The 105,717-nt window shown below is 50.7% G+C and overlaps 7 protein-coding genes and 1 long non-coding RNA gene across 15 annotated transcripts; 4 read left to right on the top strand and 4 right to left on the bottom strand.

Annotated features, from left to right (window-relative positions):
- Positions 1-27,304: 27,304 nt before the first annotated feature.
- On the bottom strand, positions 27,305-33,333 carry CRYGS (crystallin gamma S). The gene is made up of 3 exons (XM_040566508.1): positions 33,162-33,333; positions 29,194-29,436; positions 27,305-27,625 (listed from the first exon to the last, which is right to left on the bottom strand). The coding sequence occupies exons 1-3, from the start codon at positions 33,180-33,182 to the stop codon at positions 27,353-27,355; spliced, it is 537 nt and encodes a 178-aa protein (XP_040422442.1). The 5' UTR covers positions 33,183-33,333; the 3' UTR covers positions 27,305-27,352.
- A 2,089-nt stretch (positions 33,334-35,422) lies between these two features.
- TBCCD1 (TBCC domain containing 1) lies at positions 35,423-44,038 on the bottom strand. The gene is made up of 7 exons (XM_040566503.1): positions 43,679-44,038; positions 43,434-43,583; positions 41,536-41,902; positions 40,418-40,604; positions 39,772-40,269; positions 36,526-36,689; positions 35,423-35,944 (listed from the first exon to the last, which is right to left on the bottom strand). Exons 1-6 carry the CDS (start codon positions 44,009-44,011, stop codon positions 36,560-36,562), a joined length of 1,665 nt encoding a protein of 554 aa, XP_040422437.1. The 5' UTR covers positions 44,012-44,038; the 3' UTR covers positions 35,423-35,944; positions 36,526-36,559.
- Positions 44,039-44,176: 138 nt separating this feature from the next.
- DNAJB11 (DnaJ heat shock protein family (Hsp40) member B11) lies at positions 44,177-56,502 on the top strand. The gene is made up of 10 exons (XM_040566504.1): positions 44,177-44,326; positions 44,456-44,612; positions 46,867-46,964; positions 47,774-47,906; positions 48,817-48,959; positions 49,516-49,598; positions 50,225-50,282; positions 50,855-50,966; positions 51,358-51,517; positions 55,580-56,502. The coding sequence occupies exons 1-10, from the start codon at positions 44,247-44,249 to the stop codon at positions 55,642-55,644; spliced, it is 1,089 nt and encodes a 362-aa protein (XP_040422438.1). The 5' UTR covers positions 44,177-44,246; the 3' UTR covers positions 55,645-56,502.
- A 5,836-nt stretch (positions 56,503-62,338) lies between these two features.
- On the bottom strand, positions 62,339-63,899 carry PROCR (protein C receptor). 2 transcript variants are annotated; one of them, XM_040566507.1, is made up of 5 exons: positions 63,765-63,899; positions 63,420-63,656; positions 62,984-63,250; positions 62,719-62,866; positions 62,339-62,686 (listed from the first exon to the last, which is right to left on the bottom strand). In XM_040566507.1, the coding sequence occupies exons 1-4, from the start codon at positions 63,823-63,825 to the stop codon at positions 62,754-62,756; spliced, it is 678 nt and encodes a 225-aa protein (XP_040422441.1). In that variant the 5' UTR covers positions 63,826-63,899; the 3' UTR covers positions 62,339-62,686; positions 62,719-62,753. The 2 variants fall into 2 exon arrangements, with proteins under 2 accessions (XP_040422441.1, XP_040422440.1); XM_040566506.1 differs by having other exon boundaries at positions 62,339-62,866.
- Positions 63,900-64,051: 152 nt separating this feature from the next.
- On the top strand, positions 64,052-70,611 carry PFKL (phosphofructokinase, liver type). 4 transcript variants are annotated; one of them, XM_040566500.1, is made up of 22 exons: positions 64,054-64,280; positions 65,432-65,505; positions 65,606-65,683; positions 65,804-65,993; positions 66,093-66,258; positions 66,359-66,403; positions 66,489-66,597; positions 66,727-66,822; positions 66,903-66,995; positions 67,364-67,489; positions 67,645-67,709; positions 67,811-67,874; positions 67,986-68,132; positions 68,224-68,294; positions 68,382-68,469; positions 68,647-68,799; positions 68,885-69,049; positions 69,202-69,263; positions 69,353-69,464; positions 69,543-69,642; positions 69,736-69,841; positions 69,939-70,611. In XM_040566500.1, exons 1-22 carry the CDS (start codon positions 64,103-64,105, stop codon positions 70,084-70,086), a joined length of 2,436 nt encoding a protein of 811 aa, XP_040422434.1. In that variant the 5' UTR covers positions 64,054-64,102; the 3' UTR covers positions 70,087-70,611. The 4 variants fall into 4 exon arrangements, with proteins under 4 accessions (XP_040422433.1, XP_040422434.1, XP_040422436.1 ...); XM_040566502.1 differs by lacking the exon at positions 64,054-64,280 and adding an exon at positions 64,509-64,649; XM_040566499.1 differs by having other exon boundaries at positions 64,052-64,280; positions 69,353-69,642.
- Positions 70,612-72,527: 1,916 nt separating this feature from the next.
- On the bottom strand, positions 72,528-78,671 carry CFAP410 (cilia and flagella associated protein 410). Its single transcript, XM_040566505.1, has 7 exons — positions 78,528-78,671; positions 77,740-77,758; positions 77,238-77,284; positions 76,227-76,456; positions 75,412-75,583; positions 74,717-74,810; positions 72,528-73,604 (listed from the first exon to the last, which is right to left on the bottom strand). The coding sequence occupies exons 1-7, from the start codon at positions 78,602-78,604 to the stop codon at positions 73,479-73,481; spliced, it is 765 nt and encodes a 254-aa protein (XP_040422439.1). The 5' UTR covers positions 78,605-78,671; the 3' UTR covers positions 72,528-73,478.
- A 472-nt stretch (positions 78,672-79,143) lies between these two features.
- Positions 79,144-80,869, top strand: LOC121074687. The gene is made up of 3 exons (XR_005822482.1): positions 79,144-79,498; positions 80,444-80,562; positions 80,705-80,869. It is a non-coding gene; the product is annotated as an uncharacterized LOC121074687 (long non-coding RNA).
- A 1,703-nt stretch (positions 80,870-82,572) lies between these two features.
- TRA2B (transformer 2 beta homolog) lies at positions 82,573-103,729 on the top strand. Of its 4 annotated transcripts, none has more exons than XM_040567562.1 (10): positions 82,595-82,725; positions 89,048-89,326; positions 89,582-89,715; positions 93,665-93,827; positions 94,652-94,840; positions 96,268-96,383; positions 97,618-97,701; positions 101,577-101,639; positions 102,407-102,480; positions 103,329-103,729. In XM_040567562.1, exons 4-10 carry the CDS (start codon positions 93,795-93,797, stop codon positions 103,337-103,339), a joined length of 570 nt encoding a protein of 189 aa, XP_040423496.1. In that variant the 5' UTR covers positions 82,595-82,725; positions 89,048-89,326; positions 89,582-89,715; positions 93,665-93,794; the 3' UTR covers positions 103,340-103,729. The 4 variants fall into 4 exon arrangements, with proteins under 4 accessions (XP_040423495.1, XP_040423498.1, XP_040423496.1 ...); XM_040567563.1 differs by lacking the exon at positions 82,595-82,725 and adding an exon at positions 83,000-86,642; XM_040567561.1 differs by lacking the exon at positions 89,048-89,326 and having other exon boundaries at positions 82,573-82,725.
- The last annotated feature ends 1,988 nt before the right edge of the window (positions 103,730-105,717 follow it).

Here is a 105,717-nt window from a genome sequence, read left to right on the forward strand (position 1 = left end):
AGAAACACCCAGGGTTTGGGAAACCCAGGCTGCCTCCTTCTTATTCCCTGGCCAAACCCCAAAACAGGCTGCTAGCCTGCACAGGGAAGGAGGAACCCTGCTTCCCTCCCAAAGCCCTGGGCTGCATGAGAGCCAGACAGACCTCAGGGCAAACCTTCTCCTGAGCCCAGATCTGTCACAAACCCAAATGTCAAGTCCCTGAAAAAAAAAAAAAAAAAAAGCATGAAAGTGCCAGACCTTCTCAACAATGTGGTTGTTAACATTTTTTTCCCTTAAGTAACTATAAAACAATGCCTTTTCCCCATCTCACACTCTCGGATCTGGCTGAACTGTATGTTGCTCAGACACGTACATTCATACGTACAAAGACCAGCCTGAGCCAGTGGCCTGCAACTGAAAATTTCAGCCTGAACAGTTATGTGTTGGCAAGGATATAGCACTGGAAAACAGAATCTTTTAATGGGAAATGTCTGGCAACCTTAATTATAGGCACCACTGCCAGCTCCGCCAATAATTATAGCTTAGTTTCAGCACCATCCCTGTGCTAACAAATACATATATAATGACAAGAATATTTGCCAGTGATATTCACCAGGAAAGACTTCCAACCAGCTGTAGGACTGAGCCGTAAGATGTGGAGATGTCCTTGCTTTGCCTGTATGCCTCCAGGTATGGATCTTCATCTGCCTCAGCCACCCCACCGAGCATTTCAGAGGAGCCTCCGGGCTGCTTTGGCTTTTTTCTATCTGTAACCTCCCCAGGCAGAGGGAGGACTATATTTTAGTCTTGTATTTAAGACTGTACCTCGGTCCCCCATGACCACAAGCGAGTCAAGACATGCTGGAGCTCTAACCATCTGTAAGAACCTCAAAGAGGAAAATGTTGACTTGTGAATATCTCCAATGATGCAAATTCTCCCAGTGTTCTAGTCCCTGTCCCAGTGCCCTGTCTCTCTCTGTATGTCTTGGGCTCCACAACACAATGATGACCAAGGGCCAGACAGTCACCCCCTATGCAAGCCTAGAAGGTAACTCCATCTTGCTAATGTTCCTAACTTTATCATTACATTAGAGTAAAAAAAGAAAACAGGACTCTGTTAACTGCAGAAACATTCATAACTATCTCACTCAGAAAGTAGTGAGAAGTAGTTAAAACAATGTTTTAAAAATGGTTATAATTTAAGAGAAAAATTAGTTTCACAATGCCTTCCACATCCATGGTTTAGAAACCAGACAGGCAATAAAGAAAAAAATCATCAATTGTTAGCATTTCAGTGTTTGAAATGGAGCGTTTTTCCTTTTGCAAGTTTACTACCCTCACTTGGAATTGGCTTAGATTATCTTTTTCAAACTTCTATTCCTTTTCTTCATCTTTTCTTCTTTCTTCTTCTTTTCCACCCTCCACACTTCCAGCCCCAGCTTAGCCCAGTGATCCAGACCCAGAAGATGTCTCTGCAGACAGTAATTTCCATGGGAAAAGGAGAAGCTAGTTTTGGCAAAACCCCTTCTTTCGCAAAATATTTTGTTGGCTGCTTTAACCAGATCTAAAATCATCAACCCAGGATCTTTATGGAGGAGAGAGACAATATCAAAGCAAACATGTCAGTGTCTCCCATAGAAATTTACACGTGTCCAGAGAGCAATATTCCCCCAACCCCTAATATTCAGGCACAGCATTCACCTTCTGCAACCACCCGGAACAAGAAGTGCTGACCCCAAGAGTCAAATCAGTTTCACTCAGAGCATCTCATCTGTGAATAGAAACATTCTCAGATGCAATGTTTCACAGATAAACCCTATTTCTAGATTTCAGCTAATATTCTAATACAATTTTAAACCCAAATGTTCTTATTCTCCCTTTTCTTGAAGACATTAGCGACACTTTTGTCCTTAATTCTACTTTAATAACATCCTTGTTTTAGAATTTTCATGGGTTTTAAATATTGTCATTAGCATTTTAAGTCAGTCTCCAGCATCTGGCACAGTTTGAGCTTCTGTCAAATCCCAGGCAGTGGGGCCTGAAACCTTCACTCTCACCATCCATCACAACTGGAAATGGGTCCCGTTGTTCAGCCTGGCCAAGCCTATGACCAGTGGATGTGATGCTGGTCACAGAGATTTGGCTGCTGCAGAAATTAAAGTGTTTGGGGCACAACCTGGCTAGCAGGCCTGTGACAGCCACCCGTTCTGGGCAGCTGGCAGCCAGATGCCACTGGAATTGTTCTGTGGTTGCCCACCTCTGCAGCTAGCAAAGGGGATGTGAGCAGGGGTGGCCTGCTCATTGGCAGAAGCAAAGGATCCAAGGAAGAAGTCCTCTTTTAGAAGCACTGGGGTGACTGGACATGTATGGGGGATGCCACAGGAGGTATAAAACACCCCCAGAGACATGCTAAGGGATGCCCAGGAAAGCTCAATGCCATCAATACAGCACTTCAGAGGCAGAAATTTATTTCCTGGGAAGGCTGTAACCATTCTTCCTTGCCTGTGGACCTGTGCTGAAGAAAACATCTCTTGGAGGACTCAGATGTACACGTCGATACACAGCTGAAGCCACTGTCACAACCCCTAGTGCTTCCACTGAACCTATCCTAGGCAATGTGACTCGTCCCATCTTTCTCCATCTGTAACAGCAGCTGAGGCCTCCAAAGCTCCAGCACACACACACACTCCCCGCCCTGGTACCTGGTGTTTTATCGGAGGTCTCACAGCAGGAGAAAACCTCTGAAGCATCCCCAGGGAGAAGGTTGTAATCTGGGCCCCTTGCGATCCTATTCCCCGTTTGCATGATGCTGCAATATGTAAATCAAACAAAAAATGACCCTGGTTTCCAGGCATACTTTAAATTTAGTATCTCAGAAGCATTTCATTTAGGCTTAATAAAAGTTATGATATGTTGATTAAATACCAGCTGAAGGCTGAAAGAGTGCTTCCTGAGCTTTATAGGGCTGCAGGCAATAAATTGTGTTGCCACCTAATTATTCTGTCTGACTGCGATCTCCAAAAGAACACAATGCGTATTTGTCACAATGCTGGGGGAGGAGGACCTTGGGCATTTTGAACTGTATCGTAGCTCTTTGTTTGTGAGGGAGGCATAGGGACCTGGGCCCGATCCCACAAAGCTCAGACGTACCTCTTCCTGGTCTGCCAGGGCCTCAGCACACAAACAGCAGAACTTGCCTGCATCTAACTTCCCTGGGAGATTTATGCAATCCATGAATTAACCGCCCTGAGCCAGAAAGCCCCCAGCAGGCCAACCTGTGCCCCATATGTGAGGAGCTGTGAGGAGTCCGTACCATCCTGCCAGCTTCCTGAAAGGTGACAATAACCTTCCCTAATGTAAGGCCGAGGAGACCTAGAAGCATATTCTCTCTTCTAATCTGTACGGATCATTACATATACTTGTCACAGTGGTTTCACCTTCTCTATCAGACTAAAAAAAAAATACCTGTATAAGAGGAAAAAAAACATCTTATTACTATTCCCATAACCTATCCCGATATTACCAAAACAACTTTCTCTGCTTTGAGGTCACACTCCAAATTCATCTGCTTCAGACTCCAGTCAGAACATTTTATTGTGAGAAGGATCACATATTCAGCAGGGGAGGAAAAACACCCTGATGAAAATGATTGGAACAGAACATTGGAAAGCAGGATCCAGGTCCAGCTTGGACTCAGTCTGTGACCATGGGCAAGTTATATAATTCTTCATGGTCCACAGGAACCTGCTGCTGCCTTGAAATATATTCATGGGATACGTACAAGTTGCTGGAGTCCTTCTCCATGTGTACAGCCCCTAAAACAACATGGGCTCAATCTGTTACTCCTGTCATCTGAAAAACAATTTATCCCAGTCATGAAAGATGATAGAAAGAGAGCTCTTTAAAAACGGATACAAAAGACTGATTCATCCTGAATTAACCAATCTTTATTTTAATGCAGATGTAATCCACTCATTGTTCTAAGAAATATGCTGCATGTTGCCAACCCCAGATCTCAGAAAGTGTGTTTCCATTCTTATTTACTTGTCCACAGGGAATACATCTCCAGGTGCATGCATCCAGGCTCTTTGCTTGTTGGTGCTGAGCAATCCCATTAGAGCTGAGCAAGAGAGGGCTCAGCACCCTGCTTGGGAAGCTTTCGGGATCAGTCCATGAAGAATGAACCGACAGTAAAGATTAGTGTTTTTACCACCTAATTTTGTCAGAGCTGGGAGCTGCAAGAGGGAAGAAAGTCATTGGTTTGTGTTTTTAACACCGTGTAATAGCTTCCACATTCCACGTGTCATTTCCAGGTTCAAGTAGGTGGGAGTCTTTATCCATCAACTGCCAATTCATTCAATCCCCCAAATGCCAAATTAAGACAATGACACAGAATACCACCCTACAATCACGTAACATGCTATCCTGAATCAGCAAGTGCCCTCCAGCAAGGGGGTCCCTCTGGTGAAAAGTGTAAAGTGATCCAGAGCTGGGTGTCAAGCTCTCCCACAATAGAATTCAAAATAATTGTGCTGCTTGACAGGTAGTAAAATTCATGGCGGACTATTAAATCAATGGCAATATAATGTGGAACACTGCAGATTAAAAAAAAGCCAGAGGGTTCACAAAGAGAGGCCGTTGGCAGGAGTCCCTCTGGAGCTCCTAATAGGTTTGATTTGTGGCAAGAAAGGCTGACACACACAGGCCAGAAAAGATAGAATGGAAGACAAGAATGGGAAAAGCAGGAAGAAAAGGGAAATAAATGTAAACTGAGGGGGTTATGAAAGAACTGGAGGAAGTACCAACGAGCTGTTATTGTATGTAGATGCCTTGGTCTTACCACCTTTTTTGTGTTGTTGCACTGGTGTTTATTTTGTCTCAGACAGGAGTTCCTTATGCCAGCATCTGGATGCAGTCTGCTCTGGCTGCAGGGAATATACTTAAGTTCAGAAAGTGAAATCTGCTTTTATTATATTAAGCAGGATTCATCCCAAATGCAGGAAACCCCTCCAATTTAAATTAAATAAATAAATAAAATACTTGTCTCAGAGCCAGCATGTCAGGCTGAGACACATTGGCATTGGAAGGGAAGAGCATGATGCCCAGTGGCTGGATGCATCATCTTCTCCTGGCTGGAAACTGAGTTTTAAACCCAGATAAGGGATCCAGGGTGCTTGGTGTCCAGTCTCAGGGCCAGTCAAGGATTACAGCCATTTTGTGTCATATACATTTTAAAACATCATGTGTACTCCTCCCCTCCAGGAAGGAAGGACTCCTGGCAGGCCTGCCCCACCAATGTAAATAATTTTACATAAATCAGTATTTTCATGAGATTACCCTTACTGGTTTCAGGGAAGCAGCTCTAAGTGCCAAAGGTGTTTGAGAAGGAGCTCAGGTATCTCTGAATACATCACGCTAAAATGAGCGGGATCTGAGGCTGGAGTAGGCTGTGCTGGCCATGAAGGTCACAGGGGTTCACCTCCCAGGTAGTGCAGTGGGAGTTTCACCTTCTCGAGAGACCTGGAGCCCATTCCAGAGCGGTGGTTGAACCCAAACGAACCTTTCAGAGAGCCATTTAGTTGTGAACTAAGAGGCATGCAGTCACGACAGATTCGCTGCTCTTCACGAGAGGCTGTTCCAGCAGTTAATTGCTCTCACTGTCAGCATCTTATTTTCCTCTGGAATTTATCACACTTAAGTCCAATCAAGTGCTCATCTTATGAGCACTCTGTTATACAAGTTCAGTGAGAAGTGCTGGGTCTATTAGAGCAAAGATCCCTGTCGTACCAGATGCTTGTGTTGACATTGAGATTCCACAGCCAAATCGTTCTCTAGAGCTTTCTTTTGGCAGGCTGAACACATTGAACACTGCCTCTGTGTGCAGGTGTGTATGCTGAACCCCTAGCTTTAATGCACTTGTGCCCCCCTCTTAGAAGGTGAAGACTCAAACCAAATGCCACCTTTCAGCAATTATCTTGCCATCTTCGTTAGTGGAGGCTATATCGCTTGCTTGCTTCAAATCAGGATGCCAGCTGACAGATACCCTTCATGCCTCAGGAAGACAACAGGAAGGGCACATTCAGCTGTTTATGTACAATTACACCAAAACTTCTTCAAATTTACCACTTGCTGGGATATATCTAGGTTTTAACCTCCTGTAGCCCATCAGTGCTTCCTGCATCTTTTCTTTCTAGAATTTTGCCATTGCTTTCAGCGGTATTGAAACATATGTTGTTTGACTTACGTCCAGCTTGCCAGAGCGAAATTCAGAAAGCTCTGTGCCCGCAATCTGTCTGCACTGTTACTTGTCATACCATCAATCCTGATTGTCTACAAAATCTATTTGAGTTTTTCCACACTATGAATGAAAAAATATTTCAAAGACCAGGACCTAAATACACTGCACTGATACAATACTGAGCCATGGGCTACAGCACATTACCACTTACCATTTTGGAAATATCAGAGCATTTTATCAGTTCATATGGTCTAGATTAATTTTTTAAAAAACACTTTTTTCTCCAATCAGAATGGTCCACAGTGGTAACAAAGCAGATCCCAGAATTCCAAATCAAAAGGTTTTTTAAATTTTTTTTTTCTTGACTGGAAGTTATTATTTCACTGAATAGTTTGGGGATGGCTTTTTTCTCCCCACAAAATGCTTCTGTTTTATTAAAAAATCCTTCCATTTAAAAATAAATAAATAAATAAATAAAAGATTTGAGGTACCATTTTTATTAGACCAGCTGTGATGGTTGTACAAGCAAAAATCCTACTTTCTCCTATCAGCTTGACTATTGTAAGTATAAAATCACTGTTAGTGTATTACACCTCTATAGTGAGCAACAAGTTTATTTGAAGGCATGCAAGATAAAAATAAAACTTTTATCCTTTTAGCTCCATTCAAGCTCTGCTGAAGGCTGAAAAACCTGTTTCAGTGAAGTGAAAATTTCAAAATTTCTTTTAATTCTGCTCCAGAACAAGCTCCAATATTGTAAATCCTACAGGTAAAAAGTTCTAAACATTTTCCTAAGATATTAAAACTGATGTTTCATTTTGTCTTTAAACCTTGAAATTCTGCTCACAGTTTACATAAAATTTAATTGAAAAGTGCTAATACGGTTACATAATCTTTCCATTACCAGAAATCTCAGTGGTTTTCCTTCTTGAGTTAGTGCCTAACACCAGAGCAGCCCATGCAATCATACCTGCTTGCCAAAGCCTCTTCATTTCAAGGGTCATCACGCATTTTAGTCTCGGATTTCATCTACTTGACACGCATTGGACCAGCTCTCACATTTTACTCAGACAGAAAGAAAGAATACAGCAACTGAGGTTATAAAAAGAGACATTTTCCCAAAGGAATAAACCCCATCACATATTACATCATACCTGGTTTTCATCATTTCATGATCTGTAAGATAAAATGTCAAAATTTAGAAGCCAGGGCTTTCTCAGTGTGGAGTTAATTACTGATGTGGTATTTGGCAACATGTTTATGCTCCCAATGACTACAATATAAAAATAAAACAGGGCAGGACTTGCTGGTATGAGCTCATGGGCTAAGCTGGAGTGAGGGGCTGCCCTGATCCCCATGGTTACCCTGTTCCCCATGGCTGTCCCACCCTGAACAAGAATTAACATTCTTCAAAGATTTAGGAAGGGTTTATATTAATTTTCTGCCCTTCCTGAGCTCTGGAAGGACCACTGAGCAAATATAGTGCCCACCATCCCACACCAGGCCTCATAAAAGGACACAGGGACCACCACAAATGGGCCATGGGGAAATGAGGGAGGCTCTCAAAGACAGCTGTGTGGAGGGTAGAAGAGTTGGAGGGAAGCACTTGAGAGATAAGACTACTTCCTTTTTGCTACTAAAACCCAATGAATGAAACCTGACCCAGCACAAGCTGGAAGCCATAAGTCAAATAAAAGGACTCTGGTTGCACAGAAGGCTGGTCTTTCCCCAAAAGCCCTCATCAGCTCATGTGATACACAGATTGGCCTGACTACAGCTGGACAAGGGTTAATCATGACCAGCATCACTTGCTGGCAGATCAGAAGCCATATTTTGTTAAAGGAGTCATCCACTGACCGCACACCAGCCTGCTGTTCCACCTTATCCCTATCCTAGGCCATGAATGGCACAGCCTCCATTTACCTCATGTACAACCTATCCTGAGCCAGGCCCAACTGCAGCCTTTGGGACACATGCACCATACAAATATTAAGTAACGATAACAAATCCCACCCAGCTTTAATAAATCTTGCCGAAATGCAAATCCCTGCTACCCTTAGAGCTAATGTTATTACCGTGGGGGCTGATATACAGCAAGTTTCTGCAGAAATAAATAAAACCAGCAGGACACAACTGGTCTGCCAGACTGTTCCTTTCTTTTCAGTTTCTGCTGAAAGCAGCTGTCATGCTTCAAATTTGTATGACTTTCCTGAATTCTCTGAACCTTAAACCTTTAAAAAAAATTACACACAACTAGCTTACATTTGGGGATTCCTCCAAGTAGGTCTCAAACCAGAAGATGCTTTGGTCTTCTACAAACCTCCTGCCTGTGTTTGAAACTTCAGAACCCCTATCTCATCCACACCCCACTTCTGTCCAAGGGCTGTTAGGATTTGGTGCCTTACAACTCTCCTGGAGTTCTCTTCTTTACCTCACATTTCCTGTCAAACTCAAGCACAAACTTCAAAGCCATCCAGCTGAGGTTCTTCATTGCAAGACTATGGGAAAAGTTATTCAAGAATCAACACTACTTCCAAATTGAGATATTTATAATAAATACAGCTAGAATACATTATCTGGCTTTCTCAAAAATATGCGTCTGCTCTGATTTCCTTCGGCCACCAGTGATAACATAAATCTGGAGTATAACTTGCCAAAAAAAAAGAAAAAGAAAAAAAAGTTTAAGAGCATTTTCAGAAAGGTTCTTTTCTCTTGCAGTTGCTCAATCAGGGCATCATGAACAAGATAATACAGATGGACAGAAAAATGGTGCCAAATATTTTTAGGGTAAGCATACATAGAATGAGAATTTGTCTTACATTTTCTAAGCCTTAAAATCAATGGAATAACCTACCTCACAAAGCAGGAGGCATACAGAAGCATATATGGATTAATGCATTACAGATACCCAAATGTGAACCAAACAGCTGTAGGAACTGAGTAATAAAGTGTGTGAAGAGTCACTTGGGGATTACATATTAGGAGCATACCATTAGGAGCATGCCACCTGTGAGCTAAAGCAGGAACACAACTCTTCAAGGAACTTTGAAGAGACTCGAGAACACTTTGGATTACAAAATACTTCTACTTTTGTCTCTTATTCTTAAACACATTTTCAGGCATGGTTAATTATATCATGTTCAAAAGTCAGCCAAGCCTTGAATTTAACATTCTACAACAAAGTTAGGAGTTTTGCAAATGAATGTGTATGCTGTCCTTTGGATCCCACTGCAAAGAATTACTTTGGTTTTAATACTGCTGTTGTTAGCTGAAAATCTGTCATTTGCTAGTGGTATCCTTTAGCCACCTATAGAATACAATTTATACAATAAACCCAGGTACTGCAGTGGTAATTAAAATCCTAAAACAATTAGCCTTTTGTTTATTTCACTTGGGAATCTGACTAAAACCTCAATGAGAACACACACACAAAAAATAAATAAATAAAATAAAATAAATTTCCAGTTTAGGCATAGGCCCAAATGTCTGAATGATGTCCTAATTAAGCTGTACTACAGCATCACAACATAAGCAAGCCCATGTATATGTGTATATAGGTATATGTGCACACTTTATTATGTGCTGTACAGTTCTGACAGTCTCAACAATTCATTTCTAAGATCTGAGCAGGTAGTGGAAGCAGAGGGGAAAATAATAAGAAATAAAAATAAATAAATAAATAAATAAACCTGCATAAAACTTTAAAAGAAGTGACCTGGGAACCTGTGTGTCCATCTGTGAGGACGAGCAATGTCTGGAAGCTACCTTAATGACAGAGCCCTGTAAGATTGCTGCACAGGGACATGTAGGCTAGAGACAGGCTGCCAGGTTCAGCAGAAGGAGGTGAAGATGACAGGTTGAGTGGAGTTGCACAAAACTTTCACCACTCGTAGGTCAAACCTAAACCTGCCAAAGAGCTTCTTGTCTGCAGAGATTTGTCCCTCCTGACCCACACAGAGGGAAGATGCAGCTCATTTCTACAGACCCTCAGATGTGACCTATCGATGAAGTTTCCATCTACGTTAATACGTCTTAGTCTGCTCCCCAAAGGGGTGGACTCACCTTCCTGGAGCTTTTTAAAGATGGGACAGACCAGGTTCTCAGCAGGAGCCAGACACCCAAGGTTGGTTCTGGTCCTGGGTGCTGTAAGCGAGCAGGATTAAGACAGGAAATGTTTTCCAAGAGCAGAAGAGCACCTGTGGAGAAGTACAGGTTTGGGAGCAGGAAAAAAAAAAAAAAAAAGGAAATTAATTCTTTTTGCCAGGCACCAGGCCCAGAAAACCCCCCTGGAAATGCTGTACTTGACTGCAGAAACCGGCTAAATAATACCTTGATGATATCAGCTGCCTGACTGTACTCCCGTATTCAGTAAAATCACATGCAATACTCAGGAATATTCTTATGCATGAAAATACCACCACCATGGAGAACGTCCACCCAACCTCTTCCTTGTGCATTATTAATATCAACCCCCAGATTTGCATAGCTGCATACGCTACATGTGTTTATGAACAAATTTACCTGCAAATGTCTCTAGGAAAACTGAACAATCACTGCTTACTCTTGGTTATCATGTTGCAAATCTGAGCTGCAAACATGGAGGGAGGAGCAGCAACCGATTCTAGCAGTGCAAAAAGAGAGTAAAAGTGAGCATTTTTAACCAAAATGTACATGTTCAGAATGGGTATTTGCTTTTTAGGGTACTCTATTTAAATAGAGTTCAATTGCCTTTAATATGTCACAGTAAACACATTCAGCTTTACATCATATTTCAAGACTTAGGAAGATGCTGAGCAAGAGAGATGACAAACCAGCTCTTCTATTCCTGCTACAGCCGAAATGCACAGAGGGAGGTGAGCCATTAGGTGAGGTTAGCAGGGGAGCTGAACACAGCTGAATAAAACACTCTGCTGTCAGAACTGGTCACTAGCAACCCGCTTGTGAAGGAGTTTAAAGCAGGTTGGTTATGCACAACTTGGAGGCTGGATCTGCCTGAAAACATTACAGCATTTACCCATGCCCAGTTCCACACCAGCATGGCCCTGTGCCATACTGGTGCATGGTTATCCTGTTAAATGCTTTGCTTGCATCTTGCTTCATGGAGCAAACTTTGCTGATAAAAGCACATTGCTTTATCAGCTAAGGGCTATCAGAAGCACCAGCCATGCCTTTGTCACTTGTGCTCCAGACACCCTTTATCTGCCCCCAGACATTTTGGGCAACATTTTTATTTTTCTCCTCTTGCAGGAAAGCAGAGTCAGACATTGTCCAGCTCCATTTTTCCCCCCAGCCTCTACAATATTTCTTATGGGCTGTCCCTGAACTTATACCATCTCCTGTCTGTGCCAGGCATCCAAGCTGACAATTGTATTTCAGAGAAAGAGCATCAGCATGGCTTTTCTAGGAGTGGCCTAATCCTTCCAGAGGCTTTCCAAGAAGTCCTCAGCAAAGCATACAGGCTAGTTTTCCCGATCTTTCCTGAAGTGCTCCAGCTACAATCCCTGCTTCCAGCCATTTTCCCCTCTGAGGATATTGGAGCTTCGTGGCCTCTCTTAACCTGTGGAGAAGGCAATCGATGCTTTAGCACTGATATAGCTTGCACTGAACCTCCTGAAGGGCTTCAGAGCAAACATGCCACAAGGCTTGTACTTCAAAGTGTGCCCGGGCTGGGCTCAGATCTCACAGCACTACCTGTGGGCTCCCCATCCTCAGCTTCACACAGACCAGACCCAGCTTTCACCTTCCACTGAAAAGTTAATCAAGAGCACCCTGACACAGCATGCGTGCAAAGAGCAACAACGACAAAATCAAGTCAAACTCGGAAAAGATCCCAGGCTGTTCTTGCGGGTTTTTCTTTCCTCTTTCCTGTTGCCTCCATCTTCCTCCACCTCCAAAATATTCATTTTGCTCTCCTCTTTGATGGAACAACTAGCTCAAGCAGAGAAAGGGATAAAATAAACCCAAATACAGAAAAGACAAAGAAAAAAAAAAGAAAAGAAAAAGAAAATAAAAATAAATCCATAACAAACCCCTTTCAAATACTCACCCTTCAAAAGGATAAAATGGTTTCAGTTTTGGTCTATCTCATTCCCTTCCCTCCCCCCACCCTCCTAAGGTGTATATACATATCTGTATATTTAGAGAGTGTGTTTTTCAGTATTATTTAGTTAATATGAATTACAGGCCTCAAGCTGCCTCCCCTCTAAACCCAAAATGAAGAAGCTCTCTTTTTTTCTCTTTTTTTCCCCCTCTTCTTTCCCCCTCACCAACACGATTTACATTCTCAATGTAATGTATTAAAAAGTTGACAGGGCCGAAAGGATTCACATGATGTCGGCTAAGAAACCCAATTTCCATGATGAATTGCCCGGAGCCCCTGAATCACAAACCATTTTTTCCGCTGCTCAGAAGTTGATTTTTTTTTTTTTAAATCTTCTTAAAGCTTCTCTCCTAATCTTCGGCTAGAAGAGATGGGTGAAAGGATTTTTTTTTCTAAACTAAGGAAAGTATTAGCATCTTGGTTGTTGTGCATCAAATTTGAAAATGCAAGGTTAGTAATATTTCAAATCGGCTACGGTCCAAGCCACTTGATAAGTATGCTTGCTGTCTCCCTCTCCCCCCTCACGCCAAGTTTCTGCTGGCAGGAGTGCAGTACTCCCGCAGGGACTGCGTGTGCAGGTAGGGCGGTGGGAAGGGACCTTCAGCCACCCCCCTTTTCCCCTTCCTCCCCTCTTTCCATACTGCCCGATTTCCAGGGGAGACCAAGCCATTCCAATTCATGATGGGAGATGGGCATCGTGTAAGACATCACCTTACATGATCAGTAAACGGAGCAACAGCCGAATCCAACTCCAACGTTTCCCATTTGGGTGCTGGGACAGGAGCCCCACGCCCCGCAGGCACGCTGACACGTACATTTGTTTATAAATGAACTCCTTCCCCCCTTGGAGTTCTCGGGAATAGTCATTTTGCCCACTCTTATGAGACACTCAACCATTCCCAACAGCAAGGTCTTTAATGAGATTTCCCTCCCTGCTCCCCTCCTTCCCCAGCGCACAAAAACCGGGCGGTGATCAGAAGGGCTGTGTGGAATTAGGAAGGACAGCAGGGTTAAGGAAAGGCAGCTTCTTTCCCCCAAAGCTGCCGCTTCCAAGCTTCTGCATTCCCACCTCCATCACTTGTAGGGCGCCCCTACAGCTTACCCCCAAAGGAGGAATATGCTGGCAAAGGCGCTGTAGCCGGCTGCCAAAAGCTCTCGAGGCTTTCAGGAAATGGCTCACGCTGCAAGTGCCAGATGCAGACCCCAGGAAGATGAAGGAGCACAGACGTGAAGGACTCCCAGCAGCAAGTTCTGCATACAAAGAGTGGGGTCAGAGACAGGGTTAGCATAGCAAGCCATTTCCAGGGAATGCATCACATTTTTCCCACTTTATGCTGCAAGACAAAAGGCCTGGGACACTCAAGTGGACCATCAAGTCATGCTGTGCCTCTTTATCACTTGGGATGAACAGGACAATAGCTGACAATGGTAGCCCATCTGTGACCATTTATTGAGTATGAGAAGGAAACTGCAAATGCCACAGAAAATATCAGGGCCAGGAGGAAGTCACCAGGACAGACACAGCACCTGCACCATCAGCGGCTGGAAGTGACCCAAAACACCAGCACACCTGTGGGATGGTCATCCAGCACTGCAAGAGCCAGCAGTTTAAATACACACTGTGCACAGAAACACCCCTCTTTGTCCATCTGTCTCCTTACCAGCATCATCTCACATCTTTGGTTCTCATGCTGGAAGAGACACCAGACCTCCTGTTTCTGAGAATGGAAAGTTGTTGTAAACCAGCGACATGTCTCACCTTACCAACCACCGATCTCCAAGCTTGCCTTCCTCAGTGTTCTCCATCTCTTTCGGCCATTTCCCGAGATGCCTAAAGGCAGGGAGTCAATTGTATCCATCACTTTGCATACAAATTTCTCCCACTGAAGGGGAAAAAAAAAAAAAGCTCTGCACTGTAACCAGGAGGAAAAAAATATGCCTCAAATGCCTTTTTTTTTTTTTTTTAACTGGGAGTGGTTCTTTTATGGGATATTGCCAGAGATGCTGGAAGGAGTGAGCCTCTCATGACCTTGTCAGAGCTCCTGCATGAGCCTCTTCTACCTCTGCATCATGACTGTTCTTTCTCTTTCTCTTGGTCTCTCCCTGGTTGCCTCCAAGACAGGCTTCATTGCAATACTTGCCTCCAGTACTCAAAAAGACCACATTTCTCAGGAAGCATGTTGTTGGAACTGTGGAGTAGCACACCGCAGTACATTATCAAATCCCAGTTTTCTTTGTTAGAGCCGTGTTTTTTAACCCCATCTCACGCAGAGCTGTAGGATCCATGTCTGACAGTCATCTCAACCACTTTCCCTGGTGCTAACATTACTTTATGAAGTACAGAAGTGCAGGGGCACTTCTGATAATTACGGCCCAAAGCTAAGCCTGATGCTGAGTTCCAGATACATACTTTAAGGTACAGCTGCTCAGGTGGTAGAGTTCAGCACTGCCTTGAGCAAGTCCAGCCCTTACAGGTTTCAGGAGGAGCACAGGACTTCAGTAGCTGAGCGTAGGAGCTGACAAAGCCGAGCTCTGCTTCCGCAGACACACCACCAGACTTTCCTGCCCTGGATTTCCCCAGGAACACGCACATGAAGCAGCAGCTGGAGGGGGCTGACCCAGCAATCACTGCTAGGATCTAATCCAGTCTGCTCAGAGGGATGAAGGCCCCCTCCTGTGTCCTGAGCCCTCGATCCCTGCACGGTTCTGCCTCGCAGAGGGGCCACGGGAGCTCCCAGGTCCCACCACCCCCCTCCTCCTTCCCTGCTGTTGACCCTGGAGATGCCCAAAACATCCCAAGGTGGGTGCCTGCCAGTCCCCCCCCAGCCCTGGCTCACAGCCCACCTGCAAGGTGCCCATCATTTGTTTATGCTCCTACCCAAAGCCACCAGCCCTGGCCTGCTGCCCTCCCAGGGCAGGGCCCCAGCTCTGCTTCTCCAGCCCCCCACCATCCCAGGGCTTCACCACCAGCCAGACCAAGGGCGTGCAGGGAGGCATAAGATGGAGAAGACTATCTGGACACCTGGGAGAAGGTAAGAAACATTACCTGCAGTCGCTGAAACCTTGTCAGAACCCACACTGTGAAGGGGTTTGAATGCAAGACATGGACCCTGTGTAATTTAAGGGGTTTTCCCATCCATCCGCAGGGCTTGATCAATTATAGCAGGCAAAAGCCCCAGGGACTGCTTCAAAAGCAATCACCAAAACCCCAGTTATAATTCTTGGAGAACTATGGAAGTGTTTTCCTTAGACTTAACATGCACTGATATCTTTCAGGGGGGTTGTCCCCCCCTGCCCACTGGGGAAAATATCCCCAAAGTCAAGCAGATAAGTTATCAGCACCCTTACAAGCTATGCCCTCTTTCCAGGACTTGGTGTCCTCTATGTCTGAAACAATTATTGCCTGTTTTTTTATGATTCACCTACTCTGCAATTACTGTAGAAACTCTTGTAAACCAGAACATCATCCATACCCTTCTTACTTCTCCAGACAGCAGCAGAGAACCTACATGGCTTGCAGTTCCCACAGGTGCCACCTTTTGTCTAATATAATGACTATTGGTCATAACGCTGACCAAGTCTCACCACACCTTTGGATGTCCAACTTGGAGTTTGCTTCACACCTAAGCTTTAAACCTGGTGCTTTTGCAGTGTCCCTTATCTAGATCGTATTCCTTGCCAAGGCACTTCAAAGTGATAAGAAGAGCAAGTGTCGGGAGGTTAGGCTGAAGGAAGAAGGATGTTTGTACCTTACCAGGCTCCTCGGCAGCTGGGGTGGCTGCACGTGGTGCTGAGCAGCAGGCAGCAGCGCTGCGTTATGGGGCAGGACAAGCTTGGGGCCACTGGTGAGCCAGCACCTCGCCCACCGAGATGCAGTCCCACAGCTCCTGAACATGGCAGCCTGTGAGTTGGTTTATTTTTTTTAATTTTTTAGCATCTCCTGCCAAGAAGTGAGGATACTTTCTAGCCCTGCTCGGCTATGGGCTGCTGGAGGAGACCCAGGTGGCTGCCACCGTATCTCGTGTCTACACGGTGCTGCCTGGGCAGAGCTCCCGGGGGTGATCAGGGCTTGCAGGCAGCTGCCTGCGACTGCAAAGACAGCAGCAGCCTCCAGCGGCCAGCTGGCAAACAGCACAAGCACGGTTATGCGTCCTGTGTCCCACGGTGAACACCCGTGGGGCCTCATGTCCAACATTCCAGGGCAAGCACCAGCGTGGCCTCACATCCAACATCACATGGTGAACACCAGCGTGGCCTCATGTCTGACATCCCATGGTGAAACCATGGCTTCATGCCCCATGTCCCATGGCACACCCAAGCGCGGCTTTGCGCCCAGTGTCCTTGCGTGGCATCAGCCCCTCCACCAGATGGGGTGTCAAGGTTGGCCCATAACCAGAATGGCATAAATGATGCCCTTTTAACCAAAAAGGCATCTTTTTGACCGCAGCAATGTGAAGGGGGCTCATTCCTTTTCAGTTCCCTTCTCTCTGGCACCATCCTGGCAGCAATTACATGATGGCACCAGCCTTGTCCGAGCGTGGCTATAAATATGGCTGTAGGATCTTGGGGTCTCCTCACTGGGCATCCCTTGCTCTCCTCCAGGAGAATGGCCTTCAAGTCCTCAGTGTCACCATGACCCCAAAGCCCTTCCTCAGCCTTGAGTGATCTTCATGACCACGCTGTGCCCTGGGTCCCCATGCTCTCACCCTTCCCCAGCATCTCACCCCATGCGTTTCCAGGTTGTCCTCCAGGGAAAACATCCTGCAGAGGAGGAGCCCACCCAGGTGCCTGGAGAAGCTGCAAAATGGGAGTGGATGAGCTTGTTTTCTTGTTGTCTCCTTTTTCTTAGTCCTTTGAAATAATCACAAGCATAGCAATTATTGCAGAGATAAAATAGCAAGGATTATGAAATCCTTACAGGCAAAGCTCTCCATCAATTAACCAAATCAATCCTTGCTTTAAAATATAATCCACAACAAGGAGCCACAGCAAGAGACAATTAGAAAAAAAATGGCAATAACAACAACAACAGATATCTTTGTGGAAGAGAAGAGTGGGGAGGAGAGAGAAGATTTTTATCAGAGAGCAGAATAGTTTTGGGTTGTTGCATGCAGTGTAGAAGTATCAAAAATATCTCCACAAGCAGCACACCAAGACGTGTTTCCGAGGTTTTGAAATGAGGCTGAGGGAACCTGAGGGGTGTCAAGACCTTGCAGGTACACCAAAAAAAGACTTAGATCAAGATTTTTAAAAGCAGTGAATAAAATTAGATCCCAAAATCCACATTTAGAGACATATAACCAGGAAAGCTCTGTGGGACCACAAAACCCAGTCCCCCGCAGCGTGGGCAGTGCTGGTGTCACCACTCACCAACATCAGGGTGCATCCATCCCTGGGCAAGGTGCTGAGCCTGGTGGGCTGGTGGGGGCTCCTCCATAACCTCCTCCTTGCTCTGCAATCAAAAACCAGTTACTGGTGGTCAGCTGAAGTTTCTCCCAGCTCTGCCCCATTTCTTCCAGTATCAATGACCGCTTCTAGCCGAATTAGCTGCCAGCTGCTCCAGTGCCTCTGTTTTGGGAGGAAAGCAAGCAGCCTGCTTCTTGGCAGCACATGGTCTCCTGCAGCAACTACAGATGAGGTTGAGTGCTTGCTTGATTCATCGATTACTATTTAAATTAAAGTTATGCCTAGTGACTCCAGGCAGGGACCAAACCACAACACAGCTATGGTGAGTCCCTGCCCTGAGTCCCTCCTGTCCACACAGCCCCAAACGCTTGAGCAACACGGAGCCCAAGGCTTGCACCCCAGAAGTGCTCCCCCGTGAAACCCACGGCACCCCATGGTGCCCCACACATGGAGGTGGTGCAGTCCCATGGAAGGATCCCCAATAGACGGGGGAGATGCCAACCTGGAGTCAGTGACGGGACACGCACCCTTCTGGGGCACCCCAAAAACAGCTCACACGTGAAGGACACGGGGGTGGTGAGCACTGATGAGAATCATACAAGGCCTTAGAGATGTGCCCACCAAAGGCTGTAGGTCCCCATGACACTCAGTTTTGACCCTGCAAGACGGAAGCAAAGCAATGCTGATGTGCCATAGAGTTTTAGCACCAGGCTGGGCCTTGAACAAGGATCAGTATCCTATGTTTCACCAGGCAGGTTTGGGTTTATGGCCCAAATTTCACTTTGTTAAAAAAAAAAAAAAAAAAATCCTTCTGTGCTGGAAGAGCAGGGAGAGCCCTGGGCTTGCCAGGCAGGCAGGGCTGCATCTCCAACCTCACGCCTGCTTTGTCTTCCTTCTCAAACCCAGAGCTCTTCTGCTGCGGTGGAGAGAAACCATAAGAGACGATCAGAAAGGTTAATAAAAAGTTGAAAACATTCTTAAATGACAGCTCGGGCTCAAAATGTGAGTCTTCTGTTTGTTTTTCTTTGTAGCTTGACTTGAATATCCCTGCTAATTTTTTGAATATTGCTGTAGTGTACAGAAGAATTGCTGATGACACATTTTCCTAACGCGCGTATTACACAAAAGGAGATTATATTTTAGCCTCTTTTAGAGACTATAAAATCAGATTCATCCTAATGAAACAGCAAATAAAAAGGGTTTTCCCTTTTCTTTCTCAATCTCTTGGCATTTTTTCCTCCTGTGGTTTTATTCTTCTCCTCCCCGCTCCTCTTTCTTACGTTATCTGTGTTTCCTGCTCATTTCAACTTGATGACATGTTGCTGGGACAACTAAGTCTCGTAACCTTCTTAACTTTGCCATTGTTACTGCCTGGAGTGTATTTAGGAGGAGTGTTTTAATTTCTTTTCGAATGCACAGCGCCTGCCCCATAGAAAGATATTAGAAATGGAGGGGGGTGGGGGGGAAGAAGGCTTTTCTTCTATAAATGTATGCTATTCAAATCATCTCTTTTTTTATTTCCTTTAAACCCATCATTTGTATGCTGTAGGTCGCTACTTTAAAACCCGGCTCGCTGTCGCTGAAAGGATCACCCGTATAATGATGTCATCCATATTCAGCTGAAACCTCGGCTCTGCCGGAGCCCAGCGTTTCCCCCGCATCCCCAGCCCCAGCCCCAGCCCTATACCTGGCCCCAGGCTTCTGAGCTCACCCCAAATTTCCCATGGGACAGGTCGGACTCCCTGACAGGGCAGTGAAGGCACCGGTGCGACGTGCGCCAGGCTGAGAGCGTGTGGTTTGCATGGGAGCATCTTCCCTACCACCAAAAACCAGGCATCATGATGGTTTTGGGAGAAGGGACCAGCTCCTTCCTGGGGGTTATCCCGTGGAGGAGAACTGGTTGCTCGCACCGAGACCAAGGGATCTACTGCACCAGGATTCACCTGACCTGTCTGTCCCTGTACCCTTACAGCATGAGGAGAACCAGGTCCTGCAAAAGGGGTTTCACGGCACGGCGCGGCATCACCCCAAACGCAGGTGCCCAACCATCCACTGCAACCTGATGGCATCAAAAGCCTAATCATAAGTGTGTTGTTTGCACCATCCCTTCAGTGTCGCCCTGACACACTTATTGTACCTGGATCAATGCTCTTTTAACAACTAATTGATCTTTTATTAACATATAATAACTTACTTATTAAATCTAAATTAAAGACTTAATTGAGACGCTTAATCTAGAGTGGCTCAGTATATCACCCTCATAAGCATAATGTATAATTTAATTAATTGACGGAGCTGATAATAGCATGTCATCCGTCACTGTTTCTCCTGACCTGGGAGCTGCAGAGTCAGGAGCGGCTCTGCGGGGCTTGGGCTGTGTGTCTTGATCCGCCTGTGGGCCAATTCCCCCCCCGAAACGCACACAAACAAATCGTCCCCCGCCTCGGTTCGCAAATCGATGTTAAAACGTTATCTGTTCGGGAGGAGAAAGCGGGGGAACATGTGCCATGGTACAGACAAGGGCACCGCTGCTCTGCCTCTCCCCTCCCTCCGAGCAGAGGTTTCAGCTTCTCTCCCTCCCGGCGCCCTGCTGCTGCCCCAAAGGGCGAAAGGTTTCCAAAATCACCTTCACCTCCTCTCCCCATGCATCTGCCATGAAAATGGGGCTGAGGAGGTGAGGAAGCGTCCCGGCGGGCTGTGCTCCTGTGCCTCCCCCCCCCCAAAGCTATTCCTTCTGCTGCGGCTCGGATTTGGGTCCACACACCATTTTTCGCAGCAATTTCCATCGCTTCACCCCCCCCCAGCCCACCGCCGACTCCCCGCAATGGAGAATTTCATTTTAAAAACGGCAAGATTTAATTTAAAAATACAAAATGGCAAAGGGAGGGTTTCTTAAATAAAAAAATAAAGGTAAAGAGATGATGGTTGGAACAAAATGTTCCGGAAGAAAGCTGTTCCCTTGGGGTTTCTTTTCTTTAAGCTTTGCATATTACAATTTGAAATTTTTGTAAAGAGATCCCCATTTTATATTCACACTGGTAGCCTGAATTTAAATATCTCTCTCACCTGAGATTAATACAGGCTTCACCCTGAATTACTTCCCGGCTCTGAAGTACAGCTCTGGAGAGCTCAACTCTCCACAAATTCACTTCTCTTTTAGAGGCATAAAAGCTTAGGAAATATATGAAATATTAAAATAGCACGTGTGCCAGGGCAGAGAGGGGGAGAGAGAAGGCTGGGTCATGGGGGGGCTCCTTTGATATGAAAACCTACTTTTCCTCAAATGAAAGCGCGGATCTGCCAGCACAGGACAAGAGCTCCGTTAAACTCCGAGGGCAAAGATTTCAGCCCAAAGACAATGCTCTTTGTTTTATTTTTTTTATTTTATTTTATTTTATTTTTTACGCCCTGCAAGGGGAGCAGAATGCAAGCCATGTCGTGTGCTTAAGAAATTGACATTTCTGTCAGCAACAGAAAATATCAAGTTTCTCTGGAGCAAAACAACATACTCCCCACAAATGAGGTTATAAACAAAGTTGAAAACACCGGCTCCGTATTATGCCAACTCAATATTAACCAAATCCACCTGATGGGGGAAAAGTGCCTTGTTTTACGTGCTGAGGACCCATTAGCTAATTGCCATAGAAATCCAGCATTCTATATAATGATTTAACCCTTGCAGAGCCATCGTGCCAGTGGAGGAGGGCACCACAGGGTCACAGAACGGGCAGGGCTGGAGGGCACCTCTGGGTCCCTCTGGTCCAACCTTGTGCCCAAGCAGGGCCACCCTGACCATGTCATGGGCTATCAGTGGGAGATGTGGAGAGGGAAACTGCTGGAGACTGACGGAGAGGCAGGGACAGCCCAGAAGGTGCTGCCAGCGGCACCTGGTGCCACCAGCCCCACAGCTGCTTCCCAACCCGGGCAGGTTTTCCTCTTTCTTTAGAAGGAGAGCCCTCTCAGGCTGTGCAGAAGCTTTTACACTGCTCTTTTTAGGTTCTACTTCATGCTGTAGCTCCACTTGCAGGCACTTGAGAGAGCACGGAGCTTCAGACAGCCAGTGGAAGGGTGCTGCCTGTGTGCTGCGGTGCTGAGGTGCTTTGGGCTGCACTCACCCCCACCACAGTGACCTCCCTTCAGACACATGGCTCCCTTAGAAACCTTTCTCAGGGGATCACCAGCATTAAAAATGCCACCTCCTGGTGTTCCCTGGAGTCTCCAGGGCTTGCAGGGTGCCCGCGGTAGCCCCAGAAGACACAAGGCTCACAAACCAAACCCAAAGAGATGTGGATGACCCACCCATGTTGATGACCCACACGTCTCCACGAGCATCGGGACCAACCAAATTCACAAATCAGCTCAACTCCAGTGCGGGACGTGCCAGCAGACCCCACTCCCGGACATCCCCGGGCAAGCATCACTGCCTGCTCCAGAGCCTGGCGCTCCCCCAGGGCAGCTGGGGCCGGGTGAGGACGTGCCAGGATCGGTGCAAGGCTCGGTCACACCGCTTTCCCTTCACCGCTGCATTGCTCCACGCGCGTGTGTGTGCATGGCTTCGCTCCAAAGGTGCTGGCAGTCACGGCAGGAGGACTGGTGTGCCGCAGCTCTCTTCTGCCAGCTGCAATAAATTTCTTTGCTCGCGCTTCTCCTCTGAATCGAATAGAGTTTGTTTCATTTTAAGAAGTCTTTTTTTTTTTTTTTTTTTCATTTCAGGAAAATGAATGTTAGAGCCAGATAAGAAACTATAGTCTGCTTTCAAGAAGGTTACAAGAAAACTGCATCTTGCATTACTAATCCTTTATCTTTCATGTTAACAAAAAGATTACTGACATATTTTTGAATGAAAGAAAATAAAATAGCAAATGCATCTAAAGAACTGTGTAACTTTCATGCAACACACAAATCGGATGTTAAACGTGGAGGAAAAAAGGAGGGGAATGAAGGGAAGATTCATAATACATTTCCCTTTGTAAAGTGAGCAAACCAACTTTCTGTAATAAGAGAAACTACTGGAGGACCAGAGGAGGCTCCTTTATTAACAGAGAACAATGTTACTGTTTAACCAGAGGCCAGATTCGGAGGGGAGAGGAGGAAATCTCCCCTGCCCAGGACCCTGCTCTGGGGGTCTCGGCGGGAGGGGGGATGAGGAGGTGCCACCCCCAGGGGCAAGGTGGCCTCCGGGGAGCCACGTCCACCAGCCCCAGTGTCGGAGAAGCCTTTCGCAGGGCAAAATCCAGATATGGGGTGGCAGCATTTGATTGGGGGACACGGGTGCTGGCCCCCCAGGCCAAGCTGTGCTGGGGCTTCTCAGCGCCAGTCCCGGCCCCGCTTCTCCAGGAGGAAACAGCCCCCTGCCTTGGCACACGGTGCTTCATTAGGAAACCCGTAATTGAATTCCCTGACCATCCAGCTCTAAAACCCCTTTGATCAGGAATTAGTTAATTACATTGGGCCCGGTATATTCCTTGTTACAAATTTTGCCCGTGTCCCCCAGATATGCAGTTGCGGGCTCCGCTCGCATTGTGTCCTTTGAAATGCACTGAGGAGCCTTTGAAGCTCTCCCCCCTTAATGACGCATTGTTCCTTAATAAGTCTCCCGTAACACTTCCCTGTTAGGAAATAGCTGCCTGCTGCTCGCTTGGGCTTGAACGAGGAATAATAATCCCAATGTAATTGATGATGTTGCCGAATAAATGGGGATACGCGCTACCTGGAGCAGGGCCGGGGGGAGCGCGGCTCCCCGCTGCCGACCTTGGCTCCGACTGCCCTGCCAAAAATCCGTTTGACTTTCAGATGGGCTCAAATCCGGCCGATAAGAGCCGGAGAGACGGCAGGGAGCATCGCGGAGAGCCGGGAAGACGAGCAGGAAAGGAGGCAGATGGGGAGATAGCGGTGAGATGGGGAGATTGCACCTCGCTCGTGTTGGCAGGGAGGAGGTTAAGGAGATGATTTCTGTCTCTCACCCCCCCTCAAAAAAAGAAAAAAAAAAGAAAAGTCTGTGTCTCCATATCTCTGTACCCAGACAGGAGCACAGCCCTGTGTGTCAATGCAGAGTTCCTGTCCTGGCCAGGAGGGTACCTGCAGGATCACAGATTTCCTGCCATGGAAACCTTTCCTTGCCAAGACACCCCTGGGTAAACCCAAGGAGTCAGGGATGGCACTGTCACAGCAGCACTTTTCACTTTAAAACTGACCCAAATTCAAGAAAGTTTAACCAAAGGGGTTAAATACCTCCTCTTCCTTCCAAATATCTCCTTCTCCCTCCAAACACAAGGCGATTCAGTTTGAGCTCATGAAAACATTTCACTTTAACTCCTGCCAAAATATCCTTGAATCACTCTGTTTTGCTTTGACCTCCTCCCCAGCCCTGCCAAACATTGTTCCTCTTGCACATCGCTCCTGTCTGCACATCACTTCCCCGTGCATTGCTCCATTTGCACATTGCCTCCACTTGTACCTTGCTCCCGTTTGCAGCTGGCTCTGCTTGCACATCGTCCTGCTTGCACATTATTTTGCTTGCACATCACCCCACTTGCACGACTCTGCTTGTACATGACTCTGCTTGCACATCTCTCTGCTTGCACATCACTCTGTACATCATCCTGCTTTGCACGCCTCTCTGCTTGCAGATTACTTCACCTGCTTGCATGTCACTGGCTCGAAAACTGTTCCTCTTGCACATCACTTGCAGAGTCTTGTCTCTTCCATTTGCTTCTATTGCCCTCTGCTGGGGACTGCCAAAGGGACGGCTGATCCCTTGGGCACTGCCTTCACCTCTCCGTCTCCCTCTGCAGTTTCAGGGGAGCCCCAAGCTGGGGTGCCAGAGCGCTGGGGACACAGCCTCATACAAGACTCGGAGCAGCTTGGCTCTGCTGCTGCATCTACTTGTGCATGGCTTGGAAGCTGTCCATGCCCAGAGCTGGGCCCTTTGTTGGTGGAGGAAAGGTTTCTCATTGAGTTTGTAGATGTCCGGAGCCTGAAGAGCATCACCAACTCTCCAGGGGACGGAGGGCACATAGGAGGCTACCAGGTCACGGTGGGAGCTCCAGCCAAACCGTGCTGTGCTCCCAGGTTCACACCGTTAATGCCTGGCAGCAATTTTGGGGGGCAAAGCAGAAGGCGAGCATCCCACCAGGGCCACAACGTGATCTCCCTGAGATTGCAGAAACCCAAAGGTGCGTTGCTCGGTCATGGAAATAACCCTGCCTCACCAGGCAGCTTGGCAAGGGAACAAATGGGCAGCATTGGGAGGAATATTCTGCCTTTCCAACCATATTATTTCTGTCCTCTGGCAGAAACGGGGGGAAAAACAGCAGCAGGACAGACAGGCAGGGGAGGGGACAGGTGCCCACCCCACAGCTCCTGCTTCAAGTCCTCGCACACCCACTGGATTATGGATGATGGAGGAGAGGTACACCTTACAGCAATTAATTCCCAAAGTGTAATTAACATCTGGGCCAGCTCCGCACGATCCCCAGCTGCTAATGAAGCATGGCACCGCTTTAATTCCTGCAATGCTGCACCATCTTCTTATTAAATCCAGGAGTAGGCTCCAGCACATTTCCCTTCAAGGGAAAAAGGGGAAAGAAGCAGAGCAGGATTTGTCTCAATGCAATATGATAGATTAGAGTTTTCCGGATAAAGAAAGTGGGGGGGGGGGAGGAGAAATTTCACATTTCGTACATGCGCGTCCGCATATTCTCTTTCGCAATGACCTCCTTATGCCCCATCCATCAGCCTGGGGTTGGCTTATTCTAACTAGCAGAGTCTTTTCTCGTGTAGAACAGGCCCATCAGACACAATCTGCATGCCAATTACTGGAGCAGACCCCCTGATACCAAAAAATGGAAATTAGCTGTCAAGCAATGGCATCAGCGGGCTGGGTTGGATTGCCTGCGCTCCCCGCTGCTCATATGCATACGGGCTCGGCTGTGCAGTGACAAGGGAGCCCCCGATGGAAAAAGTAATCTAGAATAATAATAAAATAAAAATAAAAACCACAAAACTAGCATATTTTACTGTTGTTTGCCTTGGTTGCCAGCACTAGGGGCACAATGCAAAATTCACTGGAGGGCAAAAGCCAGCCAGAGGATGGGGAGGGGGAAGAGCTGGGATAATTGCATTCTGGCAGTGGGTACCTCGAGCGATGGACGGGAAGGACGCGGGGAAGAAACATGACCATAAGGGCAAAGCAGAGCCTGGTTTGTCTGACGCCCCACACTGGTGGTGCTCCAGGAGCCCCAGCGCCAAAGGCATCCGCAGCAGTGTGGTACAAATCCCAGTGCAGGGCACAGGGGTGGGGAAGCACCATGACCAGGCAGAGTCCCCAAAATCAGAGTGGGAGATGGTTGGAAAGGCAGCGGCTGGCACGCACCTGCCTGCAGGAGTCCTCCCTGCAGAACTGGGGACAGCAACAGGCTCCCTGCAAAACCCGGTGGGAAGGGCATGCTCGAGCCAGGGTCCTGTGCACGCAGCCCTCGGAGAGCTTTGCCAGGAGCTGGGGGGAAAGGGGAGCTGGAGCTGGCACCCTTGGTTGGTCCTGGAAGAGTGTTTGGAACCTGAGCTGTCTGCATCCCGCATCCATCCAACCCCTCTAGGACAGAGAAACGGAGAAGAGAGCCCACAACTTGCCTGCCTTCACAGAAGCACCGAGATGAGGCAGAATTAAACCCTGGAGGAAAGAAGAGAGGTGAGGGAAGGCAAGGGGGAGCAGGGGGAGGATGGGGACACGCGCCGTCCTTCGCAGGGGGCTGCGTTCCCGGGGGTCACAGTGCTTGCGGCTTGACAAGCACCGCTTAACCTGCCTCCCCCTCCGTAATAACCTCATACATCAGCCAGGGGGAGACGGCTGGGGGGGGGCTCTGCTTCTGCCACCATCATTATCCCAGGGTCCCTCTGCTCCACCTGCAAACAGACTGGGCATCCCCGGGAGGAGAGGGCCCCATGCAGCCAACATCGCTTATCCTGCATGGGCACGCATCCAGCCTGACATCTAGTGGCACTGGGCAAAACAGGGCTTTCCAAACTGGGCTGACTGGGAGCACTGGCAAGCCTGACAGCCCCCTTTGCTCCCTGCACGTCTCAGGAGCCTGGGGAACAACTTCTTCCCTTCCCCTCCTGCTCTTTGGGGCCACCCAGCAGCAATCTCGCATCTCAGGGCAGTTTTGGGAGGTGCTCACCATCTGGGTCTGCATCCAGCCTCTTTTTCCTCTTCTAACTGCCCTGCTTTTTGTGGCTCTCCCCTCATCTCACACCTCCAGGGAGCATCCTGACACTCAGGGCTGCCAGGGTCCCCATGGGGGCTGTGGCTGCCACCCTCCTGCTCTGTCCGCTTTGCCTCCCACCCTGGTCCCAGTGCCCTGTGCACCATGAGAGGGACACGCTCCTCAAGACACAGGACAGCCACTGCCACCCGACCCAGGAGCAGAGGGACGGAGGGGACGGGGCCAGCGCAGAGGAGGATGACAGCAGAGACGGAGACTGTGCCTGGAGGAGGCTCAGCTCCACATCACCTCCACCAGGGCAGGGACAACTGGGAAGCAGGCTCACACGCAGGGAAGAAGCAGGACAGGCTGAACTGAGCGACTCAACTGCTTTATTGGGGTCGGGGGGGGATGGCTCCTCTCCGCTCACTCGGCGATGCTGCGGAAGGACTGGACGGCAGGGCTCACGGCTCCCCACTCCACGGGCTGGCGGTACTCCCCCTTGGGCAGCAGGTACTGCCTGCCCCGGTAGTTGGGGTGCTCGTAGAAAACCCAGACGCCGTCCAGCACCCGACAGGCGTGGACCTCACGGATGCGGCACTCGTCCATGATGGAAGGGCAGTCTTCGGTGGCTTCAAACATCTGCCCGCCGAAATCTCCCTTCTCAAACACCTGGATGTGGCCCCGGCCTCCGCTCGGCTGCAAGGAAAGGGGAGAAAATTGCAGGGTGTTTGCTGAGGCACCGACGTATTCTCCGAGGGATGGGAGCGGAGCCGAGGCACAGCTGGGCTCAGATCAGGCACCAAGCACCCCCAGCACACCAGGATGGTGCAGAACGGCTCCTGTCAGCCCCCCAAAAGCACAGCACGGGGTAATGCCCGACCACGCATCCTATGCAAAGAGGGCACTGAGCCCAATCTGAGCAATTTCAGCTCAAAGCCCCACCACAGCCCCGCTTCAGGATGGGTGTAGGGAGGACAAACAAGTGCCGGGCTCTGTCCCAGACAAGACGCCTGCGCAAACCCTTTAAGCTGCTCGGCGAGATCCGAGTGGAGTGATGCACCCCCTCTGCTCCCCGCTCCCCCTGGCAATGAGGAGTTTAATGAGCTGGTGACCCCAGCTGGGTTGTATTACAGCAGAACACAGCGCGGGTATTTTCCACTGTGATTTCAAGCGCTGCGTTGCCTGAAGGCACTGCGGCAGTTTTAATCTGCAGCTGCCTGGACACCGTCTTCCCCCGCCTCCCCTCCCGTCCGCCCTGGTTGCCGGCCCCAGCCGAGCTCTGCGGGGTCTCGTGGATCCGTGCCGCTGCTCCGGGTCCTCTGACCCTACACCTTCGAGCAGCCGGTCCCCGTGCACAGGAGGGGAGGCCAGGCGCTGGTGGACGTGCAGCATTTCATGCTGGCGGAGGGAGCTGCGCTGCTGTTACACCTCCCGCGTGCTCCTGCTCCATCCCTAGCACCAGACCGGAGCTCTGAGCTGGCTGGAAACCCTCCCTGCCCTGTGCCAAGGGGCTTACACCCAGCTCAAACCCACAACAGGCTCAAAGTGGCGTTAGACCTCCAGACAAAAGCAAGGCCCCCTTGCTCCACGCAACGCCAAACTGTGGCAGCGCTGCTTATGTCGGTGATGCCCAGATCCACACCAGCATCTGCTCCACCGCTGACAAAGACACTGCAGCACCAGCGCTGCTGTCACAGCCTCTCACACCCACGCTCCCATCCCGGCCGGTTTTAAGGCTGCTCCTCTGGGGGCTGCTCCCCCCGCATGCCCCGCAGGGACTCAGCACCACTCGGATTCAGTCCCCTGGGTCAGGAGGGAGCCGTGGCTTGCCAGAAGCAAAGTGCCCCCCATCCCCGGGTGGTCCTGCAAAATCCACACCCCACTGCTCCCTGCCCTGTGCCTGCTGTCAGAGCCAGATCAGACGGCAGCAAGGCAGGGGGAGGCGAGAGGCAGACCTCAGAGGGACCCTGCCGGACAGCAAAGTCCCTGGAGGAAGACGCAGATAAAACTGCACTGCTGTTCCTATGGAAACCCCCCTGCAAAGCGGTCAGAGAGAGCAGCTTTCCACCACTGTGCTTGAGAGCAGAGGAGGTCTGCCTTCCCTGCTCCCCAAACTCTGTGCTTTCCCCAGAGCAGAGCTGTGGGAGCGAGCCCCCTCCCGCTGTCCTCTCCCCAGGCTCGCCAGGAGGACAGGGGCCACCTCCAAACACGCCGGAGTGGCAGGCACGTAACCACAGATGCCCCTCAGGCAGCATCACACTTACAATCTGTACAGCTCTGCAGGAACCGAGGCGGTCGTTCAAGCCCATCCAGTGGTGGTAGTCGGGATACTCGCCCTGCGTCAGCACGTACATGTTCCCCGAGAAGTCGGGCCGCTCATAGGCCACCCAGGTGCCTCCTTCCACGCGGATGGAGTTGCAGCGGTTCAGGTAGGTGTGGAAGTCGGGACAGTCGCTGTCGCACTCGTAGCGACGGCCCAGGAAATTCTTGTCTTCGTAGAAGGTGATCTGAAACACAAGGAACGGAGGGAAATGGGGTGGTTCCTCAAGCAGCCTGCGTGCAGGCAGCCACAAGCAGCGTCGGCATTGCCGCTGGAAGGACGTCACTCCAAAGCACACAGTCACACTCAGAGGTGGTCTGTAACCCCTCCTGCCTCTAACGTGAAGAGGAATAGAAAAAAAAACAATTTAGTCTCCAAACTTCACTTTTCCAGGGAAAAGGCAACCTTCCCAAGTCCTTTTCCAGAATCCGTATCCTACAGAATCACAGACTGGTTTGGGTTGGAACACACATTAAATAAAGATCATCTTCCACTAGACCCGGTTCTAGCCACATCATGGTTTGAAATATTTGCAAACAGAGCCTTCAGGATGTCCCTAAGTCGTCCAGCCCACCCACAGAGCAGGATCAGCTGCATCCAAACAACCCCAGCAGCAGATCCACCAGCCTGGCCCCGACATCTCCAACCACCGCCCTTCTCCAACTCCTCGCCCTTCCCAGCTCCTAGCTCTGTCCCAGTCCAACCCCTAGTAAAGCCCCTGTTCTCTTTGCAGCAAGTACCATTAACATATTCCCCTCCCACCTTCTCTAGATCAATAGTAATTACATTACAGCCAAGGGAGCCATAAGTAGTCAATGGACCATACTAGGCAGTTGGCTTATTGAGCGTTTGTAGTTAGACCTCTGTGACAAGGGACTGGTGAGGTCTCTTCCCTCCTGGGTCATGTTTTCAAGCCCTGCGATCAGTCTCCTTGTCCCCACCCGACCTGGTCCTTTTTTTTTTTTCCTCAAAAGTTTGCTTTTGAGAAAGTCAATGCCAACAACTGGACATCACTTGAGCTTTACCCATGCCAAAAAAAAAAAAAAAAGTGTTTCAAGTACGTGGGTAGCTCAGTTTGGATCAAGGATTGTATAGTTGGCTTGTTCTGCTTTGGTGCTTTGCTGTTGTCACAAGTTTGACACGGCCAACAAATTTCCAATCAATCACCTCACTTCGTTCCAAAGATCTGCACTACAGCCAAGCAGCTGATGGCAAGCACTTTGCTTAGGGGTGCTTTTTCCCCTTGCTTCATCACAACCTGTTCCAACCTGATCTTGAGAGCTGGTGAGCAGATCCCATCCCTCTTGCCTGAGGTGTCGCCAACCCAGCCAGGCCTGGAGAAGTGATGTCCACGGACTTCAGAGGTCCTTCGATCACCAAGTCCTGGAGCAGCCCTTTGTGCAGCCCTCACTTTCAGTCCTTCCAGATGACAATTACTCGAGAGCTGCTCTCTGGAATAGGGGTTCCTAAACCACCACGTCTATTTTTGACTATATCCCTTGCTTGCTTATGGTACAGTGAAGTCAGACTATGTCAAAAGCATTCCTACTATGAAGTGCTGTCAAATTTCTCCTAGAGAAAACTACATTGGTTTGACGTGAATCAGTCTCTTACTCCAGTGTCTTCTAGAGCCTTGCACTGAACCAACTGATGTGCAGGTCAGTTGATCCAACACAGTGCAAACTCAGACAGTATTCAACCTTTTCCAGCCTCCTTAGTACGGCATCAATCCCATACGTGCTGCCCGGGTTATTTGGTAGCGTCAGAGACGGCCTCAACCAATTCCCCCAGCTGCTCCAGAAGTAATTTTTCTGCCCCCTGTGATTTAAACACCTAACACACAGGGCTCCGAAATCCATTTTCCCCCTGCATGCCAGCCTGACTTCTCACCCTCTGTCCCCAGAGGAGACCTAGCTAAGACTGAGGCAGAGCAGACACTCCAGCAGTCTCAGTATCCCCTGTTCAGTTTTCCTAGAGGTGGTTGGTTGGTCAGTGTGCCCCTTCAGTCCAACCCTAGTCTGGAGAGAGGATTTACGTCCTTGGTATCGTGCCCTGTCACAGCAACAACGCTTTGCCTGCTGAATTGGTCAAGCTGGCCCTCTATTTCTAACAGAGAAGGAGAGCTCGTTTGATGTTCCTTCCCCACCCCGAGGAACACAAGGGAATTTCCATTTGGCAATGCTACCCGCTGCTCCTTGGGAGATCTTCTCCCTGAACTTACAAAGCCACAAAGCCAAAAACAAATCTGAGAACGCATCAAGGAGCAGTGATCAACTAGAAGTGTGGTTTGTTGGTTTATTCTTTGAGCACTTACGGGAAGATGTAAGGAGAGGGCTCCTGCCCACCCATTCCCCACTATTGCCCTTTGCACACCCCCTCAGCTCATTCCAGACCCTCAGACCCGGCACCCCTCAGCTTTCCTCCAGGGCTGTGAGCACAAGCAGAGCAGACTGATGGTTTTCACAAGCAGGATAATGACAGGTGAATTACAGATTTCAATTCCAGATCCGTCGGTTGGACACAAATCGCCTCCGTCGACAAAGCCATCGAGCTGCCCTGCTTGCAGCACCGTCCCGTTAACCACTCACTGCCCAAACATTGCTCTGGGGCTTACCTGGCAGATACCGGATTTGCCACGGCAGATCTTCCTTACACAACTGCAAAACTCTCACTCCCTCGGCCACCTCATACCAGTTATCACTTTTCTTCCCAACAGCAGTTTTGTTAGAGGGAAACTTGTGAACAATACCTGTAAGCAATACCTGGGAGCACCCACGGCTTGCTACAAAGGCAGCATGGGGGCGGTGATCCCTTTCTAGGGCAGACCACTTGCTTACATTGTGGGAAATAGCACTTCATTCTCTCCTTTGCCTTTTTCTTCTCTCCCTGGAACGTGCTACATGGGAGCACAGTACAGAGAACAGACGAGATTTGGGCTCATTCGCTGACTTAACTCATCCCAGACATTTTGATACACCACAGCACATAATCAGCCAGGGCAAAGCACCCTAACAGAGGACAGGGCTTCCAGCAGGGACAGTACACGTTTAAGTATCTTCATGTGGATGGCAGGCAGTTACATTCTGCAGCACCTTCATGCATGGGTACATAAAGCCTGCACACCTGCAGCCCCCAGGCTGGGAGGCAGTGGCACACCACACTCAGTTTCTGAAGACTGCTCGGAAATAGCTCAATCACTTCGAACCAGACAAAAGGAGCAGGGAAGCAGAGAGCGAGTCCAGACCTTCCGCAGCACAGACCCGTGCCTACAAAACCACTTTGCCCCTGAGCTCTCTGCCCGCTGGGCCTCAGAGCCTCCGCAGGCTAAGAGGGACGTAACCTGACAGACAAAGGAATACAAGGGGTCGACGTTCAGCTGTCCATAGGCTCTTAGCAGGTGTTCAACACTTCCCAGGAGAAGCGGTCCACAAGCCCCAAGTTCTCACCCTTACCCCTGCCCCAGTCCCAAGCCTACAGCAAGATCTGCGTGAACAGCCAGCAGGGCTTTGCCACCTCCACATCAAAGATCCCAGCATTCGAGCTGGATCCCCACCTAACGCACGCCACCCCAGCTGAAGGTGAGCTTTGTGACCTACCTCTTTCTCCAGTTTAAGTCACCCCTCCTGATTCCACCAGATCACAAATGGTTCTCCTCCCTCTGGGAATGCTATTGCCTTTGGTGCTACGGCCATGATTCAGGCATCGGTCTGTCCCTTTGCTCCACCACGGAAGGGGGATGCAGCAGCTGCTGCTGGGACTCAGCTCATCCCAGGGAAGCTCTCCACGAGACCTCGTTCTGCAAACGCACCTCATCGCACTCACCGCTGGCACCACAGCCTCCGCCGTCGATTTACAGGGCATCAAACCTCCGTGCACTTGAAAATATCGTGTGTAGGTTGCAAATAAACTTACCTTGGTTCCAGCTCTGGACATTTTCTGTTCCAGCCAAACTTCCCGGTGCTGGAGGCACGTCAGGACCTCTTACAAACAGCCAGGATGTGAGGCGCCCTTTTTATAGTGGGCTTGTTTTAAACCAGCCAGCCGCTTTGTCATGAGAATAGGATCCAAAAATTGAGTCAGTGATTCTGAGGCTATAGCCGGTTTCCAGAAAAATAAACGGGATTATGGAATAAAGGAAGGCTTCGCCGTCCTCCCTTTGTTACCGTTTGCTGAGTCAGAACACCAAAACTCTGCCAAACGCACTCAAAGCGCACAGCCCCCTGCCAAGCCCTGGAGGATGGGGTAGGGGGAGGACATTTTGGCTGCTCTCCCTTTTAAGCGTGTTAAACAAGAAGGCATCCTAGTCAGCTCTAAAAAGGCCCATCCCCATCTGCAAGGAAGAAACACAAATATTTATTAGAGAACATTCCCATGCAACGAAGGGTGCAGCTAGGAAAGGGTGAGCACGTGCTCAGAGAAGACCACAGCTTGCAAAGAACAGCCTCTGCTTGGAGGCGCTACTTCAAAAGCCCACCGTGGAAACTTCTGTGCAGCGAAGGCATCGTGTATTTTTACAGCACACCCTCAGCTGAGCTATATTGCTCCAAACGGTGCCTGACATCAAGGAGGGGAAGTATTTCTGGCCATACACCCCAAAAGTGACAGTAAATAGCTAAGAATGCGCCTGGATCTCTGAAGAAGTTTGCCAGTGACACAAATTTAACTCAATTCTTACCCCACTGCCTGCAGTTTATGCAAAGGATCATTTCTTTTAACTGGCCCACCAAGCAGGGAGGGAGAGGAACGCTGGCTTCTGTACGCCCGCACACCCCCGAGCCTCCACATTATAAAAACCACCTCTGCAGCTATTCACTGCACCAACCCCACAGCTTAGCGGAACAAAGGCACAAATCTGGCACCGCTGCGCCTGAAGCACACAGGCCCTACTTCAAATCTGTCAGGGCAAGCAGTCTCACGACAGCGGCTCTGCGTGCCGTCCCGCACACACTGCTGCAGCCCTGCTGAACACCGGAGGAATTCCCAGTCAGGTATGGCAGTCGGAGGCAGACAGATGCTCAGCAGCATCTCATCCTCCTCCCATTTCAATCATCTCATCCTCCTCCCTTCAATCATCTAGCGCTGCTGCTCACATCTCTTACTGCTAGGAAGCTGTGAAGTCACTCATATTTCTTTTTTTAAATGCAAATGCTATCTTATGACAACCAAAGTCCAACCAAGACCAAGATCCTATCAGAAAGCAACCCAGTAGGTTCGGCAGGACATCTCCACTGCAGTCACTCTGCACATCTCTCCTTTAAAAGTTGGCTGAACATCATAAACTCACCTTGCATTGCCCAACACCTTAGAATTAAATTTTAGAGATTTATACAGTACTAAAACAGAGGTGGAACTAGAACCAACATTGGTCCCAGAGAACGAAAGCTGCAGGTGAATGTAATCCTGCTTTCATTCAGACAGACCCAGAGCCTAGGTGTCAGACAAAATGCAAAGCAAGCACTGGTACTCAGGTAACACTGAGCAGCTGAGATGACGGAGGACAGACGCAGAAAGTCTGTAAGAACCACCACCATCGGGCACTAACAGCTCAGCTTTACATCGCGATGTGGGAATGCGTAACTTATTCAGGCACAACTTCCAAAAGCACCAAATCTTCACCTGGTGACCACGGGCACACCTCCACCCAGCCCCAAGTCAGTACCTGACCCCAAACCCTTTGTTCTCTCTTCAAAGTACGATTCAGATGAGCTGCCACCCCAGGACTCACGAGAGGCCTTCGTGGAAATTCCAGCAGTCCAACAGCCACCTACAGCAGGGCACTGAATCCTCCCACCTCCCTCCCACTCCCAGCACGGATAGCTCTTCACAAGTCACACACAGCTGCTGTGCGTTCAGTTGTGTGCAGTGCCTTTGCCTATTTTGCTTCGCTTATTTAGGTGCTCAACTATGAGCACATCTCCCCAGACAGGGTCTGCTAGCACAAAATGAGCACGGGACTCATTCGTGTTGATACTCTTTGCAAGAAATAAAGGCAGGAAACTGTATTTCTGTCAAAACGCTGCACTAAGACAACCTTCAAAGCCTTTGCTGCTAAGAATTTGGTACTTTTCTCTCAGCCGAGCGGTTCACCTTTCATCAAAGCTGCGAAGATGCTGTGTCCCTCTAACACCAACTGTATAGGTAAAACTCGTTCCCTAGAACATGTGCCAGGCTTATCTGAGAACTCTGTTTTATTGACACTTGTCAAAACAAAGCAAACGTACAAGAAAGGTAATTCCACAAAAATCACATCGCTTAAGTGCCATCTTCGTACTAAAAAAATCTATAGAATTTCATTCATAAAAAAATCAAAACATTTGCTTTTCACATTTATAAAAACAGTGCAGCTGGCTTGTATCGTAAGGATGCGTGGGACAGCCATGGCCCTACGTCCAGCGCCGCATCAGGAGAGGCTCCTTTGGTAGACGCCTGCACACCGCGGATGCTACCTGACACCAGTTGCCCTGCGACAAGGGGCAGGCATGCTTGCTCATCATCCTCCAGCAGCATGCACTTTCTCAGTTACCCACAGAGTAGTTACAGCACATTCCTGGGAAAGTGGCAGCAACTGAAATCCTAAACCAGAGAGATGTCCAAATCCACACCGAGACTGGGCATCAGATCCACGTGTTCAGTCAGGACAGCCACAGAGTCATGATGAGAACTGCCTTCAGGGTATCACTGTCTCTCCAACGACTCTGTAACAAAGTAGAGGAGCAAACTTTAGGCCCAACACTAGCAAAGAGAAAGCAACATAAAGACTAAGGAGGAAAAGGGGGGAAAAAAAGTTATGGTTTGAAATATGCAATAGCAGAAGAACAGGATAGGGGCCTGCCTCCGGCTTCTAAACCACTTCTGCTTGGGAAGAGAAAGAGACTGCAAAATAATTAAAGTCTCGCCCAATTCTCTTAAACAAAAAGTGAGACAGGTGAGTACAGACATTAATACACAGCTTCTTTAAAAAGGCAGCTGTTCAAATACTTTTTTACTTCAGATTATGTACAACAAGCCTATCTGCCTTCAGAAGACGCACACAGATGACCCCAGCAAAACAAACACCACCTGTGGAGAACAAGGGAGGTGCTGAGTACACACAGAACAGGCTCAAACTAAAAAGAGGTTTTGACTGCAAAATGAGAACTAAAACCAAATGCGCAGCTCTTGGGAGAATCTCCACCAAGCAGCTTCCAGCTTCTTCCTCCTCTGCCTAGGCTGTACACACAAATATGGGACAAGTCTTCTAGATACAGAAGAATCGAGAGAGAAGCCCTGTACTCACCCTTCCTTTCCTTTTGTTGCACAGGAACACGATGCTATCCTGCTGCCTGCTTGGAGCCCACAGCAGGAGGGACGAGGCTATCCAGCTGCTGACGGTTCCCTGTCTGAACCAGCCATTCGTAGAACTTGCTTTCCACCAGCATCTGGAACTGCTTCCTCTGATCCCTGCAACCAAAAGAAGATGATCAGCAAGGAAGCATGCAAAAGTCATGCTTTTTTACAGTATTATTCTTCTAAACCTCACCTTCTCTACTGAAACAAGCCTCTAAGCATATCAGCTAAGAGCTGGGCTAGGTTCAAGAACTGCCTGTACCAAGAAGAGAAGGTTTTTACCACGTGAATGTAACTAAAATTAACCCCAAAGGTAGAACTCAGCAGAGTTACACAAGTGACACAAACTTCCCACTCCTTTAGCAGCCACCCTGCTCCATAAGGCTTCCTCCGCTTTAATCTTAGAGCACAGATTAAAAACCGTCTGAAAAGGTAGAAAAAGATCAGTAATGAGTGTTCAAGCAACGGAGACAGAAAATTTTATTCTGACAGCATCTGGAAAAGAGAGAATGGAGATGGGGAAAAAACGTACGTATAAACACCACTCCTCAAGTAATTCCCTTTACTAGTAAATAACTTTTTTTTTTTTTTTTGGCAAGACCAACAATAACAGGGTATATCACCTCTATCACTCTCTCTCTGGCAGTGATCAAATGTCCAGGAGCAGCGCGGTCTCATGGCAGTATTTCTCCAGAACTTCCCAGCCATCTGGGATCACTTCAGCTCCTGAATTTCTTATGCCAAAGGTGGCGTTAGTGTTGAATAGCTCCTGACAGACTTCTTTTTCTATGAGCTTACACAATACATTTCTGAACCTAAGTAAAACATGAACATCTTCAATATCCTTTGGAGATTTTGTGTGGTTTTGCTTTGACTCATTCCTAATTTGTTTTGATGCTCCTATCCTGTACTGGGAAAAGCAGCAAACCATCCCTATTCATTTCTGTGCCACTCAGCTTCAGAGGGGCCCAGTTTACCCACACCCTTTTTTCAATTTAAAGGCTCTTCTTCTTTGTACTGTCACTTCCATTGGAGACATTCACTGACAAATTCCCCAGAAAGCAGGCTTCTAGGCTGGAAACTAACCTAAATTCCTCCCCAGTGAATGTGAACACAAAGGCAGTCACTCCTCTTTTCTCTCATGGTTTTATCTTCTCCAAGTGCTTATTATACACCTCGATCTGCTGCCGACCCTGAAAGACTTTCTGTCTGATGTGCTCAGAAAACAAGCAAGCAGGATTTTACGCTTTTGCAAGTTGTTCCTCAAGCTCTCTTACTGGTCCCGTCTTATGGGGTTTTTACCTTTAGCCTGGCAGGATTTACGTTCTTTTCTTTTCAGCCCACTTTCCTCATTCAGACAGCTTCAAGTTTTCGAAAGATGGCTTTTACTGATAACGCTTTGTTTCACCTGCCTGTTCAAGCACCAGCAGCTTTTTTTCTTTCTGCACACCTGATAATCTGCTTGTTCCAAATTGTCTGTCTAGTCGTCTCCCTGCCTGCAGGGGACAGACACACTTGACACTGTCAACTGCCCAGCTTCTTTTCAGCAACCTTCTAAACCTGGCCCCCTTTTTCCCCTTTTATGAAATAAAGCAATCCAGTACCAAGGTCCCACCTCCTGTGACTGCCGTAGAGGACACTAAAACTAAGTGCATCATCCGTATTATCTAACATTTCTTCAGCTGTAAGATTTTGATGGGCAAAACACCTTTGTAAAACCCTGGGGGAAGAGCAACAGCGCTGGGAGCGCAATGGCTGCAGAGACAAGAAGCACCTCAGATGAGGCTGATAAACACAAGGATGACCCCAGCACAACAGTCGAGGTTCAGATTTTCCTCTCTGCTGCTCAAGATTCAAGAGCTTAGAGCCGTGAAGGTTTTTATACCTTTGTCACCCCTACTGGGTCACTACTGCTCAGCCATCCTCCATCTGTAGCAAAATCCCACCCAAGAATCCCTTCTCCCCCCCATTCTGGAGCTCTTTCAAACTGCAGGCTCCTGAGCTCTCTGAATGCCACAAAGGGACAGGGAAAGCTGAGGGAGCTGCTCCAGGACAATGAATGATCGAACAGACTCGAATTCCTCCGCTTGGTATGAAAGGAACTGTTGACTGTTTGACCCAACAGGAGGTTTTCATATTCTGTGTCCCACAGACCAAAGCCCTCTGAGATCCCTGCTTCTCAGCACCCAGTTACAAGCCCATTGCAACTCATCAGCTGAGCACAGAATAGGAAGAAAATATATACAGTGCAAGTACAGCTTAGGGATCAAAAGTTGTTTTCACCTCTTCGGGTCTTTAAAATCAACTATCTGCACTCCTACTACCTCCATTCTCTGTCCTGAAGCCAAATCCTTCAGGTTGCTGCATCAAAACGGTTCACAAAAGATAAAAGCAGCAAAACTGAAGGTGACAGCTTTTAACACCTGCCCAATCTGTCTGGCTGCTCAAGAAAGCGCGTTGACAAAGGAAGCAAGGTGAACTCTTTCAGAACTCCCCAACAGGTGCTGAGAAAGCAAACGGATGTGTATCAGTACACGAGACGGGCTAGGCTAGGCCTAGTTAGAACAGTAAAAGCTGGGCAGAGAATTTTAAAGAAAACTTTAAAAGCTACTGTCCATGAGGTGATCTACGGTAACGGTCCACATGCATATTCTTAGCTCACCTCAACAACAGGTGGGACAGTAATTTAAAGCTTCAATCTCAATGTAAAGGTTGGGGCTAAGAATGATCACCAATCAGCTGCAGGCCAATAATTTGTGGAGCTGTTGTTCAGGGCGCGTGCCCAGATCTCACCCACGTCAGCATGCGGCACTGGAAGCAGAACAGAGACAGCAAGGAGACAGTACCCAGCATGAGGTAAGCTGTAAACTCGTGCCACCAGGACAGATCCCTCGCCTCAGCCCTCAGCAGCATCTAGGCATGCTTCCCCTTGAGCTTTGCAAGCGAGGAAAATGCCATCAGGAGAAAGCACCTCCTGCAGAGTTAACTGTAAACATTATTCCCCTCGCTATAATATCAAAGATCAGGATCTCAAGAATGCTAAGTACTCGTACTTTAGGACGGCATGCAAGACATAGCTCACACAAACCGATCCATTACTAAAGCATTTTTGCAGAACCACATCAAAGGAAACTTGTTTGTACGACCGCGCTGAGTTTCAGCGCGGCTCACGCACCCGTCGGGACGCGGCACTCACTTGCTCAGGCATGCCTCCTTCACCATTTTCTGCCAGATCTGTACCTTCTGCTCCCGCTGACTCAGTGCCTTCTGATAGGCGTGGGGAAGCCCCCCCGGTGTCTCCGTGGTGTCTCCTTCCATCTCAAAGGGAATCACGAAGGTGTAGAAGTCCGAGGGCGGCAGGAGGCGGAAGACGCTCGTGTCGCTGCTCTCCCTGCCCAGCAGCATGGGGCTGTCCCAGTAGTTGGGCAGAGTGGCCAGGCCCACCTGAGCCATGTGGTCTTCCAGCATGGGATAGTGCGTGTGGAACGGGGCGAGGCTGACCGCTTGGTTACCCGCAAGGATAAGGGGCTGGGTAGGCGTCAGAACATGGAAAGTACAGCCGGTGGTGGAAGAAAGGGACAAGCTATAGCAAACCGCGATGACCTTGATGTTGTCACAGCTGTGGACGTGAACGGACACCTGCACAGGGCCAAGCACGAAAGTGCTGTTCCGGCACTTCTCGATGGTCACAGAGCTGCAGAAGAGCAACGGAACGAAGACACAGTGAGCAGGAAAGACTACACACACAACTTTCTCGCTACTTAATCCATCTAACAAGAGCTTCGCACTTGAACAAACACTGAAAAAATATTTGGCTGGGCCTCAAGTGAACAAAAACTCACCGAAGAGGAGAGAGGAGATAAATGAAGGACTCGTTGCAGCGATGAATTCTTACGTGAGCCCCCACCAAGGTGTCCGAGCTCTTGGCCAGCGTCTGTTTGTACACCTGGCTCATTATCACCATGGGGAATACCTCTGGCACCACACGAGTGTTGCAGGCAATCTTTGCTCTCCTGGTCGTTCCCTCTACTGCAAAATAAAGTTAACCGATACATTTCAAATGAGGAAAAACAAAGAGGCTATACATGCCTCCTACAGAGACACAGACACGATGGTTCACCATCCACGTCGCCTGGCAACGCCTCACGAAAGTAATCAGCCCAAAACGTTGACAGTAGCACAGTGACACCGTGTCACCACGCAACAGTCGTACCACCCACAGGCGCCTACTGGGCAGGACACAGCAGTCAGAAGCTCCAGGGCACACTGAAAGATCAAAAAAACTTTCAAAACCATTCAGGGCAGCCAAAGCCTCCCGCAAGCCAGGACATGGGCATCTCCATTTCCAGTTCCCAGACACAAATCTGAGCTTGGCAGGAAGGTCTTTAGGGCAAGTGTTCAGCGTTGTGTTGAAAGTATGGACAGTACACTTTAAGACATACTAAACCAAGAAAATGCTCCCTCTACAGCACAATCCTTGAGCAACTTCACTGTTCTACCTAACGCACTGCCACTCCTCCTATTGCGTGGTCAAATGAAAAAAATATCTTTTTTTTTTTTTCCTCCCTAAGGGGGAAGGTGCCTTGGCTCCCCGCAACGCCCTTGTGGGTGAAGGGCTGGGATTCAAGGCATGAAAAATCCCAGTCAATTCTCGGCTTTGCCACAGACACATCACATTATCTATTTTCTGTGTTTGGCTGTACTTGAATAACGAAGGTAGCAATGCTGACCTTGCTCGGGGGGGGGCTTTGAAAACAAAAGTGATCTGAGGACTGGAAAAAACACACACAGGTGTCACACAGCACCCTCTACTCCTGCAGACTCGCCCCTAGCTCTCAGTTTCCCCATCTTCACTATCAGCTGGAAGAAACAGCAGCAAGCCCCTGCCAGATCCTTGCTAAGCAAGAGGAATCGAGGCTGGAAAGTTATTTCTAAAAGTAAAGGCAAGGCCCGCAGATACCTTGCTGTGCCCAGGCAAGCTTCTTCCCAGACCTGAGGCAGGCAGTCATTCCAAAAGGGTTTGTCGTCAGGCAGGAGCGCAGCCAGCTCTCTAGCTTGGGGAAGGAGAAGGCATTGTCGCTCTTTGAGTAGCCATTCTTCCCTTGACAGGGCTGCCAGAGGGCAAGCTTGTGCAGAGGATAGACGGTCCCGGATCCATCCACAGTCCCTTCGATGAGAAAGCTCAGGGCACAGACAGCTTCATAAGACACCAAGCTGTTGCTGGTGGCGTGGGAAGAGGCACTGAGCTGTTCTGGCTCCAACAGCAGTTCCAGCATGTCCGAGAGGTGGGCGAGCAAGAAGGCATGGTGGTCCTGGTCATTCCAGTTCTTAGGGGGCAGAAAAACAAGCGAGAGTGAGGCGAGTTCTCAGAGAGATGACAAACTCCACCAGTACTGTACAAACACCCTTGCCTAAGCTCGTTCTAAAGGAGGGAAAGCTGGTCAGACATAGTGCCTGGTCCCGCTGCTCTGCCCTTCCCAAACACAGAAAGGAAACCGGGCTCATCAGCAAGCTCCCCCAAGAAAGAAAAGTGTTCTTATTCTAACTCCAAATACCAGCTATTTCATTCTAGAAAGCAGAAACGGATTCTCCTGCAATCCCTCCCACACAAACTCAGCCTGCTGCTGCTAGCACTGAAGGTAGGAAACAAATCAGTAGCTGACAGCCAAGGTCTTGCAACTGCTCTGCTGGAAAATCACTGCATCTGCTCCAGACCTTCAGCTATGATTAAGTGCTTCTGATGAGGAGCCGCAGGAAAAAAAAAAAGCAGGGGGTCATTTCTTCACAGGCAAGCGGACCAATAAAGCAACCAACCTCTGAACGAAGCACTAGTTCAAATTCTAAAGGGCTCCATACCATGAAGAGTGAAAGACTGGAGCCATGGCAGACGTTAATAAAGACAACCTTTGCTGGCCTGCGAGCTGCAGAATTAACACCCAGCTGCGGTTACACGTTGTCCTCACCACATGCGAGGGCTGCAGGTGTAAGGGCACAACACGCAGCCACAAGCATCTCATCTGCAGCTGGAGAGCCCAGTGTTGTGACAGAGACCCTCTCGTGCACAGAACAGCCCTCATTCCTGTTCAGTGTTTTACGTAAAAGTGACACCAGAGCAGCAGTCTGAAGAAAACATCAACTTTTCAATTCCAGTGGGTGCTCCAGTGCCACCTGTCTCACAGCCATCTATCAGGTCCTCCATTTCTTCCTTTGTTTGTTAAGTCTTCTTGTTAAATCTAATAGGGCTACCCATTTTCAGTCACTTCAGCTTGCCCCTGCCCACGCTTCCCATGCTCGTACAGCTTAGAGCAGCAGAGCCACAACAAATCTGCTGAGGCTTGCAGCCAGCCTTTATCACGATGCGGTCAGCTTGTAATTCACAGAGCTGCCCACAAGCTGTACCTGATACACCCACCCCAAATCTCCTTTCAGAACACTTTACAGGAGGCGTTAGCATTCCCAGGAGGCTGACTGACTGCATTTCTGCCTCTCTGAAGCACGACCTCAGGTAATTTTGTTAGGGAGCGCCCTGGGACCCTCTCATTCTGTAACAGGGGATGGGACAGCAGCCTCCAAGGAAGGAAGGGCTGCCTGAACAAGCAAGGAGGCTGCTGCTTCTTAAAGGGAGAGCCGGGAGGGCTCGGAGCGAGCTCCCACAACCAGCCATAGCGTGGGGAGCCCCTGCGCACAGCCTGCGCGGATCCCCACGTCCCCCTCGTACCGCTTACCGCGGCGCTCCCACCTCAGGACTACCACCACGCGCAGCGCCTCGCTCCCCCAGCCCAAACCGGCCGCTTTTCCCCTCAAAACCCGAGGCAGGCCCCCCACTACCCCCCCCAGAACCCCCCTCGGCGCCATCACCTTGCTCTGCCCGGCGGCCTTCCCCGCCGGGCCGGGGGCTGCGGCCGCGGGGCTGGGCCACTGCTCGCCGCGGAGCGCCGTGCGCAGGGACACGCGGCTGAGCTGCTGCAGGTAGAGGAAGAGCAGGAACTGCAGCGTGTCCACGGAGAGCTGCGGGGGGGGAACGGAGACACAGCGCCGTTAGGGAGGACGCGCACGGGCGTTAGGAGGGCGCCGCCGGGCCCCGACCCCGGCCCCATCCCTGCCTTGCTCCGCTCCCGCTCCAGCTCCTCGGCGCTGCCGCACGCCGCCTCCGCCTCCGCTCTCCGCAGGCTGCGCGGCGGCCGGGCCGGGCGGAGGCGGAGGAAGCGCTGGAAGTAGAGCCAGGCCAGGCCGCGGCCCAGCCGCAGCTTGCCGCAGGCGATGTGCCGCCAGCGCGGCCACCGCAGCCGCGGGAAGCAGCCCTCGGCCGCCCGCCGCCGCGCGTACGCCGCCATCTTGCGCAGGTAGGGGCGGCCCAGCCGGGCGGGCGGCGGCACCGGCAGCGCGCCCAGCAGCGGCGGCTCCGTACGGACCCACAGCGCCACGGCGGCCGCCATGACGGCCGGCCCCGCCGTACGCCGCCACCCCCCCCCCCCTCCCTCCCTCCCCCCTTCAGAGCACGCTTCCCATTGGCCGCCGGCGAGGCGCCGGTGAAGTGTGCGCCGCGGATTGGGCGGCGGCCGGCGGCGAAAGCGGGCGGGGCGCGCTGCTATTGGCTGGAGGCGTGAGGCGGGCGGCCGGGGCGGCGGCGGCGCCTCCTCCTCGTCGCCCCGCTGCCGGCCCGCCGCCGCCATGGCCCCCGGGCGGCTCGGCCGCCTCAGCCTCCTGCTGCCGCTGCTGCTGCTGTGCCTCTGCGGGGAGGCCGCCGCCGGGTGAGTGCCCGCCACCCCCCCCCCACCCCCTCCCCCTCCCCCTCCCCCGGCCCCCTTTGCCTCCCCCCCCCCGGGCGCTGACGGGGCCCCGCCGCCCCCCTGTGCCCTCCCCGCGTCTCCCCGCTGCAGGAGGGATTTCTACAAGATCCTGGGGGTGTCCCGCGGCGCCTCGGTGAAGGACATCAAGAAGGCGTACCGCAAGCTGGCGCTGCAGCTGCACCCCGACAGGAACCCCGACGACCCCCGGGCGCAGGAGAAGTTCCAGGACCTGGGAGCCGCCTACGAGGTGAGGGCCGGGGCCGAGCTGCGCCGGGAGGCTTCGGGCTGCGGGGGGAAATCGGCTTCACCCCCCCCCCCCCCCAAGGAGGTCTTTTGGGAGACGTAAACCCCCCCTCTGTAAGGCTCAGGGGTGACCCGGCCTCCCCTGCTCCTGTGGCAGATCTCAGGTGCTTTACCTAATGAAAACAGGTGGGCAGAGGGGCTGCCAGGCTGACCAGAAAAAGTCGTTTTACACCTGTTAGTCCCATAAACACAAGGAGTTCTGTTCTGTGACAACAGAGCAGCATATAAATAATAACCAATAGCATAACATACCACATAAATTGTGTATAAACTGTTAGCTATACGTTTTAAGTCAAAACCTGCTTTCTCCTCTGCCATGTGCATGAGCATCGACACAACTCACGCAGGGCAACTGCTTCTGTTTCTTTCCTTCTGCTTCCCTCTGCCACTGCTGGTTACCTCCTGCTCCTGCCATCCCCTGGAGCAGAGGGATCCTGAGGAAGATGAGAGCATTGACCAGCAGGGAGTCAGGTGGGGGCTTGGCATTCACTTGGAGGAGTCGGGCTGTAGCATGAGCTGGAACCAAGAGCTGTGGTCAGAAGGAAAGGGGCTGTCCCCCCCGTGCAGCCTGCTGCTGCCCCGATACTGCTCTGTTCTTCCGACATGCAAATACAAAATGAATGAGGAAGTGAGGTGAGAAATAGCACATCAGAGTCCAAGTTGTTCAGCATAACATCAGGGGTTCTGGTGCCAGCACAGGCAAAACAAACGCAGCGCGCTCTCACCTAAACCAGGGTGTTTTTTAACATAAAACATCAGCCTCTTTACTGCTGCTCAAGGTTTGTCTCGCTGAGTATCTAGAGCAAAGTCTTCAGGAAAAAAACGTGGGGGAAGTAGGTTAATTAAACTGCTCGGTGTCCTTCCTTCAAACAGCCTGAGTGATTTTTAACATGCCAGCTGAGTGGTACAGACACAGATGCTTCAATTAAAGGAGACTCCTACACGTAGCAGCAGCTGTTAGTCTCAGGATGGTTTGGGGATGAAGTTTTTGCTCTCTTTTCTTTTACTAAGCTTACCCACTGTAGCTGCTTTGCTTTTGAGGCAACCTAGCATAACAAACAAGAGGTCTCCTTGTGATGTTTGGAGTGGTGTGTTCCACTGAAGTCTGCAGAAAGACGCAAAATGAATGTAAAGGCAAATGTTTTGTTCCTTATTTCTTTCTTATTGCTTGTGATACTGTCAGTAGTCCACCAGAAGAATTCTGTTCCTTCACCAACAGATCACAGAAGGGAAAATTTATCCCACTTCTATGAAACAGGTGCTTTAACGCAAATCTTAGGTGGCAGACAGAGACCTGAGCTCTTATCTCTGGTCCTGGAAAGATGAAGCTGATAGTTAGTTACTGTTTTGTGGTGTGTTTTTTTTTTCTCTCCTTCCCCTTTGTTGCTGACATTTATCACTGGCTACAATTTCAGACTGTTTATCATCATTGAACCAGCTTCTCCACCTGTTTCCACTCCTTTCAAGTCTTCTGAAAGTTAACCTGGCAATTGTGACCTTCCAAAACGTCATCAACTGGTCAGGAAGGGGAAGGGAGGCTAAATCTGACTGGAAATTTGCAGATCTCTGGGTGAGGAGCAAGAGCAAAGATCAACACCTAGGAATTAAAACTTTAAAGCTTTACAACCTTGAGTGCTGTGTGTTGGGATGTGTTATTGTGCCTTAGTACTGAGGTTGCTCCTTTTGAATTTGGCTGCTCTTAGAAGTGAGGGTCAGTGTTCGAGCTGGTGCAGAGTTAGGATACCTGGCGGATTCAACTGGGTAGGCAAACGTGCATTCGTTGCTAATTGTTAGGAAACACTTGTCAGAGGAATACGTGTTCCACAGGCTTAAAGAACAAGCAGAGAAATGAGGGGGGACACTGAGTATTGTTTTGTTTTCATTGAGAAGCAGTTCCTGCTTTGTAAGAGCTGGTTTTGAATTATTATTCCCTTCTGAGTCTTTCAACTCATTAAGATTTAAACTCGGTATTGTTCATGTCTTCTGCGTTGCTTCTGCTGTTTTAATAAACTAATTTTAACTTAACCAATAAACATTTAACTTCGCAGTGCAGCGAGCAAGTTGTAGCCCATGCTTCTGTACCCTGAAGTGTTGCTCGACCCCTGGTAAGAGCCTGGCACGGCTCTTCGCCGCCCCTTGTTTAAATAGCCCGGTTCAGCTGTGGGCAAAAGCCTTGTCCCTTTGTGTCCCGCTGCCAGGTGCTCTCGGACGAGGAGAAGAGGAAGCAGTACGACGCCTATGGTGAGGAGGGGTTGAAGGACGGGCACCAGAGTTCCCATGGAGACATCTTCTCGCAGTAAGACTTTGCTTCGGGTTACTCTGTAGTCGGAGCTCTAATTCTGTGATGCTCGTGCATTACGTTTGACATAGGCAAATTCAGTGTTAAGGGCTTTTACCTGGTCAGGGGGCGCTGATCTGAGGTGGCAGCTGAGGGTTTGAAGAAATACATTTACAGTGGATATCCTACCTGCTGCTATCATTTGTCTGTCTTGTGGTAGCCCTTTCTCCAAGAGCAGTAAGTGGGAACCAGCGGTGTCTGTCCACACGGGTGGCTGTTGCTCACGTGGGTGACTTGTGAGGTGCTGCAGCTGCAGTAAACACACAGCATCTTTCCTGCATTTTCTGCTACGTGATCATTTAACCTTTTATCACAGACTGCGTGCGCCCTTGGGGGTTCTTGTCTTCCTTTTGCAAGGTAACGCTTTAGTGACTTCCAGAGAGCAACCTGATCTCGTGGTTATTTCAAGGCCCTTTTGCTTCTGCTAGGAAGAGAAATGCTAAAATAATTCCTTAAGTCGTTCTTCCCATGTAATCCTTCTGGGTGAGAACTCCGACTGTCTGCAGGTCCGTTTGGGGAAGAACATTCAGACTTTCTCGTACTGCTTGCCCTTAAACTTGTGAAAACCAACCTGCTAGCGCTGACTTGCAGTGCTCAGAGCTTGTGCCTCGGGGTGAGGGTAGCTGAGCAGCAGAGCCGTGCGAAGAGGACTCCCGTTAGGCAGCTGTCAGGTTCTGAGGCGTTGCTGCTGCCTTGGGTGGCTCTCTTCAGCAAAGCCACCTCTGATCAGAATTCCTTCCTGAACTAACTGATGTCCTTCACTCCAGCTTTTTTGGGGACTTCGGGTTCATGTTTGGAGGTAGCCCTCGCCAACAGGACAGGAACATCCCACGGGGCAGCGACATCATCGTGGACCTGGAGGTTACGCTGGAGGAGGTGTATTCAGGGAACTTTGTAGAGGTAAGTCTGCGGGCCTGTTGGGCTCCCCAGCGTGTTCTCAGCTCTCAGATGGCTGGCCAGGCCACTCTCTCTTCTCCAGAAGAACGGAACTAAAATAGATGCTTGTTTTCTCGGTGTCTGTCAGTGGATGATGTTATGATGCTGTTTGGTAGCAGATAAACGAATACGTTGTTCCATCAGTTATCTTTGCCATCCAGCAACTTGCCTACATGATGCTTCTTGTGATGGTAACTTGCTGCCTGTCAGGGTCTAGCTGTGGCCAGTCTGCAGTAGCCCAGCTGGAAAATGTGTTAGTGGTTTCTCTCCAGAAGGTATTGTTATTTGAGGCTAAAACACTTAATTTAGTTCTCTGGTTTTCAGCAGTCCTTAGAAAACCATGCTGTGGATTTTTCGTCACTTTTTTATGTGGCCAAGCACGTCGTTATGAATCTCTGGATTGCATACTTAACAAACATATAGTGGCATTTTAATTATTATTTTTTAAGCAAGCTGTATTTCTGGTGCTCGCAATCTCTGTTGTACTGTGGTAGAGTTCAGAATGCTCAAATTTGTGTTGTGAGTGTCTGGGTAAATGAGAAACTCAGAATAATTTTGCCCAGTGCGTGGAACAAGGAAGCTATCCCAACCAAAGGCGTCAGGTTTCAGCCGAGGTTTCAGCCTGGTGTTATCTTTCCTAGTTAGGAAGGTGGCAGTAGGACCTCGGAGATGGTTTTCTGGTGCTTGGGAATTTAGTGGGTGATCAGCGGGAGGCATAAGGTGAAAACCGCTTAGAGAAATGTTTTGTCAAGATCACATGCAGCTACTGTGGAGGCAGCAGAGTGCACAAAAAACAAGTTAACGTTCAAACTGTTTGGGGAATCAAGGCCCAGGGGTGCTGGTTTGTCTGCTTACGTCAGCCTCTTTCGTGCAGGTTGTTAGGAACAAGCCAGTGGCAAGGCAGGCACCTGGCAAACGGAAATGCAACTGCCGGCAGGAGATGAGGACCACGCAGTTGGGCCCTGGACGTTTCCAGATGACTCAAGAAGTTGTTTGTGATGAATGTCCCAATGTCAAGTGAGTTTTGTGCTCTTCGGTGCTATGTGCATGTTTATTCAAAACCTGCCACTAGATGGAGAAAAGCGCCTGTACAACCAGGGAGACCTGGGCAGTCTGGGAGCACTTAACCCAGGTTTCTCGTGGCTAAGGAGAGAGAGTCTTTATTTTTAGAGTAGAAAAGGCCAGCTCTGTTAGATGAAGAGCTTACCAATTTGCTCTCTCAGTTCTTTATTCCGTGAACAATCAGTCGTTGCAGCAGAAATTTCATATTGATACCTGAAACCTGCAGAAGCAAAGTTGGAGAAGCCCACGGTTTCCAGCTGGGGACAGCTGGATGTGGAATACCGTGCTGTAGTCGCGTATCCAGATGCTGGCTGTGCGTTTAGGAGCTTCACTTTGCCCTCTCTTCTAGACGAGTATTAGTGTGCGAGAAAGGCAGCGCTTGGCCTCCAGTTTTAGATGTGAGCAAGGAACGTGTTAACGTGTGGGGGTGTTCTCATTCTCCCAGAAACATAAGTAGCTGCTACCACCTGATGCTGGAAACTCAGCGCTTGCTTGTTCTTCCCCTTTGCAGGCTCGTGAATGAAGAGCGAACACTAGAAGTGGAGATAGAGCCAGGCGTGAGGGATGGCATGGAGTATCCCTTCATTGGGGAAGGTCTGTATACGGGCGCTGCCCGGCCGTGACTTGCTCCTTTTCCTTGATGCAAGGCTGGTCATCGTGACAGTGAAAGTGTCCGAGCCGTGCTTTGGGTAACTGATCAGCACGTGTTATTTGAAGTGCTGCGTCCAGTGCGTGCTGCTGAAATCCAGGAGCATGTAGAGTGTTAGCCACACTTAGCAAAGACTGAGATCCGCTCCCTTTGGTGGTACTGGGTAGACGCACAAAAAAGCCCGAAATCTGATGGTTCAGATGGTAACATGAACAGGAACATCTGCTTCTGACTTGAGTATGTGAAGGAATCCCCTCTGTCCAAGGAATTCAAGTCCTTTAACAAGAAATGGATGGGTATTGTTAGTGTGTGGGCAAGTCTTTATAACAGCAGACAGGTATGAATTCATTGAGGGATAGCTCTGAAAATCCTGGGTTGTTTAGCAAAAAATACTTCTTATCAGGGTTGTAGTCGTAAGAATCAACTAGTTGCTTTTTTCCCTTGAACACGTGAGCTGCAAATCTCTATTGTGTATAGGTATTTGCTGTTTGTTGTAAAGAAACAACGCGCTGCTTGTTTCTTCAGTTGTACTAACTAGCTCCTTTAAATAGAGCTCCTCTTTCTTTCACAGGTGAACCCCACGTGGATGGGGAGCCAGGAGATCTGCGTTTCCGAATAAAAGTTCTTAAGTAAGCGGCTGGCCCTGTTACACCACTCTTTCTGGTTCCTGTAAAGGAAGTTTGCAAGCAATTTTCTGGCCGGTGTTGCCTGCTTGGCTAGTGTGTAGCTTACCCTTCAGCAGAGCTGGTACAGCCAGGGGTCCGGTAGTCAGGGCTGTGCAGGATGTTCAGCCCCAAGGATGCTAGAGGGTTCACCGCTGCTAGGATGCTGCAGTAGTATTCTGCTTTTGTTGTGTTTGGCCCGAGTTCTGGCGTGAGTTAGCTCCTGCCTGAATCACATGAAGTATCTCCTTTTTCCATAAACATGCGATCTCCCTATTGTAAGAGCATGTACTATTAAGAAAGATTGCCGAGTGAGTCACGACTTCTTGACACGCCTCGCCACTCATTGCCCTAGAAATAGAAAGGTTATTAGTAGTATGCATCTCACACAGGAAAATGAAGCTAAATTTCATTCATTCTTCACTTCCTCTCTGACTTCTGTGAAATCTCTAAACCCTTTCACAAAGAGAGGGGAGGAAGCTAGAGGACCCACTTTTCCTGTGGGAAAGAAGGGATGTTCCAGTCTCTTATTTCCACAGGCACCCAGTCTTTGAAAGAAGAGGAGATGACTTGTATACAAATGTGACAATCTCGCTGGTCGAGGCACTTACAGGTTTTGAAATGGATATCACCCACTTGGATGGGCACAAGGTGAGGAAACAGTTTGCTTTCCTGCTCCGTGTAAATAAAACTTAGCTCCCAGGCCTGCTGTGCTGAGGGCTAGTTCGCACGGGGGCTGCGCAGCTGCTGGCTGTGCCCAACGTCCCCTCGGCTAGAGGCTTCCACACCAATTCCTCCAGAGCCGAAGCGCCTTGTACAAGGTGCGCGGTGAGGACCTGGGTTCCAGGCTGCCAGAGCAGTTCTGTCTTCGGTGTTAGTACTGTCACATGTCCTGGCAGTAATGCTGCCTGGACCCCTTGCATGTCACTGACTTTGGCAAGGAATCAATAGCAGTTGAAGTTTTTCAGTGGGCTGCAAAGGGCATTTGGGGGGTTGGGGTACGTACACAGAACAATAGTTACAAAACTTCTTTTGTCTCTAGGTCCATGTTGCTCGGGATAAAATTACAAAACCTGGGGCCAAACTGTGGAAGAAGGGAGAAGGTCTTCCAAATTTTGATAACAATAACATCAAAGGCTCACTGATAATCACATTTGATGTGGAATTCCCCAAAGAGCAGCTGACAAACGAACAGCGAGAAGGTGGGTGTCTGACGGCTGTTGTGGCTTTGGGCTGCGCAGTTCTCTTGCGAAAGCTGGTTAGAAGTTGGCACGACTGAACCAGGGGCCTGTAGTGGTCAGGAGGGGCTTTCCTTTCCATGGATCTCTTGTACAACACAACGTGTTTGGCCCAGTGCCCCGTGAATAGCTTTCATTTTCTTCTGAAGCATGTGAGCTTGGCTGCTGCAGTTGTAGGGAACAGGACTGGGTTGGGATGTGCCACTACTGGAATGTTGCACTTGGCAAACCTGCCGGCGCTTTGTTTTGTAGCTGGCCATCTGTCTGAAGCGAAGGACTTACCAGGCTTAGCCCGTCTGCTTTGCCTTTCCTGGAGTAGGATCACAAGCTGCTTTCCAGCCACTGCTTCTGCATGGGGGCAGTGCTTGTGAAAATCCCTCTACAGCCAAGGGTAAACGGTGCCGTGCAGCGTTCAGGGGGGGTTTGTTCCTCTGTACATCTCCCTGTACCCTCAGTGCTTCGGGCATGCTCGGGGAAGATGTGTGCAGTGCAGACCTGCGTGGTTGGAGAGATCAGCTACTCAGCTTCCAGTTCTGGAATGGAAGCTTGTGGGTGAGGTGTGTCGAAATCCTAAAACTGATGGGAGGGCAGATGCTGTACTCCTAGCCGGAAATTCATCTCTGCTTCAATGGCTTCTGCAGTAGGATCTGCTGCTCTGCTCAAGGCATCACAGTAGACATCAAGGCGAGACATCTTTGCCCCATCCTCTGCTGGGGGGCAAAGAAGTTCCTGGCCCATAGCAATGCAGCTCTCCCGCAGAAAACCCTGCTCCCCAGCACTTTTTCCTGCTGGTCGGGGCTATCGTACCTCCTTCTGAATGTGCCATTTTAGTGGACTCTGGCAGCTGTCCTAGTGGCGAGAAGCAAATGTGCAGCTTTCCTGGGCTCCTAGAGTTTGTAGAGGGCAGCCAAGCCCCGTGTGGTCTCTTCTCAGCCCTTCCTGCTGTGTCAACGCCGCTGTGTGAGCTACCAGAGGGAGTCCAGCTGGTGGCTGCAGCTCCAGGGCTGGCCCATCTTCTGCGGCTCTTCCTCCTGCAGTCAGGTCTGCAGCTACTTGGGCTGTGAGGTCTGTGTCCGCATCAGTGCGAGGTGTCCTCCTTCCAGGCTCTGCTGTCCTTCTCAAGCCTGCACAAGGCAGCAGCGCCTCTTCTTGTGTGGACGTGGGGTTCTTCCGGCTGCTGCTGGTGGCAGTTTGAGGAGAGGCTGAGGGCAAGAATCAGTGACCGAGCCCTGCGTGTTTGTCAGAACCGCTAGCTAGCGTGCCCAGGAACTGGGAGGTGATGGTGCTGGCACGGGTGTGTTCAGGCACGGGGTCTGTGGGTGTTTCATACCCTCCTAAAGCAATTCCACCCTTCCGAGGGGAAGGTGACTGGGTAAGCGGTCAGATGCATTCCTGTGCGCTAGAATATCTCCAAACATCCAGAGATTTCAGGGTTTTTACGAGGGAATAGGTCTGCTCGTGTTGTGTGGCAGCGGTTCAGTGTACACACTCAAAAGAAGACAGTAGGCCTCAGAATTCAAAACATCCCTTTTCTTGTTGTTGGCGCTGTTCCTAATTTCTTATCTCCTAACCATATGGATGGCTCCTGGGGCAGTCAGAAGACAGACTGAGAGCACTGCTCTGGTCCATCTAAGCTCTAGGGTCAGAGAAGCAATATGCTCTCCTTCCTGTCTGCGTAGCGTCAGGGAATTCACTGCCTGCTGATCCGAAGTGACTTTCTCTCGTTTCTTACACATCTCTACCGACGCTCGTTTGCTGTCTTTGGGGACCCTTAAATCTCCCTCCAGAGTGCTCAGAGAGCACCAGCAGGCAGCAAAGTGCCCGTGTTGTGTTGTAGCCTGTCACCTGCCAGTGGCGTCAGGAAAACTTTAAGCTGGCTGTAGTGAATGACTGAGGGTGCAGTGGCACCAAACGTCAGGCTTCCTGGCTGCCAGGACCAAATCCCCAACACTGGGGTTAGGGCATCAGATAAGTGTTAAAACTTCCTGTGCACTAATGAGGGTATCTTTGGGGCCAATGTGCATCTGCCTAAGAGCTAGTCAGCAGGAAACGAGGTACAGGAGTGGTGAAAATCCCACTTTTTTCTGGGTTGCTGGAGCTCACCTTCCTTCAGCTACGTCCTTCCTTTTGAAAGGCTGCACGGCCAGAAGGTACATCCGCTTACACATGGGCCAGGAAGTAGCTTCGAGCCTCTTATTTCCAGTCCTTTCCAGGACGGTTTTTCAGCATTTTAACGGAACTTCTGTGACCTTGTGTGCATCAAATAACCAGTCCTGAAGGACAGTAGTGTCTGTAGCCAGAATGGGTTAAGGGTAGGTGAGCAGGGCAAGGTTTGCAGGGAGATGTACTGTCTTTTAGCCAGTCCTCCTGACAAAGGATTTCCATGCCTGTAAGCTTGTTTTTTTTGTTGTCCTTTGTTTTTTGTTGTTGTTGTTTTGTTTTTTTATGAGTAAGTTGGTTGATCTTAATAACTGGTCTGCCTCTCCCTGCTTATGTACCCTGCTTGAAGGTGGCAACCGCTGCAGAATTTTCCAGGCAGCCGAATGTGCTCTGTTTTGCAGACAGGCCCAGCACCCAGCCCCCTCCACCAGGACTCTGGCTGCAGCTCAGCAGGCTGATCTGAGGCAGGACAGCAGTCCTTTCTTCTGTCACATCGTGGTGCAAGCCAGTGTGCTTGTTTTGAGGCTGATGCTGTTTTGGGGATACCTAACATCAGAATTAAAGCAATTTAGCTTTTTATTTATTTATTTATTTGAAAGTTTGCTCTCACAATCTTGGATCCAGCACAATCCTTTCTGGTGCTGGTCAGAGCAGAGGTGCTGCTGTGCCCCGAGGGGCCCCACGGCCAGGGCTGGGAGTGCTGGCACTGTGGGTGACCAGGCTGACTCTGAAGAGGGAGTCCCCTCTGATTTATCCCTGGAAAAAGTGTGACATTTATGTTCTTGCCAGTCTGCTTCCTCTGGTCAGTGCAAATATGACCCTTAAGCAGCAGTAAAGCCCTGCCAGTCTTTTCCTGAATGTGCTGACCCCAGTAGATCAGCTGCTGTGGTTTCAGTGCTGACTCACCCTCCCGTTCTCTTATCTTGCTCTGGATGGTGACAGGACATCAGGGCATGAATTCTTTAGGGTGTTTTATGAATGGGTTTTCAAGGGTGGGGAGGATGGCATTTGTAAAGGTTGGATCCAGCGTAGCGATGCTCATCTAGTTACGAACACTGGCTTTCAAAACAGAAATGCGAGCTTTCTGTAGAGCGCTCAACTCCACAGATGTGAGTAAGAGAACAAACTTGCTCTCTAGGGACTGCTTCCAGTGAACAGTACTGTCCCCAGGCACCACATACCGGTGTGAAAACCCCTGCTCTGTAATTATTCGCCTGGCTTTCTGTAGCTGGCAGTTCAAGGAGGAGCCAGACGTAGCCTTCCCAAACGTGCTGCCAGAGGATTTCTGTTGGGCTGTAGAGGGAGCCTGGGGAGATGAGCTAGACGACTGGAATTAAACTCTGGAAATGCTCTCAAAGCCGTTTCTTGGTGCAGTTATACTTAAGATGGCAAACTTGTTCTCGACTTCAATAGCAAAATGGCTCTGGGAGTTGGAGCTTTATCTCTAGTTCTGTCCCTCACAGAGCTGTGAGGATCTCAAGGTGGTGCTCTCGCCTTTGAAGTGATAGCAGAGATTTTCTCCCTGGAATCATTGCCTTTTTGTGGTCCAGAGAGCGTATGAAAGCATTGTTCTGGCGCTGTTAACTTCGGTCCTATTTCTCCTTGTAGAAATGCTGAAGGAGCACGAGTAAAGCTGTTGCACCTCTGGGTTCGGGGGGATTTTGGTGTTGTTTTTCGTTTGTTTAAATCATGCTCAGAGTGTCAGTGTTTGACTGCGTTACTCAGATATGTGGGCTCAGCCTCGAGAGGCTCGTGCCAGGGGGCCTCCAAGTCGATGTGTAAATGTGGCAGGGACTGCTAAATGCAGCAGCTGCAGCGTCCTCCTCCTGCCTGTGCTGTGCAGTAACGCCTTTGTTTCTTTTGCAGGTCTCAAACAGCTGTTGAAACAAGGATCTGTGCAGAAGGTGTACAACGGATTGCAGGGATATTGATGTGGGGGGAAGAAAAGGACTTAAATCAAAAGTCAGATTTGTTTGCAGTTTTTTCTCCTGCCCATTGTAGAATGGGAAAGAGGGAGGGTGGGGTGATTGTTGAGGTATGTGTGTCTTTTTTTTAAACGGTGGAAGCATTCACATGAGCTGGGGGGCATACTACCCTGTTCAGGACACAATTGGTGCTGCCTATCCTGTTCCATGTCCTGGAACAACAAAGACTCCTTGAGCAGGAAAAAAAAAAAAGGGGGCAAAGGAGTTTTAAATTCCACACAGATTGGAATTTCTGTTTTTTAAATATATTTTGATGTGACTTTTCTTCACCATCTCAGCATATTTTCATAGCTTCTCCTGTTTTTGATGTCCTTTGTGTCAGTCTCTTCTGAGTTTCTTTTGTATTTTTTCTAATCCCAGTCCTTCCCCTCTGAGTCCAGAGTGTGGTATTGCTTCAGAGTATGTGTTTCTGGGGCAGGAGTGCAGCTGCTGTTGGGAGTGGACTGACAGGAGGGCCTTTACAGAATGTGTTGGACCCACACGCAGCTGGGAAGGCTGGGGAAAAAACTTTCTGAAAGATCCTGTGGGCTCTCATCGCTACCAAGTAGTCCTCTTGTCCCAAAAGTTAACGTTCACTTTTAGATTCAAAGTCACAACGGTTTAGCAAAGATTTCCTCGGACCTTCAGCGTGAAATTTCAGGGAAAATAATGGGAACGGCTCCTCATGGTCTTGGTTCCTCCCTGCCCCAAACGTAACCAGTGGCTTGTCTGGAAATGTTCACTCACCTCCTGCACCCTGTCCTCCGTGAGGACAGGGAAGCTAACGGCGCAGAAATAAAGATGTTTGAGTTGGAATGGCAAAAACTACCTGCTTCTGTGTCTCAGCAGCCCTTGCCCTGGTAGAGCTGCAAGTCGTTGAACTGAGGAAGGGTCCCTTTAGAGATCTAAGCCATGAGCTGCCGTAAAGGGGGACAGTACTGCTGCTAACACCAGCAGCAGCTCCGTAGCTGCTTTGTTTGCATCAAGGGATGGGTGACTCAGCAGGGCCGTACCTGTGCTGCTCTGGTGAAGCAGCTTCACCCTCAAGTCCCTGCTCCTTTAAGCATCCCTGTCAGAAACGCTCATCTCTGCGTGTTATTTGTAAGTAAGTTTGGGAGTGGTAGCGAAGAAAGTTCCCAGAGGTGCCTGCGTCAGTCAGCCTCGTGCTGCTGCGCCGTGACAGGGATGTAGGAGCGAGATGAGTCAGCTGCTGTAGGATGGTGCTCTGCTCCTTTATCCCGTGCTCCACGGGGCTGTACAGCGGGGTCCCTCCAGCTGCTTGCTCGATGCCGCATCCCCTGAGCTGGGAAACGGATGGGATCTGCCTTTTCCACGTGGAAATGCTTGCCAGGGAAAAGCAGCGGGAGACGCAAGGTTGCTTTTTGGGTTTTCCTTTTGTTTTCAAGTCGGAGTAGCACAGATCTGAGCTTGGGGAGGAGGAGAGCTGTGGCCCAGCCATTGTGCGCCGCAGTGGTCCAGCTGCGTCCCACCCAGCCCTTGAAGTCCAGCAGCAGCAGGAGCTGACGCAGCGGAAGCAGCAGCACCGGGAAGGTTTCCTGTTGGATCCTTTGTGCGTTTGCTTTGGCAGAGCAAACCTGGGGCTTCGGGAACAGCCAGGAGAGGGGCGAGGTGAACACAGGTTGCCGGACCCTCGGTCTCAGTGCTCATCTTCCTCGAAATCCTCACTCAAGCCTAAGGCGTTCATCCTGGCTGAGGCTGCTAGAAGAGCATCAGCCCCTTTGGCCAGGTGTTTCCAGGTCTCTGTAGGCAGCTCTGTGCCCCGCTTCCCCACTCTGATTATGTTTTGAAACCTCTGATTGCACAGGAACGCACCTGATGGCCCTGCGCATGGGGCTGCTTCGTGCTGTCAGCCCTGCGAGGGTCCGTTTGCTGACTGCTCCATGGCCTTTTTCTTTCTACCCTACCAACATGCCCCACGCCGCCAGCACAGCAATAAAACCAAAAACCTTACAGCAAGGTCTCAGCTTCTGCACAAGATTTTGGCTGCGACGTGACCCTTCCTACCCCTGCCCCCAGCAGCAGACTTATTCTGAGCACAAGTACTTGTGCTTGCCGCTGCTTTTCCTTTCCAAGCTAATTCTTTTCCTTCCTGTAGGGTTTTATTTTTTTCCCTTTCCATTGTGGATCTGTGCTGCCCTGAGAGGCCCACGCTGTGCTGAACAGCAACAGGAGCTGCCAAGCCACAATTTTACCAGGGTGAGAGCGAGACACAAGGCGGCAGAGACCGGCTCCATTGTTGTCGTGGTGCAGGTAATTCACTGAGATGTGAAAGAGAAAAAGCCCAAAGCCCTGCCAGGCAGCCCTGCTTCCTTCCAGCCTCCTTGCCCTGCTGCGTGGTGTGCGTGCACAGCTGGGGCTCGCTGCCACCCCTGCCTTCAGGCTGGGCACCCAGGGCTTCCACGCTCCCCTCCCGCGCAGCAGCGCGCGTTGGTGCTTGCTGCATCTCGTACGGATGCTCCGCTTGTTGCACTTCGATCCACTCGCTTCAGGAGAGCTGAGGGCACCTTCTGCGATGGTGGGAGGTGCGTTCCCAGGTGGTGGGGCTGGTGGGATGCGGGTCGGTGGCCGTGACGTCCTGTGTCCTCTGCTTCAGTAAAGCTCTGCCAGCGCGGGTGAGTCCTGGTGCATGGGGACTCCGCTATCTCGCAGGGCCTGAAGCCGCGCACAAGCCAAGGATTGTTGACCCTTCAGACACGGGCACGTTGTTCTACTCCTTCAGCAAGATGCTTGACCTCGAAATGTGTTTCTAGAAATTCTCACCCCTTTGAGAAGGGCTTGTTAAATAAGCAAATGGTTACTGCCTGGCTAAGACGGGATCCTGCTCTACAAAGTGATCGCTTCTGGTCATCTCCTGAAGATGTTTCTTCCACTGTCAGCACGTTGTTGCCCTCCTTTGGCTGGATCCCTGCTGCCTCTGGATGGGGTGAGGACCCCCCAGCCGTGTCAGACCCGGCTTTCCCGGCCATCACCTGGGAGGGGATGCTCCAGCAGAGGCCAGGAGCAGGTAACTGCGGCTCTTCTCGCCAAGCAAGCGAACACGTGCCTCTGGCTTGCTGTTTTCCATGAGATAAATGGGCAAAGGGTCCCTTTGGTTCTTTGTAGGACAAATATCCCTCACAGAGCACTTGCACAGGGAGGGAGAGGAGGCTTCCCGGTAACTGTTTGCTCCATGACGTCTAAGCCTCATCAGGGTCTGTCCCTCCACGCTCTGGGCTTGCTGCCTGCAAAGCCACGTCGCCTGTCCCAGAGCAGATGTTGCGGTTTTAAGGCCACACGCAGGAGCAGCAGCGTTGGGTCCAAAGGGTCCCAAAGAGCCGTCTGGCCCGAGGGGGTTGTTCCCCATGCCCTCAGCCCCACGGAGCTGCTGCTCTCCTATTTCTCATCCCAACGAGTCAAACTGCTTGCCTGGAGCATTTCCTCCTCCCCAAGTCCGGGCAGGGGCTGAAAGTGTTCCCAAACAGCAGTTTCTCCTCCATGGAAACTTCTGGAAGCGCGGTGTAGGCTGGCTTGTTTTTTCCTAAGAGCTTGTTATTTTAAAGCACTTATCTGTACCTAAACTCGTCTATATCTGAGAGACAGGCAGCAGAGATAGGAGGGGAGTGACCGCTGCCAGGAGAGAATTGCTGTCCTGAAGGCGCAGGCTTGCAGCGGTCCCCGCGTGCAACTGTTCAAACAAGGCTGGAGACCTCAGGAAGGTGAAGTGACAGTTCCTCGCCAGCATCTCTTACACCATTTTAGGTGGTTTTTAGGTGATCAGCCGTCAGGCTGAGCTGCTCACTGCAGTCAGGCAGGGACTGGCTTGCTCAAACCGGAGCTTTCCCTGGCATGGGGACAGCAGCAGGGATGTCAGCGCTGCTGGTGCTGCTCCTGCCCCAAAAACCTCCGCTTGCCCGCCTGCCACATCACCGCCCGGTGTTGACTGTGGCCAGGGTCCAGCTTTCCCCTCCTGTTTCCGCAGGCCGGGTCAGGCACGCTGACCTGGGAGGCGAGAGGAAGGGGAAGAGGGCAGTGGTGGGTCCTGGGCACCCCTGTGCCCTGCGGGGGGACGTGTCAGCTCTGCCCCTTCTGCCACTGAAGTTTTCCATGGCTGCTGCCCGCTCTCCCTTGGGAGCAGGAGGCACCGCTGGGCAGTGGCAGTGCGGTGGAAGAGGGCCGGGGTGGTTCCCAGTGTCCCAAATGAGGCAAAAATAACGTTACAAAAAAAATAAAAAAAAAACACCAAACCACCCTCTCCCTAGGGGCACTGGCTAATAGCAAACGCGCTCGCCCTGGTGCAAGAGCAGGGTTAACAGGGATGTCTGGAAACTGGAAACTCCGCGCACGAAACCGGCCGGGGTTGTCGCAGCGTGACCTCTGAGGACAGCTCAGAGGATGGAGCCTGTTGAGGCCGGAGCGGCGCTGATGACACCAGCGCAGGCACTGCGTGCGTAGGGTGTGTTTATGAGGCTAAGCCCTTCTTCCTGCCCTGGTGACGAGCAGAAAGTGCTGCAGCTTCAGCTGGGGCGAGGGGGACCTAAATCTGGGGATGGGGGAGAGAGGGACACAGGGGGAACGGGAGTGGTGGTGTGGTGTCACCTGCCCTGAAGGCAGCCGCGCAGCATCTCCACCGGCGTGGCGAGCGCTGGTCCCCTTTGTTCTGCCAGGCAGCCCCGTCCCAGGGCTGGGGACGGGCAGGATGCGGCCACCAGCTGGGGCACGGGGCTGATGCCTCTTGGCTGGGGGCTCGCCGGGGACACTGACCCCACAGCAGGGCTGGTGTCCAAAATGCTCAGCCTTTGGGGTGGAACCGCATCCCCCTGCTAGCCCCTGGGTGGAGGGGAGATGTGTGCCCGTGGGGTAAGCGTGGAGGCGAAGGGGAAACCCGCGCCTACCCCGCGGGCATCGCCTTATTCCCTGCAACACCATGCGGAGCTCGAGGCTGGGCGCCTTATCTCAACCCGTACCCCGAGCAGCGATAGCAGCCTGAGTGATGGAAACCATGAGGCACACGGAAGGAGAAACCTCGTGGGGAGGGGGGAGGCTGGCCATGTTTGCCTTTAGTATTTGCTTTCAGGGAGATGCTGCATAGGGGGCTGGGGAAAGCCTCCAGAGGGCTGCGGGGAGAATAAAACAAGGAGCAAACCACACTCGCCCCTCGGATGTACGCGGCTAAGCGCTGGCACCCATCCCGGGGGGGGAGCACGGCCAGATTTTAGAAAGGACGGGCCCTGGATGCAGCTACCAGCTCCCAGAGCGATGGTAAATATTTAAGCGGTGTCTGGGAGCTGGCTGCGGCCAGCCCTTCCCCGCGTGTGACCCAGCATGCCACACGTCCCCGGCGTGCTGGTGCAGGGGCAAGCAGCAGTGACCCCATGATGAGGCAGTTTGGGGGTGGAAAGAGGAATTTTGGGGCTGGGAGGGGCGCGGATGCTGCTGCGATAACCTTTCCCTCCGCTCTGTGTCACGCGTTGGGTGCGGGTGCTGGTCACTGCCGGGGAGGTGGCTCTGGGACGGAGGGGTGGTGGCTTTGGGTGCCCGGGGACGGCCAGGAGCCCTCCTGGGGACACGGCAGGGTGGCAGCAGCAGCAGCCACGGCTCGCTTTCTCTGTGCTGGCAGCGTAGCTGCTTTCTGGAGCGCCCGGCCGTGCCCAGAGCGCAGGGGGCCAGCAGATGAGAAAAGTCTTCCCCAGAGCTGCTTCAAGTGGAGGCTGTCCCAAAGCTGACGCGTTTCAGAAGCAAAACAAGCCCTGTCCTTCCACCCCCAGCCCCAGATCCAGGCCCTTCCCGGGTGCCCCCTGGCCAAGGACCTGGCAGGAGCCGCGCGATCCCTTGGGAGAAACGTGCAGCTCGAGGCACCGCGGTGCCCAACCCGCTGTGCCCGCGGTGTGGATACGGCGATGCCCTGTGTGCCAAAGCGCAGCCCGCAGGGATATGGACACGGCCATCGCGCCCTGCTGGAGGCTGTTCTCCTCCAAGTGCTGACGCTCGCCTGCTGTGGTGTCAGCGCTTTGGATGCTCAGGCCTCTTGTGCTCTGGCTGAGGAGCCCCCCAAAGGGTGGGGAGCAGCGGGGCGGCCGAGCACGCCGCTCGGGGTGGACGGCGGCCAGGGCCACCTGGCAGCTCCAGCGGATCAGATGAGGTTTTTGGAGACCTCCTTCTTCAGCTCTCGCTGTGGACACCACCGTGTCATCTCCCCATCCTGTTCCCGTTTCTTTTTCCATCTCCCCCTTCCCCTGCCCGACCCCTTGCTCCCACGAGGAGTTTTGGGTTTGCAGCTGTGCTTTCACGCAAGGACGTGCTTCACTGGCAATCCTTCTTTTCTTTATCCCTCCCAAAGCCCCTTTTCTCCCTGCTCCCCATTTCTTCCCTCGACCACTGGGCAGCCAGCGTCTGTAGGTGACAGCGGTGAACGCTTCAGTCTGCCCAGGAAATCTGCCCGCTCGCCTCCAGTCCCCCTTGGCGTGCCAGAGGGAGATAAGGGAAAGAAAAACAAATTGAGCCGGCTGGCCCCGGGGAAAAATCCCTGCTGCAGTGAAAACAAAGCGGCGTGGGGGGGGCACGACGAGTTCAGGTGGCGCGAGCCCCGCAAGCCTCCCCCGAGGCCGAACGAACTCGGGACGCGCCGTCCAGCCCCAAAGCAAGGCAAGGCAGCACGAGGCGGTGGGCAGGAGGGGTTTTATTGCACCAAAACCGAAGCAGGGCTGTCGTGCGTGGAGGTGGATGGCCACCGGTGGGTCCTCGCCCAGGTGTGCCACCTTTCCTCCCCCGTCCCCCCCCCCACCGGAATGGGGACGAGTGATGGTTTGAGTGCCAGCCTTTTAACGCTTTCTTGGCTTTCTTCTCTGATTTTTCACCACTCCCCTTCCCCGTTTTTTCCATCCCGGCCAAGCGTGGTGTTGCATTAAGCCTCGGCACACAGCATGGGGACTGTCCCCGAGGCAGGGAAGGGACATCCCAGCCGGGGGACCCACCAGCGAGGGGCTTGCAGCGCGCAGGATCTGTCCCCTGCCTCTGTGGGGTGACGCTGGGTCAGTCCCCTGCCTCCGTGGGGTGACGTGGGACGGCCGTGGCCTCTGCTAGCAGCTGCCACCCGTGCACAAGAAGATGCCTCCGGCCATGCCCACCACCGCCAAGACCCCCAGGGTCAGACCCAGCACCAGCGGGGCGCGCGACCGGCTGCTCTGCTTTCCTGCAAGAGGTGAGAGGAGGTGACAACGACAGGCCACCCCGACCCCCTGCTCTCAAGGGACAAGCACTGGGAGCAGGGGGACAATCCCCGGCCACCCCCGTCATCCTCGGCACGGACCTGTCTCGGTGCTCTGAGCCCGCAGGATGTCCACGCAGGTGGTGTTGAGGAAATGCTGCAGGTCCCGGGTGGTCTCCGGGTACTTCATCAGCTCCCGCTGGGCGAAGGAGGCCACCGCGTCCCTGCCGGGCCAGCGGCGCTCCCAGGTAGCAGTGGGGACGTGGAAGGTGAGGAAGGCTGTCCCGTTGAGGGAGACCTCGTAGAAGCTGCGGGCTGTGCCGTTGGGGAAGAGGTAGCAGCCCAGGCGGCAGCACAGGCTCTGCGTGTCTGCGGGAGGCAGGGGGGCCGTGAGGATGGGAAGGGAGGCCATGAGGACGGGCAGGGGATCATAACCACCCTCGCCGCCCCCAGCACCGAGCTGCCCTCATGCACCAAGTTTGCACAGCCCTGTTTGCGGTCCCCCAGCACCCCCTCGCCCCGCCGCCGTGCCGCTCACAGTTGATGGGCCTCTCCTTGCTGAAGACCCGCACCAGCTCGCCGAAGTAGGTCAGGTAGTTGCCCACTGCGTCCCGCCGCCGCTCCCAGGCAGCCGGGGGCTCCAGCGGCAGCACCTGGGTGACGTTGTGGCCCTCCAGGAGGTGGCTGAGCCGCCCGCCCAGCGTGGCGTTGCCCCAGAAGACGGAGCTGCCCTTGGACACCCGCGTCCGCTGCAGCATGGTGAAGGCGAGCGGGGCTGCCAGGAGACGTCGGTGTCACCGCGGCCAGCGGTGGCTGGGTGACGCCAAGCCCAACGCTCGCCCGCCAGCCCAGTGGTGGCCCGCGTGGCCCCGTGCGGCCTTACCCGCGCCCTGCGACCCGCAGCCCAGGGCCCCGCAGAGCAGCAGCAGCAGCAGCCGCAGCATGGTGGGACTGGACGGGACGGGATGTGCGGGGACGGCGGCGGCGGGGGAATTTAGCGGGGCCGGGGAGGTGTGGCTGGAGGAGGAGGACGATGGTGGGAGTCTGGCCAAGGCGCTCCCATTTCCTTAGCCCGGGACAGCCGCACCCCTTCCCTGCCGGGCGCAACGGGGGGCTCGGGGGGGGGGTCGGGGGGTTTGGCGGGACTGGGAGGGACTGGGGGGAACGGGGCTGGTGGCAGTGGTGCTTCTTGTAACAGCTGCAGAGTGGCCCGGTACGGGCATGGGAACCGCACGGCAGGCCGGTGCTGGCACGGTACAGCTCGGTACGGCTCGGTACAGCACGGTGCGGCTCGGCACGGCTCGGTACGGCACGGCTCAGTACGGCTCGGCACGGCTCGGTACGGCTCGGCACGGCTCAGCATGGCTCGGTACGACATGGTACGGCTCGGTACGGCTCGGCACGGCTCAGTACGGCTCGGCACGGCTCGGCACAGCTCGGTACGACGCGGTACGGCTCGGTACGGCTCAACCCGGCTCGGCCCGGCCCGTCGGGCCCCCGATGGCCTTGACCCGGCTCGGCTCAGCCCGGCCCGGTTCGGCTCGGCTCGGCTCGGCACGGCGCCAGGAGGGGGGCGTGGTCACCGGGGGGGGGGGGGCGTGGCCACTCGTGGGCGCGTCCCGATCGTGGGCGGGGCCACGCGTGGGCGGGGCGGCGGCGGCGCCGGTGCCGGGGAGCGCAGCGATGGCGGCGGCGGAGCTGGAGCGGCTGCGGATGGCGGGGGCCGGCATGGCCATCGCCGTGCTCACCAGCGGCGGCGACGCGCAAGGTGGGGCCCGTGGGGGGCCGGGGGGGCCGCTGCCGAGTCCCCCGTGGGCCGCGGGGATGCGGCGGGTCCAGAGTCCTCGGTGCCGCGGGGGCCTCTGGGACGCGCCACGGGGACACGGGACACGGGGACACGGGACAAGGGGACATGGGATATGGGGACATGGGACAAGGGAAATGGGGACTTGGGATATGGGGACATGGGACATGGGGACACAAGATATGGGGACATGGGACATGGGGGGACACGAGATATGGGGACATGGGACATGGGGGACACAGGATATGGGGACGTGGGACACGGGATATGGGGATTTGGGACATTGGGGACACGGGATATGGGGACATGGGACACGGGGACACAAGATATGGGGACATGGGACATGGGGTACAAGGGATATAAGGACACGGGACATGGGGGACACGAGATAGGGGGACAATGGAACACAGGGGACAAGGGATATGGGGACATGGGACATTGGGGACATGGGATATGGGGACATGGAACACGGGAGACAAGGCATATGTGGACATGGGACATGGGACACATAGGATACGGGACATGTGGGACACATGGGTTACGGGACATGGGGGACATGGGATATGGGGACATGAGGGACATGGGACACATGGGGACAGCCATGCCCCAGCAGGATGGAACTGTCGGGGATCCCTTCCTGGCTGGAGGAGGGCCCCTTGTGGAGCCCCCCCGCCATGCGTCACTGGTGGGGGTCCCCCTTGTGGAGCCCCCCCCGTGCCGCTCGCCGTCACGTCTCCGCTCGGCAGGCATGAACGCCGCCGTCCGCGCCGTCACCCGCATGGGCATCTACGTGGGAGCCAAGGTCTTCCTCATCTATGAGGTTCGCCCACCCCCTGCTCCCCCAAAAGCCGCTTGGCCCCGTTTTCATTCATTTACCTGTTTGTTCTGCGCTCGGGGACCTCACCTCCGCGTCCCCGCAGGGCTACGAGGGGCTGGTGGAGGGAGGCGACAACATCAAGCAAGCCACCTGGCTCAGCGTCTCCAACATCATCCAGCTGGTAAGCCTCGCCCGGCGCCCCTAAGCCTAACCCTAACCCGCGAGAGGAGCCGGGGGCCGTCACCCCGCCCCGCTGTCCCCCCTCCCGTGTCCCTTGTCCCCCCTTCCCCATCCCCGGCAGGGCGGCACGGTCATCGGCAGCGCCCGCTGCAAGGCCTTCACCACCCGGGAGGGCCGCCTGCGGGCCGCCCGCAACCTGGTGGAGCACGGCATCACCAACCTGTGCGTCATCGGCGGCGACGGCAGCCTGACGGGCGCCGACATCTTCCGCGCCGAGTGGGGCGGGCTGCTGGACGAGCTGCTGCGGGACGGTGCGTGGCGCCGGGGGGTGAGGGGGGGGGTCCCGCGGGGACGGGAGGTCGGAAGGGCTGCGGAGCTCAAAGCCTGGCGCTGTGGGAATCGGGGAGCAGGGCAGATCAGCGAGGAGGTGGCGAAGGCGAACGGGCGGCTGAACATCGTGGGGCTGGTGGGCTCCATCGACAACGACTTCTGCGGCACCGACATGACCATCGGCACCGACTCGGCGCTGCACCGCATCATGGAGGTGATCGACGCCATCACCACCACGGCGCAGAGGTGAGCGGGACGGGCTGCCCCTCGTCCCCGGCTGCCGGCACCCGTGGGCGCACGCCCAGCCTCCCTCCTCCTCCTCTTCCTCCCTTCGCTCTCCTTGCAGCCACCAGCGGACGTTCGTGCTGGAGGTGATGGGCCGGCACTGCGGGTGAGGACCACCGCGGGGGGCAGCTCCGCCACTGCTGCGTTTTGGGACCCTGGGGACATGCGGGTGCCAACGCTGCTCCCTGCAGGTACCTGGCGCTGGTGTCCGGGCTGGCCTCGGGGGCCGACTGGCTCTTCATCCCCGAATCCCCTCCGGAGGACGGCTGGGAGGACATGATGTGCGAGAGGCTCGGGGAGGTGAGAGGGGACCCGTCCCCTGTGACCCCCACTGGGGACCACGGGAAGGGTGCTCGGGGCAGGGACGGACCCAGATAACGCTAATTTTGCCGACGTGTGTTTTCCTTCCCCCTCCCCACGCCATGCCAGACGCGCAGCCGAGGGTCGCGGCTCAACATCATCATCATCGCGGAGGGCGCCATCGACCGCAACGGCAAGCCCATCTCCTCCAACTACGTGAAGGACGTAAGGCCCCGCTCCACCAGCACCCGCTCCGCCAGCTGTGGCCGGATCCTGCGCGGCCTGACAGCCTCTCTGCTCCGCAGCTGGTGGTGCAACGCCTGGGCTTTGACACGCGGGTCACCGTCCTAGGCCATGTGCAGCGCGGCGGGACGCCCTCGGCCTTCGACCGTGTGCTGGTGGGTCTTGGGCAGGGGGGCTGCCGTGGGAGGGGGTCAGGAGCTCAGAAAAGGGCTGGGAGCACGGTAGAAGGGGGACCTGGGGGAACCCTGCCTGATGATAAGGATGTGCCAACTTGGATCAAGCTGACACAGTCCCCCCAGGCGCAGCCGGGCAGAGCGATCGCCCCATTTCCCTTAATTTGCTGCGAAATCACCGCTTTTAAATAATTCAGTGGCTTTCCGGCCGTAAATCGGAAACAATCAAGCAAGCCCCGCCGCTTGATTTCCAAGCACACGCACCCATAGCGAGGTGCAGGCATCGGCGAGGGTGGCCCCGGAGTGACGCCCTGATGGGTGTCCCCCCCCTGCCCCAAAACCCTTTTCAGAGCAGCAAGATGGGGATGGAGGCGGTGATGGCGCTGCTGGAGGCCACCCCGGACACCCCCGCCTGCGTGGTGAGCCTGTCGGGGAACCAGTCAGTGCGGCTGCCCCTGATGGAGTGCGTCCAGGTGGTGAGTACACGGTGGCACCGGGGGTCCCCGGGGGCGTGGAGCCGGTGGCGGCACCGGTTTTGCCTCCCAGCCCTGGAAGTTTGGGGTGGGCGTTGGGGTTGTCCTGCTCCCATCATCCCAGGCATGGGCGTCACGGCGCTCATCTCTCCCCCAAGACGAAGGACGTGCAGAAGGCCATGGATGAGAAGAGGTTTGAGGAGGCGATTCAGCTCCGCGGGAGGTGAGGAGCGGGGTGGTGGCCACCGCAGGGGACTGGGAGGTGTCCCCAGAGGGTCCCGCTGGGATGTGGGTTCTCCACTCGAGCCATCATTGTCCTCGCAGGAGCTTTGAAAACAACTGGAACATCTACAAGATGTTGGCACACCAGAAGCCAGCGCAGGAGAAGGTAAGGGAGAGTGGCGGGACGTCCCCTCCATCGTCACCTCCGGTTTCGAGGGGGACAGGCACGTGCGGTGGCCAAGCCGCCGTCCCCATTGTGCCACCGCCGTCCCCACAGAGCCCCTTCAGCTTGGCCATCCTGAACGTGGGTGCCCCCGCCGCCGGCATGAACGCGGCCGTCCGGTCGGCTGTGCGCATCAGCATCTGCCAGGGCCACACCGTCTACGCGGTGAATGACGGCTTCGAGGGCTTGGCCAAGGGACAGGTCAGCGCGCTGGCTCCGAACACCCCAAAGGGCTTGTGAGAGGGGTGGCCGGGCTGTCCCCAGCCCCAAAAACGGGCGCTGCTTCTTGCAGATCCGCGAGGTGGGCTGGCACGACGTGGCGGGCTGGCTGGGACGCGGCGGGTCCATGCTGGGCACCAAGCGGTAAGTGGTCTGCGCTGGGGGACACTGGTGTCACCCGGCCTCTCGAGGACCTCGTGGTCCTCACCCCGCCGTCCTTCCCCTCTGCAGCACTCTGCCCAAGACCTGCATGGAAAAGATCGTGGAGAACGTGCGGAAATTCAACATCCAGGCTCTGCTGGTCATCGGGGGGTTCGAGGTGCGACGAAAGGCTTTTCCACGGGCTGGGGAGGGCAGGGCTTTGAAAGCGCCCCGCGGTGTCACCGGAGGGAGGTGGCATCTCCCGTGCCTCTGCGTGGGGACACGGAGGAGGGACGGGACCGGCCCCGGGCAACGGGGCGGTTTGGGACCCTGCTGATGGCCGTACCCGTGGCAGGCGTACGAGGGGGTGCTGCAGCTGGTGGAAGCCCGCGGGCAGTACGAGGAGCTGTGCATCATCATGTGTGTCATCCCCGCCACCATCAGCAACAACGTGCCCGGCACCGACTTCAGCCTGGGCTCGGACACGGCCGTCAACGCAGCCATGGAGGTGAGGGGCAGCGGCGAGGGGTCCCCCGCTTGTCCCCAGCGGGCTTTGCCCGTGTGACCCCGTCCCCGATTTTGTCCTGGCGCAGAGCTGTGACCGCATCAAGCAGTCGGCGTCGGGCACCAAGCGCCGCGTCTTCATCGTGGAGACCATGGGAGGCTACTGCGGGTACCTGTCCACCGTCACCGGCATCGCGGTGGGCGCCGACGCCGCCTACGTGTATGAAGACCCCTTCACCATCCACGACCTGAAGGTGAGCAGCCCCCGGGCTCCTGATGGCATCGTTGGGGTGAAAAAAAGGAAGGAAAACGAGGACGGGGCGGGCTCCGGAGGAGGTCTGGTGGGATCAAGGGGACGTGGGGTGGACGCAGGAGGCCCGGGACGTGCCGGTGGTTTGTCTCGCAGGCCAACGTGGAGCACTTGACTGACAAAATGAAGACAGACATCCAGAGAGGGCTGGTGCTGCGGTAGGTCGGGGGGCCCCCGGGGCACAGGGACACCTTGGGGACGCCAAGTGAAGGAGCGGCCCCCCCACCCCTTCCCTCTGCTCCCCCAGCAACGAGAAGTGTCACGAGCACTACACCACCGAGTTCCTCTACAACCTCTACTCCTCTGAGGGCAAAGGGATCTTCGACTGCAGGATCAACGTCCTGGGTCACCTCCAGCAGGTACTACGGGGACAGGAGGGCCACCAGCACTGTGCCACGTGCCACAGGGGCTTGACATCAGTGTTTCTTTGCACCCAGGGCGGGGCCCCAACCCCCTTTGACCGCAACTACGGGACCAAGCTGGGGGTGAAGGCTGTGCTGTGGATGTCGGAGAAGCTGCAGGAGGTCTACCGCAAGGGTGAGCCAAGGGTCGGGGGGACACCGGTGGCACTGGGCGGGTCGGCCGCTGTCCCCACTGCGAGGTGACCACGGCCGGCCGTGTCCCCCCCAGGGCGTGTGTTTGCCAACTCAGCCGACTCCGCCTGCGTGATCGGACTGAGGAAGAAGGTGGTGGCCTTCAGCCCTGTGACGGAGCTCAAGAAAGTCACGGATTTTGAGTAAGTCCCCGTCCCCTGTCCGTGGGGACCTTCCCGATGCTGGTGGTGAGGGCCACCATCCCCGGGGGCCACTGGAGAGCCGTGTCCCCCCTTGTAGGCACCGGCTGCCCCAGGAGCAGTGGTGGCTGAACCTGCGGCTGATGCTGAAGATGCTGGCCAACTACCAGATCAGCCTGACCGAGTACATCTCGGGGAAGATGGAGCACGTCACCCGGCGCACGCTCAGCATCGAGAAGGGCTTCTAGGGGCTGTCCCCGAGCGCATCCTCCCCAAACCCTGCCTGAAATCACTGGTCCAAGGGCAGGGCCCTGCGCAGACGGGGGCAAGGAGGCTTCCTTGAGCCCAGCCGCGCAGCCCAGCCCCGTAATCATCCTCTTCTAGTTTATTCCTGTTATTTAATGATGGGGTTATCCTGATTCCTTCTTTCGTGGCTTGACCGCCCCAACCAAGTGCTGCTTTTAGCTGAGCGCGCTCGGCGCAGGAGGGGAGCAGAGGAGCAGGTGCCGCTGTGCCGGAGCGGGCAGGGGACGGCCCTGGGGGCTTCCTCTGCCCGGTGAAGCCCTCGGCTCCATTCCCCCAAGTCGTTTCGGCACAGAGGTCCCGGCAAGCCCCTGTCCCCAGCCACCTTGCATGACGCTTGGCTGTGACCACCACCACCGCGTGGCCCTGGGGCCGTTGCCTGTCATCTCACCGCCGCTCCGTGACCCCGCCGCGTCTCGTGCCATCGCAGCGTCGCTCGCGTCTTAGAGATAAAACCCGCTGGAGCCAAAGCTGCGTCGCCGGTGTGGTCACTGGGCGCCACGTCCCCGCGGGGAGGACCGGGGCCAATCGTCCCCGTGGGGTGGGCATCGGGATGGGGAGACAGTCCCACGCTGAGGCTGGTTCCTGGGGAGCGGGCGTGAGAAAGCTGAGCTGCAGACGACGTGCCAGAGCCGGATTAACGCCGGGACGGGAGGTTTCCCTGGTGTGTGCATCCCAAGCAGGGGTCCTGGGAGAGCAGGACCCTGGGCGGCCTCTCCCATGCGCGGGTCCCTCCAGCGGGTGCAAAGTCAACATCCCTCTGCAGGGCGACCTCGCAACCCTGGAGGAAAATCGCTTCTCCCTTGGTTTGGTTCCCACCTTCAAGGGAAGTTCAAAGCTGACTTCTCGGGGCGACACGCGTGGCTTTCACGCAGTTTCTCAGGGTGGCTGCCAAGCGCCACGGCCCCAGCTCGCAGCACTGGGGCTCGGCTGATGCCAGACATCAAATTTCCCAGGACTTGTCCGTCCTGGGGCCAGGCCGATGGGACATCACCAGCACGGGGACGTGTCACGGTCTTGGGGTTTGGACACAGAGTTGTTTTCTTTCCCGTGGAGTTGTCCCCGGTGGCGAGCCCCCTTTGATTTTAAGGGCAACAGTTTTTCCCTAGCTGGCCATGGTACTTATTTTAAGCTCTGGACAAAGACGATAATTAGCACATTGTCCCTGCCAGAGCTGAGCGTGCAGAGAAACAGCAGAACTTGCTGATGAAGGAAACATCGCGGCTTTTCCTGGGCGGTACCTGCTCTGGGGACCTCAGGCAGAGCCTGCAGCGTGCCTCCTGGGGCCACGTCCCTTGGGGGACAGGAGGATGGCGGACTTGGGAGCAGCAGGGGCACTTGGCGGCTGGAGCAGCGGCACCAACCAAGTATGACAAGCGCGGCACGTAGGCGGGGAGCTGTGCACGGGGACAGTGGCGCTGGCAGGGATTAGCAGCACAGCTTCTCTGAGCTGGGAGAGGAGGAGCTGCGTTGGAGCAGCCCCAGGCCATGGCAAACCATCAGCTCCATCAGCCACCCAGCCCCCCGGCAAACCACAATGCCCCCTCTGGCCGCTCTGCTCCTGGCAAAGCGGGGGGGCACCAGGCCAGGGGGTGTCTACCAGCACGCCCTGTGGTCCCCAGTGCAGACAGGCGTGATTTCTGCCGCTGAGCAGGCTGTCGAGGCAGCCTGGGAGAGGACTTAACCTCGGCGCAAGGGCAAGATGCACACAAGATGACGGGTAAGTCTCTGGGGCCTTGGCTGTCAAGGGAAGTCTGGTATATTATAAATCACACCGACCGGTTAAACACAGCCGGGTTTAACGCAGCAGGCAAGAACTAGGTCATCTGAGGAGTTGAAAGCATCAGCAATCCTCACCCGAAGGGCAAACTGTGCCCCCTCACACCAAGGCCACGTATCTGTGCTTGTGCGCACGGGGCAGCCGACATCCCCGAGGAGCACTCCCTCCCGCCAGCGTGACGCAGTGTGGGATCTCGGAGGCCTGTGCTGACACCAGGAATAGAGACACAAGAGGCCACCAAGGGCCACGTCCCCACCGCTCGGGTCCTGACCCAGCCAGCTTTGCACCTCCGCACGAAACACGCCGAGCATTGCTCGGTCTCTTTTGCTTCCTGCAGTCAGTGTGCACTTGCTGCTGCAAGCAGCTGCTGAAAGAGCAAAGCGCCCTTGGAAAGCAGCTCGGCAGCAGGGAGGTGCAGCAGTTATTCTGGTCTCGAGCAGCACTGCGGTGGCATGAAGCATTTCATGTCCAGTGGAGCGGGAGGGAGCAGGGGCCAACAGCCGCCCCGCGGCTAACAATGCGAGCTGTGACCCAGACGTAACAGAGCAATGCCCAGAGTCAGTTGTTCTCACGATGGTTGCTGAGCCCCAGCCACAACTCGCATCCTAGAGGGAAAATAGCTTTTATTTGGTATATCACAACGTTTCAGTCAGTACTTAACAGCCCTGTAAAATTTTAGTAAACTCATCTTTCAGTTTAACACCGCCCTGGATACCTGTGCAATCAGATAATAACGCTTGGCTTTCCTCCCAAACCACAAAATGCACAGGGGCATCTTACTCCGAGGTTAAGTTTCCTTAAGCTGCTCTAATGCCTGCAGGGGCACGCAGAGGTGAAACTACAGCTGAGCATTCAGGATTTGCTGTTTCATCCAGGCTGCACCAAGGTTTTCTTTGGGCCACCTCACTGCCGAGTCAGATGCTGGATGTGCTAACAAGGGCCAGAAGAAGTCAGGAGTTTAAGATAAATTAAGAATTTGACATTGACCTTCACCATCTGCACCAGACAGTTCTTGATGATTCTTTTAGGCAGCTTCTTCCCAACAGATTCAAACAAATCTTTGTGGCAGAAGCTGCCTTCAGAGCCTGCTACACACAAAGTGCCGTGGTGCCGTGACTGGCTGCGTGTTAGTCCAACAGGGAACTACCTAAAAGCAGCGGTCTTCCTGGCTGCCGGCAGGCTTTGCCAACACCTTCAGTCACAGAGCACAGCAGCACCTCTGTCTGCAGCCCTGCTGGTTTTTGCTTGCTGATCCCCCTGAAGCTCCCACAAAATGGCCCCAGCCACACGAGATGTGATTTAATGGTGCCTGCTATGCAAAGAGGAAAGCTCCCGAGAGCCGGATCCTGCCAGCGCAACGTGCACAGCCAGGGGCAATGTCAGGAGAACTAAAGGGGCAGTTTCCTTGCAGCCAGCATCACCCCGTCCGCAGGAGAAGCGCAGTGGGATGTGCTGAGGCTTTGGCTGTAGCCAGGCATGTGTGGGCAGAGCGGTGCTGCTGGGCTGGGGCAGGCTCCCCGGCTCAGAGTGCTCCAGGGAGCTTTGCAACAGGCACTGTCACTCCTCCTGCAGCTCCTTCTTCCGAAAGGCCTGCAGCCTTCTCCCCACGGTCTGCTGGACGATCTCCAGACCCTCTGCGTCCAGTTCCTTCGTGAGAAGCAGGATGGCATTCAGCACGTTGTTCTGTCGGGACGAGACAGACACTGCTTTATACAAGCATGTTAACGCCAGCCCGGAGAATGGGGTACTTGATTTTCCAAGAGCAGCTCCTTCTAGGAACTCCACCACTACTGCTGCCAGCAGTTTGTAACAGGCACCTGCACCTACGGGGACAAACCAACCCCCCCTGAGGCCGAGAGGGGCAGAGGCTGCCTGGGAGGAGGCTAACAGGAACGCAGGACAGACTTGTCCGCCCAGTCCTGCACCAGCTGCCCACATGCCTTTGCTTCCTGGGCACCCTCCAAGCTGGCTCCTGTAAGGAAAAGCACGTTCAGCTGAGCAGTCGCCCTCCCTCTCCAGTGTGAACGTGTGTAGAGTGGGAAAGGACATGCCCCCTCTGCTCTGAGGCAGAGAGTCCCGACAGCAGCAGCTGGAGGGAACCTTCGAAGGTCCCCAGCCCAACCTCCCACGAAAGCAGGACCGCTGCCAGCACCACACAGCAGCTCTGTCAACCCACGTCTTGAAAACCTCCAGAGGGAGATTCCACAGCCTCCCTACATACCTTTTAGGGAAAATATTTTCCCTAACATCCAACCTGAACATCCCCAGCGGCAATCTGTGGCCAAGTCCCCTTGTTTAATGTTTTCTTTCCCAGAAAAAGAGGAAAAAAAGAGGAAAAAGGCCAAGGCCTGCAGTACTCATGGTACTGCAAAGGAAGCTTAAAGCATGAATGAACAAGAGACTGCGGGTGACAACTAGCGGAATGAGGCAGAACATGGTCCAGATCTGGCTCTGGCCTTCCCATGCCAATTGAAGAGATGGCACCGAGCCCAGCATGCAGCAATTCCCAGCTGGGCAGCCAAGATCCACGAGGTTCATCTGGGGCTACACCACTGAGAGGACTGAGGAACCACCTAAGCACTGGATTCAGCAGCCTCCTGTCCCCGAGCTGCGTTTCGGTTGCTGCCCAACTTGTACGTGCTTTTAGCACAGCCCCAGCGTAAGGACACGTGTGCTTATGTGCAGACAGATGGAGAGTACAAACCCCACCAGGCTTTCTCCACATCTGGTGGAGACCAAAACCACTGCATGGCGTCTTCAAGATGAAAAGCACTTGGGTCTTTAAAGATACTCACTCTCTTCTTTCGGCTGCAGTCCGTCTCTCGAGGTGAAAAGGAGGAAAATTTATCCCTGGGAACAGGCTTCATACCAAGCTGCTCTCGAATTTTGCTGAAGAAAAAGGGAGGAAGAGCAAATGTTACCAGGACCAGATGGCAAAACCTTACTCTGCCAGGCCAGTCCCCTACAATCACGGGCAGCCATGCAAGAAGCATCCAGCCGAAGGATTCAAAGCACGTCTATTAAAGCACTGCCACTGCCTGGAGAACACAACACCCCGAGCAAAACTCCCCCCTGGAGTAAGAGCCTCACAGTCAGAAGATGTAAACAGGCGTGCCGCCACGAGAAAGCTGCTCCCTCCTCATGCCTGAGGCTGGCTGGGACTGACCACGTCACACCGTGCTTCAACGACACGTGCCACAGGCTGACGTGCGCCAAAGCACGCTGCAGAGGAGCTAAGCAGGAACGGACAGGAGCTCACACGTCAGTGAGGATCCATGCAGCCGATAGTAAGTAGCCAGCTACAGAAGAGCCTGTTTTGCAGATGCAGAACCAGAGCCACAAGCGCCATTACCCCAGCACGGCTCCACCACGCTAACTGGAACAACAGGAACCTGCGCCAGCTGCGGGTCTGGCCGCAGAGTATCGGGCTCGGCTGGCGGGGTCCTTTCACCCCACCCACGAGGTCAGCCCGGGAAGCCCAGCAGCTCACTTTGTCTCCTCCAGACTGAAGTTCAGCAGCTCGCTCTCGGTCTCCGTTGCAGATTCAGCAGCACTGGGCTCAGTGGACTCAGGGCAGCCGTTCTCCACACTCCTCCTGACCGGCGGGGCCATGATCTCCTCCCCATCAACCAGGGCCTGGGATAGTTCTTCCTCTGTCACGGCTGCAAAAGCCAAAACAGCTGCCTAGAGCCTGCTGCAACGAGCTCCAGCAGCCCAGGAAGGCAGCATCCGTGACCAGGAATGTGCTGCTGCTGCAGAGCTGCGTGACGGGGGCTTCACCCAACAGCTCTCCTTTGTACTAGCCTTTTGCTTTCATCCTCCTCCTGCAGTAAAACCCACACGGAAGAACACTGGCAGCTGTCAGCAACCTCTCAAAAGGAGAAAGGTATCAGGGAGGGATGCAAAGATGCTTTGCAGGCTCCAAAAGCCACCAAATTACTGCTAGCAGGTGGAAAAGCTCTTTTTCTATAACCGCAGATCCAATTACAGAATCCGTGTTTGGCCAGAGCAAAGGAGAGAGCTCTGGAAAACCACTAATTACTAGTACAGTCTCAGCTGTAATGAGCCTCTTTCAGTCCCACGAGTGCTAACTCTGGCACTGCAGGGCACAGAAGGGAGAAAACAGCTCAGGAGCGATGGCTGTCAGAGAGCCTCCGACTGATCCCGCCTGGCTGAGCATCGCCAGCACGCCGCCCCGACAAGGAAGGGCCAAAGGACACCTAACACGAGGAAGCAGCACGTCACTGGTTTCCAGCTCACCGGCCCAGGGCTCGGGGCTGTTCGTTTTTACCTGCCAACACCCACCTTGATTATCGAGCTTCTGCAGGCTGGGGAGGTTGCGCAGCACCGTCATCCTGTAGCGGTGGGGGTCCGACCCGCAGCAGGGATTTTCAGACAGCCACAGGACCCTCAGCCGGGGCAGGTTTTTGAGGTAGAAGAGCTCGTTTAGGCTTCCGATGTTGTTCTTCCTCAGGTAGAGCTCGCTCAGGTTCTGGCACTGATTGAGTGGCTCGAGGTCCGAGATGCCGTTCACGCTGAAGAGAGAGCAGGGGATGAGCGAGCGGGGAGCCCGCCCTTCCCTCACCGCGTCCCTTGGGGGGAGCAGGGCCCCCGCAGCACGGCAGCTTTTCAGCCCCTTTTCCTGCACCAGCTTCTCTGAGAAGCCTCACGCCGGCACAGCAAGGGCAGTGTTAAGGAGCCTACGGCTTTGCAGGGAACAGAAAGACAGCATTTCATCTTGGTAATCAGAGGAAAGAATTAAGAAAGCAGGCACTGCTCTCTGCTCGAGATGGCAAACAGCTTTTGGTTCCCCCAGCCACCCGTCTCACCAACACCCTTTGCTCCAGCAGCTCCTCAGGCAAGGAGAACCCACTGAAGATTCCCAAGCCAAAAAACTTAAATTCAAAGGCAGCAGAGGTTCTGTGTGATCCCCAGGACAGATGAAGGACGGGAGAAATGAGAAGCTTTGTGAGATCCAAGAAGCATTTCAACCAGCCTTCTGCAAACTGGCCCCACACGGAAGCCCTGAAAATCCCATCTAAACCCTGGAGTATGACTTAGGGATCAAAAATCCTGAGACATTTTAACCGCTCTTGAAACAGGGACTGTTTTCTCAAGTAGCAAGGGGAAAGGTGCAGAGGAGTGAGCTGAAAGATCAGCATTTCCACGTCTCTGCCACTTGAGGAATCGGGCAAGGAGAGCCCGGCAGCTCAGGGACGCAGTCTCAGAGGCAGTAAGGAACCAAAGGCCAGGACGCGGCCCCACGAGACACGTGAGCTCCTCCACCCTCTCCAAGGCCGGCCATTTGGCATTCACCTGAACGAGATCACCTCGACGTTGGGCAAATCCCGGCATATCGATATCTAGGCAGGAAGAGAGAGAAACAATAAGCTGCACTCCCAGGGAGAAGAAGTAAACAAAACGACACAGCAATTTTAATTGCACACAAGCGAGATAAAAGCAGGAGTAGGAATTCAGGTTTGCTTCAGTCCAACCCAGGCTCAGCACCGCCAGAGGGATTTGCTGCCAGAGCCAGCGCAGAGCCAGCAGCTCCTCCACCCTCTCTGCCCCGCCAGCATCCCGCTGCTCTCCTGTGCCGGCACCTCCACGCCGGCTCCAGGAGGGATCCGTCCCTCTTACCGGGGCAGCCCTTTCCTACGGAGGGTACGTGCCTACGAGCCAAAATCCCGAGCGGCCAGGTGAGGACTCGGCTCCCCCTTCCCCTCCCGGTGCCGGCTCCCTCCGGGCACAGGCGGGGGCTCGCTGGGGCGGGCGGGTGCCAGCCCCGAAGGATGGAGGACAGCAGCGCGGTACTTACATCGGTGAGGTGGCTGCCCCTGCGGGAGGAGAGGGGTGTCACGGGAGGGCAGGGTGTCACCGCACTGCCCCGGCCTCAGCCCGCCACCCGCCGTCCCCTCACCTGGGTGACGGCCCTGGGCCTGTGCTGTGCCCCCGCCACGTCCCTTGCTGTCCCCACACCCGGGGGACAGCCCCGAGCCTGCCCCTGGGACCCTGAGGGCTGCGTGTCACCCACCAGCCCGGCCTGCCCCCAGACCCAGGCCTGTTCCCAGCCACATCCCCGCCTGTCCCCATCCCCGCCTGTCCCCACCCCAGCCCTGTCCCCACCCCAGCCCTGTCCCCACCCCAGCCCTGTCCCCACCCCCTGCCTGTCCCCATCCCAGCCTGTCCCCATCCCCGCCTGTCCCCATCCCCTGCCTGTCCCCACCCCAGCCCTGTCCCCATCCCTATCCCCACCCCAGCCCTGTCCCCACCCCCTGCCTGTCCCCATCCCAGCCTGTCCCCATCCCCGCCTGTCCCCACCCCAGCCCTGTCCCCATCCCTATCCCCACCCCAGCCCTGTCCCCACCCCCTGCCTGTCCCCATCCCCGCCTGTCCCCATCCCCGCCTGTCCCCACCCCAGCCCTGTCCCCATCCCTATCCCTACCCCATCCCTATCCCCACCCCCTGCCTGTCCCCACCCCAGCCCTGTCCCCATCCCTATCCCTACCCCATCCCTATCCCCACCCCCTGCCTGTCCCCACCCCAGCCCTGTCCCCATCCCCGTCCCTACCCCAGCCCTGTCCCCAGCCCCTCCCCGCCCCCCACCAGCAGTTCAGCCGCCGGACACCGTCGAGCGCGGCGGCCTTGGCGCGCGCCAGCACGGCCCCGCGCGTCAGCCTCATGGCCGCGCCGCGCCGCGTCACGGGGGCGGGACCACGCGGCGAGGGGGCGGGGCGAGGGGGCGGGGCTTGCGCGCCCCGGGGGCGGGGGCGGGGCCGGCGGCGGGGAGGGCCCCGCGGCTGTGCCCTGACTGGGGGGGTGCTCGCCGCCCGCCCCCGCGCCCGAATACACTGCCTATTGCAATATTATACTCTTTGTAATAGTATAGAACCCGCACAGCGACACGCACGTGCAGTTTGTCGATGCGTAAATCGGTGAAGTCCCCGTTTATGCGTGTTTCTGCGCTGCCCCCCCGGGGTTTTTGCGGTCGAAACCACTCGCGAGTTATTTGTGGAGCGCGCTGTGGGGCTACTGAAAGCTAGGCTCTGCGGGACATTCCTCCCTTTATCTCACACGCTGTCACGGCACCAAGAAACGGCCCGGCTGTGCTGCTGCAGGCTGGATTTCCGTGCTTGGTCACCTGGACAGGGCCGGTTCCTGCTGGCGTTCCAAAATACGGGCAGCCTGCAGCTCCCGCTGCTCCCTGTAGGCCGTTATTATCGGTTCCTTCTGTCAACAACTGCCTTATGCACACCGTCTGAATACATCTGCGTGGGAAATGGGACCCTGCTGCTTTGTGCGTAATTACAGCAAAACGTGATGCTCCCCTCTGCAGAGCGTGGGGCACCGGCGGTCACGGGAAGGAGCCGGAAAGCGTCGGGATGACACGTCCCCGCCGTCCCAGGGGAGAAAAAACGTGCACAAGGGAATGTGGGACTCGAGGTGGGTCAGGAAGCGTCCTTTCACCTTCCTCCTCTCTGAAGAACAAGAAGGCAGCGTTTGTCAGGCAGAGGAAAGGGAGCCGAAACGCAGCAGGAGCCGTGGGGAGCCCGCTGCAGGCAGCCGACCGCAAGGAGGTGAATAAAACGGCAGGGCCTGGGGGCGAGAGAAAAGGGAAAAAGCAGAGAAATCCCCCAAAAGATGTTAGGATCATTGCCGACAGCGCTACAGCCGCACATAAGGCTCCAGATTTTGAAATAACGACCAAGTGGCAAATCTGGTAGTTGTGTAAGTTACATTTTAAAATGGGTGAAAGGCTTTTTTCAACAGGTAATAGAGGAAGGAAAAAGTGGAGGGGAGAAAGTGGAATTTCCCCTTAATTCCTGATTTCAGATGTTTTTGAGTATGTAATAATACATCCGCCAGCATAGTTTCTTTTCAGGAATGATAGAATGAAAACTACCTGGTGTATCTCATGTGTTTTATCTGTATTTTTTTCAATTTCTGATTACCAAATTAGAGAATTACTTGCTAATGAAATTTGTACGCGCTGGCACAACACAAGAGCAATAGGTCTTGTCAGACATGTCCAAAATGTGCCATTTCAGACTTCTGAGCAAGAATGGTGACCTGTCTGTGGGTGATCAGCTTTGCATAGCTAAGAGATAATCATATGCAACTGGAGCAGAGGAAAAATCCGCTCCCTCGAGTAACGCAAGATGAGAAAAAATAATTATTTTGACATGTAGATCTTTATGATGTACAAGGCAAGGTGGTGATGCTCATTCAGGGGTTGATAATAACTTTGGCACTAACTAAGTGGGTAATAAGTGGTAATAACTAAGTGAAATGTGGCTGATATTCCCAACCTACCACTATTTAAAGCAAAATTTGATGTGGGGAGACAAATCTGACATATACAGATATACCTAGAGGGGTAAATTTGACACAGGGAGTAGGATTTATGCATTTTTTTCCCCATGAATTTCACCTGCTCAATCTCTTTCCTTTTTACTGAGGCAGCAAAATATTTGAAATCCAAGTAAGGTGGAAATATTCCCCATATGCTGGATTTTTCTCAGATAGCATCCCTGTGAACACGCATCAGAGACTGCACACATTCGAGTCCCACATCAACGACATGCAGATTCCCCCTCGAATTCAGATGCTTTCAGCCAAAACCCTCTGTTGCGCATTTTGGGTGAGTATTACGGTTTCTAAACACAGCCCAGAATTTCTAGGTCATGCTCCTGAATGCTAACCGGCTATGACAGCTCATGTCAGATGCCTCTCTCTGTGCCCGCTCAGTACAGGATGTTCCTTTTTCCCTTTGTTACAAGCAGCGCACAGAGAAAACTGATTTTGGTGAGCTTTTCAGTGGTTCAGTAAACTCGGAGGTGCTTCCTGTGACCACAGCCCTCCAGGCCTGCTCATGTACAGCACAGCGTATCACTAACTGTGCCACAAGGCCAGACGACTGCAACACATTGTGATAAAACCATTAAAAAGCAGCATTAAAAAAAAGTTGTGGTATCTTTAATCCAGTGAAAGCTGAGGAAATATTGCTCATCTTCCTCTTCGGTTGATATATTCATCTTCATGTTCTGGGGCTGGGAGGGAGAGGGAAAGCAGCCGAGCGGCCTCCAGCTTGTCTCTTCTCATGAGTGTCAAAGGCAATAAAAAGGGAACTGAATCGAAAAACGGAGCTGAATGGCCCCTGGGCGTTTCAGGAGCCATCACCTGGAAATCTGCAGAGCCAGAGCTGCTCACCACCCAGCAGAGTTCGCCATTGGCCAAAGCGCTGTCTTCACTTTGCTGCCTAACATTTTACTGCTGGAGCCCCCGGCTGCCACCTTTTAAATCTGTGTGGTGAATAACCAGAGAAACAAAAAACCCACCTTTGAAAGATACCAAGGTGTCCAGCTTTCCGCCTTGCTGCCTGTTTAATGGCAGGCTGTGTGCACAGCATTATCCCTGCTCTCACTACACAGAAAATGCCTTTAAGTGAAAAAAGAAATTGTTGTTTTCGTGCCAGGTGGAAGCAGTAGCAGAGTGGGATCTCAGCCTTCAGGGGAGGTATGTGGAGCTACTGGTGCCGCTTTAGGTGCCAACTGGGACCGACCACTTCGTTCTGAACACCTCCACCCTCGCACAGCCCCTCTGCTTCCAAGAGCACTGGATAAGTCAATGACCGGGGGGCAGTATTTTAAGTAGTGGCAGTTCCCTCGATTACCCGATTTTGGTCTCCCTGTTTGATAGATGCACAGGCAGAGCCACGTTGCCCCTGTAGGGATGGATGATGGTGCTTTACAACCACCGCGTCTTGCTCGTTTTGTGAAGGCAGAATAAAAAGAAATTGGTGTGGCCGCAGTCAGCGGCAGGCAGTGCCTCTGAGGGAGGACAAGGTTTGTGTTTCCCCACAGATGCACTCCTGCACGTTTTATGAAGAAACGACTCAAGGACTGAGCAAAGATGCAGTAATCCTGTGCTGCCCTCGCGTGGATGTTTTAGAAATAGCCCAATTCTCGTCCCAAACTGGTACTAAACAAGTGCTTTTCAGCACTTCCTCCACAAAACCCCCTGCAATCACAGCGATTTTTAAACCGTTCCCGCAATAAACACCCAGCCTAGAAAGGCGGGTTTATTTTAAAGGCAGCAGGGGACCCCTGAGCGTGTGCCATCTCTGCTCCCTGGTCACGTTTTGGCATCCTGGCCGTGCCTGGGAGCAGAGGGAGGCGGGCAGCCCGGGGGGGGGGGTGCAGAAGGCAGGGGGCAGCCCCGCTCTCAGCCGCCGCCTCGCTCCGGCGGCCGGCCACGTCCCCCCTGGGAGCAGCGAGCCCCGAGCGGGGCCATGCTGCGGGACAGGGCGGTCTCTGGAGGCTGCCCGCTGCACGTTTGGGGCTGGGGAAGGAGCAGGAGGGGATGAACAGCACGGCCGGGGGCGGGGGGCACACGGGAGGGGGCAGGCGGTAAGGGAGGGGGGGGGGAAATCCTCGCCTCAGGGCTGGCGGAGGGGGGCGGGGCTTTTCTTCAGGGCGGGAACTGAGGGGGCGGGGCTTCTCAGGGCGGGGAGGAGAGGGGCGTGGCTTAACATCGGGGCGGGCGGTGAGGGGGCGTGGCTTAACATCGGGGCGGGCGCTGAGGGGGCGTGGCTTCTCCTCGGGGCGGGCGGTGAGGGGGCGTGGCTTCTCCTCAGAGCGGCCGCCGGGGTGGGCGGGGCGTGGCGCGCGCGCGTCGCACGTCACTTCCTCTGCGGAGAGCGCTGGCGCCGGGGACGGTCGGGTGGTGTCGGCGCGGCGGCGGCGTTGGGGAGCGGCGCGGCGGGACCATGAGCGACAGCGGCGAGCAGAACTACGGCGAGCGGGTAATACACGGAGCCGCGCCGCGCCGCACGGCCGGCCCCGCGCGCACGCCCCCGCCACCCCCACGCACCGCTCCGAGCCGCCGTCCCGCCGCCTGGGCGGGGCCGCGCGGGGAGGCCGCGGCCGCGGGGAGCGCCCCGCTGGGGGCCGGGGCCCGGCTCGGCGCGGGAAGATGGCGGCCGGCGGGGAGGGGGGGGGGGGGGTGAGGAAGGAAGGGAGGGAGGGAGGGAGGGAGGGGGGCGCGCGGCGGGGCCGCCCGGCGCCATCTTGGGCTGGTGACCGGGCGCGCCGAGAGGGACAAAATGGCCGAGGGCGGGCGGGCCCCGCCGCGACGCCTCTGCCCCGCCGCCAGCGTGGCGGGGACGGCCCCCTGCGGCACGGCGGGCTCGGGCTGGGGAGCCCGGATCCTCCGGGATCCTCCGGGATCCTCGCCCTCCAGCCGCCCCGCGATCCGCTCCCGGGCGCGCGGCCTCCCAGCGCTGCCCCCGAGCCTGCTCGTAACCCGCCGCCTCCGCCTCCCGGTGCAGTCGCAGCCCCGCGTCCCGCTGGCCGGGTCCCTCGTTAAACGCGGGCGCGGCCGCGGGAGTCGCGGGGTGAAGCCGGAGCCGCTCGGTGCTCGGGCGGCGTGCTGGCGGCCTGCGGCGGGTGCCCTCGGGGAGCCGCCTGGCCGCTAATACCGCACGCTTGCTGAGCCTCACGTTGGTAACGAAATCTGAGCTGCAGATGTACCTATAGCTGTTCCTCCTTTAGTGAATCGGGCTTTGATTTTTTTTTTTTTTTAAACTCCTACCATAACGATAAAGTGCAGTGCAGGGGTCGTTACTGTGTTTTGTCCTTCTCAGCATCAGCCTGTAGCTTTTTAGCTTGTTGCAGCATCAGAGGGAGGTGTGGAGGTGGCAGGAAGTTGAGAATCTAAACCTTCACTAGAGCGCTCAAAAATATTAAATGCTAATTTACTAAAATATCAAATAACAATCCTGAGAGAAATTGTTATGCCTTGTAGTATTTTTATTTGGTGAATGTGGCGCTTTCTTCTTCAGATTCACTCTGCTAAGCCTCAGAATGTGAGTGGTACTGCTTCAAGGAAGTTAGGCTAGAAAAATTTGGTCTCCTGGAAGCTGAAAATGCTAGGTGGAATTGAACACCGAAAGACTGCCATTGAAGAATTACAGACCTGTTCTGCCCCAGTGAATCTCATTTTCATTGATACCGCTTTTAAGAGCGACATGAAGATCTGTTTTCAGTGAAGGGAGCATTCCTTCTCGTGCTCAAGATGGATTCCTGCATGTTAATTTAAAAAGTTGATCTAATTTCTGTCGTGTGAGTCAGGCTGAAAACCTGCTTAAAATGCTAGCCTAACTTTGGTAAAGCTTCTCAGGCTAACCCGCATTGTATTCGCAATGAGGATGAATGCAAATGTTAAAACCGTTATTGTAAAGTCTTCTAGAAACATCATTTTGTAGGGGATGATAGGACAGCAGTTGTCCTCATAATCTTCTCTATTTTTATCTTTCGTGCACTTTTTTTTTTAAGTCATGGGTGGACAATTTTCACCATGAACAAGGCTTAAAATAAGCTGCATCTGCTTGTTTAGAAGAATGTTATTTCTCTGTAACTGAACTTTTGTGATTCATAAATAGGTAAGTTGTATACAGCATACTTGTGCTTGTAAGACTAAAAGGTAGGACTGTTTAGCTACAAGCCTTCTATTTCAGACTAATCGGGAGTGGCTTTTTGAATATTATTACCGGTGTTGTATATGATTATTTTTTGCCTAGTTAAGGCGTATATTTTACTGAGTCAATGGCTTTCTACTTCAAGCTGGAAGCACTAAAGTCTCCGCTTTGCAGAGTAGGAACACTGCTTGGGTAAATAATCTAGGATATGACTTTACAACTGTCTGTTAAGCTGTTCCAGGTCCATGCTGCCAACAAGAATTGTGCTCCTGAAAGTGTGTTCCTGCTTTCTCCCTTGTACTGCTGTTTGTGTAGTCAGTCAGTCAGATCTGGGAACTGAATCAGCTGAATTTTTTTCTGATTCCCTTTCCAGCTGAGTTGGTTTGCAGACTTGACTTGATGATGTAGCCACAAGTCCTAATGTCAGCACTGGGGATGAAGAAGAAATACCAGGTGCTATCCCAAGTAATGGGATGTCCCATTTTGGAGGCAACATAAACTTATGCCATGAAGTCAGTTTAAGGTTAAAAAAAAAAAAAAAATCCTGGTCAAATTATTTTTCAACTTATGCATCATGGTGAGATTAAACTCTAGAAACTTTTTTAAAAGTGAAGAAACAATAAATTATCCAGTGCTACCAATACTTCAAATAATGGATTTTTGACAGTGCGCTGAAGGAAATGGCCACTTTTTACAGACACTTTTGTTTTCATTCATCACAGTTGTGCTCACTGAAACGTGTGTAATTCAGGCATGGACAGGTTGGAAAGAAGGGTGGCTGAAGGAAAGTCTGTCTTCTCTGAGTATTTGCAAGCTGCAGCTAGCCAGTCTCGTCCTGTGAATGCGTTAGTAATAGCAGTCATTACTTGGTATCTGCCTATCGGAAAGTATTTAATACAGTAGTCTTTTTTTTTTTTTGGTCAGAAGCACTTGAATGTTACAAATACTCATTTTATAGGTCTACTTGCAGTACTTGGTCAGCATTTTTGGAAGTACAGCCTCTAGTAATAAATTGTGGCCTAAGGAAGCAACGTGGGCAGGTTTGGAACAGCCTGATTGGTAGCTTGGTGCCACCAAAAGGGCAGGTCCTTCTCCGTGTGCCTCCTTCGTCAGCTGACACTGGATCTCACCTCTTGGTGGCCGATTCAGTACCCTGAGCAGTCGGAAAACTGCTTGCTTTTTGCAGAGGGGTTGTTTTCCTGGCAGCTCAGCGTACCCAGCCGCTCACCGGGTCGGCATGGGAGGAAGCCAGGCTTGGCGCCGAGGGTCTGTTAGATCAGCTCTGTTTTCCAGAACACCCTCCTGTCTTTTTTTGGTGGAGCTTGGAAACTGTTCACTAAATCAAAACATTTAGGCATTGCTTAGAGTTTTTTGGGGGCAGATAATAGTTACTGAATGGCACATCCCTGAATTTACCTTGCATTAGTACTGCTTCTTGTTTATAAATCGGCTTTAACAGGGGCCTCGGCAGAACACTGGTGTTTCTTGTTCTGCGGGCTGCTGCCAAAAGGGCTTGCTCTGCTTTCCATCTGCGACACGGATCCCCAGCCCCCAGCAGCGATCTGGTGATCGTGTGCTTCGCGGTGAGAGGCAGAAGCTGTTATTTTTTTTGTTGGATCAGCTGCTAGATTCAGTACTAGCAAGGTCGAACGAGTGTTGAGTTAGCCCCCTTGCACGTGGGATAAATCTGCAGTCACGTTAGATAATGCATAATGGGGGGCTCTGCCTTTTGGAAAACAAGTGGAAATTGCTCAATCCCTATAAACTTAGCTTAAATCATACTAATAATTGTATTTGACTGTATTTTAAGTTGTGAAATAACTGAAATCTGTAACTTGCATTCCCATGAGGTTAAGTTGGATTGCAGAAATACCCGAAAAAACCCAAACCCGTGGAACTCACTTACGTACCTTACAGCTCCTCCTGCCCATGGAAATTATCTCCTGTCCCCAAAATCATTCTGCTGTTGTGGCTTTCCATGCTTAGAGGTTACTGTAACCTGTCTTTACGGATGTGCTCAGAGGTGTTAAAATATCTTCCGTGCAGCATTACAGACTGTTCTTAATTTGCCTAAAGTATGGAAAGAATAATTTGGAAACCACAACCCTGGACTTCAGGGCTTCCCCCTGAATTCCAGTAACGCCTGATGACTGGGAAGAGCTGCAGGTGAAGATCAAGGGGTCTGGTGGTGGTTAAAATCTGCACTTCAAAAAGTCAAGCTTAGAAACACCGGCTATTTAATGGTGAGCACCAGCTTTGATCCGCTTCCAGAAGTGTTTGCATGGAGGTGGGACAAAAGTTTTTCATCTCTCTTCTTCCACGTGTCATGACATGAAATTGTTTTGTCTTTTTTTTTTTTAAAGCTTAAAATTCACAAAGAACAAAAAGTAGAAAAGGAAAACACAGTATTCAGAACAAAAGCAAATAGTAGCTGCTCTCCGCTTCAAGCCAACTGTGGGAGAGGCTTGTGTGAACCCTCAGCAGGCATCAGTATAGTGGGGCACACACCAAGTGCAGGGTTTGCAGGCTCCTGGTGTTACAAAATTTGGGTGGGTGAGGTTTGCTTGGGGGCAGGGTGGGGAGGGTAATGGCTTTGAAACTTCAGGAGCTATTACCAGTCTCAGTAATATCCAGAAAAGATCAGGTGCAGCAGATCCTTTTGAGGCTGGAAGTGAGGAGGAAGTGATGCAAGCCTGTAAAATGTGACAGAAGGTAAAGGTTTTGGAGAAGGATGGTCCGGAAACAAAACGCGAAGGTTGAAAAACTGGAAAATTTTGTAAAGTTTGAAGTTGGTAGAGGAAAATAAGCCAGCTGTTTAATTTTGTTTTAACACACAGGTGTCTTCAGGTTTTTCCTAAATTCCTTCCTCCGATGCTAGGCATCCAGTTTCCACACGTATGCCAATGTAACATAGCAAAGATTATCCTTTTTAAAAAAACCTATCAGCGAGATGAAGACTTCAGTCATTTGCTTATGCGAATACCACTTCACTATATTTTTTTCAAAGCTTATTGACTTCTAAAAGCTCTGAAAAGGGTCCGCAGTACACTCATGGGCAAGGTGCTCCCTGCTCCTTCCCTCCCATAGCACCATGCGTTCCTCGTGTCCTTCCCAGCCTTAGAGCTTCTGTCCTTGGGCATTGCTCCTTCTGCCTAGCTTGAATCTGCCAAGAGTTACGTCTAGTGAATGGAAGTAGTTTTCCTCTAGAGAACAACATCTTAGTTCTGGTTTTTATCCGTTCTTCAAATCTTGCTTTGTCTAACTCTTAAGAACGCTAAAGGCTTCTTATGGCTAACTTAATGCATTTACTCAGAACTCATCTCCAGGGATTTTTTTTTTTCTTTTGAAGGTAGTAATGGATTTAGGGTGAACTTGTTATTTGTAACTTAGTTCTCAATACTTGCACTGCCCTCTGCAGGGTTTGTAAGTGTGGTGGCTGTTGTTTAAAACACTTCCTTACGCATTTTGATAAAGAATGTGGCCTTGACCAACTTTGCTTTATTTCTGTTGCTCTCTGTATTAATTCAAAATCTGCTTCATCCTGCAAGTTCCTCCACCCCAACTGTTAACAGTGTGGTAGGCAACTGTGAATAGCTAAACGTGATTGCATGTCATATGGAAGTGGTTTAAGCACAATTAAATATCGGTTTAGCTAATGAATCTCTGAATGCTTAGTCCGAAATGCCTATAAAGTTGAGTGCTCAGATTTAAGAGGTGTTACAGAGATAAAAACAAGTGGTTTGGAAGAAATTCTGGTAGTCCGATGTTGTCAGTAAGCGCTCCTGCTCAGACTTGTCGCAAAATTTGGGACTGTTCATTCTTAGAAAAAAGACCAAATAGATTTTTGCCGCTGAATTCTAAATTTCCTCTAAGCTCTTGAAATAATACCTCCTAGTGTGTTCACGCCAAGTGTTTAAGCCACGTGACTGAAGTTGAGCATTATACTGCTTCAAAAAATAAAAATAAAAGCTGAAAGCGCTAACTAGGTTAGGTCACCACCGAAGTCGGTTAGAAGTACGTAATAGAGCAGCAGGGCTGTTGTTCCAGCTCAGCGTGCGAGCGCTTTGCACAGAAGTCTGGTTTCGCTCTGGAAAGCTCTCACTTGGAAGCGCGAGCCCTGCGCCTGTAATCAGACTTGCGCGGGCAGCGTAGACGTGAGCGTGCTCGTCAGCGTTCGCACCGGGCTTCCAGCCTGGAAGGCTGCCCCCAGAACAACACCAAGCGAAGTCGTGGAGAGACCGAGCACGCTGTGCTTTCTGCATTCCAAATCCTGGCAGTTCGAGGTGTCTCTGGCCGCAGCAGGGACTTAGCTTGGCTTACGGCACTTCTTGTTGATTTTGTCTGAGTGTGTGGCTGACAAAGTATTTGAGTTTCCGAATGCTAGAATCGATCAGTAGACCTTCAGTTGATCTGTTGTGCACTTGCTATTAAATGTAGGCATAAATAGCGAATCCAGTTGCTTAGTGCTTAAAGTTAAACTGAATTGACTGAACCTGTTTATAAAATAGTAGGGAATTTGGTAGATTCAATTCTTGAACTGCATATATAGTAAAAGTCCGCAGAACATTTTTTTTCTAGTTTCAGTTTTGGCACTAGATTTTATCCTGGAGTTTTTAAATATTCTTCATCCTGTTCTTTTTCTATTAAGGTTAATGTTGAAGAAGGAAAATGCGGAAGTCGCCATTTGACAAGTTTTATAAATGAGAATTATTTGAAGCTCAGGAATAAGTGAAGCTGAAATTTGAAAAAAAAGAAAGTGAATGCATGCTAATTATCAGACCAGAAGTCCCACTTGGTAGAATATTGAGCAATTTGTGTGAAGTGGGGAAGATGAAAGAAGTCAGAATTTGAAACGGAAGAATGAAGAAAAGGAATAAAAATGAAGTTAAGATAAGAAGTAATCTGGAATCTGAAAGCACTACGCTAAGTAATTACTAGTCTGTTTATGTGTCCCTGTATATTTTGCTAAACATGCATGCATTATCTGTTTAATAGCAAAAGTATATGCAGGGTAAAGAAGTGTCTACCAGGGAAAAACTTCTTAAAAATCTAGGCAGTTCTAATGCCAACTGCCCGGACACATAGATATGAATTTTTACCATTTATTTCACTGGAGCTTGTTTACAGACCTTAGGTAAACCAGAACTTGTATACAAATTAGGCTTTCAATATCTGCGTGCAGGAATCCCGTTCTGCTTCCAGAAGCGGAAGTGCTCATGGGTCTGGCAAGTCGGGGAGGCACACCCCTGCAAGATCTCGATCTAAGGAGGATTCAAGGCGTTCCAGGTCAAAATCTAGATCCAGGTCTGAATCCAGGTGAGTTTACTTTTTACCTCTTCCTCGTCTTGCAAGTCAGTTGTCTTTGGATTATTATGTCAGAGATGAACTGAAGTCCTCTGTAGCCCAGTTCTGTTTCCAGAGGTACCTGGTGATCTGTGCACACGGAATGCAAAGGGACATGTGTGGTTTCTGGATTTGAAAAGCTAAACTATTGAGCTAGGTCTCTCTGCAGCTTTTTTTTGAGAGGTATTCTGCTACGTAGGCTTGTATCTCTGCCGAAGGAGTGTGTAGGTGCCCTGCCTTTTAAGTCTACCTTAAAAAAGGAAAAAAAAAAAAAAAAAAAAGGCTAGCTTCCGAGCGTAAAGCGCTAGGAGCTCTAGATCTTGGTTTTTCTATATGTTAAAATAAATTAGTGTATCAGCATATTTTACACTTTAGGTCACCTTAATCTAAAGGTTTTTTTCACTGGAAGTAATGATGCTTCCAGAGTAGTTGTTGGTATATTCCACGAGAAAGACGCAGATAAGTATAATAAATGTGAATTTCAGCTGACATGTCTTACCTTTTAAATATGTGTTAATTCAACTTGAAAACTAACAAGCTGAAAAACTTGAGACAGCTTCCTAAGTGCTCAGAAAAGTTGTGGAGAAAGTAGCTTAACTACTGTCATTGTTCCACAAGTGGATGCTGTGGAAACGCCTCTCGGACTGTATCACCAATCCTTACGCTTACCTGTTAAACAGACTGTATGCAGTGACAGGATTTCTCTTGAAACTGTTAACAGGCTTCTAACTGAGACATAAAATGTGCCGGTAGCCTAAAAATAAGATGATAAACGTCACTGCTAGCCGCTTAGCGTTGGACTTAACAGGGGTGTCGTGTAAGGGGTATGTATTTAAAAAGAAATGAATGGAGAGGCAACAAAGCATGTAAATGGCTGAATGACGTTATTTTTTTCTGAAGAGTCTAGATAAGTCAGTGCTGACTACGGAAATGAATGTGTTGATGATACCTTTAGTCATTTGTAAGTGTTCAGAGGAGAAAAACAACCAAAAAAAGCTCGGGTTTCAGTGGTGGGGTTTCCAGCTGAGCTGCTCACAATACATTTTTGTGTATGAGCACTGAATTAGGCTTACCAAAGCCTGGGGGTAAGGGTGTGGGAAGGATGACATCTCTGGAAGACATCATGCAGTCACCCATGATAGAAAACAGTATTGAATGCTGTGTTTATCCCTGCTTGCAAGATCAAAATGATCAGTTTAAAAGGCTTTTGTGAGAAGGTAAACACTTAGGACTTGTGACAGCAGAGAAATGGGTTTGTTTTTTCTGTATGTTTCAGGCACAGTCACAAGTGTCAGATTATACAGTTGACAATCCCTGCAGTGGGAGAACAAATGTCAGGTTAAATGAAGAAATGCTTGGAACTGCTAGCATCAATAGACTCGTAGGACAGCCTAGGAAAGGTCTGGTCCAAACCCGTGTTCAAGACAGTCGGCTGGGGGTTCAGGTGGTGTTCCCAGGGCTTTATCTAGTTGAGTTTTTAAAAGTTCCGAAGGTGGAGACCACACATGTTCCTCGGCGAACCTTTTGCCTTTTGAAGTGGCAAGCGAGTCAGGACAATCCAGCATGCCCTTGTGCACCCTAATCATAACCCCTTGGGCTTCCATGGTCTTTCCAGCACTGTGCTTCTCACTTGCCGAATAACCACAGTACTACGTAGGAGTGCAATCACACACAAAGACTGCAGTCTAAAGTGACCAGGCAAATAATTTGCTCTTGCAAGGACTCCTTTAAATAGTACCCGGGCATCTGGCACTTTGCTTTTCGATGAACAACAGTTGATGCTTATGACTACCGTGGCTTCCTGAGCATTTAACAGCTGTCCTGCAAATTCCTGCAGCTGGAAATACTGAGAGTATGTTGCAGAGTTAATTGATTCGTTAGCAGATTTGAGCGGAATCGTGTCAAGGCATGTGTTTAGAACCAATATACTTGATTCTATTTTCAGTGCCATCACTCATCTGGATGTGATCACGAGCAGGTCACCCAACTGGCTCTCACCAGAGATAACATTGTGAGATCTTTCATATTTCGTGGTAGCTTCCATCGCAAATATATTTCTGAGTCACTAGCTTCATAAATTAAACTTTGATTGACGATCAAATCTGTGTCCTGGCGTATTTATCAGTTGGGGTGTGGACATACTTGATTAAAAAGTCCAAAGCTGTTCTTATTGAAGTTTTCATCCGCAATATAGTGGAAACCCTGTGCAAGCTTGTTGTCTTCAGCTGGTTCTGTGTGTTCATAAAGTCTAAACAATTCTTTGCACTTAAGGCAGCAATATAAGCAGTTCCTATTTAAAATAAGCCTTGCTCTCAGTGTTTTGTCTAGTTTAGGAGGGTCCAGCTTTTGTTCATTCTAACGGATGCATACTGTAACCTGGAACATCGGTTCTGTGTTTGTCTTCAGGCTTTCTTTATCAAAGGCTGAAATGTGGCTTTGTGCATGTGTAGAGCTTCACTTATGTTCTTACTTCATTGTCTTTCTGTACTGTCTTCCCTGCCTCAGGGAAGTTTTCTCTTTTTTTCTTTTTTAGCTTTGTTCCCCAAAATCACTTGTTCTTTCTACATACATAAGTGTTGTAAGGGGTCTAGCTGAAGTCATTTCTCTGGGACATGTGCATATGCTTCAGGTCGAGGAAGACAAAACTAGCTGGCTCGCTTCTGAAGAAGTCAAAGGCATTTTTTTGAGGCCTGTAATGTACAGAGTGTATGTCCCGCAGTTTGGCTGTGTGGTGACGCTTACCTGGTGACAAAGCCTGACAGTGGAAGAAGCTGTTAAATGCTCAGGAGAGTAAAAACTGGTTCAGGTTGAGAGCGGCATTCATGCCGGTGCACTGGTTGGCTTACTGTGAAACACGATTCTGCAGCGGTGGCTTCTGTTCTCAGTCAGCTTCCACAAACAGGGACAAGGCAATTAAGGTGTAAAGAGTATGTAGATTAATATTTTATGACTAAGAGCCTTTGAATATTGAACTGTTTAGTGTACTTCTAAGCCTTGCAGCAGCTTTCTTTGTGGTTGCGTGACATGCAGATTAGTGGCTGCAAACAGCAGACCACGCTCGGGCGTAATATTCCAGTGTAAGTGCCTGCCCAGCTCTTCAGCGAAGAGTGCCCGTGCTGGGAGAGCTGAGGGTGTAGTAGAAGGAACTGCAGTGTTTGTGGCCTCAGCTCCACAGACCTGGTGCTGTCAGAGAACGCTTCCAAAGAGAAGTGGGCCAAAATTAGGGAGCAGTTGCACCTTTGCCTAAATACACTTGACGGGTGAACATGTAAACACTTATGAACAGCTGATGTTAAATAACTATTGAAATACCGTAAGGTAAATAAGCCTACTACCACTTGATTTCTTCAGCCCTCTTATGCGCTGTTTCAGATACGTTTAGCAGATTCCCGTGCTTGTAATTACGCACTCCCAAAAATGTATTTGCTTTTCCATGTCACTGAAGGCAGTGTTATTCTGGAATAAGTAGAAGTGTGCACCTCTGCAATTGTGCATGTTTGATGTGAAGCCATATTTACTGTTTACTCCTGTTCCATTTTTCCGCTAAGTCTTTCAGAGAGAACTCTCTCAGCTATTTTAATTTTACTTAGACGCTACTGTAAATGCTGTGGATATTCAAAGCATACGCTATTTCAAACCAAGATATCCTTGTTAGAAAGTTAGAAGCTGATGAGGAATTAAAAGCTAATTGAAGTGGATGTTGAGGTTACTGTTTTGCAGTAGATACGCTCTAGAACATCTACAGTAGTCTAATTGTAAAGATTGAGTGGTCAGTCCTTGAGATTAGTGACTAAATTGATTGTGTCTTAATTGTGTGGTACCTACCACAGGTTCTTAGAAAATGGCTGTTTAGACTTTGTGAATATCTGTGTTATTTTTGAAGGGTCCAGGGAAAAAACACTACCTTTTATTTTTTTCTCAGATCTAGATCAAGGAGGAGTTCCCGTAGACACTACACAAGGTCACGCTCTCGTTCCCGCTCTCACAGGAGATCCAGAAGTAGGTCATACAGTCGGGATTATCGGCGACGACACAGTCACAGCCATTCCCCCATGTCTACTCGCAGGCGCCACATTGGAAACAGGGTATGTATGCTACAGAGGAGAGGAGGAGGTGTAAACAGGCTTGAGTATGTCTTGAAGTCACTACATTCATTCCGTAGGGTTTTCCACAAAATCATTCTGCTTCCTGCACGGGTCTATTTAAAAGATATTGGTGAGGTTAATTGTCATTTGGTTTTTGGTAAACCTTGGATCTCTGTAAGTTTGCCTAGGATTGTGGGGTGAGTTGGTTTGTCTTTTTTTTTTAACAGATGCCTTTAGAAGTGGTACCAGTGCAGGCTGATGTCAGGATACGTGCTGTATTAAATGAGCAGCTGTATACAGTGAAGGGCAGAGGTAGAATGAGGAGGGAGGATCATTTGACCTTACTTGAGAAAGGCTGGAAAACTAAAATATTTAATTAAAAGCTGTCTTGATGGTCTCTTTATTAAGTGAGAGCATGCAATCCAGCTCGATTTTAGCTGCTGAGAGTCTCAGTTGACAGAAAGCAATTTCATTTTCATGCTAAAGTTAGGGGGCAAGTGATAGCTAAAACGAAGATGTGATCCAGGCCCTTCTCTGTATCCATAGTCAGTGGTCACCCACTCTGTCTGGAGAGAAGACTTCAAGTACAGTAACTTTGCGTGTTCTCATTATAGTTGGTACAGGACTCTGAGAAATGCAAAGTATTTCTGTGAAAGGGGGCTTTATATCTGTAGGTTTTATTGTAATAGAATTGTATACTTGCAAATTAATCCAACCTCAATCTAAGCAGTGTGTTGTTGCTGATATTTTGAGGGACTCAAGTTTGTAAAATACCATGCGTTGCAAATGCAAGCGTTTTTATTCTGATCTCTCTCTCTTCTTAGGCAAATCCTGACCCAAACTGTTGTCTTGGTGTATTTGGGTTGAGTCTGTACACCACGGAACGAGATCTGAGAGAAGTCTTCTCCAAGTATGGTCCAATTGCTGATGTTTCCATTGTGTACGACCAGCAGTCGCGGCGTTCAAGAGGATTTGCATTTGTGTACTTTGAAAACGTTGAGGATGCTAAGGAAGTAGGTTGGGGTATGGGCTGTATGGCATGTTTGCTGGGATGTGTGTCCTGTCCCAGGTTGTAGCCTAGGAAAGCTTTCTGTTCGACCTTTAAAGTGGCATAGGAACCTTTTGCGCTAATCCATTTGGCTAGATGAAATGATCATAATGCAAGCTAATGTCACAGTATCTTATCTTCCCTGCCTTCTCAGGGCCTAAAAAAAAAACTTCGCACCTCATAATAAATGTCAGTGTCTTGGTTCAAAAGATATCTTCTGTGTACCAGAGGAAACAGTGAAAGGGCATGAATTCTGGTCCCAGTGCAGGCTGAGTTGTTGTATAAGTCACAAAAGCAATCTTCAGCCTAGCATGGTGCAAACTGTGCCAACAAGAAAAAGAAAATAGAAACACATGTTCTCTTCAAATTATGAGGTGGAAGTTCTTTCCGAGCTCCACATGACCCTCTGTTTAGTATTACTGCTCAGAGTGCACCAGACTGATATTGCACAGTTCTCAAACGTTCAGGTGCCCTGTAGGAGCTTTAGCATGCATCCTGCTGACTTATGTAGAGCTTCAGAAGGAAGGAGGGGGAAGAAGTTTTTTATGGAAATAAAAGGCCAGGCAAATATTTCTGGCATTCCTGGTCTCTGCAGGTGACTGCTGGAAACCCTAAGGGACTGGGTGAATCCAAGTGGTGTCGATACCACATGATAGATTACCGAGTGTGCTTACAAGTGCTATGGAACGGACAGGGGAAGGGGAATACAATTCCATCCTTGGGCCTGCCTTGGATGGCACTGTGTCTGTGGGCTCTGATTAGGTTTATCTTCTGCATGAGTTCCAATTCTTACCATCTGGAGTGTCTTTTTTTTTTTTTTCTCCAAATTCAGCATAAGACTTCCATGGTAGGTTGAAGCTTTGAATGTAGGCTATGCTACTTGGCAGGAAAAAAACAGTGGTTTCAGGCTTTTTACTTCATGTTTGCTTATGGCTCAAATATTAGTATATTCAGTGATATGGTAGATTTTGAGAATGTCTTTGAGGGGGGAAAAAATTAAAAGAGCACTGATACATTGACTTAACTTCTAAGTATATTCTATGTTTAATGTTCCATGTTGGAGTAGTTACGATTTCCCCACACAAGCACTTTCAAAGGCTCCTCTTAATCATGTTAGAAACAGTTAGTGAAACAATTGGTAAATTATGTTCCTCTTAGGCATTTCGTGCAATGTAAGTCACCTTTAACTAATTACTGAGGCTTATATCCAGCTGGTTAGAATGTCTTAAGAGTTTATGTTCAGTATTTAAGTACGGGGCATATGTGAAATTTAGACTTGGGTCTTAACTGAGCTCTTCTAAGGCCTTTCTAAATATTTCATGCAGTGGTTAGGAACTTGTGTTGGTACTAAAGTTCATACCTACAGCTAATTGTATTTTTATCTCTGCTTAGGCAAAGGAACGTGCCAATGGAATGGAGCTGGATGGAAGAAGAATCCGGGTAGACTTCTCCATTACAAAAAGACCTCACACACCTACCCCTGGAATCTACATGGGAAGACCAACTTAGTAAGTTACCTCCTGATTTTTTTTCCTAAAACATTAAGGGACAGGTTACATTGTGTCCTGTGTTTTAAAATAAATAAAACCCACAGAACACCTCTTGTGTATATTCCTTTGAGACCTGTTTCTGTGTGTTTTTCTTAGTTTATCAGGCTTATCAGCACATTAATGTGCTATTCTGAAAGCTAGCGTCTACATGTAGTTTGGCATGTGGGCACAAGAAGAACATATATCCTTGTTTCTGGTTTGCATGCTGCGCAGTATGTGGATGTTTCAGTACCGGGAGCTAAAATACGAAAATCATTGATGCCTAATCATATTTTTAACAAGTCTCCTTAGGAAGAGCTGTGCTAACACTGGTGTGGCTGTTTGGCAAAGCCTCAGAAAACTAGAGACTCAGCTGATAAAAGAGGTTCTTCAGATCCTTTTCAAAAAGGAAAAATGCACACGGACTGCTATCAGTAGTAATATGCATCTTTCTACTCTTTAGTTATAAGGTGTTAATTTATATAGCACTTGTCAGAGACTGATGTAGTGTCAGTCTGGATTGTAATAAGCAGAAACCTGTGTTCATTAGTTATGCCAAAACATGAGTTATCTAAACATTTAAGTCTGCAGTAAGAATCTTTGTTAATTTCTAAACTATTTCAAGTTGTTTCTGATTAATGGATGTTCCCCTACGTGTTCTCAAATGCTAATGGCTTTGCAAGCTCTAGTTTTCAAGAGTACATCAACAAATACTATTGTGCAGCTTTGCAGTTTACCCTATCCAAAGTGTAAACATTTGACGAAGTTTCCAAGAATGTGAGTTGTTTTCCCAAGTGGTTTCCCAATTGTTTTCCCAGGACTCAGCTTATGGTATTGGTGGCTGTGTAGCTGATGTATTGATGCTGTAAGCTTTTTTTTTTTAATAGAGTTGTTCTTCTAAAATAAGCTTTCTGAGAGTTAAAAGTGAATGAGGAGTTGCCATAGAATGGAATTCCTCATGTGCCTGCAATATCCAAAGGTTAAGAGGTTTCAGACAAGGAGGAAAGTAGCAGTGTTAAATTCAAGCATTTTAAAAAGCAATGATTTAAGTAGATCTGTTTCCATCTGCATAGATGGGAAACTCAGCCATCACTTAAACTGTGAGGACAGGAGGTAGTAATTTAAGCCAGTTAAAATGGCATGTACTTGCCTGAATGCACTGCAAACAATGTTTTATATTTTATTAAATGTCATTCTCTTCCATTACTTGTAGTGGCAGCTCTCGACGACGAGATTACTATGACAGAGGATATGATAGAGGATATGATGATCGTGACTATTACAGCAGATCATATAGGTGAGGCAATATTTGTAATTCTGGACTACTTTTTAAACTGTGCTTTCTTGTCTATGTTTCTACCTTTAGAAGTATGCCAATATGTTCTTAGGCTCATCTTAATTGTAGTTTCTTCGTACAAAATCTTTACCAAGAAGATTACTTGGTACAAATGAGATTGGTCGGAGATATACTTTGTGCTGTTTAGCAAGAGTTAGTCCATAATGCTTTTTTCAATCAGCAGTAAGTGTTGAAAAACAAAGTAACATTCTCTGTACTCTTTTTTTAAAAGAATTATTTGTTGATTCCTCTGTTACCATTAAAATGGTGGGAATACAGGTGCTCATTAATATCAGTTTGTGTTACAATGCCAAATTACTTTCTGAACGTAGTAGAAAAGTAGGAAATTTCAGTGGCCACCAGTATCCCCTATTAACGATGGACATCTCAAGCATTGCCAAAAATGAGGAATCAGAAGTTGGAAAATTACCTGTTCTATACTGGACATTTTCATGAAAAAGCTTTTTTTTTAGCATACTCTTGTCAGGCTGTGTGTAGATGATCTGCTTGAAGGACTTGCATATCTTACTTCTGTCTGTCTTCAGTCCAAACTTAAAGTGTTCAACAGTAGCTAGCTTCACCAAAAGAGGTGTGAATGTTCAGGTGGCAACATAGATTGTCAGGTTAGTGAAGTTAGTACAGAATCTGTTGAAAATGCAGCTGGTACTTAATTGGTTTTGGAGATAGAGCTAGCTTATCTTCAGCATTCTCCATTTTGACTGCCAAATGAGCTTGTCCCATGTGAAATTCCCAGAATTTGACTGGGATGCTATTAGGTCGGACAGCAAGATGACAATTCATTTTTTCTATCTGTAATTGCCCAGTGTTTAAGAACAATGTCAGTTTAAATGGTTGCGGAACCTGTGTTCAGTACGTGTAGCAGTACTGAGCTGTTTGGCTAGCTGTAATGCGTCGGCACTGGGTGCATTTGTGACCTCTGCCTGCTGACAACAGCGCATTGGAGATGCGTGCATTTGAATTGTGTTATCCTATTACACCTCAAAGATGATGAAAATACTCAATTCTGTGATCCTCCTAGCATTCAGTGTGCTCTTCTGTTCTTTCCTACGTGTATAAGAAATATATTCTGTATGCTTACATCGGTATTTGTATGGTGATCCTCAATCACTGAAGGGCAGTTGTCCCTTCTTTCCCCTCCTACTTTCAGACACTTTTTCTTCTTACCTTTAGCCATTGCTTCTGTCTGTTTCTCACCTCCCTGCCTTGCTTTTCTGATTTAAAGCAGGGGCCTTGCTTCTTCAGGTGCTTCAGCCCTGCTGGAGGCAGGGAGGGGTGCTCCACCTCATTACAGTGAATGCAGGAGGCACAAGTGTTCTTGGCTCGTGGCTCTGGGAACACAGGGTATTTTCTGCCTTTGTCCATTTCCCTACTGTGTCAGCAGTTTTGAGTGTTTTGGAGAACTGTAGCAGGATAAATCTGACAGCATACACCAAGACTTACTGGTTTTGCCTTGCCGGCTGTTGTATGTAGGCTTTCGTGAAGTAGCTGTGACACAAAAGTGTATCTTTGACCAAACTTTCTGTTTATTTCAGGGCACTAGGTGCAAAAACTTGCCCAGGATAGTTACCGCTATCGTGCTTAATTTACCTGCTGGATTTCAGTTCGTTATTTTTTAAGACATTGCGTGAAGCAGCTCCCCAAAATGCTGGGGAACACAAAACGTGTCTTGCAACATAGTCTGCTAAACGGTCTGTTAAGTGGGGCTTCTAGTTTGCTTCTCCCATTTTCCCTTTTTTTTCCCCTGGTGGGGGGGATTGATGTAAACCTATCAACATGGCAAAGGCCTATAAGGACCATCAAAAAGTGTGGGTCTATGGAGTGTCTGCTGAGAGTTCTGTACTGTTGGTCTTTTTTTTTTTTTGCACTTCATGGTATGGATCTCCTTTTTCTTAAGGGTTGGTCAAGGTTTACTGGCCGTCCTTGAAATCTGCTGTTTGTTGCTTGTGTGTTCTTGAAATGTAATTTGTTTGTTGAGGTTATGGTATAAGAAAAGTCTTCCGTTACCAGGTGTTACCTTTTGTTATCCCTGATGGTGAATTGTGGCTTGGATCTTTGTAAAGCATCATCAGAAGTTTGAATTACTTCACTTCTGGGTGCGTGCTAGTCAGCATAGTTGCAGAGACTGATAGTGAGTGAACAACTGACAGTGAGGAGGATGTGGATTAGGAGAGGAAAAGCAGGCTAGTAATAAGTGATGTGAGAAGATGGACTACTTCAGTTAGTGTACTAGTTTGTGTAGTGTATCAGAATTCATGGCTATGCTTTGGTTCAGCTCTTTGAGGCAGTCATGCCCCCAGGCAATGTTCTGACCTTCCTGTGTGCTCTCCCATCCTGTCTGTTGTGTGAATTAGGGCTTTGGGGTAGAAATACTCAGGGTATTGACAGGTCCAGCAAGAATGATTTCCATTCCCTGAAAAAAATCTTTTTAAAGCTTCCTGCAGAAACTTTGTCTTCTTGGATATTAATATTGCGGATACTGAAATACAGCAGATAAAGATTGAAAATAAGCCATAGATGCACGTGGCTACTTGACAAATGCCATGGTCTGTACCAGTTAAATACCTACTTCTTATCCTGCAGGTGTTGGTCATTTGAAGGAGAGAGAAGAATAGTGTTGCATGTAAAAACGTGTAGATGTAGAGCTTAGTGCTGTGGTCTAATGGTGGACTTGGCAGTGCGAAGTTAAAGGTTGGAGCAGGTGATCTTAGAGGTCTTTTCCGACCTCAATTAATTTGATATGCCATGGGTGCTCCCTTGACAGGAAAGTGTCTAGGGCGATATATAAACTTAAAATCTGTTGTGTACTCTGCCCCCAGAAAATCAATTGGTAACAATTACTTGGCATTTTCTTTCTTCCTAACCTGCTGTGTAGAGAAGCCTTAAGGGCATTTTCAGGACAGAGTTCTCATACTAAAACTTTAATTTCCCCATAATTTTCCCCATGTTGCTGTGGGATGCTTAGTCTTGTCTGGAAAAGTGTCTGTAAACTGAAGAATAACCTAAAAAGTATGCGTGCTGGCTATCTACCAAATGGGGAGGGAGGACATTTGGAGAAAAGAAAAAAAAAAAAAAGTAAAATAGACCTGCTGATTGGAAATGTGGTGGTTTTTCTGTCTTAAAATTGTAGCCTTTTTAAGCTGATGTGGGTCATCTGTGGTGGTCATCCCTGTTCTGTAATGCAAGCTTGATGCAGTCTCCTCCCAGTAATGCTTAGCTGTATCTAAATCTGTGGAGGTACTGGACTGGTCACTAAATATCATTCAATATTACTGTCTATTGTTTCTGTGCAACTTCTACGTGAGAAGTTTTACTGTTGTTTTGAAGATGCCCTTGTTTAAGCGTGATTAAGTGAAGTGTTAAAACATAAGGGTGTCTCCTTTGCCCCTGCCTCAACCTTGAAATCAACTTGCTCGTGTTTCCTCAGGACAGTGAACTGATCTCACTGCTTTAAAAAATAAAAAATGGCTTGCTTGGAATGGGGTAAGCATCTGAGAACAGGAATGCTCTTAGAAGCAAAGGCTCTGTACCAATCTCAAACTGCTGCTCATTGGAGAGTATGCCGTTGTAAAATACAACATCGGGCAACTGAGCGTGAGTCCTCTCTTAACTGCTTCTTGCCACTGAATTCAGCCAACTCATTCCAGTGATGCAAAAATGAGTGTAACGAGGAAATAACTTTGTCCAGTGTAGGTACCAGATGCTTTCTTGCCTTCACATCATTTTCCTGTATTTGACAATACTTTTGCTTGTATGGCAATCTTTTTATTAGTTCACGTTTTTAAATTTTTAAAATTGATCTGCTTTTATCTTCGCAGAGGAGGTGGTGGTGGCGGAGGAGGAGGATGGAGAGCTGTTCAAGACAGGGATCAGTTTTACAGGTACAACAGGAAAGCTTTTGGTGTCTGGTAAACAATAGAGATACTCATATATGGTATTTGGGGGACGTTTGAATCCACTCTGGGATAGCTATAAACATACTAACAGCAGTCGGGTGGCTGCTGAATGCTTGCCACTTTGCAGTGAGCAGTACAATTCATTTCAAAGGCTCCCTCATCATTATGTAAAGGGGTGAGGTTAGTATAGGGTCAGGTTAGTGCAGCTTTGAACGGGAAAATCTTGTGAGCTATGGCAAGAAGTTAATGTCCTGAATGGTTTCCTTGAATGACAATTTAGGGGATTAGTGGAAACAGGCAAGAAAATGCAAAACTTTTGCCTGGATTGGAAGAGTATCGTAGAGTTGAGGGTGGGATTTGCAAGGTGGCAGCAGAGAATGCTGTTCAGATCAACTCTTCATCTAGAACAAGTATTTTAAATTAAAAGTTAAGGTGTGATTTGGCTTACTCTGCTTGTTTGGGATGTTCTTGGCTTGAAACACAACACTTGGACACAGATGGGAACACAAGAGAGCATATTTCCTTTATTAATCAAAAGTAGTATTAATCTGACTGTTTGCTCAAAAAAAGGGCAAGAAAATCCAAATGTTTGCTCTGTTATCCAGTATAAATGTCAATCAGCTCTTTATGTGCTCGTTAGCTTCCCCAACTAAATCCTGATAGCAGGATTGAGAGAGACCCTCTAAAAGCTGCTGCCACTCATCTGCCACAGGCTTTAACGAAGGGATTGTTTATGTTGCTTTCTTCCACAGGAGGAGATCACCATCCCCATATTACAGTCGAGGGGGCTACAGATCTCGATCCAGATCTCGATCCTATTCACCTCGTGAGTAGTTACAGCTCTCATTTCAAAAGCAAATTTCCACTTTGCCTGAACTTCTTCCTTAGAGCTTTTCTATCCCCTAACAGCTTCAGTGTGATTGGTTTTCTTTGAACCACGGTTCCCTTTAAAGTTTCATTGAGCAACTGGCAACCTTGAGGGCAGAGCAAATATTTAGTTTGCAACAAAATAAACTAGGTAATACCACTTTTTTTAAGAAAAAAAAAGTCTGAAGTAGCACTTCTTTCTTGGGAACCCAGTTACGACAGCACTTTGTAGCAGGTTGACAGTTTGGTTAAGTCTAGGACAGCAAAGCCAAATTGTCAATCCTTGCAGGTTCTGATACTGGAACTAAAATTCCTGACAAGTTGCTGAAGAGAAGGTTAACTCAGTCTGGGATCTAAACGGTGCTCTTCTCCAAATTGCTTATTTGCATGAAGGATAAAGCTGTGTTTTTGCAGAAAGTTAATAAAACACAATAGCATTCCTAGCATGATCCCTTTGTAATGGATACACCTGGAATGAATAGGTTCTGTTCGCATGTTTACCATTTGTGTCCAGATGAAAACAAGTGTAACTACTTTTCCTGATACACAGGGAAACTGGCTTCAGCCCCTGTTACAGTGTGTATTGCACGCTGAAACATCAGCCCTGTGCACATATGATGTGAACTGGGCTTTTTCTTCAGGAAGGAGCTTACTCACAGAAGAGTACTGATGTACTTTGTTGTAGACAAATCACTGGGCACTTGAATTTGCAGATTTGAGGCACGTCTGTGAAATCAGACATGGAACTTGTAAAATCTGTTGATACTTGGAAGTCTAATTGTATATATTGTTTGTGTTTTTTTTCAGGTCGCTATTAAAGCATGACATGTAGAGGAATTTCTAGCTACAGCCTTTGAGTTGAAATTGCAAGTTTGTGGACAATATTTTTATTGTCTCTTCTGTTTAAACAAGTGAACAGTGCCTAGTGAATAGGTGACTTTTACACCTTTTATGAAGACTACTTCTGTGATGTTAAATGCTGTTTCATTCTGCATATTTGTGTAGTTTGGTGCTTTGTTTCAAGTTGTGTTTTGAAAGGAGTATGTTTTGCATGTATTTTTTTAGTCTCAATTTTGACTCCTGAAAGGTTTCTATTGTAAAGACAAACTGTTCAGTTAGTTTTTTCTACTGATTCCAAGGTATTCTGAAGATCAAAACCTGTGTAAAATGCTTTCAAAAAGTGAAAAATAAAATAAAAAGAAGTTTGATTTTTTTTCCTACTTACTTTTTCCAAGTCTAAGTTACATATTGAAAGGGGACTACTGCACTTACATGGTATTCCATAACCAAACCATAGCAAAAAGTCCAGAAGTAAAATTCACGCTGTTTGTGTTGTTGGGTAATTGCTTTCTAGGTGTAATGTCTTCAGGTCTGTAAATCCAGGGCATAGAGAAGTCCGTATGAAACTTGTACAGTAGCAGGAGGAAGAAACATCGAAACGTCTATCACACTGTAGATAGACATGGAGCAAGACTTCTTGTAAACTCAAGTTAATGCTGCTAAGCTTTGATTGAGGTGGGTGAGCTGTGAAATTCTTTATCCCATGTACAATACAGACCTTTAAGTAAGGAGCTCTCAGAAATGGGGGAGGTTGTCTTTGGAAGTAGATAACTGTACATTTACAAAAGGCAATGTCATAACATTTAGACTACTTAGATTTCACTTCTTCACCAACAATTGTCCTTTTAAGAAGTACATCTTTATCTGCATATGTGAGTAAAATGCTGGATGCAATATAACTCAAGTGGTGCTTTCCTACCAGCTTTCTCCTTACAACAGTCAAACGTACCCTTTTTGCTTACTTGGATTCATAATCATCAGACACTTGCATGAAAATTACGTTTGAGAGTTGAGAGCACTGTTGAACTAGAACTTCCCTCAGCCTGGTAGTGCAGGTGACCAGCTCTCACACTTGTCCTCGTTTGGATTCCTTTTAAGCGCTACTGAGCGAAGGCTTTCATATGGCTAACTTCCAGGAGGTCGCACCAGAGGAGAGGATCCATGATCAGAAACTTGTTCCCACAGTCTTCCTTTTACTTTTAAGAACACAAAACATGGCTGTATGAACTGCTGTGCTGGCACTCGGTGAGGAAGAGAAGTGCCACCAGAGCCATTGCAGGTCAGGATTTAAGTGGTAAGATTTATTACTGTAAGCTTGTCATACTTCCCCAGAAATGTGTAACCTGTGGGAGCTGCTCTAGTAGTCCTGTCAACCTAACACAAACCAAAGGCTTTAATTCAGCAAGTACATGCATAACATCTGAGCTATACCCCAGTTCTTTTAGGGACAACCAATTATTTGCTGTCCTGTAAAGGACAAATTGAATTTCAGGTTCCTCATAGCTATTTAATGAAAAAAGGCTATTTTTTCATTTTAAAAACCGGCACTGGATCACTCATTTTGGTATTCAGCTATTAAGTTATCTGTTATACTTTAAAAAGACTGGGCAAATACCATCTTACCGCATAGTAAGTCTATGCAGTTGGATCTATGATCTAATGCTTTTAATACTACATGGTAGAAAATGCATTGACCTTTCCATGTTGGTTCACAGTGAGCGTATCTCATGTGGATGCAGCAGTGTACTCGTTTCTGGTTATATTCTGTACTGATGTAGGAAAAAAACTTGCTTTTCCATTTTGCTCTCAGAAGGACATTTTGTCAAATTCTGTGCAATTGCATGAAATGAGGCAGCAGGCTGGAGGCTGAAGAAAGAAGCCCTACCTGCTGCAGCTTTGCAGAGGGCAGGAACGCTGACATCAGTATGCTGGATGTTTGGTAAAGGGAAGTTTCTGTAGATGTCTAGATGCTTTTTTAAATCCATTTCAGATTTTACTGTGGCTGTAAGAACTGACAACAGGCTTTTAGCAGTAATTATTTTTAACTGAAGTTAGCAGTAACAATCCCTTCCCTAACCCAGCTGACACCTCCGTTTAAGTTTCCCCTGGAGCATGTAGCAATGTTCTAGGCTGGAAGCTCATGCGTGGTTGCTGACCCATTGCAACTTGAATCCCTGCACGAGGTCCCTGCTCGGTGTGGCTCCTAGGGCTGTGGTTATGGACACAGGAATGAGTTTTCCCTGCAGAGGTGGAGTCACCGGGTGGTGCTGACCTTTGCAGAGCAGAGGGAGGCTGTTTGTTCTTTGGACCACATTTTGTTAGTCATGATCTTCTACTTCCTTTGACTCATTAAACA

The sequence above is a fragment of the Cygnus olor genome, chromosome 9 (assembly GCF_009769625.2).
Source record: "Cygnus olor isolate bCygOlo1 chromosome 9, bCygOlo1.pri.v2, whole genome shotgun sequence".
NCBI lineage: Eukaryota > Metazoa > Chordata > Aves > Anseriformes > Anatidae > Cygnus > Cygnus olor.

What these genes read in the sequence shown, in the direction of transcription:
- CRYGS (XM_040566508.1), bottom strand. Translation starts at nt 33,182, where the DNA reads ATGTCCAGAGCTGGAACCAAG. An exon ending in TGTCCAGAGCTGGAACCAAG is followed by an intron (nt 29,437 to 33,161) that starts GTAAGTTTATTT and finishes CTTGTGTTTCAG; the next exon opens with ATCACCTTCTACGAAGACAA. An exon ending in CCTGCAGAGCTGTACAGATT is followed by an intron (nt 27,626 to 29,193) that starts GTAAGTGTGATG and finishes CTTTCCTTGCAG; the next exon opens with CCGAGCGGAGGCCGGGGCCA.
- TBCCD1 (XM_040566503.1), bottom strand. Translation starts at nt 44,011, where the DNA reads ATGGCGGCCGCCGTGGCGCTGTGGGTCCGTACGGAGCCGCCGCTGCTG. An exon ending in TGGAGCGGGAGCGGAGCAAG is followed by an intron (nt 43,584 to 43,678) that starts GCAGGGATGGGG and finishes CCCCCCCCGCAG; the next exon opens with CTCTCCGTGGACACGCTGCA. An exon ending in TATCTCCTCTCTCCTCTTCG is followed by an intron (nt 40,270 to 40,417) that starts GTGAGTTTTTGT and finishes GCTCTTCTGCAG; the next exon opens with CTCTGTGACCATCGAGAAGT.
- DNAJB11 (XM_040566504.1), top strand. Translation starts at nt 44,247, where the DNA reads ATGGCCCCCGGGCGGCTCGGCCGCCTCAGCCTCCTGCTGCCGCTGCTG. An exon ending in TGCGGGGAGGCCGCCGCCGG is followed by an intron (nt 44,327 to 44,455) that starts GTGAGTGCCCGC and finishes TCCCCGCTGCAG; the next exon opens with GAGGGATTTCTACAAGATCC. An exon ending in GACAAACGAACAGCGAGAAG is followed by an intron (nt 51,518 to 55,579) that starts GTGGGTGTCTGA and finishes TTTCTTTTGCAG; the next exon opens with GTCTCAAACAGCTGTTGAAA.
- PROCR (XM_040566507.1), bottom strand. Translation starts at nt 63,825, where the DNA reads ATGCTGCGGCTGCTGCTGCTGCTGCTCTGCGGGGCCCTGGGCTGCGGG. An exon ending in CAAGGAGAGGCCCATCAACT is followed by an intron (nt 63,251 to 63,419) that starts GTGAGCGGCACG and finishes TGCCTCCCGCAG; the next exon opens with ACACGCAGAGCCTGTGCTGC. An exon ending in GGCTCAGAGCACCGAGACAG is followed by an intron (nt 62,867 to 62,983) that starts GTCCGTGCCGAG and finishes CACCTCTTGCAG; the next exon opens with GAAAGCAGAGCAGCCGGTCG.
- PFKL (XM_040566499.1), top strand. Translation starts at nt 64,103, where the DNA reads ATGGGAACCGCACGGCAGGCCGGTGCTGGCACGGTACAGCTCGGTACG. An exon ending in CGGCCTTCGACCGTGTGCTG is followed by an intron (nt 66,996 to 67,363) that starts GTGGGTCTTGGG and finishes AACCCTTTTCAG; the next exon opens with AGCAGCAAGATGGGGATGGA. An exon ending in TGATGGAGTGCGTCCAGGTG is followed by an intron (nt 67,490 to 67,644) that starts GTGAGTACACGG and finishes CTCTCCCCCAAG; the next exon opens with ACGAAGGACGTGCAGAAGGC.
- CFAP410 (XM_040566505.1), bottom strand. Translation starts at nt 78,604, where the DNA reads ATGAGGCTGACGCGCGGGGCCGTGCTGGCGCGCGCCAAGGCCGCCGCG. An exon ending in GTCGAGGTGATCTCGTTCAG is followed by an intron (nt 76,457 to 77,237) that starts GTGAATGCCAAA and finishes CTCTCTCTTCAG; the next exon opens with CGTGAACGGCATCTCGGACC. An exon ending in TTCAGTCTGGAGGAGACAAA is followed by an intron (nt 74,811 to 75,411) that starts GTGAGCTGCTGG and finishes CTTTTTCTTCAG; the next exon opens with CAAAATTCGAGAGCAGCTTG.
- TRA2B (XM_040567561.1), top strand. Translation starts at nt 82,690, where the DNA reads ATGAGCGACAGCGGCGAGCAGAACTACGGCGAGCGG. An exon ending in AGATCCAGGTCTGAATCCAG is followed by an intron (nt 89,716 to 93,664) that starts GTGAGTTTACTT and finishes TTTTTTTCTCAG; the next exon opens with ATCTAGATCAAGGAGGAGTT. An exon ending in TACATGGGAAGACCAACTTA is followed by an intron (nt 96,384 to 97,617) that starts GTAAGTTACCTC and finishes CATTACTTGTAG; the next exon opens with TGGCAGCTCTCGACGACGAG.